This window comes from Hypanus sabinus, chromosome 20, assembly GCF_030144855.1.
Source record: "Hypanus sabinus isolate sHypSab1 chromosome 20, sHypSab1.hap1, whole genome shotgun sequence".
In the NCBI taxonomy this organism is placed as follows: domain Eukaryota; kingdom Metazoa; phylum Chordata; class Chondrichthyes; order Myliobatiformes; family Dasyatidae; genus Hypanus; species Hypanus sabinus.
The window spans coordinates 53968337-54112515 of NC_082725.1; the positions used below are offsets into that span (position 1 = coordinate 53968337).

At 42.5% G+C, this 144179-nt stretch overlaps 1 long non-coding RNA gene across 2 annotated transcripts; it reads right to left on the minus strand.

The window, feature by feature from the left end:
• Positions 1-26820: 26820 nt before the first annotated feature.
• On the minus strand, positions 26821-99769 carry LOC132378695 (uncharacterized). Of its 2 annotated transcripts, none has more exons than XR_009507158.1 (3): positions 99646-99769; positions 96677-96744; positions 26821-26925 (listed from the first exon to the last, which is right to left on the minus strand). It is a non-coding gene; the product is annotated as an uncharacterized LOC132378695 (long non-coding RNA). The 2 variants fall into 2 exon arrangements; XR_009507159.1 differs by lacking the exon at positions 26821-26925 and adding an exon at positions 95505-95602.
• Between the last annotated feature and the right edge of the window lie 44410 nt (positions 99770-144179).

Consider the following 144179-nt stretch of genomic DNA (forward strand, 5'->3'; position numbering starts at 1 on the left):
TCCTCCATCCCTTTTTCTTACAGCCCACTCTCTGCTCCTGTCAGATTCCTTCTTCTCCAGCCCTTGACCTTTCCCACCCACCTGGCTTCACCCATCACCTTACAGCTAACCTCCTCCCCTCTCCCGCCTTTTTCTCCCTTCCCTCTCAGTCCTGATGAAGGGTCTCGACCCCAAGCGTCGACTATTTACTCTTTTCTATGGATGCTGCTTGACCTGCTGAGCTCCTCCAGGATTCTGCATGGTTTGTTTGCTAAACTAGTTTCCAAAGGATTTGCTTTGTTTTCATATTTATCTTGATTTAAATCTAATAGGGTCAGATTACAAACAACTAACCGATGTTGCACTCTGGAGAGTTAAACATAAAATCAAATTGAATGTTTTCATACATTGCTGAGGAACGCCTATGTTATTGGAAGAGATTTTAAAACAATGTATACTCTAATACAAAATAAATCCTTGAAGCACTGAGCAGATCTGACCACAAGGAAGTGTTTTTACTTTCTTAGAAGGTTAAGGAGGTTCAGCATGTCACTAAACTTTCTAACAAACTCCCATAGTCAAGTCAAGTCAACTTTTATTGTCATTTTGACCATAACTGCTGGTACAGTGCTTAGTAAAAATGAGACAACATTTTTCGGGACCATGGTTTACATGACACAGTACAAAAAACTAGACTGAACTACGCAATAAAAAAAAACAACACAGAGAAAGCTACACTAGACTACAGACCTGCACAGGACTGCATAAAGTGCACAAGAACAGTGCAGGCATTACAATAAATAATAAACAGGACAATAGGGCAAGGTGTCAGTCCAGGCTTCGGATATTGAGGAGTCTGATAGCTTGGCAGAAGAAACTGTTGCACAGTCTGGTCGTGAGAGCCCAAATGCTTCAGAGCCTTTTCCCAGACGGCAGGAGGGAGAAGAGATTGTATGGGGGTGCGCGGGGTCCTTCATAATGCTGTTTCCTTTGTGGATGCAGCGTGTAGTGTAAATGTCCGTGATGGCAGGAAGAGAGACCCCGATGATCTTCTCAGATGACCTCACTATCCGCTGCAGGGTCTTGAAATCCAAGATGGTGCAGTTTCCAAACCAGGCAGTGATGCAGCTGCTCAGGATGCTCTCAATACAACCCCTGTAGAATGTGATGAGGATGGGGGTGAGAGATGGACTTTCCTCAGCCTTCACAGAAAGTAGAGACGCTACTGGGCTTTCTTTGCTATGGAGCTGGTGTTGAGGGACCAGGTGAGATTCTCTGCCAGGCGAACACCAAGAAATCTGGTGCTCTTAACGATTTCTACCGAAGAGCCGTCGATGTTCAGCGGGGAGTGGCCGCTCCGTGCCCTCCTGAAGTCAACAACCATCTCTTTTGTTTTGTTCACATTCAGAGACAGGTACTGTCTGTCAGTACATAGATGTACTGTTGTAAGTATTCTTACTAGTTGCATTATGGACTGGTGTGACATTAAAATCCACAGGAACCTAAGGAGCCTCAGAGTGTAATGGACACAGCCCAATACATCACAGGCCCTTAACTCCCCACCATCTTGCTTCAAGAAGGCATCACCTGTCATCAAAGGTCTTTACTATCCAGGCCATGTCATCTTCCATCAGCTACCATCAGGCAGGAGGTACAAAAGCCTGAAGTTTCACACCACCAATGTCAAGAACAGTTACCTCCCTTCAACCATCTGATCCTATTCTCTGCCTCAGTGTAGCAACACTTAGACCATAGTGCACTACAATAGACCTTTTTTTTGTTCCTATTGTGGGTTTTTTTGTAAAAATTATGTTTTTCTTGTGAATGTTGTGTATCTGTGTTACTTGCCTGTGATGTTGCTGCAAGTAAGATTTTCATTGCAAATGTGCATTGTGTTTATGACAGTAAGCTGAACTTGACTTCAATATTGAGCTTCATCAGAACTGGAAGACGGAATTTTCAATTAACCAAAGTTGGTTTTCAATTGCAGAGAAGGTAGGGGACATGTGGGTAGAGCAAAGGAAATACCTCACAGAGATGGTGAGACCAAATGGGTTAATTTTAGAAGCAGATTGTGCATCATTATCTTTGTTATCTGTTACTGATACCAGGTCTGAGAGACCTGCCCAACAGACCAGGCTATACCTACAGAAAGAGATAAAGAAGAGCAAAGTAGTTCTCCCGAGCATCCTAACCAATAAGGTCTCACCCTGCTTAACTAACTGAACTAATTTAAATGGACTATCTGGTCTTTGTTTTATCAGTGTCTGCAAGAATTTGATATGTATAAATTAGCTGCCACATTTCTACGTCGCAGCAGTGGCTACACCACATCCTGCATTGTGGGGAAGCCTGTAACCTAAACTAACTGTCTCTGGCAAGATGAAATAATGTGAAGATTTACCTCATTGTGCAGAAAAAGGCAGGGGCCTCACCTATGGTATTATATTCCATACTGAATGGTGCTGTATGAATCTCTAGAGAAGCCTAAAGGTTAAAAAAAATAATATTCCATGTTCAGTTTGACAGCTGCAAGCAATGATGTCCATTCCCTGTTAAAAGTCTGTAGTGTATCGCCATGTTTGACAGCTGCCTTTCACAGCTTTGTTTATGATGTAATGTTATTCTACACTCTAACTTTTCCTGGAGCTCGTCATGGTTGAAAGAGGGTCCAGAGCTGTAGAAATAACAGGTCTTTAATCGTGAGGAACAGACATTCAGGACGGTCATAATGGAAGAATCTTCCAACACTCCAAGTACATCAAAGTTTTATACTTTTAGATACAAAGTCAGCAACAAGATACAATGTCTTCAATATTTTGGATGTGGACAAATTATTCCATTGAATTGTGTGTTTATCAATGGAAGCATACCTAAGTGACAAGGCCAGCTTGGAATGTTTGTTGAGACATTCACATCAATATTCTGAAAGTTTCAGAGGACAAAAGAAATCCAGATATCCTTCTTTTTATGACTTTGCTGTGAAGGGTGATTCTCAGGAGCTACAAAACAGTCAGATATGGATAATTAGATTATGACTGTTTGATGTTTTAGGTGGCAAAATAGCCAGCCTGAAACTTCCCATAATCTTATTCCTGGATTGCAGATACAAGCCTCCCCTTCATCTCAAGCCTCAGCTTGCAGTTTATAAGCCCAGTTCTGCCTAATCTGGCCTCCAGTAACTTCTAAAGTCAAATGATGTACAAGAGCTGCTACTCAGGAAAACCCAAGCAATCCATTTAACCATAATAAAGGAAGTTCATAATGAATTCACAAGGGTGACGCTAGAATTCAGCCTTAAAGAATGTAGGAAATAGCATCAGAAAGTCAATATGATATCCTGCAATATAAGAACCAATGTGCTTGTCACGTCAAAACCTGGTGTCTTATTACCTGCATTAAGAAGAGCAAGCTTTCCATTTCAGTTAACAAACCATAACCATAAAGAAAAGTCAAAATACAAGAAATCTAAGATGCTGGAATATACAACAATAAACAAACAATTTGGAGGAATTCAATGGATCAGGCAGCATCTGTGGTGGGAAGTCTATTGTTCTCAAAATAAACTTTATTCATAAAAATATTAACAAATATAAACCATGCAATGTCTTTTTATTCTTCCATTCATAGTCAATGCTGTCAGTACTGTTCTATTGTATTCCTAAAAGCAATAAGACCATTGCCACTCATGGGGGAAATGGACAGTTGACAATTTGGGCCAATATCCTTCATCTAATAGACAGAGGGGCAATAGCCAGTATAAAGAGTTAAGAGAAAGAGATGGAGCAAGAGCTGTTGAGTGATAGGTGGATTCACATGACGAGAGATGACAAGCAAATGGAGGATGGTAGAGTGGAAAATGTGACTGCGGTTGGAAGGTGACAAAAGGTGGAATCTCGTATCAAAGGAAGGTAGACCATGGAATCCAGTAACGGAGGTGAGGTGGGCAGATGGGAACAGTGGGGAGGTGAGTGGGGGGACAACCCAATGGAAGCAGAGTGAGAATGATGGCAGATCAAGTTGGTTGAGCGGGGAGGATGGTGAAAGACACGGGGTGATGGAGGCTAGGATGGACATTGAAGGAGCTGGGCAAATCAGAAGAGTGAAAAAGGACAGAGGGAGATAATTTACTTGAAGTTAGTGAACAGTTGACCCAGGACAGTACTTAAACCCATTGTAACAACGAGATAAACTTAGAGGCCATTTTATTAGATACCAGTGTACACCAGTTCATTAATGCAAATATCTAATCAGCCATTCATGTAGCAGCAACTCAATGCATAAAAGCATGCAGATGTGGTCAAGAGGTTCAGCTGGTGTTCAGACTAAACATCAGAATGCAGAAGAAATATGATCTAAGTGACATTGACCGTGGAATGATTGTTGGTGCCAGATGGGGAGGTTTGTGTATCTCAGAAACTGCTAATCTCTTGGGATTTTCATGCACAATGTTTTCCGTTTACAGAGAATGATACGAAAAGCAACAAGATAACATCCAGTGGCCTGCAGTTCTGTTTGCCAAAATGTCTTGTTAATGAGAGAGGACAGAGGTGAATGACTAGATTAGTTCAAGCTGACAGGAAGCTGCTAGTAACCCAAATAACCACAGGTTACAAATGTGGCGTGCAGCAGAGTATTTCTGAATGCACAACACATTGAACCTTGAAGTAGATGGGCTACATTAGTACTGTGTTCCACTCCTGTACCTGATAAAGTGTCACACTATTGGTCACCACCACTTTAAGAATTATTCAATAAAAACTGAACAAAGCTCATTAGCACTTGCAGTTTTCTGATTGATGTCATTGTCAGTATACTCTCCTCAAACTTCAAACCGGGTACAGGTTTCAATGACAAACCCTTACCCTCTTCTTCAGGGATGATGCCTGGGCAAGTCTAGTTCACTGGTATTTATACCCTTGTATTCCGTCCTTTCCTGATTGGTTACCTCCTCATCCAATCAGGTTTCTGCTCTCCCGCCTTGTTTACAATTGAATTCTAGTTCCTACTTGGAGAAAGACCTTTGTCTTTGTTAAAATTTTATTTCAATGGCTTTTTTCACCAAAAGCCACAGTTCTTTTGTGCTGTCGAGTTCAATGCTTTGGTCATTGCCAATGCAGTATTCTGCTACTGCTGGTTTATGACTAAGCTTGCCCAGGCATCATCCTGAAGAAGATGGCAGAGTTTTTCATCAAAATCAATACCTGTATGAGGCTCGAAGCCCAAGGACAATTTATTCGTCATATACGCTGGGAAGGGACTAGATCCTTTGTCATTGTCAGTATTTTTAAGTGACATTTACTCACCAATAACCTGGTTAGCTGTGCTGAGTTTGGCCTTTACCAGAATCACTCAGCTTTGATGCAACTAGTAACAAAACAGCTGAATTCAATGGGTGTGGTGAGGTGGCTGCCCTTTAATGTATGTGATAACTCACTTTTCTCTTTTCATAACTGCTGTGTGCTTCTAGTGTTTTCTGTTTTTATTTTAGATTTCCAGAATCATTTTCTTTTTGGTTTTCACCCTCCTTTCATCATAAGCTCAGAAATGGGGAGCAATGTTTTTTGGGAGATAGACTTCTTAGGAAGCACCTGCTCATGAAGTATCATTTGTAAGCTCAATGGTTTATCAGATCCCTGAAATGCTGAACATCATGGACCCCATATCACCACAGAACTTTGTGAAGTTCTTCAGGGACTGGCAGCCTGCTCATCAGCCAATGTCATCTCAAAAGAAAATGCTGTGAAAGTGTCCCAGAATTCTTGAAGAAGTATGGGTCCCAGTGGTCAGGTCTCTGTTTAAACATAATAATCTTTTACAATTGTTCAGGTCTTATGGTATGTAAAAACAAAAGTTATTCTTCCCCCTCTCTCATTCTCCTCTTCCTTCTCCCCTTTCCCTCTCCCCTTCCCTCTCCCCCTCTTCATTTTCAGTAATTCATTTTATTGTTCAAATCTGCTTTTAATGCCATTCATTACAAACTGTGGAAGTATAGTTACCAAGTCAAATGAGTTTTGTCTATTTTTTGATTTATGGACAAGACCATCTTATAGACATCTGTAAAAACAGAACTGTTTGCTACCCAGGTCAGAGGAACGGCCTGTGTTTTCCAGAATGTTAGAAAGGAAAGCAAACAATATAGAAACAACTGCAAAAGAAAATCCCCAATTAACAGCACAAATAACCAGACTGTTCTCTGAACAACTATGAAAGCCTACTGTGAAAGAATCATACTAATATGTATTACATTAATACACAAGTGAATGAAGTAACTGGAGAAAAGTACTGGCAGCTAAGAAGCAGATTCTTTATTCGATGAAGCAAGACACAGCAAGCATAATAAGGACACACTTTCAGTCAAAAGGTTTGCCTGACCCAAAGTATTTTATGTGCCAAACATCAAAGGACAATTCCATATTTACAATATATCAATACTGACTTCTTTGAACTACACACGTACTTCACACCTCTCGATTTGCACCCACACCACAGACATCTAAATTAATTTTAATCAACATTGTCCAGTCCATGATTCACAGCTTTTAGGAACCTACTATTCATTTAAATTAAATCTACAATTTACATTAAAATTTGAAGATTGGTGGCTGAGAGTTTTTTTTCTAAATGTAAATGTGTTAAACCCAAAAATCGCTCTAACAACACATATTGCAATAATGCATTAGTGATTTTGTTTGGAACAGCACCTTTGGAACCAATGAATTCAGGAAGGATATACTATCTGGAGGCAGTGCAGAGGAGGTTCACCAGGTTGATTCCAGGGATGAAGGGGTTAACCTATGAGGAGAGATTGAGTCACCTGCGACTACACTCTCTGGAATTCAGGAGAATGAGGGGGGATCTTATAGAAACATACAAAATTTTGAAAGGGATAGAAAAGATAGAAGTAGGAAAGTTGTTTCCATTGGAGGGTGAGACTAGAACTAGGGGACATTGCCTCAAGATTCAGGGGAAAAGATTTGGGACTGAGATGAGGAGAAACTGTTTTTCCCAGAGAGTGGTGAATCTGTGGAATTCTCTACCCAGGGAAGCAGTTGACGCTTCTTCACTAAGTATATTTAAGATGCAGTTAGATAGATATTTACATAGTAAGGGAATTAAGGGTTATGGGGAAAAGGCAGGTAAATGGAGCTGAGTTTACGTACAAATCAGCCATGATCTTATTGAATGGCAGGGCAGGTTTGGCCTATTCCTCCTATTTTTTATGTTCTTATTAATTGGTATAAATATAATATTTCAAAGGTTTAACTTCTTCAATATTGGCATAAAAGAAGTTCCCTCAGATCTGCAACTATTAACATGATTGTAAACTGAAAATCTATAATGCATACAAACCACTCTGTGGATTTCAGTTAGCTACTTGATGAGATCATTTCCATAGCAGGAAAGGAAAACCTGAAGAGGGAATGAAGAGATATGATAAAGTTTTTAACAACCATTTAACAAGCCTTGTAGTTGTAACATGTACAACTTTCATATGACCTTGTCAAAAGTTTTTTTTTAAATCTGGCAAGATATTTCTAACGCCAATCTCCCCAGTGCAAGCTGTAATTTAGCAGAACAGACTGACCCATATACAGACCTCATGCACAGCTTTGATCAGTTAATGCTGCAAAGACCTGCATTAAAACAATGACACTGTGAAAGGCTGTGGACCGCAATTGACAGGCCAGTACACCACAGCTGTCTGTGAATGGCCAGCATTGAGACACGGCAGCTGCGATCAAGACCTGTGGTTTTTCGTGCTGGAGCACCATAACCCAGATCCAGCACCAGCTCTCATCCTACACGAGGCATCCATCCAGTTCCTCCCCCCCCCCCCCCCCCCCCCACATGGCTATAAATACAAGCACTGTCTTATCTCTGTTAAACCAGCTCATTTCCTTCAACACATGTGCTGCTGTCATTAGCAGCTCTAATTTACTGGGCAGGACTACTTGTGTTTATTAAAGCTTACCAAGGGTGTGCCCTAGTTCTTCAACGGACAGCCGGCAATTATCTGCAGGACTTGTGGTTTATTCATTTATTGCTTCGGTCGTTAGGTCCTACATTTTGTTTGTTGGCTTATAAAATGGCAGTGTATTTTACAGAAAGAAATTCTCAAGGAATCAATTCAACACTTAAAGATTTTTAAAATTTATTCATTTATTTACGGGATGTGGGCATTGCCATCTAAGCCAGCATTTATTGCCCATCCCTAGTTGCCCTTGAGAAGGTGGTGATGAGCTGCCTTCTTGAACCACTGCATTCCCTGAGGTGTAGGTACACCCACAGTGCTGTTAGGGAGGGAATTCCATGATTTGACACAGCGACAATGAACGAATGGTGATATATTTCCAAGTCAGGATGGTGAGTGATTTGGAAGGGGATTTCCAAGTGGTACCTGCTGTTCTCATCCTTCTAGATGGTAGTGGACGTGGGTCTGGAAGGTGCTGCCTTAGCGATTTGCGTTAACTTTTGTCTCTACCACACCTTCAAAATCCTAGAAAATGTAATGTCTAAGAGGTCAATTTCCAAATTTATCCATTTACTACCCAGCCTCCCCCTCAGGACATAAGTGTGGAAACACACACTGGACAGCCTTCTATCCCAAACATGTTAAGTGAACATAAAGTAATGGGTGTAGGAGTGAAGTCACTTCCAGTTTAAAAGGGCACTGCTGAAGGGGAGCAACTACTTACTGTTGGTTATCAAAACAAGGAACACAACAAAATACTTTATTAGTAACACTTTTCGGTAAAAAATAACACTACAGTAAGTGATCAAGGCAACAATGAAGACGCAAGCGAAGGTGAGGCTGAGTCAAGGGTTGAAACAAGGTGGGATTGAGGAGCAAGGTCAGAATGGAGGAAAGGAAGATTCAAGTCCCGTCCGCCTATACCAAGAGTGATCGGTCTAAGTGCCAGACCCACTTTCAAAGGTCAGGTAAGGGCCAAAATGTGGCAATGGGGTCCAGCCCCAAAGCATATCGAAGTGACTGGCCCAGGTTTGGACGATTTTAACACTGGGTCAGATTGAAAAGGCAGCGTGTCAGGACCAGAGGCAAGGGTTGGGCCAGTTCAGCTTGTTGCTCTGTGACGTTTATTCCACCATGTGCTGAACTACGGCTGAGGCCTTGGACCCACTTCAGGCTTCATGTCTGAGGACTCACTTTCAATCTAAATACTAACTGCCTACGTTCATTACGTGCACAATTTGTTTATTTTCTCTCTACACGTTGGGTGTTCGTCGATCCTCTTATTTAATGGGTTATTTTGGGTTTCTTTTTTTGTGTGACTACCTGAAAGGAGACAAATCTCAAGGTTGTATAATGTATATATACTTGGATAATCAATATACTTTAAACTTTGAAGGCTTAGTGGTGTTCACGATACAAGTACAAAACCAAATTCTAACTATGTCTGCACAGTGTGTGTATTTTGCTGCTGGTTACCTCGTATGTGTGAACCTACAGAGCATGTAGCAAACCAAATGTAAGTAATTATCAAAACACTTTACAACCCTCAGAGATTACTTAGGTACACCTGTATACCTGATCATTAATGCAAATATCTCATCTCCCAACCATGTGGCAGCAACTCCGTGCATAAAAACATGCAAGCATGTTAAAGAGGTTCAGTTGTTGTTCAGACCAAATTTCAGACGGGAGAAGAAATGTGATCTAAGCGACTTCGATCCTGGAATATTGCAGACAGAGTAGTTTGAGTATCTCAGAAACTGCTGCTCTCCTGAGATTTTCGCACACAACAGTCTCCAGGTTTACAGAGCAAAAAAAAATCCAGTGAGTGGCAGTTCTGTGGGTGAAAGCACCTTGTTAATGAGAGAGGTTGGAGGAAAATGGCCAGACTGGTTCAAGCTGACAGGAAGGCAACAGTAATTCAAATACTCACATGTTACAACATTAGTGTGCAGAAGAGCATGTCTGAATGCACAACACATCACACCAGAAGATCGTGAACATACACTCTAGACACTTCCCTAGGTACAGGAACTACTTAATAAAGTATCTACTGAGTGTTTATCCACAGAAGTTTCTCATTATTGTTATACTTTCTTGTGACATTGATGGGGGTCATTTAGTCTACTGTGTCTCTACCGACCCTCAGTATAATCTTATCAATCCCATTCCCCCATCTCTCTACCACTGAGCCACTGAAATATACTCCCTGGCACCATGACTTTTAAATGAATAAAATTCCCTTGTTGCCAGCTTGCATCAGTGACTCTTTTCCAGTATTTGAGACTGAAACATACGGCAATTAACTCTGTTTTTTACCACTCAACTGCAGTGGGGTAATTTACAGTATCTAATTAAGCTGGGATTCATTGTTTGAAGCTCATCACTCCATTATCCTAAACTCACACCATGTCATCTTCACCCACTGATCTGCATCTCCTGGTTAACCATGAAGGAACATAGAACGAGAAGTGAGACTAGACCATTCATTCATTTGCACCTGGTCATAATATATATAGAAAAGTTTGTTGTGAAATGGAGGTCTTAGGTTCATCGCAGAGTGATCATTTGTGCAGACTCTCGTGCTCTCAAGCATTTAAGTTAAGTTGGACATGCAAACTAAAATATATTAGTAATGAAGTAGCTAAGATGGGATTGTTGAGCCATTTAAAGCCAAGGGCAGGGGTGGGGTGGGGGTGGTTGCTCTATGATCAATCCCTCGTGGTGTACAAACCCAGTCCTGTTCACCACACGTGGAATACCTCATGTAGCTGTCCCAGTCCTGTTCACCAGACCTGCAACATTACACCATCAAGTGTCAGCCATCTTACCTGCTGCGGGAGATTTCAGCAATCGTTTTGGTCGTGGTGTACATTCCTTCTGAGGCCAAAGTGAAGCAGGCTCATCATTCCGAGGTACTTTTGCCAGGGCAGCTTGAAAGAGTCTCTAAACAATTATAAAACCATAAGATATAGGAGCAGAAATAGACCATTCTGCCCATCGAGTCTGCTCTGCCATTCAATCATGGGCTGATCCAATTCTTCCAGTCATCCCCATTCCCCTGCTTTCACCCCATGACCTTTGATGCCCTGGCTAATCAAGAACCTATATACCTCTACCTTAAATACACCAAATGACTTGGCCTCCGCAGCTGCTCGTGGCAACAAATTCCATAGACTAACCACCCTCTGACTAAAGTAATTTCTCCACATCTCTGTTCTAAATTGACATCCTTAAATCCTGAAGTTGTGCCCTCTTGTCCTAGACTCCCCTACCATGGGAAATAACTTTGCCAAATCTAATCCGTTTCAGACCTTTTAACATTTGGACTGTTTCTATGAGATCCCACTCCCCCTCATTCTCCTGAACAGGGAATACAGCCCAAGAGCTGCCAGACATTCCTCATATGGTAACCCTTTCATTCCTGGAATCAATCTCGTGAATCTTCTCAGAGCCATCTCCAATATCAGTACATCCTTTCTAAAATAAGGAGCCAAAACTGCACACAATACTCCGTGTGGTCTCACTAGTGCCTTATTTAGCCTCAACATCACATCCCTGCTCTTATATTCTATACCTCTAGAAATGAATGCCAACATTGCATTTGCCTTCTTCACCACTGACTCAACCTGGAGGTTAACCTTTAGGGTATCCTGCACAAGGACTCCCAAGTCCCTTTGCATCTCTGCATTTTGAATTCTCTCCCCATCTAAATAATAGTCTGCCCGTTTATTTCTTCCACCAAAGTGCATGACCATACACTTTCCAACATTGTATTTCATTTGCCACTTCTTTGCCCATTCCCCTAAAGTATCTAAGCCTCTCTGCAGGCTCTCTATTTCCTTAATACTACCCACTCCTCCACCTATCTTTATATCAGTGGCAAATTTAGCCACAGACCCATTAATCCCATAGTCCAAATCATTGACATATATCGTAAACAGCAGTGGTCCCAACACGGACCCCTGTGCAACCCCTCTGGTAACCAGCAACAGCCAGAATAGGATCCCTTTATTCCCACTCTCTGTTTTCTACCGATTAACCAATGCTATCACCCATGCTAGTAACTCCTCTATAATTCCACGGGCTCTTCTCTTGCTAAACAGCCTCATGTGTGGCACATTGTCAAAGGCTTTCTGTAAATCCAAGTACAGCATGTCTTTTGCATCTCCTTTGTCTATGCTGCTTGTAATTTCCTCAAAAAATTACAGCAGCTTAGTCAGGCAGGACCTTCCTTTCAGGAAACCATGCTGGCTTTGCCCTATCTTGTCATGTGCCTCCAAGTATTCCATAACCTCATCCCTAACAATCGATTCCAACAACTTCCCAACCACTGATGTCAGGCTAACAGGTCTATAGTTTCCTTTCTGCTGCCTCCCATTCTTCTCAAGTAGCGGAGTAATATATGCAATTTTCCAGTCATCTGGTACAATGCCAGAATCTATCGATTCTTGAAAGATCATTGTTAATGCCTCCGCAATCTCTCCAGCTACCTCCTTCAGAATCCGAGGGTGCATTCCATCAGGTCCAGGAGATTTATCCACCCTCAGACCATTAAGCTTCCTGAGCACCTTCTCAGTTGTAATTTTCACTGCACGTACCTCACTTCCCTGACACTCTTCAATGACCAGTATACCCCAGATGTCTTCCAGTGAAAAGACTGATGCAAAATACATATTCAGTTCCTCTGCCATCTCTGTGTCTCTCATTACAATATCTCCAGTGTCATTTTCTATTGGTCCTATATCTACCCTCAACTCTCTTTTACCCTTTATATACTTAAAAAGCTTATTAATTTAAATGTTTTATATATATATAACCTGATTCTGACTCTGATAGACAATATCCTTCTTCAGCTAAGGCAATCACTCAGTTTTGAAGATTATTTGATTTCACTCTGGTCCTACTGTGTGAAAAATGCTTCTTTTAACTTGGGCTGGCATTTAGGGAGAAGCAGCCAGACATGGGCAGAATTCCTTTTGGACCCAACCTGCCTGTCCCAATCAAGATGCCTATCTACACTAATTGATTTGCCTTAATTTCACCCATATCCCTCAAAAGCTTTCCTATCCATGTACCTGTCCAGATATTTTCTAAATGCTGTAATTCAAATACAACGTGGGCTGCCATTGTAGCATCGCAGTTAGCGCAACACTGTTACAAGTCAGGGTGTCGGAGTTCAAAGTTCAATTCTGACACTATCTGTAAGGAGTTTGTATGTCTTTCCTGTGAATGCATGGGTGTCCTCCAGTTTTCTCCTACAGACCAAAGACGTACTGGTTAGTAGGTTAATTGGTTATTGTAAACTGTCCCATGATTAGGCTGGGGTTCAATAGGTGGGTTGTTGGTGTTGTGGCTCGAATAGATGGATAGATAGATTGATATACAGATAAATAAATAAATTCCCTCTTCTACCACCTCCTCTGGCTTACTCTATATACCCTCCACCTACATGCTAGAAGAGTGAGACAAGATTTGACTGATATATATATAAAATCCTGAATGTCCTTTATATATAAATTTGAAGAGGATATTTCCTCTTGTGGGGAAATCAAGGGGCCACCTTAAACTTCCTCCTCCTCATCTTAAACCTACACCCTCTAGTTTTAGACTTCCCTGCCCAGGGAAAAAGTCTGGGATTATCTACCAATTTATGCAGCTCTGAATTTTATAAACTTCTATAAAGTCACCCCTCAACATCCTTAGCTCCAGGGAAATCACTCTTTTACCTTGCTGAGACCAAGCAACAATGCTTATAAACCTCCTCTTACTTACCCTTCGAACAAGACCCCATTGAGGAGCACTAGGCCAAGTCCTATTGCACCATCACCAACTTTACCAACTGAGGGGACCTCCCATCCACTGCCACCAACCTCATAGTTCCATTACACTGCACCTCCTACCCAAGACCCATAAATCTGCTTGTCCAGGGAGACCCATGTTTCTGCTTGTTCCTGCCCCACCAAACTTATATCTGTATAAATTGATTTCCAAGATGGCGGCGGCCACTCTGGAGCTGATTATCTGTTATTTGTGAAGTGGGGTGCCATGCGCAATCATAGTCGATTGAAAATGGGATGTGGGAGCACGGAGGAACATCGGGAAATCTCCAGGAAGACCTTCTTCATTGCTGCTGCTGCTGTGAGGTCCTGGACTCTGCTGGGAAGAACAGGCCTCCAGTCCTCGGGGTCACGTTGCCAATGGCCATTGGCGGGGCCGTCTTAATATGCTCGGCAGAGGATGGTGCTCGGAGAAGCTATGCCGGAGGAGATCGTCGTTGGCTCGGAGGTTCAACGGACTCGGAGTCCGCTGCGGTCAGGTTGCTTTCAGTGTGTGCTGTATCTGCGAGGCTGGTTTCAACGGAGCTTTCATTGTCTGCTGCGTCTGCGAGGCTGAGTCGGGCGGTGCCGTGGGGTATTCCCTACTGCTGCTGGCATGGGATGGTGAGTCTGTCGGGACCCTGGGGACTTGTGGAAACTGTGTGGTGATTTCTTTTGAACTTATAGTCCTTTAACATCTTTGGACTATTTTTACTCTGCCCATGGTCCGTTTTTTTATCAATTATGCTATTGTTTGCACTGTTGTTGTAACTATGTGGTTTTGTGCAGGTCTTGTAGCTTTAGTTTTTGGTCTTGTTTTGTCTGGTGGATTTGGAGCTCCTTTCCGGGAAACGCGCTAAGATGGTAGCGCGATATTAATACACAGCAGCCTCTCCGGACTCTGGATTGGGGATTGCCAAACGTTATGTGGATTTTCTGGTGTAGTCTGTTTTGTCATGCGCTTTTGTGATATCATTCTGAAGGAACATTGTCTCATTTTTTAACTGCATTGCATTTGTGGTTTCTAAATGACAATAAACTGAAACTGAATCTGAATCTGAATACCTCAAATCTGTTTTATCCCTCCTGGTTCAGTCTCTTCCTACCTACATCATAACACTTCACACGCTATCGATCTTTTCAATTACTTTAATTTCCCTGTCCCCACTTGTCTCATTTTCACTATGGATGTCCAGTCTCTATAGGCCTCCGTTCCCCCCATTAGGTGGGCCTTAAAGCTCTTCACTTCTTTCTGGACACCAGACCCAACCAGTTTCCCTCCACTACCACGCTCCTCTGTCTTTTGGAACTGGTCTCAAACTCAATAATTTATCCCTCAGCTTTTCCCACTTCTTTCAAACCAAAGGTGTAACCATGGGCACTCGCATAGGTCCCAGCTAAGCTTGCCTTTTCATCTGCTATGTGGAACAGTCCATGTACCAAGCCTACACCAGCATCACTCCACAACTCTTCCTTCACTACATTGATGACTACATTGGTGTTGTTTCCTGCACCCATGCTGAGGTTGTCGATTTCATCAACTTTGCCTCCAACTTCCACCCTGCCCTCAAATTTAGTTGGTCCATTTATGACATATCTCTACCCTTTCTCGACCTCTCTGTCTCCATCTCTGGAGACTGTCTATCTACTGATATCTTTTATAAACCCACTGTCTCTCACAGCTAACTGGACTATACCACTTCCCACTCTGTCACTGTAAAAAAACGCCATCCCCTTCTCTCAGTTTCTCCATCATTGCTGCATCTGCTGTCAGGATGAGGCTTTTCATTCCAGAACTAAGGAGATGTCCTTCTTGTTCAAAGAAAGGGGCTTCCCTTCCTCCACCATCAATACTGCCCTCTTCCATTTCATGCACACCTGCCCTCCCCCCATCTTCCTGCCACCCCACCAGTGATAGGGTTCTTCTTGTCCTCACCTACCACCCACCAGCCTCCGGCTCCAGCACATAATTCTCCATAACTTCCACCATCTCCAACAGGATCCCACCACCAAGTGCATCTTTCCCTCCCTATCACCCACCCCCCATCCACTTTCTACTGGGATCGCTCCCTACATGACTTCCTTGTCAATTCATCCTTCCCCACTGATCTCCCTTCTGACACAAATCCTTGCAAGTGGAACAAGTGCCCCATCTGCCCCTACACCTCCTCCCTCTCTCCCATCCAGGGCCCTTTCTGGTGAGGCAACACTTCACCTGTGAGTCTGTTGTGGTCATCTACAGTATCCAGTGCTCCTGGTGTGGCCTCCTATTTATCAGTGAGACCCAACGTAGACTGAGAGACCACTTCATCGAGCACCTTCACTCCATCTGCTAGAGAAAGTGGGATCTCCATTTCAATTCTACTTCCCATTCCCATTCCGACATATCAGTCCTTGAACTCCACTACTGCCACTATAAGATCACACTAAGGTTGGAGGAGCAACACCTTACATTCTGTCTGGGTAGCTACCAATCTGATGGCACGAATGTCGATTTCTTGGACTTCTGGTAATTGCCCCACCCCTATCTTTACCATTCCACATTCCTGTTTCCCTCTCTCATCTTATCTCCTTACCTGTCCATCACCTCCCTCTGGTGCTCCTCTCCTTTCCCTTGCTTGCATGATCTTCTGTTCTCTTCTATCAGAGACTCCCTTCTTCAGCCCTTTATCTCCTTCACCAATCAACCTCCCAGATTTTTATCTCACCCCGCCCCCCAGTTTCACCAATCACCTACCATCTTGTACTTGTTCCTCCCCTTCCCCCCCTCCACCTCTTGTTCTAACTTCTCCTCTTTCTTTCCAGTCCTGCTGAAGGGTCTCGGCCTGTAACGTCAACTGTTTACTCTTTTCATAAATGCTGCCTGACCTGCTGTGTTCCTCCAGCATTTTGTGTGTATCATAAAGGATTTTGATAATCTTGTCATTTAAGGTGTATTCCCATAATAAGTATGCAAATCTATGGAACTCTAGTAGTTAATCACTTGGTACTACCTTTGTGTGGAATTTGATGGTCATAAACTTCAGCAAGATTCTTCCAAGAGATTTTCCCTGGAGATTCCTCCATCCATCTACTCTGAATGTCTGCTCATGTTGAATAAAGACCTGTGGCTCTGCGTGACTCATTCACAGTCACAACTCCAGCTTTGACACACAAACTACATTGTGGAATTGACATGTTATGTTCTTAGTCCATTTGAAACTTCCACCACCACTGTCTCTCCCACTGACCCTGAACCCTCAGGGTCATTGTCTTCCACTGACCCTAAACCCATGGAGGTCTTGTCTCCCGTGATCCTTTGGAATTCATTTATAAAATCCATGACAAAGTCATTAGAGGAAGGCTTACATGATCTGCTTAGGTGTCAACTGCAGATTTTTTCAATGCTTGAACTAAAATGTATAACTGAAAAGTTGGTTCTGGTGAGTTACTGTGCCTGTCCAAGGAATAGTCAAAAACACAGACTTGCAGCCTTTGAAAGAATTTATTTTTACAGAGAACCTTTAATGTCTTAGGACATTTCAAACTGTGTCTTAGTGAAGTTCAGTGACTATTGTAACTGTTAGCAGTCAACTTGCACAAAAGCAGGTTCAACAAACAGAAATGAGATAAACAGCCTGTTTTAATGAATTGAGTCAATGATTGGTGCTTAAGGGTCAATTCAGAGAATTTTGGTGTACTTTATTAAGAAGTACCTCAAGATCTTTTATATTCACCTGGCAGAGCAGATGGCCATTGGTTTGTGTCATCCGCAACTCTGAGAGTGCAGCTCACTCATCAGGGTCAGGACTAATTTACATGCACTTCTCTGCAAGTGGGTGTGAAACTAGAGCCTCTGACTCAGAGGCAAGCGTGGTGCCACTGAGCTACATCTGACTGAGTCAGGCAGCAGTGGGAGGTTTGTGGCACGAGTTTGGGTGAGATTGTGAGTCAGGGAGGTGTCAATGGAAAGGCAAGGAGCCAAGAACAGAGGTTCACGACGTTGAACATTTGATAATTCATTGTTAGTGAAAGCAGAACATAGGAAAGCTGTGGCAATGCAGATCCATGGAAAGAGTCATCCAGCTCAGAAACCTATGCGCTTGCTAAGGATCAAGAACTCCTCTGGCTGATCTCATTTACCAGCCTCAGTGATTAGTGATCATGCAGAGTGTTCAGGGAGATGTGGAAAGAATGTGAACACTATTCACAAAAGTACTTCAATCTTGATCCAATATCTACTTTCTAGAAGAGTGAAACTTGACTCAACTGAAATCTATAAATTCCTGAAGGGCCTTTATAGATAGATGTGGTGAGGATATTTCCTCTTGTGGAAGAATTCTAAGGTTAAAAATAAGGAGTTTCCCTTTTAGAAGGGAGAAATGAGGCAAAAACTTTTTATCTGAGTGTCATCTTTGGAAGTTCGATCGAAGGGCAGTACAAGCAAGGACTTTGAAAATAGTTAAAAAAGAGGTAGATAGATTCATCGAACATGAGAAAGTCTGCAGATGCTGGAAATCCAAAGCAACACACACAAAACGCTGGAGGAAGTCAGCAGGTCAGGCAGCATCTCTGGAAATGAATAATCAATCGACGTTTGGGGCCTTTCTTCAAGACTGAGAAGGAAGGGGGAAGACGCCAGGATTAAAAGTTGTGGGGGAGGAGGGGAAGGAAGCTAGTTGGAAGATAATAGGTGAAGCCAGGTGGGTGGAAAAGGTCAAAGGCAGGAGAAGATGAAATCTGGTATGAGAGGAGAGTGGACCAAAGGAGAAAGGGAAGGAAGAGGTACCCTGGGGGAAGTGACAATCAAGCAGCTAACAGGTTACAGAAGGTTGGGGTGAGTTCCAGTCAGATTGGCGGTGACATTACTGACGCAGCAGGCTTGAGTATATTGACCTAATCCTGCTACTGACTCACACACTTGTATACACCAATACGAAGGTAGGATGAGCCACATCTTCAACTAAGAGGAAGACTAGAAGGGTCGCTGCTGCTGCACTAGTCTCCTTCTAAAAGAATTGTATAAAATATACAGTGCTGATAAAAAGTATTCACCTCCTTAGAAGTTTTCAAATTTTACAACATTCAATCACAGTGGACTTAATTTGGCTTTTTTTTACTCTGATCAACAGAAAAGGACTCTTTCTTGTCAAAGTGAAAATTGATCTCTACAAAGTGATCTAAATTCATTACAAATATAAAACAAAATAATTGTTTGCATAAGTATTCACCCTCTTCAAGTCACCATTTAGTAGATGCACCTTTGGCAGCAATTACAGCCTTGAGTCTGTGTGCATGGTCTCTATCAGCTTTGCACATCTGGACTCTGCAATTTTTCCTCATTCTTTACAAAACTGCTCAAGCTCTGTCAGATTGAAAATGAACAGCCCTTTTCAAGTCCAGACACAAATTCTCAATTGAATTGAAGTCTGGATTCTGACTTTGCCACTCCAGGTCATTGACTTTGTTGTTTTTAAGCCATCCCTGTGTGACTTTGGCTTTCTGCTTGGGGTCATTGTCTTGCTGGAAAACAGATCTTTCTCCCAAGTGGCAGCTCTATTGCAGACTGTATCAGGTTTTTCTCCAGGATTTCCCTGTATTTTACTGCATTTATTTTACCCTGCACCTTCACAAGCCTTCCAGGGCCTGCTGCACTGAAGCATCCCCACAGCATGATGCAGACACCATCAAACTTCACAGGAGGGATGGTGTGATTGATGATGTGTGGGGTTCAGCTTATGTCAAATATAGTGTTTAGTCCGATGGCCAAAAAGCTCAAGTTTGGTTTCATTAGACCTTAGAACCTTCTTCCAGCTGACTTCAGAGTCTCCAACATGCCTTCTGGCAAACTCTAGCCAAGATTTTACGTGAGATTTTTTATCAGTGGCTTTCTCCTTGCCGCTCTCTCATAAAGCTGCAACTGGTGAAGCACCTGGGCAACAGTTGTTATATGTGCAGTCTTTCCCATCTCAGCCATTGAAGCTTGTAACTCCTCCAGAGTATTCCTGGGTCTCTTGGTGGCCTCCCTCACTAGTCCCCTTTCTTGCACGATCATTCGGCTTTTGAGGACAGCCTGGTCTAGGCAGGTTTACAGCTGTGACATATCCTTTCCATTTCTTGATGACTGACTTAACTGTACTCCAAGAGATATTCAGTGACTTGGAAAATTTCTTGTATCCATCTCCTGACATGTTTTTCATAACCTTTTCGCAGAGTAGCTTGGAGTGTTCTTTCGTATTTCACGCACATCTGCTCTCACTCCATCCTCCTGCCACCCCACTCGGGATAGGGTTACCCTTGTCCTCACCTACCACCCCACCAGCCTCCAGGTCCAATGTATAATTCTCCGTAACTTCCGCCACCTCCAATGGGACCCCACTACCAAGCACGTCTTGTCGGTGCGGGCAGCAGAGTGGGAGTAAGGAGTGCTCAAGGTTGACAGATGACTGGAGATCGGAGGATCGGAGGATCAGCCGTTGTAGGTAGGCCGAGACCGTCGGACCTACCTGGACAGTACCTGAGGAGGAAGGTAAAGCTGCGCAGGCGCAGGTGACGTCAGCAGCGAGTGCAGGGTTTAAAAAGAGGCCCACTTTCAGGAGCGGGCAGCATTGGTGAGGGCAGCGGAGTGTGTGGGAGCAGAGTGCTGGGCTTTGGCTCGGTGGGCTTCGGTGCAAGGATACTTCGGTGAGAGGAAATCGGTGAGCCTGAGCACGTGCTTGCTGAGGTAAAAAAAGGGAAGGTCATTAGGTTCTTTTTTCATTTATTCTGACTAATCTGGGATCAGGTGATGGGGGAGACAGTTAGAGCAGTGGTGTGCTCCGTATGCAGTATGTGGGAGGTCAGGGTCAACACAGTTGTCCCTGATGACCACACCTGCAATAGGTGCATCCAGCTGCAGCTCCTATCAGACTGAGTTAGGGAATTGGAGCAGGAGCTGGATGAACTACGGATCATTCGGGAGGCAGAGGCAGAGATAGATAAGAGTTATCGGGAGGTAGTCACACCGAAAGGACAGGAGGTAGGCAAATGGGTGACAGTCAAGAGAGGCAGGGGGAGCAGACAGAGAGAGCAGAGAACCCCTGTGGCCATTCCCTTCAACAATAAGTATACCGTTTTGGATACTGTTGGTGGGGATGACCTACCAGGAACAAGCTGCAGTGGTCCTGTCTCTGGCACTGAGGTTGGACCCTCGACTAGGAAGGGGAGGAGGGAAGAGAAGAGAGAGGTAGTGATAGGGGATTCTATAGTCAGGGGGGTGGATAGAAGATTTTGTGGGGAAGATCGGGAGTCTTGGATGGTATGTTGCCTCCCTGGTGCCGGGGTCCAGGACATCTCAGATCGGGTGCAGGTTATTCTCAAGAGGGAGGGCAAGAACCCAGATGTTGTGGTCCATGTAGGGACCAACGACATGGGTAGGATGAGTGAGGGGGTCCTGCATAGGGAGTTCAGAGAGTTAGGTGCGAAGCTGAAGGGCAGGACCTCCAGGGTAACAATCTCAGGATTGCTACCTGTGCCACATGCGAGGAACAGAAGGATTATACAGATTAATACGTGGCTGAGAGGATGGTGCAGGAGGGAGGGCTTCAGGTTTTTAGATAATTGGGCTTTGTTTCAGGGAAGGTGGGATCTGTTCTGACGGGACAGTTTACACCTGAACTGGAGCAGTACTAACATTCTTGCAGGAAAGTTCGCTAGTTCTTCTCGGGGGGCGGGGTTTAAACTAAATTTGCAGGGGGCAGGGATCCAGAATGCGAGAGAGGATAGCGAGATGAAGAATAAAGGATAGGTGGAGACTATACGGTTCCGGAATATTAAGTGTGCAGTAGAGAAAGGTAGGGCGGAACAAGTGATAAGGAGGACACATGTACAGAGGGATGGTCTGACGGAACATGGAGTTAAATGTGCAGAAAGAACAAGTAAATTTTGGAAGGACAACAAAATTCAAGGGGTGTATAGCCTGATGGGAGTTGGGGGAGCTGGGTTAAGCACAATAAGCAGCAATTTAAACAGAGAGAGGAGAAATGGGCTAAAAATTCTATATCTGAATGCACGAATTGTCAGAAATAAGGCCAATGAGCTTGAAGCTCAGGTGCGAATGGGTAACTATGATGTTGTTGGGATAACGGAGACATGGCTGCAGGGAGATCAGACCTGGGAAATGAATGTATAAGGGTATATGTGCTATCGTAGGGACAGAAATGTGGGCAGAGGGGGTGGGGTGGCCCTCTGCCCACACTGGTGAGGAATGAGATTCAGTCCTTTGCAAGGGGGGACATAGGATCAGGAGAAGTAGAGTCTGTGTGGATAGAACTGAGGAACAGTAAGGGCAAAAAGACCCTAATGGGTGTTGTCTATAGGCAGTAGCATGGATATTGCGTGCAAGTTGAATAGGGAATTAACATTGTCATGTGGCAAAGGTAATGTCGCAGTAGTTATGGGGGATTTCAACATGCAGGTGAATTGGGAGAATCAGGTTGATGCTGGACCCCAGGATAGGGATTTTGTAGAGTGTCTGCGGGATGCATTCTTGGAACAGCTTGTACCAGAGCTGACCAGGGACAAAGCTATTCTGGATTTAGTGTTGTGTAATGAACAGGATTTGATAAGCCATCTTGAAGTAAAGGAGCCATTAGGAGGTAGTGACCATAATATGATAAGTTTTTATCTGCAATTTGAGAAGGATAAGGGCAGATCGGAGGTGTCAGTGTTGCAGTTGAACAGGGAGCTATGAGGAAAGAGCTGACCAAAGTTTACTGGACAGATATCCTAGCAGAAAAGACAGTGGAACAGCAATAGCAGGTATTCTTGGGAATAATGCACAAGGTGCAAAATCAGTTCATCCCCCGGAGAAGGAAGGATTCAAAGGGGGGAAAGGGGCCTCAGTGGTTGACAAAGGAAGTCAGAGATTGCATAGCATTAAAAAAAAGGAAGTATGACAGAGTTAAGGTGAGTGGGAGGACAGATGATTGGGAAATTTTTAAGGAACAACAGAACTTAACTAAAAAGGCAATAAGGGGAGAAAAAATGAGGTACGAACGCAAGCTAGCCAGGAATTTAAAGGAGGATAGCAAATGCTTTCTTTAGGTATGTGAAGAGAAAGAAGATAGTTAAGAACAACGTTGGGTCCTTGAAGAATGGATTGGGTGAAATTGTTATGGGAAACAGAGAAATGGCAGAAGAATTTATTAAGTACTTTAGATCTGTCTTCACTAAGGAAGATGTATGGATGGGCCAAGGACATAGGGTAACAGAGGAAATGAAACAGATTGACATCAGGAAGGAAATGGTGATGAGTAGACTGATGGGACTGAAGGCTGACAAATCCCCAGGTCCAGATGGTCTGCATCCTAGGATACTAAAAGAGGTGGCCCCGGAAACTGCGGATGCATTGGTAATCACTTTCCAATGTTCCTTAGATTCAGGATCAGTTCCTGAGGATTGGAGAATGGCTAATGTTATCCCACTTTTTAAGAAAGGAGGGAGGGAGAAAACAGAGAACTATCGTCCTGTCAGCCTAACATCAGTAGTTGGGAAGATGCTAGAGTCCATTATTAAAGATGAGATAGTGGCATATATAGATAGCAGTGATAGGATTGGGCCAAGCCAGCATAGATTTACCAAGGGCAAATCATGCTTGACTAATCTATTGGAGTTTTTCGAGGATGTAACCAGGAAGTTAGACAAGGGAGATCCAGTGGATGTAGTGTACCTCGATTTTCAGAAGGCATTTGATAAGGTTCCACATAGGAGATTGGTGGGTAAATTCAGAGCTCATGGCATTGGGGGGAAGATATTGACATGGATAGAAAACTGGTTGGCAGATAGAAAGCAAAGGGTAACGGTGAATGGGTGTTTCTCGGAATGGCAGGTGGTGACTAGTGGGGTGCCACAGGGCTCGGTTTTGGGACCACAGCTGTTTACAATTTACATCAACGATTTAGATGAAGGCATTGAGAATAACATCAGCAAGTCTGCTGATGATACTAAGCTGGGTGGCAGTGTGACATGTGATGAGGATGTTAGGAGAATTCAGGGTGAATTGGATAGGCTGAGTGAGTGGGCAGATACTTGGCAGATGACGTTTAATGTGAATAAGTGTGAGGTTATCCACTTTGGGAGTAAGAACAGGAAGGCAGATTATTATCTGAACGGTGTAAAGTTAGGTAAGGGAGAAATACAAAGAGATCTAGGAGTACTTGTTCATCAGTCACTGAAGGTGAATGAGCAAGTGCAGCAGGCAGTGAAGAAGGCTAATGGAATGTTGGCCTTCATTACAAAGGGAATTGAGTACAAGAGCAAGGAAATTCTTTTGCATTTGTACAGGGCCCTGGTGAGACCACACCTGGAGTATTGTGTACAGTTTTGGTATCCAGGGTTAAGGAAGGACATCCTGGCTGTAGAGGAAGTGCAGCGTAGATTCACAAGGTTAATTCCTGGGATGTCCGGACTGTCTTACGCAGAGAGGTTAGAGAGACTGGGCTTGTACACGCTGGAATTAAGGAGATTGAGAGGGGATCTGATTGCAACATATAAGATTATTAAGGGATTGGAGAAGATAGAGGCAGAAAATATGTTCCAGATGCTGGGAGAATCCAGTACTAGAGGGCATGGTTTGAGAATAAGGGGTAGGTCATTTAGGACAGAGTTAAGGAAAAACTTCTTCTCCCAGAGAGTTGTGGGGGTCTGGAATGCGCTGCCTCGGAAGGCAGTGGAGGCCAATTCTCTGGATGCTTTCAAGAAGGAGCTAGATAGGTATCTTATGGATAGGGGAATCAAGGGATATGGGGACAAGGCAGAAACCGGGTATTGAGAGTAGATGATCAGCCATGATCTCAGAATGGCTGTGCAGGCTTGAAGGGCCGAATGGTCTACTTCTGCACCTATTGTTGGTCTATTGTCTATCTTTCCCTCCTCCCTTTCCGCTTTCCACAGGGATTGCTCCCTACGCAACTCCCTTTTGTCCATTCATCCCCCCGCCCCCATCCCTTCCCATTGATCTCCCTCCTGGCACTTATCCTTGTAAGCGAAATAAGTGCTACCCTTACACTTCCTCCCTCACCACCATTCAGGGCCCTAGACAGTCCTTCCAACTGAGGCGACACTTTACCTGTGAGTCGGCTGGTGTGGTATACTGTGTCCGGTGCTCCCAGTGTGGCCTTTTATATATTGGTGAGACCAGACGCAGACTGGGAGACCGTTTCACTGAACACCTACACTCGGTCCGCCAGAGAAAGCAGGATTTCCCAGTGGCCGCACATTTTAATTCCACGTTGCCCATTCCCATTCTGATATGTCTATCCATGGCCTCCTCTACTATCAAGATGAAGCCACACTCAGGTTGGAGGAACAACACCCTATATACCGGCTGGGTAGCCTCCAACCTGATGGCATGAACATTGACTTCTCTAACTTCCGTTAATGTCCTTCCTCCCCTTCTTACCACATCCCTTATCTATTTATTTATTTATTTGTTTATTTCTCTGTCTGTCTGTCTATTTATGTATTTATTATTCCTCCCCCCTCTTTTTCTCTCCTTTTTTTTCTCTCTCTGCCCTTCTCACAGTCACTCCTTGCTTGTTCTCCATCTCCCTCTGGTGCTCCCCTCCCCCTTTCTTTCTCCCTAGGCCTCCTGTCCCATGATACTCCCCCTTCTCCAGCTCTGTATCCCTTTTGCCAATCATCTTCCCAGCTCTTAGCTTCACCCCACCCCCTCCTGTATTCTCCTATCATTTCAGATTTTCCCCTCCCCCTCCCACTTTCAAATCTCTTACTATCTTTTCTTTCAGTTAGTCCTGACAAAGGGTCTCGGCCTGAAACGTCGACTGTACTTCTCCCTATAGATGCTGCCTGGCCTGCTGCGTTCCATCAGCATTTGGTGTGTGTTGCTTGAATTTCCAGCATCTGCAGATTTCCTCGTGTTTGCTTTTGTCTTCATGGTGTAGTTTTTGCCAGGATACTGACTCGCCAGCAGTTGGACCTTCCAGATACAGGTGTATTTTTACTACAATCAATTAAAACACCTTAACTGCACACGGTGATCTCGATTTAACTAATTATGTGACTTCTAAAATCAATTGGCTGCACCAGTGATGATTTGGTGTGTCACATTACAGAGGGGAGGCAAGTTGAATACTTATGCAATCAATTATTTTGTGTTTTATATTTGTAATTAATATAGATCATTTTGTAGAGATATGTTTTTGCTTTGAAACAAAAGAGTCTTTTTCTGTTGAATAGTGTCAAAATGGCCAAATTCAATCCATTGTGATTGAATGTCATAAAACATAAAAACTTCCAAGTGCAGAGTGGGGGGTGTGAATACTTTGAATAGGCACTGTATTTTCAGGTCTTAAACAAAATGATCAAATTCCAGGGTAAGCACACAAGAGAAACTAGTGGAGGCTAAATGATAATATTAATAGCAATTGCAAAAAAAAGTTCATCCACCTGATGGATTACAGTTCAATGGTTGTTTTGTGGAAAATTGGTGAGCAAAGACAAGATCTTTAGTAATCATAAAACTAAATTATCATTATCTATTATGACCAAAGTTTAACCTTACTAAATTGGTGTTAAAGTTAAATGAATGGAGTACTTTCAAAAGAAGTAAGTTATAAATATATTCTATAGTTTTTTCGGCAGGAAACTCTGTGTGACCACAGATCATATTTTAAACTTAGTTTCTAATGTTCAGCATATCAGAATTGTAGCTGAAGCAGTTCCATATCGATTAAAAATGAAGGGACAAAGAGTTATGAGCCTATTCTGATCTGGTGGCGTAGTGGCATCAGCGCCAGACTTTGGAGCGAACGTTCGAATCCAGCCAGCTACACAGGTTTCAGATGCCCAAGACATGCTGTATGATGAGCAATCACCAAGAAGATAGATGCAAAAAGCTTGTCATGGCAGTGTCCCAACGACTCCACCAGGAGTTAAGGATGTGTGCACGCGCGCGCACACACACACACACACACACACACACACACACACACACACACACACACACACACACACACACACACACACACACACATTCTGTGCTGCATCTCAGTAAATAAGTAAAGAATGAGGCAACACTTCCCAACTCCAGGCAGCTGAGTTCAATCCTAACTGTCCATGTTCTTCCAGTGACTCTGTGGGTTTCTCTGGGTGCTCTGCTTTCCTCCGACAACCCTGAAACACACAGATGGTAGGTTAATTAGCCACTATAAACTACACTTAATTTATAGGGAAGTAAAAGAAATGGGATGGGGGAGGTGGGCGGTGGTTGATAGGTATGTGTCAGGGAATATGGGAGAGTAGGCCTGATGAGACTGCTCTGTTGGTAGGGATCTGAATGAGAAGAATGTGCTGGGTATAAATTAGGGCAAATTATGTCTTAAGTTGAGTCAAGTGGTGTTTATTGTCATATACACCAGCAAATGTTGTTGTATATGTGTTTAAGGAATTCGAGCTGGAACCGGATGAAGTCTGGATCTTTCAGGAGGCTGAAGGTATGATAGATAGGACATATAGAGAGGTAGTTTTACCCTAGGTGCAGGACACAGTAAACTGGGTGACAATTAGGAAGGGAAAAGGGGTTAAGGAGCCAGTGCAGAATACCCCTATGGCCACTCCCCCTCAAAAACATACTGTTATACTGGATACTGTTGGGGGTGGGGGCAGGGTTAACCTAACAGAAGCATGCTATGGTGATAAGGGATTCATTAATTAGGGGAACAGCAGGAGGTTCTGTGAATGAGAACAGGATTCCCGGGTGATGTGTTGCCTCCTGGGTGGGAGGGTGAACCGCCAGAGGTTGTGGTCCATGTAGGTAGCAATGACATGGGTAGGATGAGTGATGAGATTCTGCATAGGGAGTTAAGTGCTAAGTTAAAGGGCAGGACCTCCAGGGTTGTGATCTTAGGATTGTCACCCGTGCCACGTGCTACTGAAGCCAGAACTAGGAAGATTATACAGTTTAATAAGAGGCTAAGGAATTGGTATAGGAGGGAGGGCAAAAGATTTTTGCATCATTGAGCTCTAGTCCAGGGAAGGTTGGACCCATACAGAAGGGATGGTTTGTACCTGAACTGGAGGGGAACTAATTTCCTAGTGGGAAGGTTAGTTAATACTCCATGGTGGTGTTTCAGCTAAATTGCAGGGGTATGGAAACCAGAATGCCAGAACAGTTAGTGGAGAGGTTGTGGAGGCTGATGTTGGTCAGACCTCAGACAAAGTCAGGAATCAAAAGATCGAGCATGGTGCAACTAGTGTCCTGAGCTGTATATATTTCAATGTAAGAAGCATTGTAGGAAAGACAGATGAGCTAAGAGCATGAATCAACATCTGGAATTATGACCATTAGTGAGACGTTGCAGGAGGGGCAGGACTGCCAGCTCAATGTTCCAGGGTCCCATTGTTTTAGATGCAACAGAGTGCAGGGATTAAAGGAGGAGGGGTGTTGATACTAGTCAAGGAAAATGTCATGGCAGAGCTCAGTCAGAACTGACCGGAGAACTTGTCTATTGAGGCATTATGGGTGGGACTGAAATACAAGAAAAGTATGACCACGTTAATAGTGATGTTTTACAGACCACCCAACAGTCCAAGAGATTTAGGGGAACAAATAGGTAAAGAGATCAGAGTGTTGCGAGAAACATAAGGCTGTTATAGTAGGTGATTTTGACTTTCCACATACTGACTGGGAATCCCCTACTGTAAAAGGACTGGATGGGACAGAGTTGGTCAAATGTGTCCAAGAAAATTTCCTTCATCAGTACATAGCAGTCCCAATGAGAGCACATGCAATATTTCAGCAAATGAGACAGGACAGGTGACAGAGTTTGTGCAGGGGAATACTTTGCATCCAGTGACCACAATGCCATTAGTTTCAAAGTAAATATGCTAAGAGATAAGTGTGGTCCACAGGTTGAATTCTACCTTTGAGGAAGGCCAATTTTGATGATCTGTCTAGTGTGAATTGGAACAGGTTGTTTATTGGAAAAGGTGTACTTGTAAAGAGAAAGGCCTCAAAAACAATATTTTGAGAGTATAAAGTTTGTAGGTGCCTGTCAGTATAAAAGGTAAAGAAAATGAGTGTGGAAAACCTTGGTTTTCAAGGAATATTGAGAAAAATATTGAGAAAAAAGGAGGTGCCTTGCATGTATAGGCAGGTAGGAACAAATGAGGTGCTTACGGAGTATGAGAAATGCAAGACAAATCAGGAAGGCTAAAATGAGGCATGAAGTTGCTCTAGCAGACAAGGTGAAGGAGAATCCCAAGCAATCCTACAGGTACATTAAGAGCAAAAGAATTGCTAGAGATAAAATTGACCCTCTGGAAGACCAGAATGGTAATCCATGTGTGGAGCCAAAGAAGATGAGGAGATCTTAAATGAATTTACTCGGGAGATGTATACAGTGTCTATAGAAGTGAAGCAAAATGGCATCAACTTCATGACACTGCACAGATTATAGAGGAGGAAGTGTTTGCTACCCTGAGGGCCTGACAAGGTATTCCCTTGGACCCTACGGGAGGCAAGTGCAGAAAAGCGACAGCAGGGGTACCAGAGGATTGGCGGATAGCCAACATTATTCCGCTGTTTAAAAAAAAATTTTTAAATAGAAACCAGGAAATTATAGGCCAGTGAGTCTGACATCAGTTGTGGGAATGTTATTGGAAGGTATTCTAAGGGACCCGATATATTAGTATTTGGACCCACACGGACTGATTAAAGATAGTCACCATGGCTTCATGCATGGTAGATCATGTCTAACCAAACTTATAGAGTTTTTCGAGAAAGTTACCAGGAAAGTGGATGAAGGCAAGGCGGTGAATGTTGGCTAGATAGACTTTAATAGGGCATTTGACAAGGTGGCGTGGGAGGCTGGTCAAGAATGTTTAGTCACTTGGCATTCAGGATAAGGTAGTAAATTTGATTAGACATTGGCTAGGTGGGAGAAGCCAGAGAGAGGTAGTAGAGGGTTGTCTCTCTGACTGAAGGTCTGTGAATAGCGGTGTGCCAAAGGGTTGGTGCTGGTTCCTTTGTGTTTGTCATCTATATCAATGATCTGGATGATAATGTGGTTAACTGGATCAGAAAATTTGTGGATAATAACAGATTGGGGATGTAGTAGACAGTGAGGAAGGCTATCATGACTTGCAGAGGGATTTGCATCAGCTGGAAAATACAGACAGAATTTAATGCAGACAAGTGCGAGGTTTTGTACTTCAGTGGGATCAACCAGGGTAGGTCTTACACTGTGAAGGACAGGGTAGAACAAGGTACAGGTACACTGTAGAACAAAGGGGTCATGGAGTACTGGTACATAATTTATTGAAAGTGGTGTCACAGGTAGATTGGGTCATAAAGAAAGCTTTTGGCACATTGGCCTTCATAAATCAATGTATTGAGTACAGAAGATTAGATATTATGTTAAAGTTTTATAAGACATAGGTGAGGCCGAATTTGGAGAATTGTGTGCAGCTTTGGTCAGCCACCTACAGGAAAGAGCACAGGGAAAATCTGCAAGGATTTTGCCAGGTCTAGAGGACCTGAGTTATAAGGAAAGATTGAATAGGTTAGGATTGTATTCTTTAGAATGTAGAAGATTGAGAGAGATCTGATAAAGGTATACAAAATTATGAGGGGTACAGATAGGGTAAAAGCAAGCAGGCTTCTTCCACTGAGGTTGGATGGGACTACAACCAGAGGTCATGGGTTAGGGGTGAAAGGTGAGAAGTTTAAGAGGAACACGAGGGAAAACATCTTCACACAGAAGGTCATGAGAGTGCGGAATGAACTCTCACAGCTTTCCAGACTATACCTAGTCCCACTCTGCTACTTGTAAACACACCAGCCCTTATCTCAATTTCTTCATCTCCGCTGCACCTGCTCTCAGGATGAGGCTTTTCATTCTACAACGAAAGAGATGGCCTCCTTTTCAAAGAAAGGGCTTCCCATCCTCCACTATCAACTCTGCCCTCAACCACAGTTCACGTGTGTCCCCATCCTCCTGCCACCCTACCAAGGATAGTGTTCCTCTTGTCCTCACCTACCACCCCACCAGCCTCTGTGTCCAGCACATAATTCTCCAAAACTTCCGTCACCTCCAACAGAATCCCAACATCAAACACATCTTTCCCCTCCCCCACGTTCTGCTTTCTGCAGGGATCGTTCCCTATGCGACTCTCTTGTCCTTTCCCTTGTCCCTCTCTCATGTTATCTCCCTGCCCGTCCATTGCCTTCTTCTGGTGCTCCTCACCACCCTCACCCCACCACCCTCACTTTTCTTTCTTCCATAGCCCTCTGTCTTTTTCACCATTCAACTTCCTAGCTTCATCCCTTCCCCTCCAAGTTTCACCTATCACTTGGTGTTCCTCCCTCCCCTCTCCCCACCTTTCAAATCTACTCCACAGCTTTTTTTCTCCAGTCCTGCCAAAGGGTTTCAACCCAAAATGTCAGCAATACGTTTTTCCATAGTTGCTGCCCGGCCTGCTGAGTCCCTCCAGCATTTTGTGTGTGTTGCTCGGATTTCCAGCTTCTGCAGATTTTCTCTTGCTTCCCTTCTTTAGTTCTTTTCAGACTTCTTTATACTCCTCATGTGCTTCATTTAATCAGAGTCAGGTTTAACATCACCGATATATGTGGCAGCAGGACAATAGCATACATGATAAATAAATATAGAGCAAAGAAAAGTGAATTACAGTAAGTATATGTACTGTACACCTATTAAATAGTTAAATTAAAATAGTGCAAAAAAAAGAGATAAAAAAAGTAGTGAGGCAGTGTTCATGGATTCAATGTCCATTTAGAAATCATATGGCAGAGTTGCTCCTGAATCTCTGAGTGTGTGCCTTCAGGCTTCTGTACCTCCTTCCCGATAGTAACAGTGAGAAGGGGGCACGTCCTGGGTGATAGGGATCCTTAATAATGGATGCAATCTTTCTGAGACACTGCTCCTTGAAGATGTCTTGGATGTATGGAGGCTAGTACCCGCGACAGAGCTGAGTAATTTTACAAGTTTCTGCAACTTACTTCGATTTTGTGCAGTAGCCCCTCCACACTCCCCCCTCCCCATACCAGGCGATGATGCAGCCAGTCAGAATGCTCTCCATGGTACATTTGTAGAAGTTTTTGAGTGTTTTAGTTGATCTCTTCAAACTCCTAATGAAATGTCTTGAAACTGTCTTGCCTTCTTGACAGCTGCATCAATATGTTGCATCCAGGTTACACCCAAAAACTTGAAATTGCTCACTCTCTCCACTTCTGATCCCTTACTTTAGAACTACCCAAGCTTACCCATAACCCTCTATTTTTTCTAAGCTCCATGTATCCATCCAGGAGTCTCTTAAAAGACCCTATCGTGTCCGCCTCCACCACCGCCGCTGGCAGCCCATTCCACACACTCACCACTCTCTGCGTAAAAAACTTACCCCTGACATCTCCTCTGTACCTAATTCCAAGCACCTTAAAACTATGCCTTCTCATGCTAGCCATTTCAGCCTTAGGAAAAAGCTTCTGACTATCCACACGAGCAATGCCTCTCGTTATCTTGTACACCTCTATCAGGTCACCTCCCCTAAATCCCCACTGTCTTTTGTATAATTTTGTCATAGATGCCAGGATGAGCAATAGGTTTATGGGAGTCACTATTTGTGCAGCACTATCTCTGCTCAGAGGACATGCCAGCCACTCCACCCATCCCTCTTTGAGGATTTGTTTGTGTTTCCATGTCTAACCTTCCTGAAGCCCGCAATCAGCTCATTGATCTTGCTGATATTGAATGCAAGGTTGTGGCTGCAATACCACTCAACTAACTGGTATATCTCACTCCTGTGCACCCTTTTGTCACTATCCAAAATTCTGCCATCAATGGTTGTATCATCAGCAGATTTACAGATGGCATTTGAGCTATGCCCAGCCACACAGTCATGGGTGTAGAGAGAGTAGAGCAATGCGCTAAGCATGCATCCCTGCAGTGTGCCAGTGTTAATTGTCAGCAAAGTGGAGATGTCACGTCCACTCCTCACAGACTGTATTCTTTCAGTTAGGAAGGTGAGGATCTAGTTGCAGAAGGAGGTACAGAAGTCTGGGTTCTATTGCTTTTCAATCAGGACTAGGAATAAATGCTGAACTATAGTCAATAAACAGCATCCTGATATAGGTATTTGCAAAGTCTAGGTGATCCAAGGCCAAGTGGAGAGCCATTGAGATCACATCTGTTGTAGACCTATGCAACATTTGGTAAACTACAGTGGGTCCAGGTCCTTCCTGAGACAGGTGTTGATTCTAACCATGACCGACCTCTCAAAGAATTTCATCAGCTTCTGAAGCTTTACATATTTTTCCTTTTTTTGCTTGACTAAATTCATCACCTCTCTGGACATCCAAGGTTCTCTTATCTTTCCATTCCTGTCCTTCCTTCTAAGAGGAACATACTTTTCCTGTACTCTGTGCAACTGATCATTAAACACCGTCCACATGTCTGATGTGGACTTGCCAGAAAATAGATGTTCCCAATTAACTCTTCTTAGCTCCTGCCTAGTATCCTCGTAATTCTATCTACTCCAATTTAAAACTTGCCTGCAAGGACCCTACCTATACATATCTATAGCTATCTGGAAAGATAAGGAGTTGTGGTCATTATTCCCTCACAGCTCACCACCTGGCCAGGCTCATTACCATTGAACAATTCCACCTTTTGTGAGAATCTAATACCTACTTCTGTCTGAGTGTTGATGAAAGTTGCTTAATGAGAAAATAAGTAGATTACCTGACCCATGTACAAAGGTTTATTCAAAACCATGGAGGAGAAAATACTTGCCAAAGAGAAACCCTACAAAAGCCAACTAATAGCTGTTTAAAAGTTCCCATAGTTACCAAAAAAGTAGCTACCTCAAATCATCTTAAATGTGGCTGATTACAAGTTAGACCAAAATAGTTTCAGTGCATGTAAAATTAGGCATGAAAACACCAAAGTATGCAAAGTCTTGCTGTAATATTGGGTTTTGAAATTACCAATGAGTGTCAGAGAGTAGTGCCCTATGCTATACAAGAATAACTTCTTAGAATACCACAAGAATGTTTCCCTTGTGAAAGTCTGCCAATAGGTGGCTCAGTGGAATATGTCGCACAGCAGCACAGCTGGTCCAGGTTCTGCCTCACAGCTCCAGTCACCTAGGCTCAATCCTGACCTCCAATCTCATCTCTTTCGAGTCTGCCCACTCTCCCTGTGACCGTGCGAGTTTCTTCTGGTTTCCTCCGACTGCCGATTGGCACTATGTTGCACTGGACTAATAACACATAATTAGCTTATCTCTTCTGCCTGCACATGGTCCATATCCCTCCATTCTCTGCATATTCATGTGCCTCTGAAAGGCTTCTATCATATCTGCTCCAGCACTACCACCCTGGCAGCGCATTCCAGGCACCCACCACGCTCCGTAAAAAAGCTGTCCAACCTGCTCAATATGCTGAATACCTGCTGTCCAACCTGCTGCACGTCTCTCTTGAAATTTCCCTTCTTGCTTTAAATGCACACCCTTGAGTTTGAGACATTTTGACCCTGGCAAAAAAGATACTGGCTATCTAGTCTTTCTTTGTCTTTCATAATCGTACCAGCTCCTCTCAGGACTCTCAAGTGTTCACTGCTGCAGAGAAAATTGCCCTAATTTGTCCAGTCTTTTGGCATATACACTCTAATGCAGGCAGCATCCTTGTAATCCTCTTTCCCATCCTCTCTAAACCATCCACATCTGCCCAGGCAACCACAATTGAATGCGGTACTTCAGATGTGGCCTAGCCAGAGATTCATGAAGCTGTAATGTAACTTCCTGGCTCTCGGACTCAATGTGTCAACTAATCAAGGCAAGCCTGCATTATGCCTTTGTTACCACCTTATCAACTTGTACGGCCACCTTTAGGGAACTATGGGCCTTGAGGGCCTAAAGATCTTGGTGAGTTCAGGGGAATGTGAGGAGTATAAAATCGGGTTTTATCACACAACTTTAGACTACCTGAACAACACAGACACCTATGTCAGGATGCTGTTCATCAACTATAGCTCAGCATTTAATACCATCATTCCCACAATCCTGATTGAGAAGTTACAGAACCTGAGCTTCTGTACTTCCCTCTACAATTGGATCCTCGACTTCCTAATTGAAAGACCACAATCTGTGCAGATTGGTGTTAACATCCCCTTTTCACTGCTGATCAACACTGGTGCACCCCAGGTGTGTGTGCTTAGCCCACTGCTCTACTCTCTATATCCCAAGACTGTGTGGCTAGGCACAGCTCAAATACCATCTATAAATTTGCTGATGATACAACCATTGTTGGTAGAATCTCAGGTGGTGATGAGAGGGCGTACAGGACTGAGATATGCCAACTGGTGGAGTGGTGCCGCAGCAACAACTTGGCACTCAACATCAGTAAGATGAAAGAGCTGATTGTGGACTTCAGGAAGGGTAAGACGAAGGAACACATACCAATCCTCACAGAGGGATCAGAAGTGGAGAGAGTGGGCAGTTTCAAGTTCCTGGCTGTCAAGATTTCTGAGGATCTAACCTGGTCCCAACGTATCGATGCAGTTATAAAGAAGACAAGACAGCAGCTATACTTTATTCGGCGTATGAAGAGATTTGGTATGTCAACAGATACAGTCAAAAACTTCTATAGGTGTGCCATGGAGAGCATTCTGACAGGCTGCATCACTGTCTTGTATGGGGGTGGGGCGCTGCTGCACAGGACTGAAAGAAGCTGCAGAGGGTTGTAAATATCATCAGTTCCATCTTGGGTACAGTACTAGCTTACAAAATACCAGGACATCTTCAAGGAGCAGTGTCTCAGAAAGACAGAGTCCGTTATTAAGGACCTCCAGCACCCAGGGCATGCCCTTTTCTCACTGTTACCATCAAGTAAGAGATACAGAAGCCTGAAGGCACACACTCAGCGATTCAGGAACAGCTTCTTTCCCTCTGCCATTTGTTTCCTAAACTGACATTGAACCCTTGGACACTGCCTCAGTTTTTTAATATGTATTATTTCTGGTTTTTTGTATGATTTTTAATCTATTCAATATACGTTTACTGTAATCAATTTATTTATTTATTTATTTGTTTATTTATTTTTTATTATTATTATTTTTTTTTCTTCTTCTATATTATGTATTGCATTGAACTGCTGCTGCTAGGTTAACAAATTTCACGACAGATGCCGATGATAATAAACCTGATTTTGATTCTGGGTACCTGATGGTCAACAACACAAATAAGATGGATGACAAGAAAAACATCACAGAAAAATGTCTGGCTTCTGATTTAAAACAACCTGATTGACCCTGTTCCTACCACTTCAAGGTTGTTAGGAGCAGAGTCAATCAACCTGCTTTTAATCACAAGGCACAGAAAAAATGTTCAGGACAGATGGCCAACCATTTAACAAAAGTGATTGTTTTTGAGGAGTATCAAATACATAGGTAATAACATTATGGAGCTTAAGATCAAGGCTGAGTGTAAGGCAAAAGTGGAGAAATTAAAATCAGGTATGCAAAGCTGCCAGAATTGAAGGAGTGCAAAAAAACTCAGGAGTTTTGTAAGAACAAAGAAGGTTACAGATCTGGAGCCAAAACAAAACTGCTGGAAAATTCAGCAGGTTGGATAAAGAAGTAGGTTTAAAGTTTCAGGTTAGAGATCTGTCAAAATATCTTTGTCCTGAAACATTAACTGTCTCTCGTTCCACTGATGCTGCCTAACCTGCGGAGTGTTCCAGCATTTTCAGTTTTTATTTACAGACTTCCAGCTTCTGTTGTTTATTTTTGATTTTAAGAGATAAGGAGGTGTGAGGCCAAGGAACGAAAACAAAAGTAAGGATATTTAAACTGAGAGATTTTCAAATTATTAGCCACTGCGGATTAGCAAGCTGGATGGAACTTAGTGAAATATTAGATCCAGGTAGCTGAGTGTAGGAGAGTGATGAGGTGGTCATCTGCAATTAAAAGAGATGAGGTCTCAGCTGAGGTATTGCTGAACCTCGACAATGTTAGATATGGGAGAGGACAATCCTGTAGATAGAATAGGCAACTAGTTGGAAACTCACTTTGGGATCAAATACAACATCAGGACATGAAACAGTGATCAAGGAATGGCGTTTGAACACTTCTTCCTGCATTCATCTGCACAATCCCCAATGAGACAATTAATCAGTGTGATTCTGGGAAATGAAATCCAGCAGAAGCATTCAGTATTAATTCTATTCAAATCCATTTCACAATGCTGTCAGTTAACAGCACATAAACTACAATATTCATACAATAAAGAAAGTACTTGCATTTATTCATAGCTTTTCATAACTTCATGGTGTTTGAGAGACAATTAATTGTTTCAGCATTCACTGCTATGATGTAAGAAATGAGACAACAAATATTTCTCGCACAATCAATGTTACAATGACCAAGCAATATACCTCAGTGGCATTGGCTGAAGAATATGTTGAAGAAAATGCTCAAGTCCAGCATGCTCATCCGTGGTTTCACTTAAAAGCAGTTCCATGTTACATTTCATCTGACATGGCCTTGTCCATTCATCTAACCCATCATATCCCCTAAAGTCTCTTTGCACCTTTCTCATTGCTCAGTCCAGCTTACTATTATTAGCAAACAAATATACTACACTTGATCTGGATTTCCAAGTCATTGATAGAGACTGCAAATAGGTGAAACCACAGTACTGATTTATGTTCATCCCAATCCAAAAATGGCCACTTTCTGTTTACAGTTTATAGACTAATTCTTCATCAATGTCAGTTTATTTCCCATAAGGCTAACAAATCCTCAAAGATTTTGATACCCAGGAACTTGAAACTCCCCACCCTTTCCACGACTGACCTCTCAATGAGGACTGGTGTGAGCTCTCCTGACTTTCAAGTGGCTCCACTCAGCCATAGCACTCTCTGAACATTGACTCACTATTCAAATCTTCCTTCTGGCCATTGGATTTTCTATCAGAACATGATAAGTAGAAACAAGATAAGTGATGCAGCTTCCAAAGCCTGCTGGACCAATCAATGAGGATGTATTGTTACATGGTGCTAGGCAGAGTTACATCAAACCAGCATTGCAGAAGAATCTTCATCCCCAAATGCATGCACAACTCACATGTCACTATGTTATTCCATTTGCTCAATAGCACAAGGAACAATAAGGATTTGCGCTCATGGTTTGCAGTTGAATTTGGAAGAGAAGCCAGCACTCACAGTGATAACACTAATTCATGGGACCTAACGTAGCCGCCAAAGTCGTTACAACTTTCACACCATGATATCAAATATATGGAGCCATACTCCCAATCAATATACAGTCAGGCCTCCTGATCCGCGGGTTCCACTTGTGCGGATTCAACCAACCGCAGATCAGGAAAACCCAAAAGTTCTCTCTCCAGCACTCGTTGTTTGAACATTTTTTTCTTGTTATTGTTCCCGAAACAATACAGTATACCAACTATTTAAATAGCATTTACATTGTATTAGGTATTATAAGTAATCTAGAGATGATTTAAAAGTACAGGCAGTCCCCTGGTTATGAAGGAGTTCCGTTCCTGAGTCCGTCTTTAAAACGGTTTTAAAGTCGGAACAGGTACATCCGGTATTATTTAGCGTCAATTAGTCAAACGTTTGTCTTAGTATATAGTATATATTTTACCTTTCTACGCATATAAAACACTTAAGAAACATACGTATTTCAATAATTACACCACTGCATTGCTTAGTAATAATTGTAGCTTTCATCAGGACATGCTCCATTAAAATTGTTCCGATCATTGACCGACTGTAGCCTAACACTTTTCCAATGACCGATGGCGTTTCACCTCTTTCCAATTGCTTTATTACATCCACTTTATTTTCAATCGCAATCGTGATTATTTTCGTGAACAGGAACACTGCAGATTCATAGCTGTGCCGGGTCCTAATGACCACCGCACTGAGACAGGTTAAATAAGGTCTGGGGTTCCACTGGCTCCTAAGATCCACCGCATTGAGACAGGTTAAATAAAGGACTTAAGCATCCGCGTTTTTTGGTATCTGCAGGGGGTCCCCAAACCAATCCCCTGCGCATAAGGAGGGCCGACTGTATATAGTGTATGTTTCAATTTAAGTTCATGGTTGGATATGCTATTAACATTACGCAATGATTCCGGACTGTACCGTAACAAAATGAAGACATTTGAATTCATACTGCCTTGATCGGATTTATCACTAAATAACACTAAGATGAAGTATTGATGGACCTTGATCTGTCTCATTATGGCAATAGACTGAAACACAAAGGGATCTTGATCTTTCACTATGAAAAGTGCTAATGGGGAGAGATGTGCCACAGCACAAGATTAGTGGGTAGGAGTCTGCCTCCAGGTAATATTATGGTAACATTTAGTTTCTACAGTGATACAGCATTGGGGACAGGCTCCTGAGCAATACATTGAAGGGTGACACAAGAGATTGCAGATGCTGGAAACTAGATAAACAAGCAATCTGTTGGAGGAAGTCATTGAGTAAAGCTGCATCTGTTGGGGGGAAATGAGTTGTCAACCTTTTGGGTCAAAACCCTGCATTAAGACTGCATTATAAAGGACGATGTGTTAATAAGATCAGCCTGTTCCAATGTATCAGCCGGCCTCCCTATACATGTGCTATGCAATGAAGCATTAGTGGCTGTGAAGCAACTCATTCTAATGTTTATCTCATCACTTGGTTAAGTATCTGGCTGTCTCACTGTGACATGAAACATCCTCTCTGTAACTCTCCCACTCCAGCCCATTTAAGTTGGAACACTGTAAGTAAAATGTCAGACTCAGCATATGTCAGATGCATTTCTCAGCCCTTGAAACAGATCCATATGCTATTCTTTTCCAGCTGCTTTTAATCTTGTAGATCATTCCTTTTATTAGTCTAAGTTATTTTTGGAGTCTATGATTGTTTGTGGCATTCTCAGATGCAAAGTTGGCATGGCTTTGAGCTCTGTAATATTGCTTGGATTTCTGACCAGGTCCTGGAGATAGAATTCACTACAATACGTCAACACCAGTCTGGCAACAGTACTGAATAGCCATTCCATCCAATCTCTTTTCTGAAACCTATTCCTCTTTGACTTCTCTAGGATTTTAAACATGATAAAGCAAGGATTTCTGGAATGGTTTGGCCAGACAGCTAGCTATTTGTTCCAGGACGCTAGGCAGTGTCAGATATGATCAGTGTGTCAGGGTTATCTAACAGAAAGGTCACAAGGTCTTCCTACCAGAGAATTTACCGTTCAAGATTCAGCAGGAACTCTCAGAAAAGACAGTAGGGATATACTTGTATTGTTAAAGCTCCCCACTAAATGGTCTACTGTTTGGCATATTCTCAGAGGGTTTAGTCTCTGGGTGTGGTGAACTGCTTACTGTCGTTCAAGAGTATTAGCTATAAGGAAGGGCTGTATAGATCTAAATTGTTTTAAGGATTAACAATCAAGTATCAGCCTTATTCACCATATATATTCACAAGTATGAGGAAATTGCTGTGGTGAATTGGCACTACATGCAACAAAGAATGGCAACATTCAACAATTATACAGAATAAACAATTAGATAAAAATAAAGTTAGAATTACAGATATGGAATAAAATGTCCATAGAAATTAATACATATTTACAATGTAAACAGCATTATAAAAAATGGTTTGAAGTGTTTACAGTGTTCTGCTCCTTTTTCTCTGCATCATAGAAGGCTAAGTGATGACCAGATAGAAGTTCATGAAATAGATGGGGTAGATAGTCTTTTAATCAAGGTAGAAAGAAAAGTTTAAAGGAGATTTATGAGGCAAGTTTTTTCTAGTACAGAGAATGGTAGGTGACTGAAAACATGGCCAAGGGAAGTAGTGGAAATATATACAATAGCAATGTTTAAAAGGCGTTTCCACGGGCACATGAAGGGGCAGGAAATGGAGGGATGTAACCATATGCCGGCGGATGGTACTAGCTTCAATTGGCATCATGGTTAGCACAGATATTGTGAGCCGAGGGCCATATATATTCCTGTGCTGTAATACATAGCAATAAATAATGAGCATGAAATAACAAGATAAATATCCCTTAAAGTGAAAGCATAATTTTTGGGAACACCAGAAATAGAATGAGTGTCCTTCACACCACAAGATCAAAGCAATGCTAAGGTCTCAAATTTCCCCATGGCATATGATGCAAAATTTAGTCAAATAGCAGAGTGTATGACGAAGAGAACAAGCAAATAAGTGGAATTTGCATTCACCTCACTAAAGGGACCTAGAATAGGAGGGAAGCAAAGCTCAGTTATGATGAATTTTTATACCAGGAAGATACTGACTTTAGGATGAATTGGGGACCAGAGGGCTGCTCATATCTGTCTGTCCTTAAAATCCATCGAATGATGTGAGCTCACTACCACCATACCACCACCGCCCCCCATCACCATCACCATATAGCAACCAAGGCTGCAGTTAGAAAGTAAGATTTATGGACAGGTATGTCACAACCACAGATTCGGCAGCACATCAGATTCGGCAATTCCGCTCGTGAATGCGCACGTGTCAGCCAATTGTTATTTCATTGTGGTAGTATTTATCTACATTCATTCTGTTGTAGTGTTTGTCTAGACTTGAACTCAGGACATCATTACGTTTCGCTTTCTGCATTGCCTAAGAAATTGGACTGTCGAGTCAGCTGACTCTGGAGACTAGCAGTCGTCATTTTACTCTTAGTTGTTCTTTTTAGCCGCAGTGTAGGCTTCATTTTCCATTTGAATGTTTTAGTCAACGGCCCTGTTTGGCCTAGAGTTTATTGTTTTCCTTTCCCTTTAACATTGTTCGCACTAAAGTCTGTGAACTATCGATCTGCTTCACTGTCTCTCACTCCGCACAGGGTGACAAGGAAGTAGATGATTAATGGGAACAATTCATTTAAAAGTGAATATTTTGGGATTATATTGTGAATAGTTTTATTTAATGGTTTACCACAGAGTGGGGCTTCTAATACTCCCCGATAATTTGGAAATAATTGATTTGGAAATATTTTGATGTCATTGGAAATTTATCTTACACTTGTAACATTATGGAGGCAATTCAGCCTATTTAGTCTACACCAGCTCCTAGGGAAAAATCATGCCTGGGCTCATCTTCTCTATCCTTATTTCCCTCTACACCTGCAGTTTATTCTGTCTGACATACATTGATTTAGTTTCTTTTGATTACCTTTGCCACTAACCTACACTGAGAGGCAATTTAAAACAAACAATTAGCCTACCAGCAGACAGGTATTTGGGATGTAAAAGTTCAAAGTACAAAGTAAATATATTATCAAAGTACATATACGCTTTCCTGAGATTCATTTTCTTGCAGGCATTTATAGTAAATACAAAGTAATGAAATAGAATCAGTGAAAAACTGCACACAACAAAGACAGACAGCCGATGTACAAAAGACAACAAATTGTGCAAATATTAAAAAAAACTGGTTAGCAATAAATAAATAATATTGTGAGCATGAGTTGCAGCGTCCTTGAAAACGAATCCATAAGTTGTGGGAATGGTTCAGTGATGGGGCAAGCGAAGCTGAGTGAAGTTATCCACTCTGGTTCATGAACCTAATGGTTGAAGGATAATAACAGCTCTTGAACCTGGTTGTTTGGGACCTCAGGTTCTTGTACCACCTTCCTGATAGCAGCGGTAAGAAGAGAGCATGGCTTGGATGGTGGGGGGCTTTGATGATGAATGCTGCTTTCCTGCAATAGCGCTCCTTGCAAATATACTCAATGGTGGTGAGGGTTTCATCTATGAAGGACTGGGCTGCATTTGTGGGATTTTCCATTCAATGGCATTAGTGTTTCAGGACCAGGCCGTGATGTAACCAGTCAGTACTGCTCCATTGTGCATCTATACAAGTTGATCAAAGTTTTAGATGGCATGCTGAATCATTGTAAACTTCTAAGAAAGTAGAGGCACTGCCATGCCTTCTTCGTAATGCACTTGAGTGTTGGACCCAGGACAGGTCCTCTGAACTGATCACACTGAGGAAGTTAAAGTTGCTGATCTTCTCCACCACTGATTCTCTGATAAGGACTGGCTAATGGACTTCCAGTTTCCTTCTCCTGTGGTTAATGACCAGCTCTTTGGTTTTGCTGACATTGACTCAAAGGTTGTTGTTGTGACTCTGTTCAACCAGATTTTCGATCTCCCTCCTACATGCTGATTCATCACCACCTCTGATTTGGCCAGCAACAGTGGTGTCATCAGCAAACTCAAATATGGCATTGGAGCTGTACTTAGCCTTATACTCATAAGTATAAAGTGAGTAGAGCAGGAATATTAAGCACTTAGCCTCATGGTCCACCTGTGCTGAAGGAGATTGTGGAGTCGTTGCCAATCCAAACTGACTGGGGTCTGCAAGTGAGAATATTGAGAATCCATTTTCACCAGGAGGTATTGAGGCCATGGAGCTCATTGATAGGGTTTAAGGGGATGATAATATTGAATGCAGAGTCAATGAAGAGCATCCCGATATATGCATTTTCACTGTCCAGATGTTGCTGGGTTGAGTGAAGATCCATTGAAGTGGCTTCAGTTGTTGACCTGTTGTGACAGTAGGAAAACTGGAGCAGATCCCAGTAGCTCCTCAGGCAGGAGCTGATATGTTTCATCACCAACCTCTCAAAGTACTTTAGCACAGTAAAGGTAAATGCTACTGGATGAGAGTCATTGAGGCAGGTTACCACATTCTTCTTTGGTGCTAGTGTAATTGAAGCCTGCTAGATGCAGCTGGATACCTCAGATTTCTGGAGAGACAAGTTAAAGTCATCAGTGAACCTTGCAGCCAGTTGATTAGCACAGGTCTTCAGTACTCAGCCAGGTACCCCTTCTGAGCCAGATGCTTTCCCTAGGTTCACCCTCTCATGTCGGCCTCAGAGACTGAAATCAGAGGATCATTAAAGGTTGTGGCAGCTTGTAAGATGCCTCCATGTTTTGTCAGGCTTAGTGAGCATAAAATTAATTCAGCTCAAATGGGAGTGAAGCTCTGTTGTCACATACGTCGCTTGGAGGTGATGGCATTCAAGACCTGGTGCAGCTATTGAGCATCCTTCTGTGATTTAAGTTTGGTCCAGAATTGCCACTTCACATGTGAAATGCATTTCCAGAGGTCTTAGCCAGATCTCCTGTCTTTTAGTTGGTCACCAGACCTGAACACCACTGATCTAGCCGTCAGAAGATTGCAGATCCAGGGCTTCTGGTTAGGGAAGACTGAATGATTTTGTGGGGACACTAGTTCACGAGACTTTATAAAGTCTGTGGAAATCACTATATAGTGACAATCACCATATTTAAGATATATTTAGACAGGCATTGAAGGATATGGGCCTAATGGGGGCAAATGGGATTTGTGTGGATGGGAAAGCATAGACGTGCTGCACAAATCTAATGGATCTGTGAAGCCAAAAGGAAATCCACCAGCAACAGAGAGCTCGTGTGATCACTGCAGAAACAGTAACAAAAGTCCGGATTGAACCCAAGACCCATGAGTTCTGATGCAATGGCACTAACTGCTGCCTCCACACAACAATTCACATTATTTTCAACATCATCTGCAAATTCCAAAGGTTGGGGATTGCTGACCTGCAGACCATTGCAGTTTTTAATTTTTTTAAAATTTTAACCTTATTTTGGTTTTCACTCTCCATCACAAGCAGTAGGCTCTCACTAAGTGGTAATAAGCTCAGTGATGAGGCTTGCTGCATCAGTGATTAGGATGCAGCAATTACGGAGTCAATTCTGAGACCTATATTCCTGTGTAAACTGGCCCCATGCAGAGTGCAGAGAGCCAAAGAAATAGCAGAAGAAACCAAAGCTAATTTTGATTGCATGTAAGAGTGCAAACCAACTGCTCACTCCTGATCTTTATTTCACTTGATGTCAAAACCTTTCTCATTCAATGATCATTTGTTCCCAGAATAAATAGTTTTCATCCGTTACTAGTTTTCTCACAGTTTCTCTGCCAGCATCTAAACCATTCAAGAAACAGTTAAGTGTTTAATAAGCTTCTAATCAGCACACACTTTAGTGCTCTTTTCTGCGTATCATTAGCTCGATCCCAGAAAGGATCAATTATCCTTGAAGCTTCTCTGACCTCCAGTCACTGTACAATGCACTTTCTGCTTCACAAAATGGAGCCTTGGAGCCTGACACACACAAAGCAGATCCAGTGCTCATTACTGATTCAAATTTTACTTCTAGAAGTGGAATTTTATAAGATTTTGCCCGAGAGAAATATCAGTGCTGCTGACAGAATCTCTTAAGGCAATACTTTATCTAACAGTGAACAGGAATATTACACGGCACAGGGATATTATCTTACGGCTCTGCAAGTATAGCAGTTGCTTGGCTTTAATTTTTATTCTGCTATTTTCCCATTCTACAGACTGGAAGCAGTTGGAGGAGAACATGTAAGACTGTTTTAAGAGGTCATAATGCACTGAATAAAGTTATATGATTTTGTACACCGGTTTCTGCTCCTGATCTTCAATTGCTGTCCCGACCCCTAACTCTCCCTCATCTCTGACCCTAAACCCTGAACAGACGCTTAACTCTCCCTCATCCCTGTCTCTAAACCCTGAACGTTCCCCTAACTCTTCATCCCTGTACCTAAACCCTGAAATGACCCTTAACTCTCCCTCATCCCTGTCCCTAAACCCTGAACTGTCCCCTAACTCTCCCTCATCTCTGTGCCTAAACCCTGAACTTTCCCCTAACTCTCCCTCATCTCTGTCGCTAAACCCTGAACTGACCCTTAACTGTCCCCCATCCCTGTCACTAAACTCTGAACTTTCCCCTAGCTCCCCCTCATCCCTGTCCCTAAACCCTGAACTTTCCCCTAACTCTCCCTCATCTCTGTCGCTAAACCCTGAATTGACCCTTAACTGTCCCCCATCCCTGTCACTAAACTCTGAACTTTCCCCTAGCTCCCCCTCATCCCTGTCCCTAAACCCTGAACTGACCCTTAACTCTCCCTCATCCCTGTCCCTAAGCCCTGAACTGACCCTTAACTCTCCCTCATCCCTGAACTGACCCTTAACTCTCCCTCATCCCTGTCCCTAAACCCTGAACTGACCCTTAACTCTCCCTCATCCCTGAACTGACCCTTAACTCTCCCTCATCCCTGTCCCTAAACCCTGAACTGACCCTTAACTCTCCCTCATCCCTGAACTGACCCTTAGCTCTCCCTCATCCCTGTCCCTAAACCCTGAACTGACCCTTAACTCTCCCTCATCCCTGAACTGACCCTTATCTCTCCCTCATCCCTGTCCCTAAACCCTGAATTGACCCTTAACTCTCCCTCATCCCTGTCCCTAAACCCTGAACTGACCCTTAACTCTTCCTCATCCCTGAACTGACCCTTAACTCTCCCTCATCCCTGTCCCTAAACCCTGAATTGACCCTTAACTCTCCCTCATCCCTGTCCCTAAACCCTGAACTGACCCTTAACTCTTCCTTATCCCTGAACTGACCCTTAACTCTCCCTCATCCCTGTCCCTAAACCCTGAATTGACCCTTAACTCTTCCTCATCCCTTAACTCTCCCTCGTCCCTGTCCCTAAACCCTGAACTGACCCTTAACTCTCCCTCATCCCTGAACTGACCCTTAGCTCTCCCTCATCCCTGTCCCTAAACCCTGAACTGACCCTTAACTCTCCCTCATCCCTGAACTGACCCTTATCTCTCCCTCATCCCTGTCCCTAAACCCTGAATTGACCCTTAACTCTCCCTCATCCCTGTCCCTAAACCCTGAACTGACCCTTAACTCTCCCTCATCCCTGAACTGACCCTTAACTCTCCCTCATCCCTGTCCCTAAACCCTGAACTGACCCTTAACTCTTCCTCATCCCTGAACTGAACCTTAACTCTCCCTCATCCCTGTCCCTAAACCCTGAACTGACCCTTAACTCTTCCTCATCCCTGAACTGACCCTTAACTCTCCCTCATCCCTGTCCCTAAACCCTGAATTGACCCTTAACTCTCCCTCATCCCTGTCCCTAAACCCTGAATTGACCCTTAACTCTTCCTCATCCCTTAACTCTCCCTCATCCCTGTCCCTAAATCTTGAACTGACCCTTAACTCTCCCTCATCCCTGTCCCTAAACCCTGAACTGACCCTTAACTCTTCCTCATCCCTGAACTGACCCCTAACTCTCCCTCATCCCTGTCCCTAAACCCTGAACTGACCCTTAACTCTCCCTCATCCCTGAACTGACCCTTAACTCTCCCTCATCCCTGAACTGACCCTTAACTCTCCCTCATCCCTGTCCCTAAACCTTGAACTGACCCTTAACTCTCCCTCATCCCTGAACTGACCCTTAACTCTCCCTCATCCCTGAACTGACCCTTAACTCTCCCTCATCCCTGTCCCTAAACCCTGAACTGACCCTTAACTCTCCCTCATCCCTGAACTGACCCTTAACTCTCCCTCATCCCTGTCCCTAAACCCTGAACTGACCCTTAACTCTCCCTCATCCATGTCCCTAAACCCTGAATTGACCCTTAACTCTCCCTCATCCCTGTCCCTAAACCCTGAATTGACCCTTAACTCTCCCTCATCCCTGTCCCTAAACCCTGAACTGACCCTTAACTCTTCCTCATCCCTGAACTGACCCTTAACTCTCCCTCATCCCCATCCCTAAACCCTGAACTGACCCTTAACTCTCCCTCATCCCTGTCCCTAAACCCTGAACTGACCCTTAACTCTTCCTCATCCCTGAACTGACCCTTAACTCTCCCTCATCCCTGTCCCTAAACCCTGAATTGACCCTTAACTCTTCCTCATCCCTTAACTCTCCCTCATCCCTGTCCCTAAACCCTGAACTGACCCTTAACTCTCCTTCATCCCTGTCCCTAAACCCTGAATTGACCCTTAACTCTCCCTCATCCCTGTACCTAAACCCTGAACTGACCCTTAACTCTCCCTCAACCCTGTTCCTAAACCCTGAACTGACCCTTAACTCTCTCTCTCATTGCTGTCACTAAACCCTGAACTTTCCCCTAACTCTCCCTTATCCCTGTCCCTAAACCCTAAACTGACCCCTAACATCCTGCGCAGTACCCAAAACTATCACCACAAACCTAAAATTGAAATAAGTTTGAGCTATGATATTGACACACATCATAGCTCAGGGCCAGCTTGACCGGACTACCATGACTTTTGTGATGAGTCATTGTATGAAAGTTAAGAGGATCATATGCTGGATGTAATTGTCCTTGTTCTTAATTATCAGATCTACCCTGTCCCTTCAAGTGTGGTCCTATACAGGAACTGCTTGCTTATTACTTCTGCCTGATATTAATGTATAGGTGAATGGTACAATTGCCATATATAGACATAGACATAATTAAAAAGCCTGGAGAGAAAATCAAGTGCATTACATTATTCAGGTTTGTTAATCTCTGCATCCAAATTTCTGTGGTGTGCTTCCTTTACCTCAAAGTAGAGACACCATAATGGAAGGCTTATCTTCACTTTGAGCGGCATGTTTTTTTACAATTTTCAGTTTAGTAAAATCACTTGGAGTCCAGAGTTTTCTTCGTGGAAACATTTGGAAGTAACATCCAAGGTGCAATTCCCTGACCAAGTAAAAATTGATCCCAGGTTTGCTTGCAACCTACTTAACTTCAACCTGAATATGGAATTGCACATCCAGCTGCTTTCGGATGGGCAAAGTCCTTCAGTTGGCTGAGTTTTAGTAGAAGGCACTGTGGTGCAGCTGGTAGAGCTACTGCCATACAAATCCAGAGATCCAGCTTCATTTCTGATCTCCAATTCCACCTGTGTGGGATTTGCAGATTCTCTCTACAAATGCATGAAATTCTTCCAGGTGAAAATCCCATGAGCAGGTTGGTCAGTTAATCGGCCATTGTGAGTTATTCCCATTGTGTACATTGAGTGCAGAATCCAGGGAAAGTTGTTAGGAATGTGGTGAACACTAAACAGGATTTGTGCTAATGGTTAAAGGACTCTGTTGGTCGAAGGGCCTTTATCCCTGCTGTAGTGACTCCATGACTATATGTCACATGGGGCCTTGTCCTCTGTGTATCTTCACAGCAATCTGTTAACTCCTCACTATCTGACTGAACTTAAGGCCTTGCAGGTTTCTACTGAAACGAGAGGGATATTTTTGAGATGGCCGACCAACGTGTCTGACATCCAGTCTGCCATCTCATGAAACAGCAGCCAATGTTTAGAGCAGTAATTGGTCAAAGCTCCCATATATTGCGAGAGCCAAGCGTTGAACAAGACCAAAAACCTTCTACCACCCAGCAAGCTGCACAGCTAAATTGTGATAATAGCCACAGAGTATCACAGTTAGCATGATATCTGATGATTCCAGTTAGAATATGCATTCATTTTCCAGATGACACTTCCATTACACTATGAATGTACGTACACAAAATTGGCCTTTAAATTAATAGTGGTACTTTGTAACGATGTGTTTAGTGTCATAACTGCTTATAGGGCTAGCTTTGGACAAGTGCATTCCCAATAGGGAGTCACATTTGGAGGGAGCACTGGTCAGAGAGTCTCAGATCACAGTGTTGCAGCTGTGATGCAGGTAAATCTAATGCCTCCATTACACACAGGCCAAATCTTGCTGGAGAGGGGAACATGTGACATTAGTTAGACTATTTCCTGCACAGTTAAGCCCAAGTATAATTTGTACAGCAACCTGCAGGAATTGCTAGCTGATAATGAGTTAGCATGGGCAGCAGGTCATCTGGGAGCCTTGAAAACAACAGAAATGAGAGCTTGTCTGCACAAAATATGAGATTTAAGGGTTGAGAAAGAAACAAAGGCATGATCGAATATGGGAGAAAATTAGAATCAGTGTAGATAGAAGCAAGGAAAGGGAAAATTGGATTAAGGGAGAGAAAAAAGACCAAGTGAAACTTAAATTGAAACCTCTTTGACTTTCTTTGAAACTATGTGTTGATTTTTATGTGTTGCATGATAAATTTACCACAAGCAGGAATAAAATGCACGGTTTAAGCAGCCTCCTTTTCACATTGAAGCCTATTAAAAGGTGGGAAGGGTACTAGTACAATTAATAATGGATCTTAACTTTCTGCCGTCAATTTAATAATATGCAAATTCCAAAACAAAGCAAAGTGTAGTAATGAACAATCTGATGTTGTTGCATATTGCAAACCAACATAAATCACCTAACTCACTCTGGGGATTACCTTCTCACATCCTGAAGTTTGGTACTCTACTTGTGCAGACAAACCCCAGCTTGGGATCACCACCTGCAGCCTCCCATGTGCACACTTACCAGGTATACAGTAGATAGAAGTCCTGGCCAGAACTTCCAATTTCCTGAAGCCTGGTGTGAGTGACAGCCTTGGACAGCACATTATGGTAGATGATCTGCAGCCAGTGTAAACTGTACATGAATATTTGATGTTTATTTAGCCATATCTGACATTCAAAGACTGGTTGTATCATGGTCTGCTACACCAACTGAAATGCTCCAGAATGTAGAAAGTCACAGAGAGTAGTGGGCTCAGCCCAGTATGTCACAAGTATACCCCTCCCCACCATCAGAGGTATCTACGTGAGGTAATGCATCAGGAAGACCACGCCTATCATCAAAGACCCCACCACCCAGTTTCACCATTTTCTCAGAGCTACCATCCCAGATACATATCTCTAGGTGCACCATACACAAAGGTACAAAGCCTGAAGTCCCAGGTTCAAGAACATTTACTTCTCTTCAACCTTCCAGTTTTTGAACCAACCTGTACAATCCTAATAGTAGCAATTTGAAAACTTTGAACTACAAAGGACTTTGTTTTTATTTTGTTCTAATTATTTTCTATTTTTGTAAAAATTATGTATAATTTATGTTTAACTAATTTTTTCCTGTGAATGTTGTGTCTCTAATGCTATGTGCCTGTGCTACTGCTGCAAGGAAGGTTTTCATTACACCTATGTATCAATGTGCATGTGCATATGACAACAAACTTGACTTTGGCTTTTGTTTTACAGACCATTAGAATTGAAATATATATTAATAAAAAAGTTCTTCTGAACAGCAAGCTAGGAATAGTCAATTACCAAGTAGACCAAGAGTATTGTGTTCACCAGTGAAATTCTATGGTTGGTGATTGGATAGAAGAAAAAGACTTATGATTTGAAAGCACAGCCATTCACAAAGTCAGCATTATGGTCAGCCTTCAAGGCATCCTTTCACTGTGATTGAACACATGGATTAAACAGGTTAATATTGCTGCCTCCCAGCTTAGCAAGCTGAGTTTGATCCTGACCTTGGGGAAAATCTGTGTGGGCTCCACAGTCATTTTCCCCCTGATTGCTCAGCTTCACTCAAAACTTCTCTGGTTTCCATCCATATCTCAAAGTGCTGGTAGGTTAACCAGCCACAGAAAAATACTCTGTCGTGTAGGTTGTAGCAAACTCACCAGAGAGACGCTGAAGCTAGTGGATATAGAAATATTTCATTCAGCAGAAATGAGCATGATAATGAGACATTCTTGGAAGAAGAGGCCTGCCTGACCCAATGTTACATGACATTTTGATATGCTAAAGATTAAAGGTAACAGCAGGACAATTCTATAGTAACACTGAATCTACAATGCTTCCTTTGAATTACATATAGTTTCCAAACACCTCCTTCTTCACACCCATGCTCAGACACCCAAAATGAATGGTGATTCCCACTGACTCTAGGACGCACACATGCATATGCGTTTGTTAGCCATTGACCCCAACCAGCAACTCCAGGAAACCCACTGTTCTGAGCTGTGTTTTAAATTCCATCTGCAACCCACATTCAAATCTGAAGAATGGCTGCTGTTGAACTTAATATTTGCTATACACCCTAACTCCAGAATATGCTCTAACATAGGTAAGGGACAGAAAGGATCAAAAAGGAGTAGATGGCATATCTGAGGAAGAATATATGAGGAAATAAGGAGGGGACTAATGGGACACACTGGAAGTCAGGAGTATACTGTCTGGAGAGCTAGGAGGGTAAACAATGCCATAGGCCCCAAAACAATCACCTGCAAAAATGTGGTTAGGATGCTTGTACCGTGTTTACCCTTAAGACCAACTCCTCCAATCGGTAATTCATTTGAATTCCTGCAGACAGACAGCACAAGCATCCAGCAAACATTGAAATAGAGCCTGCACAAAACTCATTTTTGGAAAGTCACTGCTCAAAAGGAATAGAAAGAACCCACGCAAAGAATAAAAATTAGCAAAAACAGAAGATGCTGGAAATGCTCAGATGGAAAGAGAAATAATTAACATTTCAGGTACTAAAGTTTGAACTCTGTTTCCTTTCTACAGATGCTGCCTGACCTGTGGAATGTTTCCTGCAATTTCTGTCTATATTTCAGATTTCCAGCATCCCAGCACCTAGGACCATTAAGAGTTTTACATAAAAGGTGGGTACAGATTCATGGTTCATTGAAAGTGGTATCTGTCACAGGTTGACAGGAAGGTGAAAAAGATTTCTGGCCTGCTGGCCTTTATTATGCTAGGGCATTAAATATAGAAATTATGTTGAGCTGCACAAGGCATTTGGAATATTGTGTTCAGTTTTGGTTACCCTGCCAGAGGAAGATGCCATTTAGCTGGAAAGAGTTTGGAAAAGATTTACAAGGATGTTGCCAGGATCTAAGGGCTGAGTTATGGAGAGGTGTTGAGCTGGCAGGGAGTTCATTTAAGGCATAGGAGAAATAGGTGTGATATTATAGAAATATATAAAATGACAAGGAACATAGAATAATTTGAACGTAGATATTTTCCCCATGGTTGCAGAATCAAGAACTAGAAGGCATATGTTTAAGGTGAGAAAGGTGAGATTTAATGGGAGGCAGAGGGGCAACTTTTCCCCCAAGCATTCGTCTGTATATGAACTGAGCTGCCAGGGAAAGAGGTTGAGACAGGCACACTAACAACCTTTAAAAGTCACTTGGACAAGTACAAGGATAGGAAAGGGTTAAAGGGATATGGGTCAAATGTAGGCAAAAAGGACAATTTAGTCAGCATGGCCCAGTTGGGCTGAATTTCTGTTTCCATGCTCCATGACTCTATCTGCAATCTTCAGATTGTCTCTAGAAGTGAACATATGGTTCCAATCTCTCAGCCATCTTAACCACAAGACCTAAGTTAACACTTTTGTTGTAAAAAGAGAACTCTACGGTTTTGCTGATGCCATTTTTCAGGCGAACTGTTAAATAGAGACTTTGGGTGTCATTTCCAGTGGCATCATTTTGAAGAGCTCCTCGAGCTACAATTATCTCTCAAGCTTTATCACTCAGGAAGGATTTATGATCATTGTTTGAGTGACCTTGCAAACTGCCTGCTCTCTTTCCAACACAAACAGGTTGATGACACTTCAGAAGCACTTCATTAACCGTAAGCTGCCTCACTGTGTCATGCGGTTGTGAAATGTGATGAACTTGCTTTTTTCAGAAAGTCAAATGGGTGGGTCTCATACTGTTACAACTTGGCACTCTTAGGTTAGAGCTTTGCACAACTGCACCACGTATCAGGAAACTAAGCTCAAAGAATTTTTTGCTGCCATTTGCACAATTTGTTTTCTTTTGCAAGGGGGGAGAATTGATTTTTTTTGAACGGGTTCCATGGATTGCTTTGCTTCGTGGCTGTCTGTGGGGAGACGAATCTCAGGGTTGTACACTGCATACGTTCTTTGATAATAAATGTACTTCAATCTTTGAAGATTGGTGTTCCTAATCTAGAACCTTTATCTTTTCTGATCAGTTGTGGAGAGAATATCCAGAATTAAACATCTGTTTCTGTGGTTTTTCAAGATGCTCAAATTTCATGGGTACCCAAAAGATACAAAATTCTTTCACAATGAATTCTAGCTCTAATCAACTGAACAGCAAAAATCCTCACACTGCAGTGGTAGCGAGGTTTACTGTATAACATTTGTCTCACTCCCATCTCCTGACCTTTCCAAGCAGGAAGTCATTCATCACCACATGAACTGGAGGCAGATCTTCAGTATCCAACAATTCATTTCAGGAAACTTCATCTGTGCTCCACAGGATTTTCCATATATTAAATTTAATACAAGGAAAAGAGTACAGAGCACAATGCAGTTCCCCATGCGTGGCAGGCAAGGTTCCACACTGGGAGCGAGCATTTGGAAAATTAGCCATTTGGTGTTAATAGAGATCTGCTCCAGCAACAAAATGTTCTGACTCTGTTGAACCTTCTTGGCTTCCAACAATCAATGAAGATCAAGTCTGTGAAAAATTTACCAAAATGGCAAATGACTTCAAATCACTGGCTGTAATGATCTGTGTAAAGCACCTTTTCAGTTAGATATTTAAGTTTCTTTGAATGTTACAAACTCTAGGAGTTAGACCCAGCTGAATCATGAATGCTTGGTTTCTTTTGTTAAACAATCAATCAATCTGATAAATGTAGCTTGCAAGAAAATGACATACACTTGTATTCCTGCCTCAGACAGGCAAACAACAATCCTTCTGTCTCTATTTTAAAGAACTGTGAAATACTCATTTTCAAAATAAATTATCACACTTGCCATTCCTAAATTGTATTTATTAAACTTGTGAATGGTCTGCAAGACAACGTAATAAATGTTTTTACACTTTACTGAAAAAAATCTCCCTTTTCACATTCATTTTATAACAGTTTGCAAATGGGGTAGGGGACAATTGTTAAAGACAAAAGATGTGCTGCCTTTTAAAAAATATTAATTTGTTTGCCCTCTTTTTCTACGTAGGATACTGTCTTCTGAAAAGAAAAGCACATAATGTCAATACAGAAGATGCATTGATTCAATCTAAACAGCTGGATGAATGAATAGAAGCAACTATTTCAAACATCCTCTGCTTTTATTGCATATCTTTCTCTATTAATTTATAGTTGGACAAGGCATTCCTATTTTGTTTGTGTTGAAGGAGATATCTATTGCCACCAGGAATGCCATTATTTGTGGTGATTAACTGAAGCTATGATCTCCTGCAGGACTCTAAGCCCATGCAGCGATGTAATAGATTCCAGATTTACTCTGACCTTTCATACATGCTCATCCTCCTGTTTTTCTTTTCATGCTTGCCACATCTGGTAATAAGTTAATCATCAGCTTTTTAGGAGGGATCTGCATGCTGTGGCAATTTAAACCCCTTTGAATGTCAGTAAAGAGCTGGTGTAGTTGCAGTCGGTTGATTCTGGAGGAACTGGGTTTCATCTGTTAGGGTGCATGTTACGTAATTTAGAACATGCATCCAAGCAACCCTTTTCAGAGCCTCTGCTGACACAAGTATTTTACAGGCATTTCATTACCTTTGAAGCACAATTGTCACTTCCAATTTGTTCACAGTAAGCTCCAACAAACAGCAAATAAGATTAATGGTGTTCAGTCCTTTACCTCTTCCACTTATCACCTCCCAGCTTCTTACTTCATCCACTTTCTCTCACCCAGCCACCTTCGCCCTCACCTGGTTTCACCTACTACCTGCCAGCTTATAAAACCATAAGATATAGGAGCATAATTAGGCCATTTGGCCCATCGAGTCTGCTCTGCCATTTCATCGTGAATGATCCAATTTTCCTCTCAGCTCCAATCTCCTGCTGTCTCTCCGTATCCCTTCATGTCCTGACCAATGAAGAATTTATCAACCTCTGCTTTAAATATACATAAACTCTTGGCCTCCTCAGCTGTCTGTGGCAAAGAATTCCACAGACTCACCATTCTCTGGATAAAGAAATCCCTCCTCATCTCCGTTCTAAAAGGACGACCCTCCATTCTGAGGCTGTGTCTTCTGGTCTTGGACTCTCCCACCACAGGAGACATCCTCTCAACGTCCACTCTGTCAAGGCCTTTCACCATTTGCTAGGATTCATTGAGGTCACCCCTCATTCTGAATTCTATACTCTTCTTCCTCCCCCACCTTCTTGTTCTGCTTTTCACCCCCTTCCTTTCCTGTCCTGATGAAGAGTCTCAGCCTAAGCAGCCCACAGTTTAGTCCCATCCATAGATGATGTTTGACCTGCTGAACTCGTCTCTCATTATGTGTGTGTTGATTAAGATTTCCAGCATCTGTAGAACTTCTTGTCTTAAAGGTGTTGATGTTTTTTTGGTAATTTTTGTTGAAGGAAGTATCCTCACAATAACTCTACATCAGCAATGTTAACAATTCCTTCCAGATACCCCACCAACAAAGATGCCGCTTGTCCCACTGAACTCCTCAAGTCAGATTGCTTTTTGCTCCAGATTCCAGTATCCACAGTCGCTTGTGTCTCTGAAGCTTTAGTTTGGTCATTAAATGGGTGTGAAGATCAGATTCCTGAATCTCACTCATCAAAGTGTGTAAATGTTATTTAGGAAGATAACTTTGCCCCTTTTGAAAATATATTGGAACCTCAAGCACACAGCTCCAGATGTGTGAATTACTAACACAGCCACCTATCACTGAAGAATTGGGCTCACTCATTAAACCTTAAACTTGACATTAAATCACAATGTTTTCCAACTCCCCCATTGCTACCTCATAATCCCAAGTATTGAGGACCAGACATCCCAGCACAAATTAATTTTAACCAGAACCTTGCCTTAACTTACAGTTGAAGTCTATCGTAGTTAAGGTCAGAGGAAGGGGAGGGTGTGGTGGGTGTGAACTTCACTGCCTCACAACTCCAGTGACCTGTGTCCAATCCTGCCCTTAGGTGCTATTTTTGTAGAGTCTGTGCATTTGACATATGACCCCATAAGTTTCCTCCCACATCCCAAAGATGTAATAGGTTATTTGGCCACTGTAAGTTGATCCTAGTGTGCAGGTGAGTGGTAGAATCTGACAGGAACGTGGAGAGAATAACACAGGATTAGTATCCATGGGTGGATGATGGTCAGCACAGACCTGGTGGGCTGAAGAGCCTATTTCCGTGCTGCTTGACTCTGACTATAACCAGGCTGCTGAAATCCTTGGAATAAATCCGCTTTCAGTAAACCCTATTCAAACATTCTCCTTGGTATTAGCTCACACCACCTGCCCTATGGCCAACCTCTTTTGAGGTCTGATTATGTGTTCAACCAGTCCTGACTCTCTCAACCACCCAGCCCTCACCCACCACCACCAGCCAAAGACTTGTTACCCACCAACACCAGCCCATGATGCAACTTGCCCTGAAACCACTTGGTTCTTTAAAATCTCTTCACCTGTTCTGTTCCATTCACTGGCGCCCTAAATCCAAGTTCAGATTCATTGTCAAGAGCATACGTACACACCCAGGGAATATGTGACATGATAATTGGATTTTTGCAGCACAATACAAAATGAAAATCATGAAATATGTGAGGCTTAAATCAAACAAAACAGACAAAATGCAATTAGTTCAAGAGAAAGGAAATACACTTTGACGTAGAATTGGGATTTTCAGGTTGGTTCAAGAACCTGTTAGCCTTTGAGAAGATGCTGTTGTTAAACCTCAAAGTGTACAGCTTCAGTCTCTAATACCTCCTGATATGGCAGAGGACAGACCTCTCATGGTGAGGGTCCTTAATGATGGATGCTGTCTTCCTGAGTCATCACCTTGTGTTGATGTCCTCAAAAGAAGGGAGATCTTTAGCATGTCCTCCCCACAGTACACCACCCCCCACCACGACACAGCAATACACATGCTGTTCCCTCTGACCCCTCAATGACCTGTGGCCCAGCTGGGTTCACTCACTCAGCAATAGGTAGTCCACTGATTTGGCAGGGAGAGTCGGACTTCTACACTCAAGCTTGTATTACAAGTTGCTGGACAGGTTGCTTTCCTGGCACCGAAAGCAGTTATGGCATGTTAAGCCAACCCAATTTCCTCAACCAGTCTTCATATAATGAGAAGGCTAAGCAGATAGAATGGACAGAAGATTTCCAAGCATGTTTATGCCTGAAACTTCTATGCCTCACAGTAAAAGTTGCACTAGTGTGTGTGGCTTCTGGCCAGAAAATATCTATCACACACACCCCGTGCCTCAGGAATTCCAAGACAAATATATTTTACCTACTTGGCTTAATCAATGTCCTTAAGCGAGGAAGAGGGAAAGAGCCAAGTTGAGGCAGGTTTTCGATTCTAGTACTCCTTATGCAGGCAAGTGTGTGAAAATCCTGGTGACTGTATCAGCCCAATACTATATCCATGCTCTGTCTGTGAGGAAAAAACACTTAGAAAACATGACAGACAATCCAGTGGGAATGAGACCTTTTAGAAAAGACATGAATTTCAACAAATCAAGAGACAACTCTGTGCACAGGCAACTTTTATGCTATCTAATCAGAATGAATTTTCACTACAATACATTTCTTCATATGATTACTTTCTCTGAGAAGGGAGAATGTGTAAGACTGCCACAGGAAAGAAAATACACTCAGTGGACATTAGGGTTGCCAACTTTAGGTAGATGAATATCTGGGCATTTTCCCCCTCCAATGGACCATTACCAGTATCTATTTTAACTAACTGTCAAAAGAAATTGAAGCATAAACACATAGTTTATAAAATAAAACCCATGATGCTTTTCCTGGGACTGCTCACTGCAAAACGAAGGTTCTGATAATAATTGAGGAAACACCAAAGTTTTTCTAAAGGGCTGATAATTCTAGAATTCTATTTTTATTTTGAAAGCCCACAATATTATCCTTGGTCAAAATGTGTCATTATTTTTTATTTCAACATTGACACTGGACTAACTCTGGAAGTTTTGAATATGTTCACATTGTGCAATTTAATTGAAGAATTAGACAGATATTTGGCTTAGGTTTCATATGATTACCAATAAAAAGAGTTTGTAGAATCCTCTGAAGTACTGAATCAGTTTTCTATTTTGCCTCTAGCTACAGTGAGAGGTACAATTAGGTCAGCTCTATACAGTTGCTTAAAGCCATTCTCATTGTAAAGTGAGGTAAGTGAACGAGCAACACACACAAAATGCCAGTGGAATGCAGCAGGCCAGGCAGCATCTATAGGAAGAAGTACAGTCGACGTTTCGGGTCAAAACCCTTTGTCAGGACTAACTGAAAAAAGAGATAGTAAGAGATTTGAAAGTGGGAGGGGAAGGGGGAGACCCAAAGTGATAGGGGAAGACCAGAGGGGGAGACCCAAAGTGATAGGGGAAGACAGGAGGGGGAGGGATGAAGCTAAGAGCTGGGAAGTTGATTTGCAAAAGGGAGACAAGGCTGGAGAAAGGGGATTATCATAGAACAGAAGGCCTTGGAAGAAAGAAATGGGGAGCGGAGCACCAGAGGAAGATAGAGAACAAGTAAGGAGTTATTGTGAAGGGAACGAGAGAGAGAGAGAGAGAAAAATATATATACATATAAAAACAAAAATAGATAGATAGATAAATAGATGCATAAATAAATAAGGATGGGGTAAGAAGGGGAGGGGCATTAACGGAAGTTAGAGCAATCAATGTTCATGCCATCAGGTTGGATGCTACCCAGACGGTATATAAGGTGTTGTTCCTCCAACCTGAGTGTGGCTTCATCTTGACAGTAGAGGAGGCCATGGATAGACATATCAGAATGGGAATGGGACGTGGAATTAAAATGTGTGGCCACTGGGAGATCCTGCTTTCTCTGGCAGACCGAGTGTAGGTGTTCAGCAAAATGGTCTCCCAGTCTGCGTCGGGTCTCACCAATATATAAAAGGCCACACCGGGAGCATCGGACGCAGTATACCACACCAGCCAACTCACAGGTGAAGTGTCGCCTCACCTGGAAGGACTGTCTGGGGCCCTGAATGGTAGTAAGGGAGGAAGTGTAAGGGCAGGTGTAGCACTTGTTCCACTTACAAGGGTAAGTGCCAGAAGGGAGATCAGTGGGAAGGGATGGGGGGGACAAAAGGACAAAGCAATCATGTAGGGAGTGATCCCTGCAGAAAGCAGAAAGTTGGGGGGAGGGAAAGATGTGCTTTGTGGTAGGATCCCATTGGAGATGGCATCTTTTCCTTCCCCCAACTTTCTGCTTCCTTGAGGAAGCAGGATCTCCCAGTGGCCAAACATTTTAATTCCAAGTCCCATTCCCATTCTGATATGTCAATCCATGGCCTCCCCTTCTTACCCCATCCCTATTTATTTATTTGTTTGCTTGTTTATTTATTTATTTATTTATTTATTATTTTATATATTTTTTCCTCTCTCTCTTTCCCTCTCACAATAACTCCTTGCCTGTTCTCCATCTTTCTCTGGTGCTTCCCTCCCCCTTTCTTTCTTCCAAGGCCTTCCGTCCTATGATACTCCCTCTCTCCAGCCGTGTATCCCTTTGTCAATCAACTTCCCAGCTCTTAGCTTCATCCCTCCCTCTCCTGTCTTCTCCTATCATTTCAGATCTTCCCCTCCCCCTCCCACTTTCAAATCTCTTGCTATCTCTTTTTTCTGTTAGTCCTGGCACAGGGTCTTGACCCAAAATGTCAGCTGTACTTCTCCCTGGCCTGGCCTGGCCTGCTGCATTCCACCATCATTTTGTATGTGTTGCTTGAATTTCCAGCATCTGCAGATTTCCTCGTGTTTGCGTAAGTGATCAAGCCTGCAATTTGTCAATTATTTGATGTGGATTGTTGCAGTCAGTAAACTAGACTGGAGCTTCGTTTTCACCAGGACCATTGACCATGTTATTGTCGTTATCTGTTGGCTGTTAGGTAAAGTACCCCTAACATTAAAAGTCTGGTGGCTTTCTTCCAATTACACCACATGAATGAAATGGGATTTCGTCACAGAGCCAGCAACCTAAATTGTGCTCTGCACCGCACTGGAGCAAGGGGGAGCTCAAGCTTTAAAATGGTCTCAGTATGTCTTGGGATACCAAAGACACAGGGGAATCGCAGTTTTCTTTCAGGTGGATGGAGTAAAGCTGTTTAAGTACATCTGTTGTCATGGATGTGTCATCCTTACAGATATTTTCTCTTCTGTAATGGAAAACATGTAATGGAAAAATGCTACTGGAAAGCCCATTTCACTGAAGGCATAATTATAATGCTAGAAATATAAAATTACACTTGTGAATGCAGTTTATCTTACACAATGTGAAAGGCTTCAGCATTATCACATTTTCATAAAAATAAGACATAACCTAATACATATTATTTACATGAGAAATCCTGCAGATGCTGGAAGTCCAGAGCAACACACACAAAATGCTGGAGGAGCTCAGCAGGTCAGGCAGCATCTATAGAAATGAACAAGCAGTCGACCTTTCTTCATATGTGACCCTTTCAGACCCTTCTTCAGGACTGGAAAGGGAGGGGGAAGACACCAGAATAAAGACTTTGTACACCAACCACAGAATATGATCATCTGGCAGAACTGCTTTACAAACCTTATTGTGTGTACACCAGCTGTGTGGCAAAAAAACACTTTCGCATCTCTTCCACCTCATGTGACTGAAGAAGTTCAGCATGAGCCCCCAAATCCTTAAGACCTTCTACAGGGCACCATTGAGAACATACTGACTGGCTGTATCACCACCTGGTACAGGAACTGCACTAACCTTGATCACTGGGCACCGCAGAGAGTGGTACGGACAGCCTTGTGCATCTGTGGATGTGAACTTCCCTCACTGAGGACATTTAGAGCAGCAGGTGCATAAAAAAAGGCCTGGAAGATCATCAGGGACTCCGGTCACCCCACTGTAAACTGTTTCAGCTGCTTCCATCTGGCAAACAGTACCTCAGGATTGAAGCCAGGACCAACAGACTACGGGACAGCTTCTTTCTACAAGCCATTAGATTTACAAATTCACATGTCTGTGCATTACGACGGCGTCATAACACAAAGATTTTTACTCCGTCAAGTTGTGGGACGGATGTAAGAGTTAAATAAACTCAAATGAATTCAATTCAATTTAGAGACTGAGAAATTGACATTTTGTAGGAAATCATGCTGCCAGTATTTATGGGTGTATTAAAAATAGTAATGTAATGCTATTATTGTAGGAGCCTGCTTCTCAATGGTCACCTGTAATACTTTCTGATATTCTGAGATTGGGAAGTAAGAGAAGTGGAAGGCAGCAGTCTCCCTTGTCTCAATTTTCTTCCATCTCCGTCTGGTTACAGTCTAAGTCCACCAACACGAGGCTTCCATGTGTAGAGCAGTCATTTTATCTGCCTAAGTTATGTCCATCCACATCCTCACACTGAATAATGATCTGTGGTTGAGAATCTGCTTGGACACCTTCTCAAGTTGTGTCATCTGTCGGAAACACTTTCAAGTCAGCATCAGGAAGTTGAATATTCAAATCCCACTTAAGAAACTTGAGGACAAATGCAGGGCTGACATGCCAATGGAATGTTGTAAGATTAGATCCCCCAAGTGTGATTCAACACCACATGATGTTACCTTGAAAAAGAGCTGAGAACATTACCTGAATAGATCACCTAATGTTAAATCTTCAGCCAGCATTAGAAAATATAGGCAAATTTAATAATTTTCACATTGTTGCTTACAAGTCCTTGCTATGAAGAAAGTAGATGTTGTACAAGGACACTATTTCTTCCAACCATAGAACATTACAGCACAGAAACAGGCCTTCTGGCCCTTCTTGGCTGTGCCAAACCATTTTTCTGCCTAGTCCCACTGAGCTGCACCTGGCCCATATCCCTCCAAACCCCTCTCATCCATATCCCTGTCCAAGTTTTTCTTAAATGTCAAAAGTGAGCCCACATTCTCCACTTCATCTGGCAGCTCATTCCACACTCCCACCACTCTCTGCGTGAAGAAGCACCCCCATGTTCCCTTTAAACTTTTCCCCCTTCACCCTTAACCCATGACCTCTGTTTTTTTTCTCCCCTGGCCTCAGTGGAAAAAGCCTGCTTGCATTCACTCTCTCTATACCCATCATAATTTTATACACCTCTATCAAATCACTCCTCATTCTCCTATGCTCCAGGGAATAAAGTCATAACCTATTCAACCTTTCTCTGTAGCTCAGTTTCTCAAGTCCCGGCAACATCCTTGTAAACCTTCTCTGCACTCATTCAACCTTATTAATATCCTTCCTGTAATTAAGTGACCAAAACTGCATCCAATAATTCTTATCCCAGTTCCTACATCTCCTTCTCATTTGCTCCAATAATGAGGTATTCCACCCCAAAATGTCTTCCTTCTTCCTGAGCCACATCTTCTCCACCACACAATAGACAGAGCCCTGCACTACAACTTACCTGTTCCCCACACTCCTGCCCTCACTCCTGTGTCTCCTAGGTAGAGCGAGAACAGAACCACCTCACCAGTTCTTACGTTCCACCCCAACAGAATTTGCATTCAATGTATCATTCTTTGTAATTTCCAACTGGATTCTGCCATGGCAACATGCTCCACTGCTCTTCTCATTCAGTATTTGAAGGGGTCACTGTCTGTAACTTGCCTGATTTTCTCTTCCTATCACCCCAGAAAACCACAGGAGATGCAACACCCATCTTTTGACCACTTCCATCCCCACCATTTAGACAGCCAAACAGTCTTTCCAGATGAAGCGGGCATTCATTTCAACTTCTTCCACTCTGGCGCTTACAGTGTGCTTCTCCATCTATGGATTCTCTGCCTCTTTAGTTCTCCATCCTGCTCCTCCACCTATCTCTAGTTTTCTGCACTATTACAATAAGACTCAACTGAAATTGGAAGAGCAATACTTCATCTTCCATCAGGCCGTTCTGCAGCATTCTGGACCCATTATCAAACTCTTGCTTCACGTTTGCCTCAGAACCAGCAATTTCTGCAAGCCATTAGAATCATGTTTACTATTGCTCATATGTGTTGTGAAGATTGTTGTTTTATGGCAAAAATAGTGAGGTAGTGTCCGTGGGTTCATGGACTATTCAGAATTTTGGCAGGGAGGAAATAGGTATACCTAAAATATTGAGGATCAATATTCAAGATCCTGTACCTAAACCCTGATGGTAATAATGAGAAGACAGTATGTCCTGGGTGGTTTGGGTCCTTAACAATGGATGCTGATACTTAAACCATCGCCTTGTGAAGATGTCCTCATTTTAGCCAAGTTTTTATTTTAATACTGGTATAATCTGCTCTGCTGGACAGGGCCAACAGCCCCATTACTTAAATAATACTGAAATATTAAACACACAACATTCCTCCCTACACTGCTTAGCTAGAAGCTCTAACATTTTGTGTGACCACTTAGACCTGAGACAGTATGGGGTCTTTTCTAGTTTCCTTATGCACTTTATGCAGTCCAGTGTAGGTCTGTAGTCTAGTGTAGCTTTCTCTGTGTTTTTTTTATTACGTCATTCAGTCTAGTTTTTGTACTGTGTCATGTAACACAATGGTCCTGAAAAACGTTGTCTCATTTTTACTATGTACTGTACCAGCAGTTATGGTCAAAATGTCAATAAAGTTGACTTGACTTGACTTGACTTGAACTCTGCATTAAATGGGAGACTTCCAATTGGCATTAGTGAGATACGTCAAGAGGAGCGTCCTCTTTTGTAGATTTTTCAGCTATTTCCTTTTTGAAGAGTAAAAGGGACAGTCCAAAGCATTTCCATGATTATTTGTCTTCTTGAATTCAGTCTTGTAATTGTGAATTCGAAGAAATAGAGCTCATCTCTGCATTCGTGTTGCTGCTGTGAGTGGAACAACCTTCTGCGGATTGAAAATGGACCCCAGTAGTTGATGATCAGCAACAAGGGTAAACGCTCTCTCGTACAAGCACTGGTTAAAGAATTTTACACCCCTAACCAGGCTCAAGGCCTCTCTGTTAATCTGTGCATAAGCTTTCTCTGGAGCAGTAAGGGAACATGATGAAAGGCTTTGGTGCATTCACTTCCATCACTCAGAACGTGTGACATTACTGCACCTACAGTACATCATAAGGTGTCACAGACAAGCCTTACTGGACAATGTGCATCATAATGTGTGAGTACAGTATCTGACGTCACCTTTTCTTTCTGTCAGATGCAGGTGCAGATGTTACTCCAAAAATAAGCTTATTATAGCAATAAAGCTCCTTGTGAATGTTTATGGTGAGAAACACTTTGGACTTTTCTTCTGTCTCCATTTGTAGGTAGGCTTCAGTAAGTCCACTTTGCTGAAGTGTGTTCCTCCAGAAATATTTTCAAAGATATCCTCTAACCTGGGCAGAGGGTATTGATCTACTTTCAATATTGAGTTGAGAGTGACCTTTAAATCCTGACAGATCCATTTTCCTTGACTACTGGGACCATTGGTCTTGCCCATGGGATGCACTCAAACTTGGAAAGAATTCCTTTAGCCTCCATGTGATCTATCTTACTGGCCACTTCATCGCAGATGGTAGAAGGAATGGGGTGGGCTTTGTAAAACTTGGGTGTGGCATTTTCACTTAATGCTATTTTACCCTTGATGTGTTTGGGTTTTCCAATACCACCCTTGTACTCTTCTGTGGCATTATCCAGTGCCTTTCTTAATTTGCTTTCAGTTGACTCTTTTGCAGGGGATGTTGCATACAAATGGTAGTTGAATTTCCAATCAAGCTATATTTACCACCTGCAAGCCCAATGTGGCTTGTTGGGTGTTGAATTTCACTGTTACAAATGTCATTCCCACAGAAGTTACCTTTTCTCCAGTATAGGTTTTTAGTTGGATATCTGCAGGCTTCAGTCAATATCCTTGAAATGTTGTTCAAATTAATTTTGTGGAATGACTGAAACTGCTGAGCCAGTGTCCAATTCCATTTGTGTAAGCTCTATTGCTTGTCTATTGTTAGTTTTCATGTTGTAAATCTTAAGGCTATGCCATCTTGTGTCACTCTCATTATTATCTGATTTTTCATCAACTGCATGCAGATTAGTGTTCTTTCTAAAACTGCAACTTGACATTTTATCTTTTTCTCTTCTCCGTGAAGTCCATTTATTTTGTCTGTCCAACATGCTCTTTGTATGTGTCCTACTTTGTTGCATTTGCTATAAGTTTCTCTTTTAAATCTGCATTGGTCTGGTGTATGTGAGTCCCTGCCACTACAGTAACACAATTTGTTCATCAGGCTGGTTCCTGCTTAGACATTGCAACTTGTTCATTCCCACTTTCATTCCTGATGGCAACTTGTGTCACTGTCCGTTGTTTCCATTGACACAGCAAATGCAACTGCTCTTTTAAATGTAAGTCATACTTTAGTTAGGAGCCATTTTTGAATGTTTTCTTGTAAAATTGCACATGCTAAACAATCTCTCAGTGTATCATTAACCCCATCACTGAATTGGCAAAGCTCAGATAATGTCTTCAATGAAGTTGGATATGACTTGACTTCCTTTAGATACCTCTTATGAAACCTAAAGCATTCTATAATCTACAATAAATTTGGTTCTAAATATTTCTGCATTACTTTCACTATATCAGCAAAGCTCATTTCAGCTGGTTGGTTGGAGCAGTCAAACATTTAAGCAAACTTTGCGCTCTTCCACCTGGTATACTCAGCAAACCTGGAACTCCTTTCTCATACACTATTCCATTTGCTTTAAAATGCTGCTCAATTTGCTCAGTATACAATATCCAGTTATCCCTTGTGCGATCAAATACATCTATTTGTCCGATGTAGCCAGCTAATTCTGTTTTTTTTTTTTTGGTTTATGATTATTATCGCCCAATACTCACTGATTATGAACCCTTGAAATTCATTCATTTTCTGACCTTTTTTCTGTGCCTTCCCACAGAAGCATCTGCTGCACTTACTAAAAGCACAAACGTCTCACTGCACTTCAACAGGTAAGTATTCATCTCAGATTTGTTTGAAACTTCTTCATTGCCACTGTTATGTTTTGGAACTCCAAAATATAAAACTACTTGAAGGAAAAAGACAGTGCCAGGAGTAACTGTATACATTTTTTTCTTTTTACCTTTTTTTTTTAGCAAGATATGCATGCATACGCACATATGATGTGGTGGCGTAATGCCATAAGCCTTTCACTTACTTTTATGTACTAAGTGAATTATTTAAACAAAAAAAGAATGCTTAATCAACAATATATTTACAGTATTACTGAAATATTAAATACACAACACACTCCATCAGTGATATCCTTTTGTTCTACCCATTATCCCCTCTTACCCCTCCTTCTGAAAACTTGTTTTCTCTATTTCCTAGTTCTTGCAAACAGTCATGGACCTGAAACATTAACTATTTCTCCACCCACAGATGTAACTTTTCCAGCATTTTCCAGTATATTCTGTTCTTATTCCAGATTTCTAGCACCTACATTGTTTTGTTATTGGTGGTTATTTGTAGAACCTATTGGGGGTAAATTGCCTAATGCATCCAATGGTACAATATCAACTGCATCTTCAATGACAGGAACACGAGAGGCTAAAGCAAATGGTAACAAGAGCCTAAAGGCAGTTCTATAATGGGTACAGCTCCACTTGCTATTGAGGACATCTACAGTAAGGTGTGGCTCAGGAAGATGGCATTCATCATAAAGGAAATTTATTATCCAAGCTATACCTACTTATCAATGCTGCTACCAAACAGGAGGTACAAGAACATGAGGTTCAACAAAAGGTTCTTCCTCATTGCCATCAGGTCAACCTGAAAAACCTTAATACCACTTCAGACTATATTTAATTCTCCCTTTCTCTCAATCTAGCATTAGTGCTGCTATGTTTATTTTGTAAACACCAGTTATGTATAATTCATGTTAATTTAAGTTTATGTGAACTGTTGCTACTGATGCTAAGATGCAAAGTGCCTCAGAAAGGCGGTGTCCATCATTAAGGACACACACCACCCTGGACATGTCCTCTTCTCATTGCTACCATCAGGAAGGAAATACAGAAGCCTGAGGCACACAATCAACAATTCAGCAACAGCTCTTCCCCTCTACCATCTGATTTCTGAATGGACATTGAACCCATGAACACTACCTCACTATTATTTCTATTTTTGGACTATTTACTTAGTTTAACTATTTCATATAGATAGATAGATATCCTAACTACAATTCAGTTTTCTTTTCTCTCTCTCTATTACCATGTATTGCACTGTACAGCTGCTGCAAAGTTAACAAGTTTCATGACACATGCCAGTGATATTAAACCTGATTCTGATTCCGATTTTGATCTAATTTTTGTGGCCTTCTTTCCCAGTGTGTGTATGCCTATGATAACAATGATCTTGAAACTGATGTTGCCGTGCACTGAGATGTCTGAAGGGTGTACTTAATGGGTACATACAGTCACTTGTATAGAGACAAAGGTGTGATGTTGAGAAGTCCAGTCAAGAAGCAGTGAACGGGCAAGTACTGTGAGCTTTTATAAATCAGTAGGAAAATCAAGTAGATGAAAACATTTCCAATACTTGCTTGATTATATTCCATGAAGTAAGTCTATCATTCACTAACTCCACTGAATTTTCTTATGAACAACTTTCACAATGGATGATTGGGGTTCAGCTCATTATAACACACTGTGCCCTGCCCCCACTTTTCATAAGCCAAGGAGCTCAAAACCATCACAGTAAGCAGCTGCTTTCAATGCACCAGAGAAAAAGACAAACTACAAACTTAATTTGACTACTGCTTGGTAAGATTAGCTCTTATTTCCGCAGTTCTCTCAGTTGCTTGGCAGCAACAGCAGGCTACATTCATCAGCCTGTATTCCTTCATGGCCAGGATGTGTCTGTTAGATGAAGCAACATGTGTTTCGTTATATTGCGCTGGTATTAAGACCAGCTGAAAGATGATTTATAGCCACGACTTAACCCTAAGTGAACAAGAGAAAGCATTTTTGAAGCGCTGATAGTCACAGCCCTGAACTAACCTCTAATTAAGTAATTCTTCCCCTTGTTAATGTGGACTGGTTTGGAGTTTAGGAGGGTGAGCTTGTGGTGTTATGCAAATTTAACACATGCCAGAAATAAGGATTGTAATAGAACATGCTGGTGGGAGGAGGGAGCTCAAACCTTTGATATTTCAACATCTGCAACACATTATTTACCAAATCTACATTATGAAAAAGAGCTGCACAGAAGCATGAAATATTCTTTTTCTTCCTTATTTATAAATTGAGGAAATAGGATGTTTCAGTCCTCTTTAAAAAGTAGAATTCATGGGGTTTGCTGATATGAACTGACAATGATAGCCAGTGAAATTAGTTGTCTGCAAGACAAGCATCCAGTTTTGACTGCACATACTCTTTCCCATATACCACCGAGCAGATCATCTGTAAGTTACTCAGAAAGTGCTTAGAAAATTAAAAAGAATGCTGTATTGAAACCAAATGAAAATCAAGGGTCATAAGACATCAAAAGTCACATAATTCCTTGTAATTTTATTTGTATCTATGCAAGCTTGCTGTACTTCATATAAGCTTGCATTTCCTGTTTATCAGTAGTAAATATATTACAAAAACTGCTGCATTAGTTGCAAAGCATTCCAAGGTATTCTGAAATTATGAAAGATATTTTATAAGTTCAAATTTATTTTAGGTTATGTGGTAAAATTGTGACAAGGCATGAACCCTCCTCTACCACACAAACAATACGCTGTTTTAATATCCTAATATCATAAATATAATAGCATTCAACAAATTTTCCCACCAATTAGAGAATATGATGTCTTTCCATTGCTAATGATGGACTCCTGTTTTTGTTTCATAACTAAGACAAAGAAAAGACACAGAAAATTCTGGTAATACTGGAAACAGACAGCAACTGTGGGGAGAGAATATTCCAACACAATGCTGCCTGACATGCCAAGTGTATCCAGCATTTTCTCTTTTTGTGTCAGATTTCCAACACCTACATTGTCTTGATTTTAGTTCCTCTTGAGTCAGTGTGAAGCATCAAAGGGACTGGGGCCTGGGATGAGACTCAGTGGAAGTGAATCACCATCTAACACTTATCAGAGATTGTCCTTTGAGGCTCAGCTTCCCACTGAGGAATTGCTTAGGAGATACTGTATCTCTTGGTTGAGTGTGGGTGTCTAAGGAAAACATTAAAGTCTGCTGCTTCTATTCTATCTGTTTTAATCTCAGTAAAATCCGATTAGCGGCTTATGGGTATGGGCCAAGCCACTCGCCAATGGTCTTAACTCTCCCACCTGCAGAAGTAATCAGCTGGTCATTTTGTGTGTCTAGTAAGCTGAAATATAATGACTAGAATTATGTCAGGGGATACAGAGAGTCTGTTATTGACAGAGTTTGTACCTCTGAAACAGACAAGTTATCATCCAATGGAATAGCGAAGTACACTAAAGGACTAAATATCCAGTTCCTGTTCCAAAGTTTTGCAGTATCTAAAGAAAACTTATAGAATGAAAATACAACAAACAGCCTATAATCGACAATTATGTGCACTATTCTTTCCAATCCTAATGCCAGTTGTGGCTGATCAATTGCCTGCCAAATAGCTGAGATCAGACTGCACATCAAACCAGGACCTCCTGGTATTGCTTAGTGTGACACCAGCTCATTGCTTGGCCTTAGTGGGTGGAGAAACCTTAAGAGAGATTCGGTCTGTTACTGTTATAAAAGTAATTAAATGGCTATCCCCAGAGAATGTCAACAAATTTTAAAGGTCAGTGAAATCTTCTTCCTGGGCAAATCCTCCGAGGCAATTTTCACTCCAGTTCTGTTGGTTCTAAGATGCCTGATGAGGCCACTGTGGCACCTGCAGACTTGCCACCATGCAAATAAAGTGTGGCTGAAATAATTCACCCAGACCAGATAAAACACGTCCCAGAATTCCAAAAGAGGTAGCTGAAGAGATTGTGGAGGAATTAGTAGTGATCTTTCGAGGATCACTAGATTCTGGAATGGTTCAAAGATCGAAGTATATTTATTATCAAAGTACATATATATTATCATATAAAACCCTGAAGCTCATTTTCTTGTGGGCATACTCAATAAATCTATAGAATAATAACCATAATGGAATTGATGAAAGACTGCCCAACGTGGGTGTTCAACAGAAGTATAGAAGATGATAAACTTTGCAAATACAAACAGAAAGATAGAAATAAATATTGAGAACATGAGCTGAAGAGTACTTGAAAGTGAATCCTTTAGTTGAGGGAACATTTCAATGATGAGGCAAATGAAGTTGATTTAAGTTATTTCCTTTGGTTCAAGAGCCTGATGGTTGAGGGGTAGTAACTGTTTCTATGAGTGCTGAGGCTCCTGTACTTTCTTTCTGTGTGGCGAGGGGTCCCTGATAATGGATGCTGCTTTCCAGCTACACCATTTCATATAGATGTGCTCTTTGGTTGGGAGGGCTTTACCCGTGATGCACTGGACTGTATCCACTACTTTTTGTAGGACTTTCCATTCAAAGGCTTTGGTGTTTCCATAACAGTCTGTGATGCAGCCACTCTCCACTAGATATCTACAGAAGTTTGTCAAAGTTTTAGATGTCATGCTGAATGTCAGAATTTCAGCAGATTTTGCCTGACAAATCTGCTGAAATTATTTGAGGAAATAACTGGCAGGATAGGCAGAGGAGAGTCAGTTAATATTGTTCACCTGGATTTGCAGAAGGCCATTAACAAGATACTAGTATGGATAAAAGATTGGGTGACTGGCAGACTGGCAGGAGGCAATGAGTGGGAATAAAGGGGACCTTATCTGGTTGGCTGCTGGTAACTAGTGGTGTTCCACAGGGATCCGTGTTAGGACCGCTTTTTTCACATTATATGTCAATGATCTGCATGATGGAATTGATGGCTTTGTAGCCAAGTTTGCAAATAATACAAAGATAGATGGAGGGGCAGGTTGTGTTTAGAAAGCAGGAAGGCTGCAGAAGGACATGGAGAGACTAGGAGAATGTGCAAAGCGGCAGATGGAAAACAGAGTATGGAAGTGCATGGCCATGCACTTTGGTAGAATGAATAAAAACACAGAATATTTTCTGAATGAGGAGCAAATTCAGAAACCAGAAATGCAAAGGGACTTGGGAGCCCTGATGAGGAAACCTGCAGGTGCTGGAAATTCAAACAACAACACACACAAAATGCTGGTGGAACACAGCAGGCCAGGCAGCATCTATAAGGAGAAGCACTGTCGACGTTTTGGGCCGAGACCCTTCACCCTGCTGTGTTCCACCAGCATTTTGTGTGTGTTGTTGGGAGCCCTCATGCAGGATTCCCTAAAGGTGAACTTGCAGGTTGATTCTCTGGTGAGGAAGGCAAATGTAATGTTAGCATTCATTTCAAGAGAACCAGAATTTAAAAACACCCTGTCTGATATTCCTTCTGACTGTGGTCGTCAATTCACGTCAGACTTCTAGGCCACAATGGGCCAGAACCTCGGCATAAAATTGCATCACACCACGGCATATTACTCACAGTCCAATTACCTGTGTGAGCAGTTTTACTGTTCCTTAAAGGCCGCTCTGAGGGCCTCTCTGATGGACAAATGTTGACACCATCATATCCCACAGGTGCTGCTGGGGCTCAGAATAGAAGATTCATAGCCCTCTGCAGTTGAGCAGGTGTATGGGGCAGTCACTATGGGTGATTTCATTCCTGATGCTACGGCCGTCTCGTCAGCATCTTAGCAGCATTCCGCCCTCCTCAGTAAATTCAATTCATTCACCCCTATTCCTACCTCCCATCATGCTTTAGCACACTTGGGTTCCAGTTTGACCCATACTTTATCTTGTTCATTTTTGTCTGCATCCACGTGCCCCCCCACCCCACCCCCCCAGCTCCCTAATGATGGTCCTTTCCTCATTTTGGACGGAAGAATTTTATTGTAGATAGGAAGGGTAAACCTGAATGTACTTCTGTAGATCACCTTAAACTGGCCCACCAAGACCTGGGTGGTTCCACTGTCATACCTCCTGCATCACGACATGGCCATGTGTGTGTCGGCAGAGCCATGGATGAGCCAGGAACACCTACAGTTACTCCAACCGAGGCTCACAGGATCCACGCTGGGCAGCTTGTATGTCCCCAGACAGACTCACAATGCTGGTTTTGGTGAATTCGGGGCTGGGGTGGATTGTGTAGGGTCATGTAATAGGTGACAGGTGACACAAACTGGTCATAGTAAGAACAGTTTTACATAATTCGCAAACACTGCCATTGAGTTACACACACAGAGTAGTGGAGAAATTCAGCAGGTCAGGCAGCTTCTATGAAAACGGATTAACAGTCGATGTTTCAGGCAGACTCTTCATCAGGAATGGAAATGAAGGAGGAAGATGTCAGAATAAAATGGTGGGAGAAGTGGAAGGAAGGTAGCTAAAGGGTAGGTGAGTAAGAAAGGTTAAGTAGTAGAGAGGACGGGATCTGATATGAGAGGAGAGTGGACCAGAGAAGAAAGGGAAGGAGGAAGAAACTCAAGTTCATTTTAAGAGACTGTGCCTGACGTAACAACATCAGTGTAAGGTGGCTGTTTTCACTTTGTTTGTATTGGAAGTAAATGAAAGTTAACCACATAAAAAGACCCTCATATGTTTTATTCACAAAATCCTATAGTAAGACATTACACACCCCACCATTTCATACTCTCCATACCCCCTCCACCATCAGTGCCAGAGGAGCCTGCCAGTCCTCTACAGCAGAGAACCTCTCAGGCCTCACCGCAGACAATGCCTGACTCTAGTGTGAAATTCGTGCTTTTCTCAGCTAAGCAGCCTTGGTCTGTTCAAACATAATTAATACAAGTTGGGGTACCTTTAATTTTTAAAAACTGCACATTGTCACAATTTTGTTTAGTTTCCCAACAATTATTTTCCCCTGCGCTAGATCACAACAGTGTCTTGCAGATTTCAATGCTTGCAGGTTCCCAGATAACCGTAAAGTGCTGGCAGCTTTAACAAGAGTGTGCACACCTTAGCAACAAAACACAGTTGAAATGTCCATTTCCCTCCACAGATGCTGCCTGGCCTGCTGAGTTCCCCCAGCATCGCATTTTTGCTCCAAATTCCAGCATCTGCAATCTTTTATATCTCAATTTGGTCAATGAAGTGCTGGTAATTTCCAGTTGTTGTACAATTCTTTAACTGACTTCTTGAGACTCCCCCTACCACACCCCCACCCGACCCCATTAAAGGGCTGAGTTTTGTGCGTGTTTATCTGAGTGTGTGTGTGAAGGAAGCTGTCCTGTGGCTTTTAGAAAGTAGACAAGCTTACAGAGGATGATAATAATTCAAGGTTTCAATGAAGGTGGCATTTGGTTTGGGATATTCCCACATTTCTTCAGCACTTCATCCACCAATTTGGGCCGAACCTCTGCATTATAGTTCTTCAAAACCAGAAGCCTGATTGAAGTCCACAGGCCTTCCCTTCAGACACACAATACGCAGTAAAATGTTGCAGATGTTAATCTGTTGCAGGTTGCTTATTATTTACTGTTGGATTCAAAGTGCTCTAATCCTCTTAAGGACTGAATAAGCACATTTCTTGTACCCCAATCAAAAAGGACTCAGACTTTTGTTTGTTGTCATTTGCCCTACACTGAAAGTTCTATGCATTTGTCTAAAAAAAGTTGCTTTGCAAAACATCCTCAAAAATTACTTTTGCAGATGTTAAATGGCAAGAGATGTTGACTATTTTAAAAAGCTTTAACGTCCAATACTTAAAAGGAACAAATTCTTTAGGGATAATCTGTACTATTACTGAGAATAAAACATTTTAAAACCCCACAGCGTCTTAAGTGCTTTTCTCAGATAAATGTATGCAAATTATTTGAAGCTGGTTGTACTTCTCAAAAGGAATGTATTAAAATTCGGAGTCAGCTGCAATACTTGGATGTGTCTGGTAAAAAGCCTTCAGCACAGTCGTCTTGGCGAGCAGTCTGTTTCTGGTGATGTAATGCCATGAATCCTGTCTGCCTTGTTTGTGTGGAGCCAAGGACGGATAACCTCATAGCCGAGACTCCTTGTTCCTTTGGGGATTAGAGGCTGCAGTGTAATTATAGTCCCGCCCATTGTTCCTCATTATTCTGAGACATAATCAAACTTCCGTGTAAGGGCACTAAACTTCCAGCCCTGGCCACGTCTTTCCTGGCTTTTCAAATTCCTTTTCTTCATTTCCTAATTAATCGCAAGCAGATGGACATAATACGCGCTGGTTAAACTCCAAGCAAAAGAAAGAAAGCAACAACTTTTCCTCTTAGAGCTTAACAGAGTAATAGTGCAGTAATGGTCTTTGTTATGTTTTGTAACTCCACCACATAAAACTTAATTTAAAGGAAAAGACAGAGAGTCTGCAATGCAAGTCTAACTTAGCTTTTATTAAGCAAAGCACACAAGAATGACATTGTACCATCATGATGTATGCAATTCTCGTGCTTTTACACATAACCCATAATGAATTATTTAAACAAACAAGAATGCTTAATCAAACAATATAATTACAATATTACTCAATACCACTGAAACATTAAACACACTACATTCCTCCCTGCCTGGCTATAAACTCCAACTCAATATCGAATGCATCTCAACTATACACACATTGTACTACATCATACAACTACAATACAGATATCCATAGCATAGTAAATTTTTTAATTATCCCATTCAAGCATAAAAATTTAATCACTGCAGAGGCTTTCTTACTCTTGTGTGATAACGTGTTTCCTGACAAGAGGGATCACTCTGCTTGGACTCTGGGACTGCAGGAAATGGTTCTGACAGCTCTAGCTATCTTTCTTCTCTAACAATTGACTCTGCTCTCCTCAACTGATCGATGTGTTGTCTCCAGATGAGAGCAGGCCCGATCTTCACTGTGTAGGAGAGTGGTGCAGTTCTGTCCTCAAATCTTTCTGAGTACCCACTTTTGATCACCTCTGTAGATCATCACCTAGCTTGCTTGTCCAGGAGTGAAACATCAAGCCTCCATGTTTGTGGAGCTCTCAATTTGCCCCAGCTGTTTGCCCTGCACACTTCTTCTGAGATTGGGTTTGAGGAAACCCAAGCGTGAACACAGGGATGACCCAGGAACAACATTGCTGGTTGGTTGATGGTTGTGGTGGGTGCTGCGTTGCGATATACAAGGAGGAAATTGGTGAGCTTCTGCTTCAGAGTTACTGCTGTGCATTCTTTAGATGCAGAACAAAACATTCCGCCAAGCCATTCGCAGCTGGCTGGTACTGTGCAGATGTAATATGTCATATTCCATTCATTTTCAGGAGTTCATTTCCAGTCCTTGCAAAGAGGCTTCTCAACACATCAGCAGTGTGTGAGGCTATTGGGAACACTTCGGGACACTTTGTGCCTATGAATGGTCCTACAAAATTCACATGAACCCTCTGCCATTGCAACACAAGCCATACCCAGGGATGGAGAGATGCACTCTTGGCATCTCCTGTATACGTCAGCATCCCGCAACGTGCATGGCAAGCTGCTCGATCTGCTGATCAATTAGGCCACCAGATAAAGCTTCGAGCCAACGCTTCTCATTCTGACCATGATGACTGCCATTTAGCTCCTCCAACACTTCAGCTCTCAGTTTGGATGGTACAGCAACCCTCAATTCCCACCTAAGGCAATGTCCATTTAGGGCAAATTCAACCCGGTGCTGATAAAAATGGGGAACCTGAAGTTTCTGCTGCACATTCCAACTATATTGGGTGGCCATATAGACCTGAGACAGTCTGGTTTGCCTTTAGATCATTTCTGCCATAATAGCGAGACTTCTTGTTTTCACTTGGGCGAATTCATCAAGAAGATTGTTCTCTTTTGTAAATCTTTCAGGTATTTCCTTTTCCCAAGGTAAACAGGTCAATGCTTTTCCATTCTGTGAACACTCCCTCACTTTTAAATATATATTATTTCTGTTATTGCACAAATTTTAGTCTGTGCATGATGCACCACCAATAACTCTCGGAGACGTGAGGCGAGATACAGGCTTTTATTGGCTGGAAGAAAGAACAAGCAGCAATTGACCACCACACTACATCCTGGAGACTGAGACCGGGGCTGTGTCTCCAATCGCCTTTATACCGGGGTCAGTGGGAGAAGCCATGGTCAGTGGGAGGAGCCACAGGAGCAGTCGGGGGGGACGTGTCCAGACAGGTAAATGTAGTTCACCACAATGCATTATACATACACTGTACTTGATTTACTTGTTTATTAATTATTCTTCCCCTTCTATATTATGTATTGTATTGAACTGTTGCTGCTAAGTTAACAAATTTCACCACACATGCTGGTGTTAATAAACCTGATTCTGATTCTGATTGTGATTTCCAAGCTTAGTCAATTCCGCCTTGTAATTGTATCCTTAAAGAAACAGAGCTTCTGCTGTTAGTTGGATCAGCATAATGTGTGAGTTCAGTGTCTGATATCACTACTTCCATTGCCTTTTGGAAACCCATCTCACACTGCTTTATCCATTGCTTCACAGTTAATTTTAGTGTCAAAGTATGCATGTACAATACAACCCTGATGTTTGTCTTCTCCAGACAGCCATGCATGAAATACCTACAGTAAAGTAAAAGAAACAAAACTCATAGATCCCAAAATCCCCCACCCCTCCCTGCAGAAAAAGAACAGCAACCAACCCCTCACTCACAAAAAAGAACAGCACACACACAGTACTTACTGATTACACACCCACCAATCGGCCGCAAGAAAGAAAATGTTGAAAAACTGGAGTCTAATATTATGTACTGCACAGCCCAATCACATAAATTTCAGAACATTGAATATTCCTTCCTCATCTGAATGCCGACCCCTTTGGGAGCGATCGCTGACCCTCTGGCCCCTATCAGGAGCGATCGTCAACCAGATCCAAACACCCTGGCAGCTTCTGTCAAGGGTTCTCGCTGACCAGGTCCGAACACCTTCACCTCGAATCTTCAGTCTTCCTTGATGCTTTGTGATGGAGTTGCTCATGATCCCAAGTCCCATCTTTGTTTTCTCCCCCACGGGTCAGCTTGTGTTCTCAGTCCTTTTCAGATTCTCAAATCTGATCTCCACAGGGCAGATCTCTGGACATAGCATAGCCCGAGGTCCTTCGGTCAAGATCTGATCTGTACATCACAGGCACCAACAGTTTTATAACACAAGCAATAGAAAAAGAACAAGCAGCAGGTGTAGAAAAAGTGAAATAATTTAAAAGATTTGCTATCTGAAAGATATCACCCGAGGAACCATTGTTCACTGGTGCCATTTTAACCATTTCTTCCCCATCTGTAGTAATGAGTTCAAGATGTGGAGCACAGTAGCCACGTTTTGCAGGAACCTGTTACAGTAACTGACAAATTCAAAAACAGACTGCAACTATGACATGTCCTTTGGCCTGGGGGCATCCATCATTGCCTGAATTTTCTCAGCACACTCGTGAAATCCTGCATGATTGGTTTATCTAAATGATGATTGGTTTAAAGAATTCATACCTGCTGTGCCATGGTCAGAGCCCATAATCTTTTAATCTTTTTAACACTGTCTTGAGATCTTGAGTGGTTCCCTGTCATCCTTGCCGGTAATGATTATGTCATCCAGGTAACACTGAGTACCTGGACAGCCTTGCAGACCTGGTCCATACACTTTCCTCTATTATAGCGATAAAGCCCTTTGTGAGTGTTCATGGTGAGGAACATTTTGGACTCTTTTTCCATCTCCATCTGTAGGTAAGTCCACCTTGCTGAAGCATTTCGCTCTAGAACAGTTTGCAAAGGTATCTTCTATCCTGGGCAGAGAGTTTTGATCTATTTTCAGTATTACGTTGATGGTTACCTTAAAACTACCACAGACCCTGACAGACGCATTCTCCTTGGCTACTGGGACTGTTGGTGTTGTCCAAGGGCTCCCCTCAAGCTTGAAAAGGATTCCTTCCATCCTCCATGTGATCTAGCTCACAAATTACTTTATCAAGATGGTATGAAGAACCAGACAGGCTTTGCAAAACTTTGGTGAGGTGTTTTCATTTAACATTATTTTACCCTTAAAATGTTTTGAGTTTTCCAATGCCATCCTTTAACACTGCTGTGGCATCATCCAGTACCTTTCTTAATTTACTTTCAGTTGGCTTTATTGCTGGGGTTGGGGCATGCAAATGGTGGATGGATCACCAATCAATTTGTAGTTGTCTCAGCCAATCATATCCCCATAATGGTGGGCCTCTCAGTTTTTTCCACATAGAAGCCCAATGTGGCTTGTTGGTTGTTGTATTTCACTGTTGTGAATGTCATTTCCCAAGGATAAGTTTTGAGTTAAATAGTTACAAGCTTCAGTTCAGCATCTTTGAAATGCCATTCAAGCTCATTTTGTAGAATGACTGAAACAGTTGAGACAGTGACCAATTCCATTTTAATTAATTTGCCATTCACTTCTGGTGCAAGCAATGTATCCTGTCTATTGGTTGTTTTCACATTGTAAATCTCAAGGTGTCATTCTCATCATTATCAGTTTTTTCTTCAACAGCATGCAGATAATGCTCTATTTGAAATTGCAACTTGAATATTTAGGTTTTTCTCTTCCCTGTGTAGTCCATTTATTTTTATCTGCCCATCATGGTCTTTGTATGTGTCCTACTTTGTTGGATTTTCTCCAAGTTTCACCTTTAAATCTGCATTGGTCTGGTGCCCCTGAAGCAATGGTTACACAATTTGTTTGGCCAGGCCAGCTTCTGTTTAGTCTTTGCAACTTTGTTCATGCTCACTTTCATTCCTGACTACAACTCAATCTCTAGCTGCAGTTTCTATTGATACAGCTATTTCAACTGCTCTTTTAAATGTAAAGTGTGCTTCAGTTAGGGGCCATTTTAAATGCTTTCTTGTAAGATATCACAAAACTAAATGATCTCTCAGTACATCATTAAGCCCATTATTGAACTGACACTGCTCAATCTCTTTAGTTCTACCACAGATCATAAAATGGATGCCCCTTCCTTTTGATTTTCCGTATGAAACCTAAAGCATTCATCGATCAACAATGGTTTTGATTATAAATGTTCCTGCATTATTTTCATGATCTCAGCAAAGCTCATTTCAGCTGGTTTGGTTGGAGCATTCAAATTTCTAAGCAAACTGAATGCCTTTAAATCCAATGCACTCAGGAAAATTGGCATTTGTTTCTCATCAGCAATTTCATTTGATTTTAAATACCTCGCAATCTAATAATTGTTTCCATGTAGTCAGCCATTTCTGCTGACTACATGATTATTATCACCCAGTACTCATTGTTTATGAACTTGTGAGTTCTTCTGTTTTCTGCTTTACTTTTAACTTGATCATTTTTCCTTTTGTGATGAAAATGTGTTGCTCCAAAGAAAAAAATCTGCGGCATGTTTTTTTTAAACTCAAACATCTTTCTGCACTTCTTTAACTTGAGGCTCTCACAGCACTTCAACATATACTGTAGGTAATCATCCTGGGTCCATTTAAAACTTCCTTGTCACCAGGGTTATGTTTTTTAATTCCCAAACATAAAACCTAATCTAAAGGAACAGTCAGAAAGTCTGAAATGCGAGTCTAACAGCTTTTTCTGTAAGCGAGGCACACACATATGACATGGTAGTGTCATGGAAATCATCAGCACATTACAGGCCCTTCAGCCCACATTATTGGGCCAACCATGTATCCTACTCTAGAAACTGCCTAGGATTTCCCTAGTGCATAGCCCTGTATTTTTATAAACTTCATTTACCTATCTAGGAATCCCTTAAAAGACCCTTTTGTATCCACCTCTACCACCATCACTGGCAGTGCATTTCACACACGCATCACTCTGTGAGAAACTTACCTCTGACATCAGATGGAAAATAAGATGTTGTTCCTCCAACCCAAGTATGGCCTTACCGCGACAGTAGAAGAGGCTATGGATAGACATTTTGGAATGGAAATGGGAAGTGGAATTAAAATGGGTGGCCACTGTGAGATCCTGCTTTTTCTGGTGGGCAGAGCATAGGTGCTCAGCGAAGTGGTCTCCAATCAAGCACATCTTTCCCCTGCCCTCCACTTTCTGCTTTCTCCAGGAATTGATCCCTACGTGACTCCGTTGTCTATTTGTCCCTCCTCACTGATCTCCCTCCCGGCACTTATCCTTGCAAGCAGGACAAGTGCTACACCTGCTCCTCCACCTCCTCCCTCACCACCAGTCAAGGCCCCACACAGTCCTTCCAGGTGAGGTGACACTTCACCTGTGACGCACACAAAATGCTGGTGGAATGCAGCAGACCAGGCAGCATCTATAGGAAGAAGTACAGTCAACGTTTTGGGCCGAGATCTTTCGTCAGGACTAACTGAAAGAAGAGATAGCAAGAGTCAGTTAGGGTCATATGCTGTGTCTGGTGTTCCCTGTATGGCCTCCTGTATATCGATGGGACCCAATGTAGATTGTGCTAAGATAAGGCCATCCTCAGGGTTGAGGGAAAAAACCTTATATTCTGCCTAGGTAGCCTCCAACCTGTTAGCATGAATATCAATTTCCCCTTCTGGTACAAAATGTCCCTGCTCCAACTCTATTCCCACTGACTTTTACCTCTTCTCACCTGCCTATCACTTCCCCTGGGTCCCCTCCCCCTTCCCTTTCTCCTTTTGTCCACTCTCCTCTCCTGTCAGGTTCTTCTCCATCCCTTGACCTTTCCCACCCACCTGGCTTCACCTATCATCTTCCAGCTAGCCTCCTTCCCCTCCCCCCACCTTCTTATTCTGGTGACTTCCCTCTTCCTCCTCAGTTCTGAAGAAGGGTCTCGGTCAGAAATGTCAACTGTTTATTCATTTCCACAGATGCTGCCTGACCTGCTGAGTTCCTCCAGCACTTTGGATTACCAGCATCTGCGCACTCTCTCATGTTTATGACATAGTTTTTAGTTAAGGAGTAAGATGTTTAGAGACTCATGAAGTTGTACAGTACAAAAAAACAGGCACCTCAGCCCAATTTGTTCATGCTAACCATGTTGCTTGTCCATGTTAATTCAAACTGCATAATTTCAATAGAAAAGAGGCATTACATTTTGGTACGGTGCTCAGGTTTTAGTTCAGGCTAAGGTTCTAAATGGAGTGCTTGGCAGCACAATGTTCACCTTTAGAAATGTGTTCCTCACACTGCTCAAGAGTAGTATGCTCTGAGTGAAGTGACTCTGGGATCAGTAGGAACAGTAGAATTACAAGCAGAAGTATGCCTTTGTGCTAACTCCCAGAGTCACTTCACTCAGAGCATACCACTCTTGAGCTTGTAATTCTGCTTGTAATTTTTCTGGGGAACGTATGACCTGTACAAAAGGGATGGGTTACACCAGAACCCGAGGGGGTCCAATATCCCTGTAGGCAGGTCGGCTAGAGTTGTTGGGATGGGTTTATACTAATTTGACAGGGAGGGTGGGAACCAGAGTGATAGTGCTGAAGCTGAGGTAGTTGGTTTGCAAACACAGGCAATGTGTCGTGTGGCCTTGACAAGGTGCCACACATGAGGCTGCTTACCAGGCTATGAGCCCATGGTATAACAGGAAAGATTCTAGCATGAACAAAGCAGTGGCTGACTGGCAGGAGGCAAAGAGTGGGAATAAAGGGAACCTTTTCTGGTTGGCTGCTGGTGACTATTGGTGTTCCGCAGGCGTTTGTGTTGGGATTGAATCTTTTTACATTACATGTCAATGATTTGGCTGATGGAATTGATGAATTTGTTTCAAATCTTGTGGATGATCTGAAGGTAAGTGGAGGGTCAGGTAGTTCTGAGGAAGTAGAGAGGCTATAGAGAAACTTAAACAGATTAGGAGAATAGCCAAAGAAGTGGCAGATGGAACATAGTGTCCAGATGTTATGGTTATGCACTTTGGTAGAAGAATTATACCAGTGTCTAATGTGAGCTGCCTTAATGACTATTGTGCGGTAGCACTCACATCAACAGTGATGAAATGCTTGGAGAGGTTGGTCATGACTAGACTGAACTCCTGCCTCAGCAAGGACCTGGACCCATTGCAATTTGCCTATTGCCACAATAGGTCAATGGCAGACACAATCTCAATGGTTCTCCACACAGTTTTAGCCAGAAAGTGGTGAATCTGAGGGCATGAAGGGATACGGGGAGAAGGCAGGAGACTTGAGACTGAGAGGAAAATTGGATCAGCCATGATGAAACATTGGAGCAGACTCGATGGGTGAAATATATAGTAATTGATTTACTTATTTTTAATTTTTTTATATTATCATGTACTGTATTGCATTGTACTGCTGCTGCTAAGTTGACAAATTTCAGGACATATGCCAGTGATGTGCCCGATTCCGCTTCTGATCTTTTACTCAGCATCCAGCACTTTGTCAATTTTATTTAAAGGCTTTATTTATCAGCACAATGCCCAGCTAAAAACTTTTGTGTATTTAATAATTCAGTAGTATTTGAGTAATATTGTAAATATATTGTTTGATTAAGCATTCTTGTCCACTTAAATAATGTAAAAATAATAATAATAATGTAAATAATGTAAAGTAAGTGAATTGCATATATCATGACATTTGATCATAAGGCATTTGATAAGGTTCCCCTTGCAAGGCTCATTCAGAAAATAATGAGGCAAGGGATCCAAGGAGACTTTGCTTTGTGGATCCAGAATTGGCTTACCCACAGATGGCAAAGGGTTGTAGAGGGTTTGTATTCTGCATGGAGGACTGTGACCAGTGGTGTTCTGCAGGGATCTGTTCTGGGACCCGTCCTCTTTGTAATTTTTATAAATTAGCTGGATGAGGAAGTAGAAGGGTGGGTTAGTAAGTTTGCTGATGACATAAGTTGGGAGTGTTGTGGATAGTCTGGAGGATTTTCAGAGGTTATAGCGGGATATTGATTGGATGCAGAACTGGGCTCAGAAGTGGCAGATGGAGTTCAAACCAGATAAGTGTGAAGTGATTCATTTTGGTAGGTCAAATATGATGGCAGAATGTTGTATTAATGGTAAGACTCCTGGCCTTGTGGAGGATCAGCGACATCTTGGTGTCCGTGTCCAATGGGCACTCAAAGCTGCTGTGTAGGTTGATAGTGTTGTTATGAAGGCATGTGGTGTGTTGGCCTTCATCAACCATGCATTGAGTTCAAGAACCGTGAGGTAATGTTACAGCTATATAAGACCTTAGTTAGATTCCACTTGGAGTACTGTGTTCAGTTCTAGTCACCTCACTATAGGAAGGATGTGGATACTATAGAGAGAGTGCAGAGGAGATTTACAAGAATGTTGCCTGGATTGGGGAGCATGCCTTATGAGAATAGGTTGAGTGAACTTGGCCTTTTCTCCTTGAAGTGATGGAGGATGAGAGGGGACCTGATAGAGGTGTATAAGATGATGAGAGGCATTGATCATGTGAATAGCCAGAGGCTTTTTCCCAGGGCTGAAATGGCTAACACGAGTGGGCATAGTTTTATGGTGCTTGGAATAAGTACAAGGGGGATGTCAGAGGTATAGGGAGAAAGAAAGGGGGAGGGGAGCAGCAGAGGGAGATGGAGAGCAGGCAAGGAGTGATTCTGAGAGAGGCAGAGAGAGAAAAAGAGTAAGAGAAAAAGAAGAAAAGGGGAGAAATGATAAATAGATAAATAAGGGATGGGGTAAGAAGGGGAAGGGTTACATTAATGGAGTTTAGTCCCATTCCCATTCTGTTATGTCTATCCATGGCCTCTTCTACTGTCAAGATGAAGCCACACTCGGGTTGAAGGAGCAACACCTTATATTCTGTCTGGGTAGCCTCCAACCGAATGGCATGAACATTGATTTCTCTAGCTTCCATTAATGCCCCCCTCCCCTTTTTACCCCATCCCCTATTTATTTGTTTGTTTATTATTTCCCCCCTTTTTTTCTTCTCTTCTCTCTCTGTCCCTCTCACAATCACTCTTTGCCAGTTCTCCATCTCCCTCTGGTGCTCCCCTCCCCTTTTCTTTCTCCCGAGGCCTCCCGTCCCATGATCCTTTCCCTTCTCCAGCTCTGTATCACTTTCGCCAATCACCTTTCTAGCTCTTAGCTTCATCCCACCCCCCTCCGGTCTTCTCCTGTCATTTTGGATTTCCCCCTCCCCCTCCTACTTTCAAATCTCTTACTATCTCTTCTTTCAGTTAGTCCTGATGAAGGGTCTCGGCCCGAAACGTCGACCGTACTTCTTCCTATAAATGCTGCCTGGCCTGCCACTGGCATTTCATATGTGTTACCAGGTTCAGAACCGTTGTTATAGAGTCAAATAACAGCAGACATTTTGGCTCACTGAATTCATACTGGCCTTCAAGCACCCATTTACATCAATTCCATCATTTTTAATTCTTTCTACATTCCCTTTGGTGTCTCCCCAGATCTTATCATTCACCTGCATAATTACTGGGGCTAATTATCATCTAACAGACCTCCAATACCAGAACCTTGATCAGAGAAAGTAGAGAGGATTTAAGAGACATTTTTTTAGTTGTGAAGAACAACTGTGAAGAGTCTGTGGAAATAATTTATTTAAGAGGAAAATAAGATAAGATCTAAGAGTAACTTGTTAAGCAATATTATGTTGAAAAACAGAATAAATTTCCACAGGGAGTGTGTAAGGAAAGATCTCAGTACATTGCAAAGGAAAAAAGATGACCATTTAGGCCAGTTAGAAGAGTGGGCTGAGCGATGGCAGATGGAGTTTAATGCTGATAAATGCGAGGTGCCACATTTTGGTAGGAATAATCCAAATAGGACATACATGGTAAATGGTAGGGCATTGAAGAATGCAGTAGAACAGAGTGATCTAGGAATAATGGTGCATAGTTCCCTGAAGGTGGAATCTCATGTGAATAGGGTGGTGAAGAAAGCTTTTGGTATGTTGGCCTTTATAAATCAGAGCATTGAGTACAGGAGTTGGGATGTAATGTTAAAATTGTACAAGGCATTGGTAAGGCTGAATTTGGAATATTGTGTACAGTTCTGGTCATCAAATTACAGGAAAGATGTCAATAAAATAGAGAGAGTATAGAGAAGATTTACTAGTATGTTACCTGGGTTTCAGCATCTAAGTTACAGGGAAAGATTGAACAAGTTAGGTCTTTATTCTTTGGAGCGTAGAAGGTTGAGGGGGGACTTGATAGAGGTATTTAAAATTATAAGGGGGATAGATAGAGTTGACGTGGATAGGCTTTTTCCATTGAGAGTAGGGGAGATTCAAACAAGAGGACATGAGTTGAGACTTAGGGGGCAAAAGTTTAAGGGTAACATGAGGGGAAATTTCTTTACTCAGAGATTGGTAGCTGTGTGGAATGAGCTTCCAGTAAAAGTGGTAGTGGCAGGTTCAGTATTGTCATTTAAAGCAAAATTAGATAGGTATATGGACAGGAAAGGAATGGAGGGTTATGGGCTGAGTGCGGGTCAGTGGGATTAGGTGAGAGTAAGCATTCAACACGGACTAGAAGGGCCGAGATGGCCTGTTTCAGTGCTATAATTGTTATATGGTTATATGGTTATAAATCAGAGAAAAATATTGAGCTATGCTGAGAAAACAAGTTATTAATTTTAAATTGTTCTAAGAAAGAACGAGAGGACATAATCGTGCAAAGGTTCTCTGCCCTCCTTGACAGAAACAGGTGATGGGAGGTGGAGGCTTCATTGTGAAGAGAATTTTCTTGGATCCTAGACAAAAAAGAGGTTTTTGTCACTGTTATTGGCAGCAGTTACATTCCAATCAGTGCTTAGCTTAGAATGGGCTCACATACGGCTTGGCTTATTCCAGCTCAGATTTTGACCTAACTCAGTCTTGTTTTTATTGATCATGTCCCAATTCATTTGAGAACAGTTCAAAATTGCCCGTAGTACTAAAGCCCCTTGTTGCTAATCTCAGGTAATGCACTGAAAGCTATTACTAGACAGAAGCATTTAGCTCATCAAAGTGAATGACACACTCTTAGTAACTATACAGAGACAATTCAATTGCACATTAATATTCCACATTGCATTTAGTGGAAGTGTGGTGTGTAAACTGACTGCAGTGTTCTCTACAGTGAATACAAACTTCACTTACACTGTAAGGGAATCTGGAATGCCCTGAGGTCACCTGCAGATGTGCAAACCATGCTTTGTACATACCATGTTAAACTCATGGCATATATTAGGCCTGTTCACTGCACTTCATTCTCAGCAGTTAACAGGAAATTATGCACAGTCCATTTCTTAAAGGTTGCTATTTTTAAATTCAGATTAATTATCTTTAAGTATTGGAAAAGTGGCTTCAGGGGAAAAGCAATTAGCTCCACTTTTGGGGTGAACATCTAAAGATCCTGTTGGAGGAAGTGCAACAAAGGAAGGCAGCTTTCATTTGGCATCCCAAGGCACACTCTTGTCAAAAGGGATGTGATGACTGCTTGTTGGACATGTCAGGTTAAATGCAGTCTCCAACACCCAGACTGGCTGAAAGAAGATGTGGATAAAGGTCAACAGCCTCAGGAGCTCTGTGAGTTAAAGCTAATCACATGCACCATATCAATTAATAGGGCAAGTTACGAAGGTCACATAATGTTTCCTGCCACCCTGTTGCACTTTGAGGCTTCAGGAAGCAGCCCTTTGTGTGTGGATGTCATTTTTACAATCTATTACCACCACATGAAAGAGCACATTCTTGTTACTTCAGCATTTGGAACAATATTCACATCAATGAAAACATACTATTGACCTATACATGTGTTCATTTCCTCTTACAAACTTGGTGATTCTTTGCCCCTCATTCGTTTCTTTGGCTTTTGTATTTTCAACATTGTTGTTTGCAGTTCATATCAGGAGAGAGCAGATCAAACCAACGATTGCAATCAGTGTGAAATCCTTGACAAGAACAGCTCCCAACATGCCAAAATGTTCCACAATGCTTCACAGAAACATTATCAGGCAGAAAAATAACATGTCTCACAAACAGACATTGTGAGAAGTGAATAATAAGTCAGAAATAGAGGTAAGGGGGATGTCAGAGGTAGTTTTTTTACACAGAGTACTAAGTGCACAAAACACACTGCCAAGGCTGTGGTAGACGCAGACACATTATGGACATATAACAGACTTTTAGATAGACTCGTGGATGAAAGAAGAATGGAGGGCTATGTGGAAGGGAAGGGTTAAATTGATTTTGGAGTAGGTTAAAAGGTTGACACAGTGTTGTGTCTATGTTTTATGCTCTATGTTCTATGTAAACTTTAAGGAGTGCACTTTAGAAAGGGAGGGTGCATAAAGGGAGTCTTTTAGAAAGTGAATTTCATAGCTAAAGGACATAGACATGATTGCTAATAGTGGGGAAGAGGAAATTAAAATTCTACTAAAAACTAGAACAGGAAGAATCTTGATTGGTTGCAAACCTGAAGGGATTTATTTATGCTTGTCAACTATGGCACAGAAGGAGGCCATTTGGCCCCATCCTGGCTCTCAGGGAAATAATCCCATCAGCTGCATAAGAACATAAGAGATAGGAGCAGGAGTAGGCCAATCGGCCCCTCAAGCCTGCTCCGCCATTCGACAAGATCATGGCTGATCCAATCTTAACTCTAGTTTTCACTGAATCCCACAAGGCAACAGTGCCAGCCAACAGGGCACCATGCCGCCCATTTTATTTTATTATTCATCCCGCCTAAACCCATGCGATCACCCGGGGGAAAAATACAGATTTGCCAATTGAGGAGAAAAAATCTGGAAAATTCCTCTCTGACCCATCCAGGCTATCGAAAACTGGTCCAGGAGATCACATGGCTGATCTAAACCTAGCCTCATGTCCACTTACCTGCTCGCTCACCGTATCCCCTAATGCCATTTTTATCCAGGAAAATGTCTATCTTTGTTTTGAATTTATTGAGTGTAGTAGCTTCCACAGCTCTCTGAGGCAGTAAATTCCACAGCCCCACTACCCTCTGAGTGAAGAAATTTCTCCTTATCTCAGTCCTGGAACGGCATCCCCTAATTTTAAGATTATGCCCCCTAGTCCTAGTTTCACCCATCATTGGGAACATTCTCCTCGCATCCACCCGATCAAGCCCCTTCACAATCTTATATGTTTCAATAAGATCGCCTCTCATTTTTAGGAACTCCAATGAGTAGAGTCCCAATCTACTCAACCTCTCATCATACATCAACCCACCCATCCCCGGAATTAACCTAGTGAACCTTCTCTGCACTGCCTCGAGAGCCAGTATGTCCTTTCTTAAATATGGACACCAGAACTGCATGCAGTACTCCAAGTGTGGTCTCACCAATACCCGGTACAACTGCAGTAAGACCTCCCTGTTCTTATACTCCATCCCCCTAGCAATAAAAGCCAGTATTCCATTGGCCTTCTTGACCACCTGCAGTACTTGCATACTAACTGTTTGTGTTTCCTGCACCAGGACCCCCAGATCCCTTTGCACAGAGGCACTTTCCAGTTTCTCTCCATTTAGTTAATAACTTGCTCTATTATTTTTCCTGCCAAAGTGCAAGACCTCACACTTGTCAGTATTATATTCCATCTGCCAAATGTCAACCCAATCACTTAGCCCTGCAGGGTTTCAATGTCCTCCGCACTCATTACGCTCCCTTCCATCTTTGTGTCATCAGCAAACTTCGATACGTTGCACTTAGTCCCTTTCTCCAAATCGTTAATATAGATTGTAAAGAGTTGGGGTCCCAACACCGACCCCTGTGGAACACCACTAGTCACCAACTGCCAGTCTGAGAATAAACCATTTATCCCAACTCTCTGTTTTCTGCTAGAAAGCCAATCCTCCACCCATGCCAGAATATTATCACCAATCCCATGATTTTTTACTTTAAGTAATAATCTCTGGTGTGGCACCTTGTCAAATGCCTTTTGGAAGTCCAAATACACCACATCCACTGGTTCCCCTTTATCTACCCTATATGTTATGTCCTCAAAGAACTCCAACAAATTTGTCAAACATGACTTTCCTTTTATAAAGCCATGCTGACTTTGTCCTATTAAGCTATGTTTATCCAAATGCCCTGTTACTGTTTCCTTAATTATCGATTCCAACATTTTGCCAACCACAGATGTTAGGCTAACTGGCCTATAATTCCCAGCCTTCTGTCTATTGCCCTTTTTAAATAAAGAAGTTACATTAGCATTTTTCCAAACTGCCGGGACCATTGCCGAGTCCAGCGAGTTTTGAAAAATTATCACTAATGCATCCACAATCCCGACTGCCACTTCCCTTAAGACCCTAGGATGCAAGCCATCCGGTCCAGGGGATTTATCCACCTTCAGTCCCAGTAATTTATCAAGTACCATTTCCTTGGTGATTTGAATCATAGTTAGCTTCTCTCCCCCTAGAGCCCCCTGTTTATCCAGTGTTGGGATATTTTGAGTGTCCTCTACTGTAAAAACTGATACAAAATACTTGTTCAGCGTTTCCGCCATCTCCATGTCCCCTACCACTAATTTCCCGGTCTCATCTTCTCGGGGACCAACATTTACTTTAGCCACCCTTTTTCTTTTTATGTAACTATAAAAACTCTTACTATCTGCTTTTATGTTTTTCGCCAATTTACTTTCATAATCTATCTTCCCCTTCTTAATCAATCTTTTTGTTATTTGCTGCTGATCTTTAAAAGCTTCTCGATCTTCAATCTTCCCACTAGATTTAGCTTCCTTATATAACTTTCTTTTTAGTCGTATACTTTGCTTTATTTCTTTACTTAGCCATGGTTAACTATTTTTTCTTTTACACCCTTTTTTTCAGTGGAATATATTTTTCTTGATAGTTGTAAAATAACTCCTTAAATATACACCACTGATCAAGTACCGATCTACCCTTTAATCTATTTTCCCAATCCGCTCTCATACCATCATAGTCTCCTTTATTTAAGCTCAGTATGTTTGTTTGAAATCCAACCCTCTCATCCTCTAATTTAGAAATTTAAAAGTGGATAAATCTCCAGGTCCTGACAGGATATTCCCCAGGACTTTGAGGAAGTTTGTGTAGAGATAGCAGGAGCTCTGACGGAGATCTTTCAGATGTCATTAGAAACAGGGATTGTGCCGGAGGATTGGCGTATTGCTCATGTGGTTCCATTGTTTAAAAAGGGTTCTAGAAGTAAGCCTAGCAATTATAGACCTGTCAGTTTGACATCAGTGGTGGGTAAATTAATGGAAGGTATTCTTAGAGATAGTATTTATAATTATCTGGATAGACAGGATCTGATTAAGAGTAGCCAGCATGGATTTGTGCGTGGAAGGTCATGCTTGACAAACCTTATTGAATTTTTTGAAGAAGTTACGAGGAATGGTGATGAGGGTAAGGCAGTGGATGTAGTCTATATGGACTTCAGCAAAGCCTTGGACAAAGTTCCACATGGAAGGTTAGGTATTAATGCTGGAGTAATAAAATGGATTCAACAGTGGCTAGATGGGAGATGCCAGAGAGTAGTGGTGGATAATTGTTTATTGGTATGGAGGCCGGTGACTAGCGGGGTGCCTCAGGGATCTGTTTTGGGCCCAATGTTGTTTGTAATATACATAAATGATCTGGATGATGGGGTGGTACATTGGATTAGTAAGTATGCCGATGATACTAAGGTAGGAGGTGTTGTGGATAATGAGGTAGGTTTTCAAAACTTGCAGGGAGATTTATGCCGGTTAGAAGAATGGGCTGAACGTTGGCAGATGGAGTTTAATGCTGAGAAGTGTGAGGTTTTACATTTTGGCAGGAATAATCCAAATAGAACATACAAGGTAAATGGTAGGGCATTGAGGAATGCAGTGGGCCAGAGAGATCTAGGAATAACAATGCATAGTTCCCTGAAGGTGGAATCTCATGTAGATAGGGTGGTAAAGAAGGCTTTTGGAACACTGTCCTTTATAAATCAGAGCATTGAGTACAGAAGTTGGGATGTAATGTTGAAATTGTACAAGGCATTGGTAAGACCAAATTTAGAATATCGTGTACAGTTCTAGTCACTGAATTATAGGAAAGATATCAATAAATTAGAGAGAGTGCAGAGACGATTTACTAGGATGTTACCTGGGTTTCAGCACTTAAGTTACAGAGAAAGGTTGAACAAGTTAGGTCTCTATTCATTAGAGTGTAGAAGGTTGAGGGGGGATTTGATCGAGGTATTTAAAATTTTGAGAGGGATAGATAGAGTTGACGTGAATAGGCTGTTTCCATTGAGAGTAGGGGAGATTCAAACGAGAGGACATGATTTGAGAGTTAGGGGGCAAAAGTTTAAGGGAAACACGAGGGGGTATTTGTTTACTCAGAGAGTGATAGCTGTGTGGAATGAGCTTCCTGTAGAAGTAGTAGAGGCCAGTTCAGTTGTGTCATTTAAGGTAAAATTCGATAGGTATATGGACAGGAAAGGAGTGGAGGGTTATGGGCTGAGTACGGGTAGGTGGGACTAGGTGAGATTAAGAGTTTGGCACTGACTAGGAGGGCCGAGATGGCCTGTTTCCGTGCTGTGATTGTTATATGGTTATATGAATATGGAATTCGACCATGTTAAGGTCACTCATTCCAAGGGGATCCTTTACTAGGACATTTTTTATTAGTCCTGTCTCATTACACAGGACCAGATCTAAGACTGCTTGCCCCCTTGTCGGCTCAGTAACGTATTGTTCAAGGAACTCATCCCAGATACACTCAATAAACTCTTCTTCAAAGCTGCTGTGTCCGACTTGATTAGTCCAGTCAATATGAAAGTTAAAATCCTCCATAATTATAGCTGTTCCCTTATTACAAGCCCCAATTACTTCCTGATTTATGCTCCGAACAACTGAGTTACAGCTGTTTGGAGGCCTATAGACTACTCGCACCACTGCTTTTTTCCCTTTACTATTTCTTATTTCTACCCAAATTGTTTCGTTATCCTGATCCTTTGAGCCAATATCATTTCGCTTTATTGCAGTGATTTCTTGCTTTATTAACATAGCCACCCCACCTCCTTTTCCTTCTTGCCTGTCTCTCCTAATTGTCGAATACCCTTGTATGTTTAATTCCCAGTCCTGGTCACCCTGCAGCCATGTTTCCGTAATTGCCACAATATCATAACCATACGTGATTATTTGTACCGTCAACTCATCAATTTTATTCCTAAAACTACGTGCATTTAAATATCCTTGGCATCCTTGGCATATCCCCATACCTCTACAACTTATTCTCTTGCACTCCTTTAATTCCTTTGCCAATTATCGACACGCAGGGGCAATTACCAGAGGTCATTGACATATGGGAAGAAACCAGGGTGAATACAGAGAGACGGTGAATATGGAGAATGTGTCAACTACACACAGCTATCGCCTGGCATCAGGATCTAGCCCAGGTCCCAGTTGTTTTGAGGCAGTGACACTAACCACTGCACCATTATGCTGCGCATTTTAGACAAAAAGACTGACTTGAGCACAGTGGCTTAGAACGTAGTGAAAATTTGCAGACAAAGTACCGAATATTATGCTTGGACACTAACTTGCTTACTTTTTACAGTTTAAAGCACATTTACAATATGCATTATTAGTTTAATTAAGGTCCACAGCAGACAGATTATAAAAGCAAAGAAGATGCAAAGACAGAATGAATGGAGGAGAAATTGGTTTGCATGAGTTCAGTTCATCACGAAAAGTCACCTCCCCTTCATGGACTCATTCTACACTTTTTGCTGCCTTGGTAAAGCAGCCAACATAATCAAAGACTCCACCCACCTCCGATATTCTCTCTTCTCCCCTCTTCCACTGGGCAGAAGATATAAAAGCCTGAAATCATGCACCACTATGCTTACAAATAGCTGCTATTCTACTGTTATTAGAGCACTGAATGGACCTCTTGTATGAAAAGATGGATCCCTGACCTTACAGTCTACCTCATCATGGCATTGCACATTATTGTCTACCTGTCTCTGTAACTGTAACATTATTTTCTACATCTATTATTGCTTTTTCCTTACTATTACAAATTACTGCCCATTACGCCACTGGTGTTTAGGCAGCAATGAAGGTCCTCCATCTCTGTCGGTTTTCAAGGCTTCCTTCATTGTGTCAGTAGCTCCCTCGGTTTTCACCACTGTCAGTCATGCAAGTCCCAGGAGGAGACTCAGGAAAACCATTGCACTCAGGTGTAGAAGGATTCTTCTTTGCTGTTTCTGTAATAGTTTTGTTTTACCAGTGAGGGTTGTTGGCCCTGAGCTGAACTCCTGAACCTGGAGGACCAGTGGACCACTCTTAGTCTGGCCTCTACCCTTTGACCTGTTTGGCAAGGGTGACCCTACCAAGAGCCAAAGCACAAAGCCCTGACTCCAACCAACTTCGGTCTCCAGACCACTGAGGCACACAAGCCTCCAAACCACAATAAGGTTGTTGTCCCCTTGGAGGTTTCCCTTTATATTAATTACCTCAATGTTCTGAAGTGATGAAATAATCAGTATTGCTGGCAGGCAACATTAAATTTTTTCACTGTACTTTGGCAATAATAAATCAACTTACTAAAGAATATATCATAGTTCAGGCAGCACATGCAGGAGGAGAAACTGAGTTAATGTTCCAGATTGGTTTTGTTGTATCAGAATAGAAATATAACAAGCTTTAAGCTGCAGGGAGGAAAATAGGGAATAAGGAGGGCTGAATCTATTGGTAAGAGGTTTACAACACCATTAGTGGAACACAATGTTTTCAAGCCCCTTAGCCTTACCAGTAAATGATAACCCACAACCCTTATTGGGCACTCTGACCATAGTATTTGAAGCCTTCTGCACTTGAAAAGGGACCTCCTGACCCATGGCCAATCCAAACATTATCAGAACTCTAGCACAAACAGGAAAGAATGGGCTTCTCCAACAGCTGGGAGAGATACACTTGATCCAAACTTTCCTCCATATATAGCTGTATTAGATTGCTGAAACTTCACCATGGTTTTAGAATAATATCTATGGAATCAACTCAAGGTCAAGGTGAGTTTATTGTCAGGTGCACAGATAAAAAGAAAAACTTGCTTGCAGCAGCGTCACAGGGGTAACTACCATTACTCATTTGTTTAAATTGCCTGGCAAACCCAAAAAAAATCATCTCAACACACACCCCCTCTTGTTATTACTCAGCACACCAACACTACAGGCCCACTTTTCCAGCTCAGCATCATTAGAGGAGGCAGAAATTGTAAAGAACTCTTCCCACCTCCTTCTGTTTGCACCAGTAATCTAGACAGATACATTGTTGCTTACAAAAGGGTGCCCACTGCACCGTCTGATTCAGCCTTTAGTCAGGATTACTTTTCAACTGGCTGATTATTCATGGTGTTATTGCAGCAAGTCTTAAGTTCAACCTTCTGTAGGAAAATAGATAATGCAATTTTAAATATCGTAACAGAAGTTAGAACTAAATCATTTGAAGAATGGTCGGCGATAAGGCTGTGCATTTGCAAATCAGGAGATAGGGCCTCTTTCACAATGCTTTTAGAAGGAACCTATAATTCAGTCCATGTACCTGACCAAAGTTTATCACTCTTATGGCTATTCCATTGTTGACTGGGGAGTAATAACAACCTGCATTTTTAAAAAATATTATAGGATCTTTGATAAATAGCTCCACCTTGGTCTAATCAAGACCAGATATCGATTTCCAAATGCATCATTTAGATGTAAAAAGTAAGCAGTGAATACCAGGAGAAATTAAATCAGCTCAGGAAAAGTTTATCTGTGGTGAGGTCAGAAGTTCATTGTATTCCATATTTTTAATCCTCTTTCTTTCCAGTGAAATCCCAAGAGTTCCAATTGGTGCTGAAATACAACATGTATATCCAGAGTAATTGATTGTAACTAGATGATCTTGAGTGCTTTCTCCTGAGGATAACCCAGAAGCCGACAGGATATTTCAAAAGGCTGAAGTAAAGGTTCAGCCTGCAGTGAATGCTGCTTCCTCTTGTTATTTCATAGAATATATTCCAAAATAACATCTGTTCTCCATTCACTTCCAGGGAAGCTCTTTTCTTTAAAGTCCCTTAGAACATATTTAGTGGCATGAAAAAATCTTCAAATTACATAATATAACTATTGAGAATTTTTTAAAAAATTTATCAGTTAAACACAGTCACAACTTAACAGAAGTAATCAGGATTTCACAATTAAGATTGATTTACCAACCAGCTACAGCTAACTGAGTTTTAACAGCTTGTTATAACTATGGCATGGCAGCAACCCAAAATATCCCTAATGGAGGAAGCTCCATCAGGTCATTGTTATGTTGTGAAAGTGTAGACACCTTTTTTGACCTATGTTGGTAGAAATACATCTCTGCTTAACTTACTCCCTGTAAATTTGATGGATTCTCATCATACTCTTAAGTTTATTAACATCATGCATTGATGTGATGAAATTATCTGTATGGATGGTATGAGAAACAAAAGCTTTCCACCGTCCAGCGGTACAAGCGACAATAATATTAAACTAACAGCAATAAATCTATCTGGTGTTTTTCAGAATTCAATATTCAATTCAAGTTTAATTTTTACTCAACCATACGTGAATACCCATGAATACAGCCAAAAGAGACAGCGTTACTCCAGAGCCAAAGTACAAAACACAGTACCAACAGTCACACACAGCACAAAGCACACACAAGTCAGCAAGCACATAAAGATATCAGTAAAATACAGCCACGCAGGGTAGGGGTGGGGGGGAAGGTCCAGACCCAAGCATGATTGCTGCAGAATTCTGATTACCACAACACAGCTTGTCTTCTGTTGAGCGAATACTGGAGAGCTGCACTGACAACAGCCTGGACGTCATGCCACGTCGCCCCCAGTGAAGCACACCAGCTCCAACTTTTCAACTAGTTTTAGTATTTGGTAGGTCAACTGGATACTGTAAATTGCCCCATGTGTGTGAGTGAGTAGTATTCTCTGAATGGAGACCATGGGTACAACCTTGAGTGGGATTAATGCAAAAATCAGAGCTTGTCACACAGTAGGCCAAAGGGCCAATTTCTTTGCTGTATCTCCCTGACTCTAGTTCCTGCTTGTTTTTGTCTACCCCACTGATTGCATGTTCAGCATCTACGATTTCTTGAACTTACCATCTCCCAAAGCTGACAAAGGGATTGCTGAGGTAATCTTCTTGCAGTTACACTCTTTCATCTTTCATCTGGAGAATGAAGAGGGACAGATTGATGTTAACCATGATTGCAACTACCTGCTATACCTAGCAAGGATGTTGCTCATTGTTTGTTGTACTAGGAATGAAAGTAATTGACCTTGTAGCAAGTAATTGCAACCACTAGAGTTGTTTCACAGAGCTTCCTGGTAGCTTAGAGTAGAGAACAGATCCCATTTCTCCATCAGCAAATTCAGATAATTAAGCATGTGTCAAGATTATCAAGTCATGAGTTGTGAATCTAATTTACAGTCTCTGAGCCTTGCTCTTGGAAGCACTATGTAGTATTATAGAACCATGGAGTTATAAAGCACAGAACCAGACCATTCAGCCAAATTTGTCCTTGCTAACCAAGGTGCATCTGAACACTTTGGAAGTCCTTCTGAAAATGGTAGGCATTATCATCCCCAAAGGCTGGTCATTATTCAGGCCACTCAGCATACATACTGGAAATTAATAATGGCTATCCATCCCACATCCATTTCTCAGTTCCTGTTCTGTGGCCCCCATTAGGAGTTCATCCAAGCACTTTTTAAGTGAGCTTAGGTTCTTGCTCTGTTAGCCTCTTGAGCAAAGTGTTCCAGTTTTACTCAATCCCCCTGTAATCATGACTTTAAGTCCATGCTAAGAAAAACAGGTCCCTCCTCTCCACACTTGCCCTCACAATTTATACCACTCAATTAAAACTCCCCCAGACACCACTGCTTTTAACTCCCCAACTTTAACCAATCCGCCCTCAACTAAAAAAATCTCCTGTGATAGCAATAAATCTCCCTTTCTCTTGTAATTGCATCCTTCCTGCAATATAACCAGGAGAAATGCAGATATTATTCTAGCTCTGGGGGCTATCAAGTATTTCCTACAATTCTAGTGTAATGGCCTTGCTGTAATATTCTGACATTGTCAGCCTTGAGCAATAAAATTATCCCGTGTGACTTCTTTTCCACCTCAGCTATCACCCTGCTGTAATTTCTGAACATGCACTCCATATAATCCTTTCACAGTGAATGCATCACAGGAGACAGCTGCAGCAGCTACAATGGCATTTCTGTGTTTGTGTATTGAGATACAGCGCCCAATAGGACCTTCCGGCCCATAAGCCACACTGCCCAGCAATCCCCCAATTTAACCGTAGCTTAATCATGGGATAATTTACAATGATCAATTAACCTACCAACCAGTACATCTTTGGACTGTAGGGGGGAATCGGAACACCCAGAAGAAACCCACATGGTCACATGGAGAGCATATAAACTCCTTCCAGGCAGTGACGGTAATTGAACCCGGGCCACTTGTACTGTAAAGCATTGTGCTAACCACTACACGTATCCTATCTTTTAATATACATTTCCTGGTCTTGTTCCCTCCCCCTGAATACATTTCACTTTTCTGGAATCATCTGGCTTCCACTTCTTTTACTCTCCTCTCACAGATATATTTTCTTCCCCACACATTCTGTTGCATAGATGACACAGAAGAAGAAATCTGTACTTGGCCCATTATTTCCTTGCTAGTGTTTGTGGCCCACTCAAATCTTCTCTTTCAAGCAGGCCTCTTTTTCTTTCTCCCTCATGTATCTCTTTAGGCATTTCATTCATACATTTACGTTGTTTGGCTAAGCCACTTTCATTGGGCATGAGTTTCCTACTGCTTTCCAATGTGATTTTCCATGCCCCTCCCACTCTGCCCTGTCAGTCAGTGGCTCCTGCACTGATCTACTGAAGCCCAACACAAGCTGGAGAAACAACTCCTTATCTTCTCTGAGTACATTGTAGGACTCAAAGCCCATTTATTATCAAAGTATGTATGCAATATACAACCCTGAGATTCGTCTTCCCCACAGACAGCCACGAAAAACCATGGAACCTGTTTAAAGAAAATCTATGGTTGTATTCCATTAGAAAAAATTACTTATAATTTAAGAGATAAATATGAAACATTTTTGAAAATTTGGAGCCCTTATTTACAAAAGACAGGATTAAATATATAGATGCTTTTAAGATGAAACAATTGGTTATTAGGGGAAAGAAATAAATATACATATTAAAATTATTACGAACTCCATGGAGCATGTGGAGATCTTCCAACCACCAGGCATTCTTTCTTTCTTTCTTTCTTTCTTTCTTTCTTTCTTTCTTTCTTTCTTTTTTTTTCTCTATGGGGCAGTTAGGGGGGAGGGGTTAAGGGGAGGGGGTATGGGTTATATACATTGTTTTTTCATACTTTGTAATCATTTAAAAATGCAATAAAAATTATTAAAAAAAAAGAAAAGCATCAACATGCAAAAATCAAATTGTACAAACAGCAACAAAAAACAAACGAGCAAAAGCATAGAATATAAAACACAAAAACAAGAGTCCATATTCAGTTCAGCTCAGTGTTTATTATCTGCAGACTGTCCCGATTCAAAGTCACCCAAAATCGTAACAGAAAAAGGAGTAACAAGAACCAGACCCAATCTGCAACTTCAGGTAAAATGATTTCTGGGTTGGTATCATTTGTCCATTGGTGATTTTAGCTCAGCTTGTTTGTTTCATTTCTCTGGGAGTGAAGGGCGTGCGCACCCTGACATGCTCACTTGTCCCCCTGCATCTTTTGTCTACAATTCCACCCTTTAATTGTTCCTATCCGCTGACTGACTAGATAACATTGTTTACAGCTTATCTCCATGATCACCTTCATTTTAACATGTCCTGACTATAGGAATAAGCTATCCCCCTCCCTGCCTTTCCTTGCAGCTGAACTGTAAGAGGGTTTTCTAACTGGAATATTGACTGTGTTTCTCTTCCCATGGACTAAGCCTGACCTATTGAATATTTTCAACATTTCCATTTTTTAAAATCCCTTTCAGGGCTTTTTCCCTGTAAGTGGAATCATTTTAAGATCACCAACCTTCTTTTCTTCCAGTCGGCTCATTCTTTCCTGAACAATATATCCTCACAGTTCTGGTAGCAAATCCAGGGCCTCCATGTACTTTAACAAATGGAGACCAGAACTTTACAATGTTCAGTGTCAATCCAGCAAAACTTCAAACATAAATAGGAATTGCTGATCGGGTAGCATCTGCAGAGAGAGAAGCAGAAGTAGTGTTTCATGTCTGCTCCTATTAGCATTGAACCTCACCTGTTGATTGTTTTCCCATTCTTCCAGCTGATTTATTGTCCTCTTGTAGCTTGTTCCTGTCTCCTCTGCCCCTTCCCCATTTTCTCCACTACTTCAGCACCGTTGGCAAGTTTGATACCAACGGCAGTGTTTCCGGCACTGATCTCTGTGGAGTACCATTTCCCCCCTTCTCCCACTCACTCACTGTAATCAGGTAACAATTATCTGCTCCTGCCCCCACTTTCTGTGAACTTAATTGCTTGTCTATTACAGAACACCTTAAATGAAAGCTTTTTGAAGATATAGATGTGTCATATCCATTGCATTAGTATTGTCTGCTTACACAGTTATCTCTTTAAATTATTTAATAAAGCTGGTCCTGCAAACTGGCCGTCTCTGAATCCTGCCTGAACATTCAACTTTGTACTTTTCAAGTCTAAATGTTCTTCTATTCTCTCTTCCATAATTCCACAGTCACATTCTGTCCCCTTCTTATTTTTAGAAGTCAGGGAATAGAAGCTTCACCATCTCTGAAACACACAGCTTTCTAGTCATCTGAAGCCCAAGGTTGAGCAGAAAGCCTGTGCCCTAAAGAACAGATAGTAGACGGAGAAAATGTAGGAAACTCAATCTCCACAGGTTCTTAGCACCATCAGGACAAAAACAATTCAGGACCTACTTTACTGTGGACCAAGAATGCTGATCAGTCATCAGTCACTGAAGGGAATGCTTCAAAGATCTTCTCAAGCACACAAACTCTGTCCTCCACAGCAACCTAGCCAAACCACTCCTCCTTGGGTGACAATGAAATGGTAAGAGAGTCTTAACTAAATTTCAAGGCTTTGGGAGCAGAGAGTATCCCTACGGAATTTCTGAAACTTGGCAGAAAAGGACTTCAGTCACAAATCTACAACCTGATTACCCACATTTCGGAAGAGGGGGATGTTCCTTTTCAGAAACACGATGATCTGACTATGTTCAATGAATGAGACAAATTTGACTGTGATAACTAGGAAGGGAATTCCTTGCTGTCTGTCACAAGGGAGTCCTTACCTGCCTCTTCTCACTAGCCTGTGCTTCCAGAATCACAGAATGGATTCTGTCCATCAAGATGTAAGGTGGAGATGAGATTCAGTGTGACAAATCCAAAAGAGATGCAGGAAGCAGCATCAACTCTGCACAGTGACATCTTCAGTCTTGTAAAGTTTTGATCATTTGGAGGGCTGTGGAACATTCTTCTCACATTCAGCTGCCTACAGAAGTGCCTTTCCATCTCACTGTTACTTCAAAATAGCAGGTAAGCCATGATCTTAACTAACACATGCTCAACGGTGAAGATCAATGTCAAGCTTTAATCTGTTAATGTTGCAATAAGGCTCCTTAAGGATGTCATAACCAGTGGGGTGGGGTGGGGGGAGAGTGGAGTGTAGTGGGGTTAAGCTCCCACTGCCTATTAAATGGTTCCAATGGCTTATTACAGCTCAAATAACTTTCGACAAACAAGTCCAACTTCTGGTCTTCATGTGTGGCTTAGCTACTAAGCCAAGACCCCACCAGGCCGTTGGATCTGGGAGGGAATGTCGAGAGGGTGGGTCTGGACCTGTGCAAACCCCTACTCACCTAAAATCCATTCACGCACACGCTGTTCCTTTCTGAGGAACCATCATCATCCCAGGAGATGGAGAGCCAGAAGAAGAAGAAGAGCTACTAATCCTGGCAGAACCGTGTCTACTGACAGGAGAAGTAAAGGTGAGTTACTCCTGCCTTAAAACCTGTCGCTTCGGGCAGGTAGGGTTCATGGTCGGGAGCACATCTATGATAAGGAAGACTCAAATCTCTACCACCTTGCAGCTATACCCACACGAGGAAGGCTTCAGGAGTAAACCCTGAGGAAAAATCCAGAGCTGGAGCCCCTAATGCAGTCCTACATTGAGTTCATTGCTGACTAACCACCCCTGCGATGTCGCTGGTGCCAAGCTGTACTGGTCTCTGCCGTTCCTTCGGGTTCATCAGCTGCGTGGAGAAAAGGAGCCAACTGCTTGCTCTCCATATTGTACTGCCCCGGCTTGCGTACTGGTTTTCACATCCACTGATCATAGGGTGCAACATCCATGGTCAACCCCTAACCTACGATTGCATTTCACTTCCTGGAAATTACTCACCAGAGCAAAACTAATCTACAGAATTAATGATACCCATTCAACCTACAGTGACTAACCTTCAGAACCAAGGGCATGCCAATCGCAGTAGTGCAGCTGCAGAACCGAGATGATGCTTCTGCATGCTCACATTTAGACATTGCTGGTGTATTCACTCTAGTATGAGAGTGGGCCTTACCATCAACATCTGCAAGATCAAGGCTGCATGCCCTGCTCCAGATTCCAAGATAGCTGTGTAATTCTGAACTCTGTCATGGGAAGAGACCACCAGATGAACAAAGGGAAAGGTTCCAAAAATCTTCTTGAAAATAAAATGCAATATACAGAATGTCCTATTAACAACTGGAGTTCCTGGCCCACAGCTATTCAAAGTGGTGGAGCACTGAAAAGCATTATGCATAGAACCATCTCACAAATAACCCATTTGCCTGCCCAGTCGAAGTACCTCCTGCATCTTCTGTAGAAGGCTCTGGAGGTCTCCCTTTGCCCTCAGGGTGACCACAGAATTGTCCACAGTCTGTGTCACTGGTCCACACTGTGGACCAAAGTCTAGAGAACTGAAGCAAGTCATCCGTGATCCAGAAGGACAGTGTAAGAAAGTCTCTCCATTAAGTTCATTGAATGTGCATGGATATAATCCATCTGGATCCAGGTTTTTATTCTGAGTATGGTTACTCTAACACCTCCTTTCTTGCTGTAAATGTATTTATCTCTTAGCTCATCTTATCATCCAATGTCACATTCAGCTATCCAATCCTCTTAATAAAACCAAAGCAAAATATCTATCAACCATAAAAATCACAAACACAAGAAAGTTTCCTGATGCTGGAAATCCAAAGAAACACACGCAGAATGCTGAGGGAATTCAGCTGGTCTGGAAAAGAGTAAACAGTCGATATTTCGGGTCAAGACCTTACTCCAGGACTAGAAAAGAAGGGGACAGATGCTTGAATTAAAAGGGTGGGGGGGAGGGAAATAGGCTAGCTGGAAGGTGATAGGTGAAGCCTGGTGGGTAGGAAAGGTCAAGGGCTGGAGAAGAAAGAATCTGATAGGAGAGGAGAGTGGACCATAGGAGAAAAGGAAGGAGGAGGAGACCCAGGGGAAGTAATAGGTATGTGTGAAGAATTGAAAGGTCAGAGTGTGGAATAGAAGGGGACGATGGAATTTGATCACCTGAAGGAGAAATCCATCTTGTGCCAAGATAAGGCCATGTCAGAACAGGAATGGGAATTGGAATTGAAATATTTGGCCACCGGGAAATCATATTTAGGGTGGAAGGAGCAGAGGTGCTTGATGAAGCAGTCCCCCAATTTACATTGGGTCTCACCAATGCAGAGGAAGCCACCAGAGACATGAATGTCCCCAGCAGATTCACAAGTAACATGTACAACAAGCTGGAGGAACGAGTCACAAGTGAAGTATTGCCTCACCTGGAAGGACTGTTTGGAGCCCTGAATGGAGGGAGGAGTGAGGGCAAGTGTAGCTGCTTGCAGTGATAAGTACTGGGAGTGGGATAGGCGGGGAGGGATGAATAGACAAGGAATCATGGAGGGATCAAATCCTGTGGAAAGTGGAGTGGAGAGGGCAGCTATATTTCGTGATAGGATCAACCATGAAGCATGAACCATCACCATAAAGCTGTTTATTTCCAAATTACTGCAGGCAGTAAAAGGAAAAATGAACTTGCATTAATATAGCTCTTGCACAACCCTCAGGATGTCTCACAACAGTTCTCTGCCAGTGAGGTGCTTTTGAAGTGCAGTCATCATCGAAAGCTGTAAGCTCTGTGTTCTGCTCTTTTGGCAGATAGTCACAAATAGAAGGGGTGCGAATATAACACTGGCCTCAATAGCCTTAAGGATGTGGTTAGAATCTGGCTGAAATGAAATGTAAAATTGCCTAATCCAGTAATGATAAGTGTCTATAAAACTAAGCATTCTCATTCCACCTGGAACAGATCAAAGCATCTGTTATTACCATGTTTTAACATTTTCAGATCATTCTCCCTTTTGATATTTGTTAGACACACCAAATGGTCTTTCCCAGTAGGTGTTACCATCTCCAGTTGCTATATTCTCAAAGGTTCAAAGGTACAATTTAATGTCAGAGAAATGTATACAATATACTTCCTGAAATGCTTTTCTTTGCAAACATCCACGGAAACAGAAAAGTGCCCCAAAGAATGAACGACAGATGTTTTGTAAGAACCCCAAAGACCCCCCCCCCCAGCTTTCCCCCTCCCGCATGTAAGCGGCAGTGAGCAACAGTTCCCCCCTCCCCCCACCGGCAAAAAAAGCAAGCACCGCTACTGTCGCCAAGTATGAGCAAGGCGATAGCAAAGACACAGACTTGCAGTTACCCCAAAGGCCTGGCATTCAACATACCACAGATTCTCTCTCTCCCTAATAAAGGAGAAAATGGTGCCTCCATTTTCCCTGTGAGCAGGGAGACATAACAAAACAACTCGCTGGTTTATGATGTTGAAAGTCCGATATGTTGCTTTTTTCAGGCTCTGTGCCTGAAGATCGCAAAGATCCCAGGTCTCCAGGCACACAGCAGATACCCTGACTCCCCCAGCAAAACACAGGTCTCCTGCCATGACACCGACCCTCAATCCGCCCGTCTCCAGAGCCCCAAGATCTTAGGCTTCTGGATTTGAACCGGACTCTCAGGCTGAGACTTTGGCGTGTGGAACAACAGCCAGTCTCGAAACCCCGAGAACAAGTCCCACTCCCACAAAGAACCGAAGTCAATGTGTAACTCCAGGTCAGGGTCTTCAAAGAACCCTGAAAGGGAAAAATAAATATATTAAAGATGGAAATAGAGCTCTTTCTAGAGATGCCCAAGTTGGTGTGGTCCTTTACTGATTCTATTATGGTTATTATTCTATTGTGGATTTATTGAGTATGCCCCAAGAAAATGAATCTCAGGATTGTATATGGTGACATATTTGTACTGTGCTAATAAAATTTATTTTGAACTTTGATACTGATGATGTGGAATAGAAAGGAATGCTTTGACCAGGTCTATTACAGAGTACCATTTTATTTTATTTATTGAGATTCAGTGAAGAATAGGCCTTTCTGGCCCTTCGAGCCACACCCCCAAGCAATCGCTCAATTTCATCCGAGACTATTCATGGGTCAATTAATAAATACCAATTAACCTACCAACCGGACTGTGTGAGGAAACCGGACCATCCAGCGGAAACCTACATGGTCACAGGGAGAACGTACAAATTCCTTACAGGCACCAGCTGGAATTGAAGCCGGGTCACCTGTACTGTAATGCATTGTGCTACTAGAACAAATCCTAAGCATCAACACTCTTACTTTGACAGGACCCAGATCTGGACACCTCAGCTTTGCTAAATCTTCCTAATGTGCTTTAACCAATTTATCTGCTAAAATGGTTTGTTAGGTTTCAGTTTTATCAGCCAGTTTGTGGGCTAACTTCACTGATACAGTTAAGGTGATATTCTGCTGAGCTAGAGTTACCATTTTGTTATCAAGCCTGTTGAAAGTCATGTTCTTTTTCTTCGGGCACACAGCAAGATCCAGCAAGCCTCACCCTTACTCTCCTACTGTTTTGGAAACCATACCTTATTTAACAGAGTAGCTACTTTTACCCAAGAGATTGGTTAATATTTCAGCCCTCCAACACATGGGAAAGCAATATGCGGACAATATGTTGGCCATGGGTTTTGTTCTTCTGTCCGTGTACCCTAAACTCTCTCCCACCTGTGGACACGTCCTGTGGTGCTTGCAGAACATTGTGCTGAATCCTGGCAACTATGCTAAATGCATAACAAAAAATATTTTTAAAATCCGTCCTGTTCTTTTCTGATTCTGCAGCCAGAAGTGTTTATTCAATAACCAAAGGAGGCACTGTACACATATTCAAGGTTATAAGAGATTGAATTATTGGGGTAATAGAGAAATTTGAACAATAAGAAATAAAATTTGATTAATAAGTCTCTCTCTCTCTTTCTCTGTCTTTCCAGCCTAACACCATTTTGCCTTTCAAACTGTTATTCTGTGCTCCACATTTTAGCTGCTACCAAGGGGAGATCAAAGTTAACTCTCTACTTGCACATTTGGTGATCATACTTATCATTTATGAATAATCTTTCCAGCTGTACGAATTTGATGCTTAAACTCCAAGTTCATGGTTGTATTATTTCCGTATCAATCCAATGCAGAGTTTCAGTGTAAATTTGTGCTCACTTCTGATTTATCACTGCACCTCACTTCTCAAGCTAATCCTCTTTCCCCAAGTTAACACAACAAGTGGACAAGCGTTCCCATCTCAGTAGATGGAAAGATATATTCATACCAATGCATCACTTGACAATTGTAGTAGAGAAAATGAATTAGGAGAAAGGGAGTTGGATATTTATTCAGCATGTTGAACATAGAACAGTAACAGCACACGAACAGGCCCGTGATGTTTGTGCTGACCATAATGCTGAATTAAAATAATCCCATCTGCCTGCCCATTGTCTAAATTCCTCCATTATCTATTTGTTCAAGTGCCTGTCTAAATGACTAAAAATCGCTATCTCTCATTTTTTAATGCAGAATATATATTTGTGAAGTCAATACAGGTAGATTCTCATCAGCAGACATATCACACACATGCATGCACACACACAGAAATATACACCCACACATGAGCAAATGTAAATGGACACCACACACACACACACACACACACACACACACTCCAACATAGGTGCACCTGCCCACTTCCTCCAACTTCAATGGGCACTATTGTCTGCAGTTTTCTGCATTTCTTGCTTTAGAGTTACCATACCAGGCCATGATGTAACTTTCAACAATATATCTATGGAAGTACATAAGCTTTTAAGAAAGTAGGGGCACCGGTGCACCTTGCTTGTGATTGCACCTTCGTGCTGGGACAAGACATCTGATTTGTTAATGCCTAGGGACCTGAAGCTGCTAACTTTCTCCACCTCTGACTTACCAATAAGAACTGACATGTGGTGTCCTGACTTTCCATTTCTCGAGTCAGTGATTAGTCTGTATATTGGCCTGACCAGCTACGTTAAACTCCACAAAACTGGAGTCTTTCCCAACCTTGAGGGACTGCATAGAACAGGGGAAAAGTTGATCTCACACTTTAGTTCTATCCCTACATGCTTTGTTTCCATTAAAATCTAGAAATCAATCTCTGTTTTGAATGAACTTTGTGTCACTCCAGAATAGATGGTTTTGAAAAATGAATATCAATATGGGTGCATACTCCTGAAATAGCCACTTCATTTACTGAGGTTGATTCACGAGTGAAAAAGTGTGAAAAATACCCTTGTCCATGAGAAGTAAACCTACCATGTATATTACCTTTTTCCATAGCACTTTAATAAATGATCTCTCCTGAGGTGAAGTATTTCATTGATATTAAGAAATGTTGGGATGTCCAAGGAAATTACTGCAGTTTACCGATCTTTATAGAAATAGAACAGGGAATGGGTTTCAAGTTGAGCTCTGATTTCTATGACTAAAAAGGACCATGAGGTCCAAGGTCACATTGTGATCATCTTTACTAAACCAGGCAATGACACCTACCAAAGTAACAGCTCAGCCCCTGCACAGCAGCATGCAGTAGTCTGTGGTTCAGGCAGGTTGATACTCTGATATCCATTGTGGTTCATTTGGTGTGGAGTGTGTATTGGGGTTCAGTTACTCCAAGCTGGACCTGATATTGTGGTAAAACATCTGGGTTTATTCAGGGTGGGATGTGTGTTCTGATAAACATTAGGGTCCAGGTGTGCACAGTGCGTATTCTGATGGATATTGAGGTTCAGTCAGGGCAGGATGCAGACCAGCTGGCTGTCTTTTAGAACATAAGAACATAAGAAATAGGAGCAGGAGTCAGCCTTCTGGCCCGTCAAGACTGCTCTGCCGTTCAATAAGATCATGGTTGGCCATGGGTTCATCTCCACTTACCTGCCTTTTCCCCATAACCCTCAAGTTCCCTACTATCCAACCTTGTCTTAAATATATTTACTGAGGTAGCCTCCAGTGCTTCATTGGGCAGAGAATTCCACAGATTCACCACTCTTTGAGAAAATCAATTCTTCCTCATCTCCATCCTATATTTACTCCCCCGAACCTTGAGGCTATGTCCCCTAGTTCTAGTCTCACCTACCAGTGGAAACAACTTTCCTGCCTATCTATCCCTTTCATAATTTTATATGTTTCTATAGGATCTCCTCTCATCCTTCTGAATTGCAGAATTTTCTGAGAGAACTGGTCAACCCTCGCAGGCCCAGCAGACGAGCAAGGATGAATTGCTTCCTATTACTACTGATTGTGTTCTCTGGAAACACACACAGCCATGCCTTTCTGCAAATGCCTCTGGGTCACATCAGGTCAGTGATGGAAATAATGACACAATTATTTGGTCTGGAGTTGGGTTCAGACACACCTGAGCTGGTCGGGTTAAAACCATCTGTGGTGTGGCATTTTCTGTCAAAATGGAAAGAAAAGCCCAAAACATTTAAGAAACAGACAATGGTATTGAAGGGCCGGCTGGTGACCCAGAGCGAGCGGTGATGAAGAGGCTCACCTGCAGCAGATATAATCACCACAGGAAAAAGGCAGTTGTAAGGCAGCAGAGCGAGATGGTGTAAAGATCAAAGGAAGCTCTTCTGTTTAACTGAAACAGTAAACAGCAGTGGGGACTGGTAGTCGGGGCTAGAGTCATGAGTTAATTTCCACTGTAAAGTGGGACTCAAGAAGTGAAACTATGTTATGCTACTGACACTTCCCTTGAATCTCCAGCTCTGTCTTCCCTTGCAATTCCTGCTCCATCTTGTGAAAAATTAAACTGAGATCCAGCTGTTTGAGTTAGCCACCCTTCATCGACTTCCTCACCAGTGGACAACATCTTCTTCAACCAACCAGGCACTTGCTCTGCTCAGAGTCAAACTCAATGCCATAGCCTGAAGAGCCGCTATTTCTTTCCCCATTTGTTTGACATCCCCACAAATTATTACTCCCTACCCTGGACGTGGTTTCTGATTGTGCAAAACAAGACAGTAGAACAAAAAGTCTTTTTTATTCCTCACTGTCTTGTAGAATTTATGTTCTGTGTGCTGACTGAATCTACATACCTGCAGGGTAACTGCAAGCAAGTTCTTCATTGTACTTTCATCCCATCACACCTGTGAATATGATAATAAACTTGTTTTCTTTCTTCACATTAACTAATTCATACTGTACCTTTCTTTTTTGCAATACCTCACTTTTAAATCATTCCTTTTCCCCAGTTTCCTTCGCTGGCCCAACATTGTTGTGAGTTTCCTTCCTTGGACACCAGCCATCATTCCAGATTTCCACCGTCATTTCAATGGGACAAGCTTAGGTGTTTATTAGTCCCTTGTGTGAAATATAATAATAGTATTCTGCCCAGGGCTGGTGTCAGCTCCCTGTCTAATAATAAAAAAGGGAGATTAAATGAATTTAAGAGCATATACATGGGACCAGGTCTACCGTTTCTTTTAAGGATAATCAGCACACTGCCTATCGAGTGAGGCTATATTCTCATTCTACATAGAAAAAAATCTTCGGACATCTTCAAATCAGATTCACGAGAGCAAAAGGAGCCTTGTCAAATTACCGCCTTTCATTACTACCTCCGATAAAAATGACTAGTGACACATCCAGATCAAAGATCACCCACAAAAAATCAACAGGATGTCGCTTTTACTTGTGTCCATTCATTTCTGCGAAGTTTAGCTGCATTTTCTCTTTATTTATTTATTATGTTAATTGGCACATCATATGCTAATAAACATTTTTGTTTCCCTCCACCAGTTCCTGCTTCCCTCTGGGAACAGCACTGACTGTGACGGTTGCCTGGCTACAGAGCGAACTACTAAGGACTCGCCCTAACTGCTGAGGATTATCACTAGATTGATAAATGTCACAACAGATTAGTGAAATGATACATTTCAGAGAAGCAGTATGCCTGTTTATGAAAACAGATTCAATTAATGGTAGTTCTTATTTTGAAAGTGTTAATATTTTACAGAGATTAACCATCTTTTGCAACATAAAGAGTGTAGAGAGAAACAGCTTTAGTTGTCAGCATGAAATAAAGTGGGAGAAATAATGTTTTAATTTTAAATCAATAAAATTGCAGGAACTTACAGTTCACTCATAGTTTATTCCTATGAGTGCATTTTCAGTACCAATTGAAAATAAAATAATGGTCAAAAATGGCATGGTGCTATTCTTGTCGAACAAACCACTTGCTGTTTATTTGAAATGTGGTTAAAAAAGTTCACTTAAGAAGTCCAGAGAATTTATTAAGAATGCCACAAAGCATGCCTTACATATGCTGTCATAACACATTTAAAAACAAAGAGTTGCATTTGTAGAGTACGTTCCACACTCTACAAAATATTGAAAAGCACTTTACAGCCAATCAAATACCTCTGAAATGTACCTGCTAATGGAAGCACAGCTGCTAATCTGTGGACAGCCAGCTGCCATAAACAGCAATCTGGCAAGATAATGTTCTTGGAACGTAGCAGGCCAGGCAGCATCTATAGGAAGAAGTACAGTCGATGTTTCGGGCCGAGACCCTTCGACAGGACTAACTGAAAGAAAACATAGTAAGAGATTTGAAAGTAGGAGGGGGAGGGGGAAATCCAAAATGATAGGAGAAGACAGGAGGGGGAGGGATGAGGCTAAGAGCTGGAAAGTTAATTGGCAAAAGGGATACAGAGCTGGAAAAGGGAAAGTATCGTGGGATGGGAGGCCTAGGGAGAAAGAAAGGGGGAGGGGAGCACCAAAGGGAGATGGAGAACAGGTGAAGAGTGATTGTGAGAGGGGCAGAGAGAGAGAAAAAAGGAGGGGGGAATTAAATAAATACATAAATGAATAAGGGATGGGGTAAGAAGGGGAGGAGGGGCATTAACAGAAGTTAGAGAAATCAATGTTCATGCCATTAGGATGGAGGCTACCCAGACTGAATATAAGGTGTTGTTCCTCCAACTTGAGTTTGGATTCATTTTGACAATAGAGGAGGCCATGGATAGACATATCAGAATGGGAATGGGACGTGGAATTAAAATGTGTGGCCACTGGGAGATCCTGCTTTTTCTAACAGACCGAGTGTAGGTGTTCAGCGAAACAGTCTCCCGGTCTGCGTCGGGTCTCACCAATATATAAAAGGCCACACCGGGAGCACCGGATGCAGTACACCACACCAGCCAACTCACAGGTGAAGTGTCGCCTCGCCTGGAAGGACTGTCTGGGGCCCTGAATGGTGGTGAAGGAGGAAGTGTAAGGGCAGGTGTAGCACTTGTTCCGTTTACAAGGATAAGTGCCAGGAGGGAGATTGGTGGGAAGGGATGGGGGGGGGGGAACGAATGGACAAGAGAGTCGCGTAGGGAGCGATCCCTGCGGAAGGTAGAAAAAGGGGGTGAGGGAAAGATGTGCTTTGTAGTGGGATCCCGTTGGAGGTTGTGGAAGTTACGGAGAAGTATACGTTGGACCTGGAGGCTGGTGGGGTGGTAGGTGAGGACAAAGGGAACCCTATCCCAAGTGGGGTGGCGGGCGGATGAGGTGAGAGCAAATGTGCGTGAAATGGGAGAGATGCGTTTGAGAGCAGAGTTGATGGTGGAGGAAGGGAAGCCCCTTTAAAAAAGGAAGACATCTCTGTGGTAACTTCTACTTTACAAAAAGACCACTCGACAATTTGATGGCCAAAAGAGCATCTTTATCTGGGACGGCAAATGATATTTACAATACAGAGGCTTCCAGGTACCTCGTGCGGCATGGGTGGAGGAACTATACACAATGCATACCAGGAGTAAAAAGAGCGGAAATAAAACCCCACCAACCCCGGATCCCACCTCTTGCTACCACCAGCTTCCTGATTAGTATTAACTTACTTTTAATAATACTCACATTACAAAACTTCTTCCTCTTTAAAATCCAACATTCCCCAAATATAGAAGAACTGGGAAATAAAAACAGTGGTATCATTAGCAACAGGTTACCAATACAAAAACACCTAAAAAACGTGGCAAATTCAACATTCAATCTAACAACAAAAGAAACTATCCAATCAAAGATTCAGTCTGTCAGGAGGTTTGTGAGGGTGCTGCGATCTACGCACTACCCCCGGTGACCACTGGTGAGGATGTTTTGGGTGGATCTAGTGTTGGGGACACGAGAGGGGTCTGTGTGTCCTTGTGAGAATGTCCATCCTCTTCAGGGAACTCTGCCCCCTCTGCCAGTGTCTCTCCCTCTAGCAAAGTCACTGGTGTATATGTTTCCCCAGTAGTCTGTCTCACCATTGGAAACTCCATGGAACTGTCTACCTCTGAGCTGGAATCATGACGCAGGCACACATGGTCCTGAAGTCTGCGGAAAACATGTCCGTCAGTCAACTTAATAACATAGGAGACTGGACCACTCTGCTCAAGAATAACCCCAGGTAGCCATTGCTGATTGTTTTTCACATAGACTTTGTCATCTGGTTTTAACTGTCTCTCTCGCGCATGTTGATCATGTCCCTCCTTCTGCTTTTCCTGCTTTCTCTCCACTTTTGCCTTCATGTCCGGGCACAGCAGGTCCAATCTTGACTTAGGCCTACGCCCCATCAGCATCTCTGCTGGAGTGCGTGCAGTCGTAGTCTATGGCGTGAGGTGGTATTTAAACAGGAAACGTGAAAGGCGGGTACTAAGAGAGTCCACTGTCATCCGCATCAGGCCTTCCTTCACTGTCTGAACAACCCGCTCAGCCAAACCATCTGAAGCTGGGTGGAAAGGAGCCGTCCGAATGTGCCAAATGCCATTCTGCCCCATGAACTCACCGAACAGCTCACTGGTGAACGTCAGGCCATTATCAGTGACCAGAGTGTCGTGCAACCCGTGGACTGCACACTTGCCTGAGTTTGTCAATGGCTGAGGGGGCTGTGTTGTTGCTCATGATGTGAGCTTCGATCCATTTGGAATGCGTATCTACCATTACAAGAAACATCTGTCCCATAATGGGGCCAGCAAAGTCCAAATGTGCCTAGACCAGGGGCAGACCGGCCACTCCCATGGGTGCAAAGGAGCTGGTGGTGGCGTGTTCTGATTGTTCTGACATTGTGTGCAGGATTTTACCTTGTTCTCCAGATCCTGATCCATTCTTGGCCACCAGACATAGGATCTTGCAAGGCTTTTCATTCGAAACACCCCTGGATGAGTCTCATGAATTTCCTCCACAATCTGTGAACGGCCAGGGGGAGGCACGATGACCCTCGCCCCCCCCCCCCCAGAAAGTGCAGCCATCCTGCAGACTCAGTTTGGTCTTGTGTTTGGCATGTCTTAATTCCTCTCCTTCCACGACTCTGGGCCAACCTTGTAAAAGAAAAGTCTTGACTTGAGACAGGACTGGGTCCCTCTCTGTCCATTGCTTGATCTGTGTCTCTAACAGCCTCTCCAATGAAACCACAGTCTCTGGAGGCACATATGTAGTAATAGGCATCTCAGGTAAAGGGAGTCGACTCAGCACATTGGTGTTTGCATTATCCCTACCTGCTCTGTACATGACAGTATACTGGTAGGCTGATAATGTGAGAACCCAGCGCTGTATCCTGGCTGAGGCTAGCGGTGGGATGCATCTGGTCTTCCTAAAAAGGCTCATCAGTGGTTTATGGTCTGTATAAATTGTGAATACACGTCCATAGAGGTACTGATGAAAATGTTTGACCGCAAAAACAATGGCCAGACCTTCTTTGTCTAGCTGTGAATATCCCTTCTCAGCAGTTGTCAGGGTATGTGAAGCAAACCAATAGGCTTCTCTGAACGGTCCTCCATCACATGTGAGAGAACTGCCCCGACTCTATAGGGTGGGGTGTCTCATGAAAGGGTGATCTCCTTGTCTGGGTCATAGTGAACGAGTAACTTCGCTGAGTACAGGAGTTCTTTCACTTTCTTGCAAGCTTCCTCCTGCTCTTCACCCCACCACCACTTAGTGTTATTGTGAAGCAGCTTATACAGTGGGGCCAAAACCTTTGAGAGGTCCGGAAGAAACTTGCCATAATAATTCACCATGCCCAAAATGATCTGAGTTCAGTGACACTCCTGGGGCTTGGGGCCTCCTTGATAGCTCTCACTTTGTCCTCCACCGGGCAGAGCCCCTCAGCTGTAATCTTGAGTCCCAGGTAGGTCACACTCGGAGCCAGGAACCCAAAACCCGCAGCCCTGCATCTGAGAGTCTCTTCAGCACCTGTTCTAAGTTAGCCAGATGCTCCTCCTCTGTGGCTCCTGTGATCAAAATATCATCAAGATACACTGCTACACGCGGAATCCCCTGCAGCAAAGAGTCCATTGTCCTTCGGAAAATGGCAGGGCTAGACGCCACTCCAAACACCAGGCGATTGTATTTGAATAATCCCTTGTGCGTATTGATGGTAACTACTCCTTTGAATCCTCGTCAAGCAGCAGCTGTTGGCAGGCGGGCTCATGTCCAGCTTTGTGAACAGCTTACCCCCTGACAGGGTCGCTAACAGGTCATCCACCCATGGCAATGGGTACTCCTCCAGCTTAGAGACCTGATTCACCGTAAGCTTGTAGTCCCCACATATCCTCACCGTTTTATCTGCTTTCAAAACTGGAACAATAGGAGCCGCCCACCTTGAAAACTGGACGGGCTCAATGATGCCCAGCCCCTGTAAACGTACCAGCTCCGCCTCAACTTTGCCTTTCATGGCACAGGGCACCAAACTGGGCCTAAAAAAACGTGGTGTGGCCTCAGGGTCGACATGGAGTTTCACGGTCACACCCTTCAGTGTGCCCAGCTCATCCCTGAAAACGTCACTATACCACCACAGAATGTCCTCTGTTATGTGTGCATACTTAATTTCATGCCATTTGAACCGGATTTTGCAAAACCAATTGCAGCCCAAAAGACAGGGCCCACTGCCCTTAGCTATCACCAGCCTGTCTTCAGCCTTCTGGCCCCTGGCTGAAATATCCACATATAACACCCCTAAATGAGGTATGGGCTGCCCCATATAGGTCCTGAGTTGGAGCTTAGATGGTCTGATGGGAGGCAGGTTGGATCCCCAGGTCCTCCTGTAGGTCTCTTCACTAATGACTGATGCAGTAGCATCACAAAATGGAAAAGCTGGGTGACCCCCGGGTGGCAAAGATCTGCATGGAGGGCGTATAGCCGGTTGAGCTGCACGCTAGCACATGTTCCCCAGGATAGGGCATCAGGGGGCTCATTGAGCCTTCCAGGCCGGTACAGGATGTCATAGTTGTAGGTGGAGAATTCGATTCTCCACCTCAAAATTTTATCATTTTTGATTTTGTCCCACTGTTGGTTGCTAAACACGAACGCAACTGAGCGCTGGTCGGTCAGCAAGGTGAACCTTTTGCCGGCGAGATAGTGCCTCCAGTACCTAATAGCTTCCACTATGGCCTGGGCTTCTTTCTCCACCGCGGAGTGCTGAATTTCAGGGCCTTGAAGGGTACGAGAGAAGAATGCTACTGGCCTGCCTGCCTGATTGAGGGTAGCAGCCAGCGCAAAGTCGGAGGCATCACTCTCTACTTGGAAGGGAATGGTCTCGTCCACCGCATGTATCATTGCTTTGGCAATGTCCCCTTTAATGCGGCTGAAGGCCACGCGGGCCTCGGCTGAGAGGGGAAATGCAGTGGACTTGATCAGGGGGCGGGCCTTGTCTGCGTAGTGAGGGACCCATTGGACGTAATAGGAAAAGAAGCCCAGGCACCATTTGAGGGCTCTGAGGGTGGTGGGAAGAGGGAGTTCTAACAGGGCCAATGACCCCATTCTCCATGACATACCCAAGGATAGCAAGTTGGGTGGTTCTGAACACACACTTGTCCCTGTTATAGGTAAGGTTAAGAGCTTTGGCCGCTTGGAAAAATTGTTGGAGGTTGGCATCGTGATCCTGCCAGTTGTGACCACAGATGGTGATGTTATCCAGATATGGGAACATGGCCTTCAGTTGGCACTGGTCTACCATCCGGTCCATTTCCCTCTGGAAGACAGAGACACCATTCGTGACACCGAAGGGGACGCGCAGGAAGTGATAGAGCCTGCCGCCTGCCTCGAAGGCAGTGTAGAGGCGGTCCTCTGGGAAGATGGGGAGCTGATGGTAAGCGGATTTTAGGTCTATGGTCGAGTACACATTGTACTGAGCCATCTGATTGACCATATCCGCAATGCGGGGTAGGGGGTACGCGTCAAGCTGCGTGAACCTATTGATGGTCTGGCTATAGTCCACGACCATCCTATTTTTCTGTCCATTCTGAACAACAACCACCTGGGCCCTCCAAGGACTTGTGCTTGGCTCAATGATCCCCTCCCTGAGCAGCCGCTGCACCTCCGACTTAATGAAGGCCCTGTCCCCCGCATTGTACCTCCTGTTTTTAGTTGCCACAGATTTACAATCGGGGGTCAGGTTGGCGAACAGCGGTGGGGGAGGGACTTTGAGGGTGGAGAGGCTGTAAATGGTTTCAGTAGCGCAGCTGTCGGCATGGTGCTGGGTGGGATGTGAGGGTCGGTGTGTGTGTGGTCAGTAGCGGGGTATGTGATGAATTCCCACAGAACTGAGGATTTCTGACAGTGATTGGTGGGAGGGGCCCGTCATACTCCATTGTCACACTTTTCAGGTGGCTCTGGAAGTCGAGCCCCAATAGCACAGGGGCATACAACTGGGGCATGACCAGTAAGACAAAGCTCCGATACTCTGTACCCTGCACCACTAGTGTCACTACACAACCCCCCCCCCCCCCCGGATGCCTATTGTATGCGACCCAGAAGCCATGGTGACCCTCTGGCTTACCGGCCGTGTCACGAGTCCGCAGTGTTGCACCGTGTCTGGGTCAATAAAACTCTCAGTGCTGCCCGTGTCAAACAGGCAGCTAGGAGGATGTCCATCATTGACCTTGCGAGCTGGTGTTGGGCGCTTTGGTCGGGGGTCACGGAGGCCAGGGTTGAATCGCTGTCTTGGTGCCCGGTAAGCACCCGTGGGTTGGAGGTGGGACAAGGTGGTGCCGACAAAGATGGCCGCCCCCATGCCTCGCATGCGGCAGGCAGGCAAGATGGCGACCCCCAGGCTTCACACGCAGCGCTGCTCGATCCCGCTTGCAGTTTGGTCTAACGGACCTTGGCGAAATGGCCCTTCTTTCCGTAGCTGGAGCAGGTAGCTTCTCAGGCCGGGCAGCATTTTCGGGGGTGCTTCTCGAGTCCGCAGAAGTAACACTTCATGGACTTGCGACTGGCAGAAGTTGAGGTCGATTCACCAGCGGGTTGCGGGGTCTGCGGCGTCCACGAGGCCAGCAGGAGATCATGTGCCTGGAGAGCGTCAGCGTTGTGCAGAGTGGCCTCCAGCGTGTCGGCCAGCTCAATCGCCAAATGTAAGGTAAGATCGGCGTGGTCCAGCAGCCACTGGTGCATGTACATTGACCTGATCCCCGTAACGAAGACGTTTCATACCAGGAGCTCTGCATGCTGTTCCGCCGTCAGTCCCCTGCAGTCGCAGGCCTGCACGAGTGTCTGTAGGGCCTGGACAAACTCAGCGCTCGACTCTCCGGCCCGCTGCCGCCGTGTGGCTAAGTGATGTCTTGCATAGACGGTGTTCACCGGCCACAGGTATTGTCTTTTGAGGGCGTCCATCGTGCCCTAGTAGTCCGTTTGGTCCCTGATCATGGATTAGACTCTTGGACTGACCCTGGAGAGGAGAACTCTGTGCATCATGGCAGGCTCGGTCACATGAATCTCCTCCAGGTACGATTCGAAGCATGCTAGCCAGAGTTCGAAAGCATTGCCGGCCTCCTGGGATTGAGGGTTGAGATCCAATCGGTCAGGTTGTAAAATGCTCTCCATGTTTTAAAATTTCTGTTAATAAAATTGATGTACCATCAATTACTCTTGGAGACTGGAAGAGAACAATTGGCTTTTATTAACAGCAAAAAGGGAGCACTACATCTCAAAGACTGAGGGAGGTGCAGTGCCCCAATCACCTTTATACAGGGGTCTGTGGGAGGAGCCACAGGAGCAGTCGGCAGAGGGGCGTGCCCAGACAGGTATACATAGTTTACCACACCACAGTGTAGCTAAGTTCCGTATCAGCTTGTACGTCTTTGCCCCACAAACACTCAGGAGAATAGAGCGTTTCTTAGCCTCCTCAGTAATTCCATTAGCACAGAAGAAGTGGCCCAACCTTTCCTCATACTCCAGCCACTCCTCAATTCGCTCATAGAACACATCGATATTTCCGAACGTAGCCGTCCGAACGCAAGGCTCCTCGCCCGCTCACAGCTCCTGATCAAAAACGGGGCCGACCCATCCACAAAACCAGTTTACCTCGTCGCCAAAAATATGTGGTAACTTCTACTTTACAAAAAGACCACTCAACAACTTGATGGCCAAAAGAACATCTTTATCTGGGATGGCAAATGATATTTACAATACAGAGGCTTCCAGGTACCTCGTGTGGCATGGGTGGAGGAACTAGATACAATGCATACCAGGAGTAAAAAGAGCAGAAATAAAACCCCACCAACCACGGATCACGTCACTTGCTACCAACAGCTTCCCGATTAGTATTAACTTACTTTTAATAATACTCACATTACAACAATCTCCTTCGTCCTGGAATGAAAAGCCTCATCCTGAGAGCAGATGCAGCGGAGATGAAGGAATTGCAAGAAGGGGATAGCATTTTTGCAAGAGACAGGGTGGGAAGAGGAATAGTCCAGGTAGCTGTGAGAGTCCATAGGCTTATAGTAGATATCAGTAGATAAGCTGTCTCCCAAGATGGAGACAGAAAAATCAAGAAAGGGGAGGGAGGTGTCAGACCTTATATTCCGTCTGGGTAGCCTCCAACCTGATGGCATGAACATTGATTTCTCTAACTTCTGTTAATACCCCTCCTCTTCTTCTTACCCAATCCCTTATTTACTTATTTATTTCCCCCTCCTTTTTTTTCTCTCTCTGCCCCTTTCACAATCACTCTTTGCCTACACAAAGTACACTGCAGATGCAGTGGTCAAATCAACACGTAGAAATAAGCTGGATGAACTCAGCAGGTCAGACAGCATCTGTTTCAACCTGCTGGGTTCATCCAGCTTGTTTGTATGTGTTCACTCTTTGCCTGTTCTCCATCTTCCTCTGGTGCTCCCTTTCTTTCTCCCTAGGCCTCCCGTCCCATGATCCTTTCCCTTCTCCAGCTTTGTATCCCTTTTGCCAATCACCTTTCCTGCTCTTAGTTTCACCCCTCCCACTCCTGTCTTCTCCTTTCATTTCGGATTTCCCCCTCCCCCTCCTACTTTCAAATCTCTTACTATCTTTTCTTTCAGTTAGTCCTGACAAAGGGTCTCGGCCTGAAACATCGGCAGCGCTTCTCCCTATAGATGCTGCCTGGTCTGCTGTGTTCCACCAGCATTTTGTGTGTGTTGTTTGAATTTCCGGCGTCTGCAGATTTCCTCGTGTTTGCATTTTCAAGATAATGTTCTATTGGTTGGGTCTGAATGTTGACCAGAACATCAGGGATAATTCTGCTTGCCGTTCACATACAATCTGATGTCTCATCACCTTTGCTCCCAGTTCCCATCCTGCTCTCACATGCACATGGTCTATTTCTGTCTCTTCTATCCCCTTTCTTGGCATCACCAGCTCCATCTCATAAGATGGAATGACCAACACCTATTACAATCCCACTGACTGCCATGGCTTTCTCATCTTCACCTATTCCAGGAACTTCTCAAAAAAGTTGCCTGGATTCCTCCCAACCTACTGCCTGCAAGGATTCCATCCAATTTTCTCTATCTCTACTTAATCTGCTTTGTGGAGATGTTCCATACTTGAGCCTTTAAGAAGTTTCTTTTTTTTCTTGAGGCTTTCCCTCTTCTGCAGTTGACAGGGCTTTCAAGCATGTCTCCTTGATTTCCTGCACTTCTGCTTTCAACTCATCTCCACCCAAGCAGAAAGACCAGGTTCCTCCCATCACTGCAACTATCAGACTCATATTTTTGCTCCCCTCCTATTTAAATACACAAAATGGAATGTTCCCTTGCAGCTCTTTGGTCCACTCTTCTATCTTCACAAATCATGCTGATGATACAACCATTGTTGGTAGAATCTCAGATGAAGATGAGAGGATGTACAGGAGTGAGATATGCCAACCAGTGAGTAGTGTCACAGCCACAAGCTTTCACCCAACATCAGTGAGACAAAAGATTGTGGACTTCAGGAAGGGAAAGACGAATGAACATATACCAATCCTCATAGAGGGATCAGAAGCAGAGAGAGTGAGCAATTTCAAGTTCCTGGGTGTCAAGATCTCTGAGGATCTAACCTGGTCCCAACACATTGAAGGAGCTATGCAGAGAGTGAGACAGCGAATATATTTCATTAGGAGTTGGAAGAGATTCAATTTGTTGCTCTTGGGTCAAGGTGCAAAACGCAGTACCAGCAGTTACACACAGCGCAAGGCAGAAATAGTACATATAAGATAGAAAGAGGATATAAGATATCAGTAAAGTATAGTCACATGGAAATATACAGTCCAAGTCCCTGAATGTTGTATTAATCTGCAATCGAACACGATGAGGTTTGTCTTCTGCTGAGCAAATGCTGGAGGCAGCATTGACTGCAGCTTGGTTGGCATGCCACTCGGCCTTCATTGACTCCAGTGTTCTCTCCTGGGCAGCTGTGCCCAGGCAACACTGCAGATTGAGGCCTTGTCCTCACTACGACTGCGGCTGGGCAGCTTCCCTGTGATCCGCCCTCCGTCCGCGAATAAATAACTCAGTCCACACGGATGACTGAGTTTAAGTTGCTTGTCACGTTAGTTCTCTGTCCCACATCCACTACACCCATTATCTTTGGTCTCCTACTTTGGACCCCCTCAAGTGCAGGTGTACAGAACACAGAATATAGAACAGTACAGCATAGGAACAGGCCCTATGGCCCAAAATGTTGTGCCAAACCAAATAAATTAATGATCAAATAGCCATCTAATCCCTTCTGCCTACCCAATGTCCATATTCTTCCATTCTCCTCACAGTCATGTACCTACCGAAATGTCCCTAATGTTTCTGCCTCCACCTCCACCTCAGCCAGGCACACACCACTCTCTGTGTAAAAAACTTATCCCTCACATCTCCTTTGAAATTACCCCCTCTCATCTTAAATGTATACTTTCTGATATTACACATTTCAACACTTGGAAAAAGATATTGTCTGTCTTTCTCCCTTGCCCAGCACTTACGAAGTGCACCTCCGCCCATCATTTGGGAAGTCGGATCACTCCTCCATCTTGCTGATGTACGGGCAGGAACTGAAACAAGAAGCAGCCACAGTTAAACCAGTCTATTATTGGTCCGATCAATTGGTCCTCCATGCCACAGGACTGCTTTGGTGATGTTAACTAGAATGTCTTTCCTGATGAGAATGTCTCCGAGTTCACAGATGGGATCATAAGCTTCATCTGGAAATGCACTGAGGATGTTTCCCCCCCCCCAAAAAAAATAGGTTAGGGTCTATGCAAACCAGAAACCTTTGATCAACAGTTCCATGCGAGTGGCACAGACAGACAGACAGACAGACAGACATACTTTATTGATCCCAAGGGAAATTGGGTTGTGTCACTAATTGCGCGGCCCAGAGCTTATGTTGCTGGTAACCAACAGGAACTCACAAAATGCAGCTATGATCTACACAAAGTCATCAAGGCAGCAAAACAACAATACAGGGACAAGATTCAGACACAACTCTCCACCAACAACACACACAGCTTATGGCAGGGTCTTGCACACCATCGCAGACTTCAAAGCTGAGCGCAGTGGTGCTGCCAACATCGCTGCCTCTCTCCCAGATGTGCTAAATTGCACTCGGTTTAATGTCCCCAAGGAGAGCCACCAAAGCAACCTGCACCTTGGTCATCTCTGAAGCTGAAGTACGTAGGTTTGTCCAAGTGGACAGTCGCAAGTCTGCGGGACCGGACGGCATCCCAGGGTGGGTACTCAGGATGTGCACAGCACAACTGGCAGGAGTGTTTACAGATATTTTTTATCTCTCCCTCTCCTGGTGCAGAATGCCTTCCTGCTTCAAAACACCCACCATTGTTCCTGTACCCAAAAAGCCCAAGGTAACGTATCTGAACGACTGGCGTCCTGTCACACTCAGCTCAATAACAAGCAAATGCTTTGAGAGGCTGGTCAAGGACTACACCTGCAGCACATTGGACCCCCTACAATTTGCCTACCGACACAACCGGTCGACAGATGATGCAACAGCCACAGATCTACACACCATCGTCACACATCTGGAGAAGAGGGACGCTTATGTGAGAATGCTGTTCTTGGACTATAGTTCAGCATTCAACACCATAATTCCCTCCAGACTTGGCAAGAAGCTCAGAGACCTGGGCCTTCACCCTGCCTTGTACAGCTGGATCCTGGACTTCCTGTCAGATTGCCAGCAGGTGATTAGTGTGGGTTCCCTCATCTCTGCCCCTATGACCCTCAACACAAATGCTCCTCAGGGCTGTGTCCTAAGCCCCCTGCTTTACTGTTTGTATACCCATGACTGTATCGCCACCCACAGCTCCAATCTGCTGATGATACAACATTGATTGGCCTTATCTCAAATAATAATGAGGCAGCCTACAGAGAAGAAGTCATCACCTTGACACGGTGGCGTCAAGACACCAATCTCTCCCTCAGTGTTGCAAAAACAAAGGAGCTGGTTGTGGACAACAGGAGGAATGGAGTCTAGTTAACCCTTATTGAGATCACTGGATCTGGGGTTGAGAGGGTGAACAGCTTTAAGTTCCTCAGCATCCACATCTCACGTGGTCTGTACATACCAGCTGTGTGGTGAAAAAAGCACAACAGCACCTCGTTCACCTCAGACAGTTGAAGAACTTTGACATGAGTCCCCAAATCCTAAGGACTTTTTACAGGGGCACAATTGAGAGCATCCTGACTGGCTGCATCACTGCCTGGTATAGGAACTGTAATTCCCTCAATTGTAGGACTCTGCAGAGAGTGGTTCGGACAGCCCAACACATCTGGAGATATGAACCCACTATTCAGGACATTTACAGAGACAGGTACATAAAAGGGCCTGAAGGATCACTGGGGACCCGAGTCACCCCAACCACAATCTATTCCAGCTTCTACCATCTGGGAAGTGGTACCGCAGCATAAAAGCCAGGATCAACAAGCTCCAGGACAGCTTTTTCCACCAGGCCATCAGACTGATTAATTCACACTGATACAACTGTATTTCTATGCTATATTGACTGTTCTGTTGTACATACTATTTATTACAAATTACTAAAAATCACACATTGCACATTTAGATGGAGATTTTTACTCCTCGTGTATGTGAAGGATGTAGGAAATAAAGTCAATTCAATGCATTTCAGTTCAATTCAATTCTATCTATGCCTCTCATAATCTTATAACCTTCGATCTGATCTTCCCTCAGACTCGTGCACTCCAGAGAAAACAACCCAAGTTTGTACAGCTTCTCATTGTAGCATATACCCTCTAATCCAGGCAATATCCTGGTAAATCTCTTCTGTACCTTTTCCAAAGCCTCAACATCATTCCTATAGTGGAGCCACTGAACTGTACACAATACTCCAATTGCAGCCTAACCAGAGTTTTATAAAGCGGCAATCTAACTTCCTGACCTTTGAACTCAATACCTCAACTAATAAATGCAAACATGCCATATGCCTTCTTAACTACCCTATCAACCTGTTAACCTACTTCAAGAGAGATGTGAACTTGGACACCAAGATCCCTCTGCTCATCAACACCGTTAAGGGTCTTGCCCTAAACAGCATACAGTCTCTTTAGATTTGATCAACCAAGGCTCAACACTTCGCAGTAGGCCGGATTAAATTTCATCTGCCATTTCTCCACACATATCTACAACTGATGTATATCCAATTGTATCCTTTGCCAGTCTTCTACGCTATCCAAAGCACCACCAATCTCCATATCATCTACAAACTTACCAGCCCACCTTCTACAATTTCATCCACATCATCTATATACACCACAAACAACAAGAGCTCCCAGTACAGATCATTGTGGAAAACCACTAATTACAGACTTCCAGCTCGACCACTCCCCTCTGTCTTCTATGGCCAAGCCAGTTCTGTATCCAAATAGCCAATTCACCATGGATCCCATGAATTTTAATCTTCTAGATGAGCCTCCCATGAAGAACCTTGTCAAATATCTTACTAAAGTCCATGTAGACAACATCCACAGCTTTATTTTCACTTTTGTCACCTCGTCAAAAAACTCAGTCAGGTTAGAAAGACATGACCTGCCCTGCACAAAGCTGTGCTGGCTCTCCCTATTTAGGCCATGGTTTCGCAAATGTTCATTTAAATCCTATCCCTAAGAAGTCACTCCAGCGACTTTGTTACCACTGATGTGAAACTCACTCATCTATAAATGATAGAATAACATTAGTGACTTGCCTGTCCTCTAGGACCTCACTTGTGGCAATAGAGGATGCAAAGATATTGGGCAATGCCCCAGCTGTTGTGTATTTAATATTCCAGTAATATTTGAGTAATATTGTAAATATATGGTTTGATTAAGCATTCTTTGCTGTTTACATAATTCACTATGGGTTATATGAGGTGTTTTAAAAACAAACCCAAAATGGCCATCGACCTGTTGAAGCACAGTGAAATAAAAAAATGCAACAATGAATGGTCAAATATTCTTTAAAAGCCCAGCACATGCAGAGACTTTGAGTTAAAAACAAAGCAGTAAAATACATGTTCTTCAAAAGGGAAGACACAATCAAGTATTGAAAAAATAGTCAGAAAATGGAAGAATTCATAAGTTCATAAAGTGACCACCAGGTGATAATAATCATAAAAAAGCAGAAATGACTGGCAACATGAGAAAATTTACACATTTGATTACACAAAAGTTAACTGGAATATGTATACTGAGCCAATTCAACAATATTTTGAAGAAAATGAAATAGCCAATGAGAACAAATATTAATTTTGCTGAGTGAATTGGGTTTAAAGGCATACAGTTTTCTTCAAAGTTTAACTGCTCCAATCAAATCAGCAGAAATGAGCTTTGCTGATGATCATAACACTACCCTGATTCATTACAGCACAGTTATTCAATTCTTTACTGAATTTTTTTAAATAACAAAAATTCATTCTAAACTATACATAAAACTTCTCAAGAGTGGCCACCATTACAGTAAACATTCAATCAGCCAATGAGAGCGCTTTATGTACACTTTGAGCCACTCACAGCCAATCACATATTAGCCCATGCTCTGCTTCCCTTGGCAATTTATTCCATTTTTTTCTCCATGATGTCTGGAATACAGCCTGCAATTTCCAGTGAAAGTTCTACATCTAAAATGTCTAGGAAAAGCATTAGCATGGATGTGAAACTGCAAATGATACAGCTGGTGAGCGTCAGGATGATATGGGTGCCTCTTTGAAACTGGTTATGATCTGACGATCAAAACAATTATAAAGGATGCAGACAAGATAAAAGGTTCTGCAACGATGACTTCAAAGTTAGCATTAATGAAGGTGACTCATTCAAAGAGCCATTTGTTTGAAAACATGGAAAGTAGACTAAGTATATGGGTGGATGACCAAACACAATGAAATGTACCCCTAAGCCAGCTGATATTAATGGAAAAGGCAAGAAGCATCTTCAATCATATTCAAGAAGAAGATACGTCAGTAACATTCACAGCCAGCAGAGGTTGGTGTGATAGATTTAAACCTCCATAGCATATGTACCTCTGGAGAAGTGGCTAGTGCAGACAGCAAGGCAGCCCAGGATTTTTCTGCAACATCAAAGGCCATAATCAAAAAGGACAATTGTCCTCCCGGGCTCATCTTCAAAGTAGATGAAACAGGCCTATTTCAGAAAAGAATGGCTTCTTGTACTTTCATCTCCCAAGAAGAGAAACATGCATCTGGGTTCAAGGCAGCGACTGACCAGTTGACTCTCTTGCTAGGAGGCAATGCTAAAGGTGACTTTAAGTTAAAGCCTTTGATTGTGCATCACTCTGAAACACCACAAGCAATGAAAGGTATTTTAAAGTCAAGTCTACTAGTGATTTGGAAATCAAACAAGAAAGCCTGGGTGATGATTGATATTTTCCAAAATTGGTTTGTTTCACATTTTTGTCCAGCAGTGTTGTGAGGAGCATGACCTTGAACCTAAAGCATTGTTGGTGCTTGATAATGCCCAGGCCACCCTGAGAATCTTGACATGGTTTGGACCTGCATTCCTGTAGAAGTGGTTTGCCTTCCACCCAACACCAACCACTTCAATACTCCAACCAATGGATCAAGGAGGAATATCGAATTTTAAAACCTGCTATCTTCATTGCACATTCAAGCAACTTGTAGAGGAATGAAAAGGTCAAGGCAAACAATCTATCAGGCAATTTTGGAAAAACTACAACACCATGAAAGCTGTAAACAATATCAGAGCAGTTTTTATAGACAACATATCTGAGAAAGCTTCTGATATGTTAATCACAAAGTCACTTATGAAATGTGGCTTGGTTTTAAGCTGGAAGAAAATTCAGGTATGTTCAAGAAAGTTGCAAGCATTCGGCTTTTGTGAGAATAAAGAATAAATCTACTCTGTGTGCATTAAAGTTATTCCACGACTTTTAAATGGGAGACAAAATGCTGCCAGTAAAAGTGCATTAAATGTCTAAAGCCCAGCTGAATGAACAGAAAGCTAAAAAGAAAGGAGTCAGTGGAAATATGAAAACAAAGGATTCATCAGGTGATATTATGGATGAAGAAACCAAGAGGAGAGATCAGATCGTAAAGTAAGCAATTGAAAGTTTAATAAGAGAATACTCCAGTGAACTAAATGGACCTTCCCAAGGTCAAGATGCACAAACTAGAAGAAAAAGGAGGGAAAGGATCGAGAAAAAGAATGTGAACAAGAAAGAGAAAGATGTGAAAGAGAGAAAGAATATAAGAAAGAAAAAGGAAGGATTTGCAGTAGATCCAGAGAGAAGTAAGGAGAAGAATGGTATCCAGAGCTGTCAGCACCACATCCTGCAGATAGAGTCAACTCCTACAACCACCATGGAGGAGGCTCCAGAAACTGAGATTGTATCACAGCCACAAGTCTCACCTGCCTGGCAGAGTGATCCTCCTCATCAGGAAAAACATTATCCCACAAGAGAAAGAAAGCCTCCACAGTAATTAAATCTTTAGGTCTGAAAGCTTTGATCTTTAGGCCAATTTAAAAATTGACTACTGTGTATATCTGCATTGTAGTTGCATTATATAGCATACTGTGAATATAGTTGAGATGCATTCACAGTTGTGTTGGGGTTTATAGCTAAGCAGGAATGAGTATTGTGTATTTAGCATTTAAAGAATGTTTGAGTAACCTTTTAAATATATGGTTTGATTAAGCGTTCTTATTTATTTAAATAATTCATTACAGTTATACATATAATTATGTGAATTGCATACCTCATCAAGTTACCACGTGATACACGCTCATCTCATTTAAAGTAAACACAAAGTTAGACCCACATTTCAAACTCCCATGTCTTTCTTTGAATTAGTTTAATGTTTTGAAGTTACAAAGTACAACACTACTGGCTTTCATAATCCCTTCTTGAGTTCTTTTTCAGCATCTTTATAATCCTCAAGGGTCCTGTTTCATTCTAGCTTCCTAGGATTTCAGCCCAAAATGTCAACTGTACTTTTTTCCATAGATGCTGCTGGCCTGCTGAGTTCCTTCAGCATTTTGTGTTTGTTGCTCAGATTTCCAGCATCTGCAGATTATCTCTTGTTTATGGCTCCTTATCTTTTTATAGTTTTCCTTTTTCTTCTTGACTAAATTCATCATCTCCCTTGACATCCAAGGTTCTCTTACCTTGCCATCCAAATTCAAGTTCAAGTTTATTGTCATCAGACTGTACATATATACAATCAAACCATATCCTTCCTTCTGACTGGATCATATAGAACCTGTCCTGTACTCTGTGCATGTGTGGATTTTTTCAAATACAGCTGTTCCTAATTAATTCTCCTTTATTCCAGTTTAATAACATAATTTACCCTGCTCCAGTTTAATACTACTCCACAAGGTCCATAGCTCTCTTAAAACTTAAGGAATTCTGGTCACTATTCCCTAACTTTTCACCAGTCACCTGGTCAGGCTCATTACCCAACAGCAAGCTCAGTACAGCCCCTCCTCTTGTTGGGCAATCTACATATTGATTGAAGAAACTCTGAATGATGCACCCAACAAATTCTACTCCATCTAAACTTGCACTCTGAAGGTCCCAGTTTATATTAGGGAAGTTGAAGTTCCACCGTGATAACAACCTTAATCTGTTTTATTGGCAATCGGTGGGGGCTTCTATAGCACAATCCCATCAGAGTGATTAACTCTCCCTATTATTGATTTTTTTCTTTTTTTTATATTTTTTCCTATTGTTCCAAAAATGTTCGCCTTAAGTTTGAAAAACAGCATCTCATTTTTCACCAGGCACATTACAACCCTCAGGGCTTAATATAATATAAAGTGAAACAATGCTATCTGCTTGGTTGGAAATTCCAATTGTTCAGCAACTGGATCACTTCCTGTGTTCTCTCAAACACTTCAGGTCCTTGGTTCTGGCATTCTTAGATGCATTCTTAGAGCAGCTTGTACTGGAGCCTATCAGGGAGAAGGCAATTCTGGATCTAGTGTTGTGTAATGAACCGGATTTGATAAGGGAACTCAAGGTAAAGGAGCCATTAGGAGGTAATGAACATAATATGATAAGTTTTAATCTACAGTTTGAGAGGGAGAAGGAAAATTCAGAAGTGTCAGTATTACAATTGAACAAAGGGGACTATGGAGCTATGAGGGAAGAACTAGCCAAAGTTGAGTGGAAGGATACCCTAACAGAGATGACAGTGGAACAACAATGGCAGGTATTTCTGAGAATAATACAGAAGGTGCAGGATCAGTTCATTCCAAAGAGAAAGAAAGGTTCTAAGGGGAGTAGGTGGCAACCGTGGCTAACAAGGGAAATCAAGGACAGTTTAAAAATGAAAGAGAAGAAGTATAGCATAGCAGAGATGATCAGGAAGCTGGAGAATTGGGAAACTTTTAAAGAGCAACAGAAGATAACTAAAAAGGCAATACGGGGAGAAAAGATGAGGTACGAAGGTAAGCTAGCCAAGAATATAAAGGAGGATAGTAAAAGCTTCTTTAGGTATGTGAAGAGGAAAAAATTAGTTAAGACCAAAGTTGGGCCCTTGAAGGCAGAAATGGGTGAATTTATTATGGGGAACAAGGAAATGGCAGATGAGTTGAATAGGTACTTTGAATCTGTCATCACTAGGGAAGACACAGACGATCTCCCAGATGTAATAGTGGCCAGAGGACCTAGGGTAACGGAGGAACTGAAGGAAATTCACATTAGGCAGAAAATGGTGTTGGATAGACTGATGGGACTGAAGGCTGATAAATCCCCAGGGCCTGATGGTCTGCCTCCCAAGGTACTTAAGGAGGTGGCTCTGGAAACCGTGGACACATTGGTAATCATTTTCCAATGTTCTATAGATTCAGGATCAGTTCCTGAGGATTGGAGAGTAGCTAACGTTATCCCACTTTTTAAGAAAAGAGGGAGAGAGAAAACAGGGAATTATAGACTAGTTAGCCTGACATAAGTGGTGGGGAAGATGCTGGAGTCAATTATAAAAGATGAAATAGCGGCACATTTGGATAGCAGTAACAGGATCAGTCCGAGTCAGCATGGATTTACGAAGGGGACATCATGCTTGACTAATCTTCTGGAATTTTTTGAGGACATAACTATGAAAATGGACAAGGGAGAGCCAGTGGATGTAGTGCATCTGGACTTTCAGAAAGCCTTTGATAAGGTCCGACATAGGAGATTAGTGGGAAAAATTAAAGCACATGGTATTGGGTGTAGGGTACTGACATGGATAGAAAATTGGTTGGCAGACAGGAGACAAAGAGTGGGAATAAACAGGACCTTTTCAGAATGGCAGGCAGTGACTAGCGGGGTACCGCAAGGCTCGGTGCTGGGACTGCAGCTATTTATAATATACATTAATGATTTAGATGAAGGGATTAAAAATAACATTAGCAAATTTGCAGATGGCACAAAGCTGGGTGGTAGTGTGAAATATGAGGAGGATGTTAGGAGAATGCAGGGTGACTTGGACAGGTTGGGTGAGTGGGCAGATGCATGGCAGATGCAGTTTAATGTGGATAAATATGAGATTATCCACTTTGGTGGCAAGAACAGGAAGACAGATTACTATCTGAATGGTGTCAAGTTAGGAAAAGGAGAAGTACAATGAGATCTAGGTGTTCTTGTACATCAGTCACTGAAAGTAAGCATGCAGGTACAGTAGGCAGTGAAGAAAGCTAATGGCCTGTTGGCCTTTATAACAAGGAGAGTTGAGTATAGGAGCAAAGAGGTCCTTCTGCTGTTGTACAGAACCCTGGTGAGACCACACCTGGAGTATTGTGTTCAGTTTTGGTCTCCAAATTTGAGGAAGGACATTCTTGCTACCGAGGGAGTGCAGCGTAGGTTCACAAAGGTAATTCTCGGGATGGCGGGACAGTCATATGTTGAAAGATTGGAGTGACTGGGCTTGTATATACTGGAATTTAGAAGGATAAGAGGGGATCTGATTGAAACATATAAGATTATTAAGGGGTTGGACACGCTAGAGGCAGCAAACATGTTCCTGATGTTGGGGGAGTCCAGAACCAGAGGCCACAGTTTAAGAATAAGGGGTAGGCCATTTAGATTGGAGTTGAGGAAAAACTGTTTCACCCAGAGAGTTGTGGATCTGTGGAATGCTCTGCCTCAGAAGGCAGTGGAGGCCAATTCTCTGGATGCTTTCAAGAAAGGGTTAGATAGAGCTCTTAAAAATAGCGGAGTCAAGGGATATGGGGAGAAGGCAGGAACGGGGTACTGATTGTTGATGATCAGCCATGATCACATTGAATGGCGGTGCTGGCTCGAAGGGCCAAATGGCCTACTCCTGCACCTATTGTCTATTGTTTATTCCTTTTAAACTCACCAAGTCCACAGTTCCCATACTTCAAAGTACAAAGTTCAAAGTTCAAAGAACATTTTATTATCAAAGTACATTTATGTCACCATATTCAACCACAATATTCATTTTCTTGTGGGTTTTCTGAATAAATCTAGTCATAATAACCATAATTATATGTCTTTTTTGTATGAGTGTGGTTCTGGTACTGTTGGAGCAGTTTAAAGTGTCGAGGAAGATTAAAATCATTGAGGAGGGTGAGGAGGCAAGCAAGTGGTCAACGCCATCCACCAGCCTCTCACTCGTATCTGGCAGTCTCTCTCTCTCTCCCTCTTGCTCAGTGCTCCAAGAAAATGTCCTTCCACTCAAATGATCTCTCTCTCTCTCTCTTCCTCGATGCTGTTGGAGGATGGTGACAGAGCATGGTTTAGTTGGCGTGGTTTGTAGGTTGGAGTCTAATTCAGGTTCTATTTTCTGGTTGCTCCATTTTTCCTCTATTTCTGGGTGATTTTTTGAATCAGGATGGCCTGTAGATAATGAACGCTGAGCTGAACTGAAATACGTCTTTGATTTTGTGTTTTCTGTTCTGTTTTTGCTCATTTTTTGTTGCCATCTGCATGATCTGCTAATATTTTATGCATGGGGGAGGGGGAGTTTGATGTTTTTCTTTGAACGGGTTTGTTTCATGGTTCTTTTTTGTTTCATGGCTGTCTGTGGGGACAACAACTCTCCACGTTGCATACTTTGAGTTTTTGAATCAATGAAAGACTGCCCAACTACAGCATTCAACCAGAGTACAGAAGACAACAAATTATGTAAAATACAAAAAGAAGAATTAATAATAATAAATAAATAAATAAATAATCAATAAATATCGAGAACATGAGCTGAAGATTCCTTGAAAATTAGTCCATTGGTTGTCAGAACGTTTCAATGATGGGGCAAGTGAAGCTGAGTGAAGTACAAAGATTCAATGGTTCAAATGCCCCTTGGTTCAAAGCCTGATGGTTGAGGGGTAGTAACTGTTCCTGAGCTTAGTGATGTGAACCCTGAGGCTCTTGTACCTTCTTCCTGATGGCAGCAGTGAGAAGAGAGCATGATCTGGGTTGTGGGGTTTCCGGATGAAGGATGCTGTTTTCCTGAGACAATGCCCCATGTAGATGTGCTCAATGGTTGGGAGGGCTTTATTTGTGACGGACTGGGCCATATTCACTACTTTATGTAGGATTTTCTGTTCAAGGGCATTGGTGTTTTCATACCAGGCCATGTTACAGCCAGTCAGTATAATCTCCACCACACATCTAAAGGAGTGTGTCAAAGTTTTACCAATCAGCTGGAAAATTACATTACTGTGCTACACCTTCTAGGGAAAAACATGAATTCATAATACTGGAGTATTAATTGATTGAGAATGGCATCCAATACTCTGGAAAATCTAACAGCCCAGTACCACTGAAGTCCTGAGCACATTGGATTAACTGAGTTTCACAGTAGTAATGTAACAATTTCAGATAAAACACCTAGACATATTGATTACATTTTTTCCCAAATAATTTCATCTATCACTTTGTTCCAAAGGCTGGTAACTTTTAATTTAAGGTTACTCTGCACCTGATTACAGACAGTCCCTCCATTATTTCCACATATCCCTCTCTGCAACTTGAAGTACATTTGCCTTCCTAAAATTGTCAAAATTCTCAAAACTCTAATCACTGAACATACAAGATTGAAGTTCTGTTAAAAGTAATGAATTTAGTTTAGCTGCTTGATCCCATGTACATTTTGGAAGACCTGTTTGCTATAATAAATCAGTATTAAAACATGGGCCAAATGTTCTACCTCAGTTCTGCAAATGTCAATGAGTCTGTGCAACATTTGTTATGATTGGGAAATTATGAAGAAATGGCAAGGATTGAAATAAAACCTTGAGAACCTTATTGTTACATTCAAAATGCTCTCAGCTGCTAAGTGCAAACTTTTTACAAAGCCACCTGCTTTCCAATTAAAAGGATTTAAACAAAATCACCTTGTTCTTTCATCTCGACCTAATCTTATCTGCGTAGCCAACAGGTGTTTAGTGCACACAACAGCTGCTCGTACTCTCCCTCATTTGGCCTGATACCACTGGCAGTATCAGAGGGATGAAGTTTTCAGATAATGTTTTATATAGGTAGAAGCCCGAATCACCAGGGTCGTTTCCAAGCAACCTCAGTTGCTGATGTTTTGGACCTTCAATTAACACTCCCACAATATCAATATACGCACAATGATTCTGTTGCCCATGGTGACCCCGTGTTTCAATGGCAGTACCTCAGTATTTTTAGCATGTAAATGGACCAGCATTTCACAGACAGCCTCTATTCATGGAATAATAATTCCCAGACGACAAGCAGTTCACTAGAAAAGAATTACACTACCCGTTGGTAACTGTGAAATAGTGCAATTAGATCAATAGTCAGAGAGTTGGACTGCCAAGTTGTAGAAGTGCTTAATTCAGTACTGGCTGATTATTCTCCAGGGTCGAGTCCATAAGATTCCCCATGGTCTCTAATTCAATGCAAATCATTATGCCAATCTGAAGTCAAGAGTTTCAAGGCATGAATTAGTTGTCTCTTATTCCTTCTTGGGCATCACAGCCCAATGTTTGAACTTTATTACTTAGTGCCCTTAAAAAGAAAGTGAAGAGCCAGCTTCTTCTGACTGCAGTCTTTGTTGGGAAGGTTTTGCAGTACACAGAGAGGCTCACTTGTCAACAAGCCGTGGAATTTGGAAGCAGTTTCTTCATCCCACTGAAGGAAGATGGTGCTGGGTGAGACACAGCGACGTGTTGCGGATAGTTTACAGAACTTCTAAATATACTTCTGAACTAGTCTCACTTCAATCTACTGCCTCTAAGCAACATACTTTTGAACTGTCCTAACACACTCACAATTTCATGATCTTCGAAGAACTTGGTGGACTTAACTCTCAGGCATGCAGGTACGGCATCTTTAAGCAGACGAAGATACAACTCCATGGCTGAAAGAGAGGGGAGGTCTCCAACTCGGACTAAAATGCCATGGTATGAAACTTCCACTACCCAGCATCTTATAAGCAAATGTACAGTTGCTGGAGATCAAGATGGCTGACCTGAGGGCAAGATTGGCCTATCAGAAGAAAATGAGGGATTGCTACATCCTCTGTTTCCTGGAGTCATGGATCACTCTGGACACACCGGATACATTGGTAATACATTGGGCTTCTTGATACATTGAATGGACCCTACTGTTGATTAGAAGGCAAAAGGTGGGGATCGGTGTTTCATCATAAATTCATTGTGGGGCTTGGATGTAGAGGTCTTGTCGCAGTCTTTTCCCCCAGTCTTGAATATCTAATGATTAAGTGCTGACCATTCCACTTACCAAGAGAATTCTCCTCCGTGATCCTAACCAAAGTTAACATCCTGTCAAAGACTGACGTTAAGCAGGCAGTCAAGGTACTGAGTACTGCCATCAGCAAACAAGAAACAGCCTAACCCAACACATTTTGACTTATTGTCAGGGACTTCAGTCAGACTTCTACCCAATTATCATCAACATATCACCTGCAGCACCAGGGGCCCCTACACACTCAACCATTGCACACTCGATCATGATTAGGCATGCCTAGACTGCATTTCAGGAAATCTGATCACCTGGCTGTCATCCTCCTACCTGCATACAGCAGAAGCTGAAGAGCAAGGATCTTGACATAACGAAAGATCACAGGAAGCAGGGGAGCAACTGTGGGATTGCTTCAAACTGGTAGACTGGGCCGTGTTCAAGGACTCAGAGGATATGAACAAATACACCACGGATGTCAAGAACATTATAAAACAGTTGTAGATTAGCATACCCTCTCAAAATCATTATTGAACTATGAGATCTACAATCTGCTGAGGGCCAGATAAGTGGCATTCAGGTCTGGTGACTAAATTAAATACAAGAGATCCTGGTACAACCTCTAGAAAGTCACCTCACGTGTAACATAGCAATTCTGGACCAAACTTGAATCACTGAAGGATACTCAAAAGCTGTGACAGGGCTTAAATGTTATCACCTCCTACAAAGTGAAACTAAGTGACATGTAGTAGGTGACAACAACACTTCCCTCACAGATAAGCTCATTGCCATTTATGCTCACTTTGACCTTTAGAATATGGAGGCACCCTCTCGAACTCCCACAGCCTCCCATGACCCTCTGATTTCAAGCCCTGAGGCCAACATGAAAGCATCTATCAGAAGAGTGAACCCACAGAAAGCATCCAGCCCAGATGGGGTGCCTAGCTGAGTACTAAAGCTGTGGGCTGATCAACTGGCTGGAGTGTTCACTGATATCTTTAATCAGACACTTCTGCAGTCTGAGATACCCACCTGCTTCAGGCAGGCTCTAATTATACTGGTGCCTAAGAAGAACTGGTAACCTGCCTCAATTACTATCATCCAGTAGCACTTACATCTACTGTGAAACATATCAACTCCAGCCCAAGGAGCAACTTAGATTTGTTCCAATTTGCCTACTGTTGGAATAGGTCTACAGCAGATGCTATTTCATTGGCTCTTCACTCAAACCTGGAACATTTAGACAGCAGAGATGCATACACCAGGATGCTCTTCATTGACTACACTTGGCATTCAATACTATCATCCCCACAAAAAACTAATCGATAAGTTTCAAAACATAGGCTTCAGTATCTCCTTGTGCAACTGAATCCTTGATTTCCTCACTTGCAGATCCCAGTCATAGCACCTTGGCAACATTATCTGCTGCACAATCTCCACCATCACAGATGCACCACAAGGCTGTGTGCTTAGCCTTCTGCTCTACTTGCTTTATGCTTATGACTGTGAGGCGAAGCACAGCTCCCATGAAATAGTTAAGTTTGCTGATGACACCTCTGTCGTTAGCTGAGTCAAAGGTGGTGATAAATCTGCAGTCATATAGCAGGGAGATTGAAATCTGGCTGAGTGGTGCCACAATGACCTCTCATTCAATATCAGCAAGACCAAGGAACTGATTATTGACTTCAGGAGGAGAAAACCAGTGACCTATGAGCCAGTCAGAGGCTGGGGAGAGGGGGAATCAGAGACAGAGAGGGTCAGCAACTTTAAATTTCTCAATGTTGCCATTTCAGAGGATCTGATGTGGGCCCAGCACATAAGTGCATTACAAATAAAACATGGCAGCACCTCAACTTTCTTGGAAGTTTGCAAAGATTCAGTGTGTCATCTAAAACTTCCATTTATATGTGGTGTAGAGTATATTGACTGGTTGTATCACAGCCTGATATGGAAACCACAGTGGATAGCTTCACTTCACTCAGCTTCACTCACTTCCCCACTTTCAAGGATACTTCATCTCATGTTCTCAATATTTTTTAGCTTTTTATTTATTATTATTATTATTATTATCATTATTATTATTATTATTATTATTATTATTATTATTATTATATTTTTATTTTTTTCTCAGCTCAAGCTGATAAAACCTGAGGTATAGGCATAGCCAAGCACACTCATTTCTCAATTGCTGGGAGCTTTCGGACTATTCTGATGTTGGTTAGTATTGTGGCTTTCTGGAGTTTTATATAAATATTGCTGTGTAGGCCTGCTATTGTGAAGTGACTTGGGGATGATAACAGTTATAGATATTACTATTGGGACAATATATACCCTGTTCATGTTCCATAGTCTTTCAATTTCTCCTTTAATTCAGCATATTTTTGGTGTTTTCCACATTGATTTCTGTATGTAAAGTGTGTTTGGAATGTCTATATTTATTAAGTAAGTTGTTCTTGCTTGTTTGTTATTGTTATATCTGGATGGTTACTATTGTTACACAGCTCTGAGGGGCCCCACAGCCCCACAGCTCTGAGGGGCCGAAGGGTGTGGGGTAGCCCCCTCCTTTTTGAGAATCGCAAGATCACTATTGAGTCAGTTCAGGAGACCCAGGAAGTGAGAGAAAGACATGCAGAATCCACAAAGAGTTGGAATGTGTCCTGGCCTCCGAAAGGCGGAACCATTGATACCGGCTATTGTCTCTTGGAGACAGAATTGTGTATTGAATCCTGTACGATGCATCGAAGCCCCAGGCAATGAACCGAGGGGGAGGTTGGTGGAGGGATTGCATCATCCCAACCTGATTGACATCTGAGACCCTGTCAGTCAGGATAAAAGAGGGTCTGTGGGAACAACCCCTCAGACGCACCAGAAGACACGCTAGCGATCTCGTAGTAGCAAAAGCGGGTGGGAAGGCCACGTGCATCCATTTCCATTTGCCCCGGAATCGGTGTGCCTTTACCACGGAAGAACGGTCTTTAGCTAACAATGGGGAAATCAACTCCCAATGACTCTTGAAGGATTGACATCATAAAAGGAATGGGCAAGTTTTAACCCGTCTTTCTCTCCAACCAAAAAGCTGCAGCTTGAATGAACTAAAGTGACTTTTATATTTCCTTCGGACAATACATTATCCCCTAGACAACAATAGAGCTATTCCTTATCGATTATTATTATACCCGCGCTTTTAGATTTAGTATTGATGACGCATATTATCTGTATGTTTGCATTGATATTATTTTTGTGTATTCTTATCAATAAATACTGTTAAAAATAGTACCATCAGAATTCAACGGACCTCTCTATCTTTGCTGGTAAGTGACCCAGTTACGGGGTACGTAACACTATGTACCGTCCTGTCTGTAATAACGGATCAGGCAATTTGTGGGACTCTTGACTCTAAAACTAGAGCAGGCTTGTATTTATAGTAAGCTATAGATTCTTTTATGAGTTTGTATTTTAAAGCAAAATGTTGGTGAATATTGTTTGTCACATGATTTGGTCTGTATAAGTAATCAGATTGAATTAAACTGCTGCAGGATCCTGTATTGTGTTGAATTGTTTCTGGTTTCTCTTCGCATTTTCTGCATTCATCATCTTGAATTTTTTGGTCTTCTATTTTGCATTTTTAATCCTTTTTTGTGTTAAAAGAATATGTTAATACAGATATAGCAAAAGTGTTTATTACCTTTGTTATATTTTTACTACTGAGCTCTGTTTGGCAGATTTTCTTAACCTTGAAGTAATTTCTAATGAAAGTTTTCCCTTTATTAATCCATGATCTTTTTTTTAATTGTTGATATCCCAGATACGAACTATATATATTTCATATTCAACCATCAGTTGTAGTGTATCCTGCTGCTCTGTTTAAAATTCTGTTAGGTCTATTGCACCTTTCTTGATGTTTAATGTTCTGCATTTAGCTAGTCCAAAGTTCATGTTTATATCTTTCAAAAATAGTTCAAAAAAACTATCTGAAATAGTTGCTTTAGCTTACTGTTGAAGAAGCATATAACTTCAAATCATCCATGTATAGAAGGTGTGTCAACGTATAATTTGATTGGTTGTTTCTGATTTGATACCCAATTTTCATCCAATTCAGTAAATTAGAGAGCAGGTTTAAAGCTAGACAAAACCATAGTGGGCTTAATGAGTCACCCTGAAAAATGCCTCCGTTTATTTTGATAACGATGGTTGTTCTTTTTTGGTTATTAATAGATATAGTGATTATAGTACCCCAATGCTTCATCAGATGTGGAAGAAATCCTTTCTGCTCCTCCGTAAGTCTATTCTAGTTATCTAAGTGGGTGGTGATTAGTTGTGAGATGTACGTTACAATTTTATATATAGTTTGTAAACGAGTAATAAGGTGAAAATTCGGGCACTTCTTCAGGATTTTTAAGAAAATTATTGATATGTATGGATGAAAAAAATAAATTTTATACCAAAATTATTAGTATTATCACTGCCGGTACTTTTCCAGTTGTGGATATTTTTTATGACTGCTTTTAGCATATCCATTATAACTTCAGGTGTTTGCATTTCTTCAATTATGTGAGTGCATTCATTTTTTTCATCATTCCAGCTTGCTTCTCCGCAACATAGAAACATAGAAAAACTACAGCACAATACAGGCCCTTCAGCCCACAATGCTGTGCCAAACATGTACTTACTTCAGAAATTACCTAGGGTTACCTATAGCCCTCTATTTTTCTAAGCCCCAAGTACCCATCCAGGAGTCTCTTAAAAGACCTATCGTATTTGCCTCCATCACCGTCACTGGCAGCCCATTCCACACACTCACCACTCTCTGCATAAAAAACTTACTCCTGACATCTCCTCTGTACCTACTTCCAAATACCTTAAAACTGTGCCCTCTTATGATAGCCATTTCAGCCCTGGGAAAAAAGCCTCTGACTATCCACACCATCAATGCCTCTCATCATCTTATACACCTCTATTAGATCACCTCTCATCCTCCATCACTCCAAAGAAAAAAGGCCAAGTTCATTCAACCTATTCTTGTAAGGCATGCTCCCCAATCCAGGCAACATCCTTGTAAATCTCCTCTGCACTCTTTCTATAGCTTCCATGTCCATGAAGTGACCAGAACTGATCACAGTACTCCAAGTGGGGCCTGACCAGGGTCCTATATAGCTGTAATCACTCTTGATTGTACATCACTCTGTTTGACCATCTATTCGGCCAAAAGTTCATTATCACTGTGTTTGTTGGTAATTTTGTGCTAGGGTTAGTGACATCAAATTTAGTTTCAATGTCCTGTAAATCTTCCTCATTGTTTCTGAACTGATAATTCAGTTTTCTTCATCTGGCACATTTCATGTTTCTATTTAGTCTGGCTTTGTATGCACCAAGCTTTTGTTTTGGTGTATTTATAAATTGTACAATGTTTTTGTTAGGTTGATCATATCTTGTATGAACCTGCTGGCCAGAAAGAGATACAGTCTGGATATCAGTGAATCAAATGAATCAAGGACAGTGGAAGCCGACCAATTGCCTTTGTTCTGGCCATGAGGGAGGAGATGGAGGCTACTGTTTTATGAAGACACTTCATTTTGCGAGATGAAGTTGCGTGGCTTTCTGTGTTTTAAAGAAGATGCAATGATGCTCCAGGTAATCCTCTGGACTAGAGATAATTTCAAAATAAGAAGTTATTTATGAAATGTTCTTTAGTTGGATATAACATGCATGTTTTTGACTGTATCTGTTCTGCGTGAATCAAGCTTGTTGCTGATTGAGAACATTACTTATTGTCACTTGCCAGGGAGAGGGTAATAAATGGATGCTGACATGGAGCAGAGCCAATAAAACAGTGTTAAAGGTCAGATAGATGACCTACAGCCACTGACACTGGAATGCAATATTTGAATTGGTAAGAAGTTAGTATAAAAGCAGATGCTTCAAGTGTGATGGCAGCAGTAACTCTGTAGAAGAATAAATGTCACAGATGTGAGGTCCCCCTCAGACACGTGGAGCTTTGAAACAGGGCTACAAAAAATACGTGGTCAGCAGCAGAAACTCTTTTTTAACTTGTAGTATCTTTACTGTTCTTTGACTGTTCATGGAAGGTCAGGAAAACATAACTGGTGGGCATATAGGTATTGGTTGTGTAAGTTCATGTGTTCCACTGTCGATACAATAAAGGTACTTATCAGTAAGTACAGATCTCTCTGTGTCTCCCTGATCATTATTGCAGGGGCAGATTCTTGTAACAGACTTTATATTTCCTTAGTATTTCCTTAGCTTTTCACTTAACTTTCTTGCTCAGGTTATCCATTTTATACTCGATTAAGTGGGCTATTTCTGCATTTAAAGTTTCTATTTTGTTTCTTAATCTTGTCTGCCATTTGGTGTCTTCATTTCATTATTCAGTTTTGGGTTTCTATTAATGAGGGTCTCTATTTTTGAGCCATTGCACTACACTACTGTTATTGCTGCACATTATGTTATTGTGTGTAGTTCTTCAAATGTTACAAGTTTTCCTAAGTATTGTGATAATATGATATTGTTGAGTGCATTAACAATTTTTGCAAATATTGATGACATATTTTGTCTTGGTATGTAGTGGTTTTATTTTGTTGGGCTAATGCCCATATATTCTGTTAGTGTGGTGTTAAATATTAGGATAATTTTGTCTGTATATGCTCAGCTTCATCTTCAGCATTCTGCTGACGCCCTGCGTCCGTGTTATTGCTGTTACCATCAGGTGTTACACGAGAGTGACGGAGGAGAACCCAAGTGCAGGACACTGGCACATCAACTCAGTTGGAGAGGCTGGTGTAGACCTGAACGTAGAGCAGGAAACCAGAGGATCTTGACAAGGAGATGGGATTCACAAGGACTCTTTAGAAACTAGAGTGGAACTTAGAACTACCAGTTCTAATTGGAACAGGGAACAAAGTATAACTCAAGAGTGAACCAACAAACTGGCAACCTGGGATAGAGTTGCCATCGTATTTATTTCCCAGTCTCTGATGAAAGCCAGGTGTATGGTAATTGGGTAACTAGCAGCAATTGACTGAAATTGGGGCATGATCAGGGAGAAAGAAGTGTTAAAGGGGAATGGCCAACTGGAACCGTGACATCAGGTTGTGGAGCATTTGAAGTAATTGCATCTTCACCAGTGCTTTCGTCGGTTGCATCTTCTTTATTTTCTTGCATTGCATTGTTGAAGTCTTTAGGTTGGTTTCTTTCTAGCTCTTGTGCAACTTCATGTTTTATTTGGTTTAACATGTCTATGGGAATTAAGTTATTTTTATTATCAATCAACGTTAATCTGCTATTCATAGTGCATTTACTTGCATGGAGGGATAAGCTGTGGATGAAGTTTGTCCCTGTATGCCATCATATGTTTGTGTTTGCTTCTAATGGCCATTTCTTGTGTGTCTTTCTTCTCTTACTTGCTTGAGTGGTCTCATTTGTCAGTGGACCGCTCCCCTGAGAAACACCTGCAGCAGACGGAGCCTGTGGTGTAGGTGGGTTACCTTGAATGTTGGCTGTATCTTTTTCAGGTTTCCCTGTGCCTGCCCGCCTAATCAGCAGAGCACCACTCACAGACTGCTAACTGTCATGCCCAGTGCTAGCTCCAGGCATGCCCTGGAGACCCCAGGCAGTGGCCATATCAATCTATTCTGTAGGCATCTCTCCAGTTCTAAGGTGAAATGGTACTGATTTTTATCTCTACAGCCAGATTTTGGTTTCAGCCACTTCTAACATGGAGAACAGACGCTGACCAGTCATGCCTGGATTTGTTTCTGTTTTAGTCCATGGGTACTGTTTTATTTCACTCCTGCCCTGCATATCTACAGTGCTTTCCCCAATTTGCCACCTGGGGATGTGCACAATGGAGGACAGAAATCCCCTCAAGGTTGTTTATTATTATTTCTTTCTTTCTTTCTTTTTGTATTTGCAGTTGTTGTCTTTTGCACTTTGGTTGTTTGTCTGTCCAGGTGTGTACAATCTAGCATTGATTGATTTGTGTTTCTTATATTTGCCGTGAACAGCCACAAGAAAATGAATCTCAGGATTATATATGGTGATAAATATGTATTTTGATAATAAATTTACTTTGAGTCCATGCCTATAACTAAGAAGCAATTTACAATAACCTCATTTTATCCTGGTCATGTTCTCATTAAATGCCAATGTTCACATACATGGGGTCAATAGATTTGCAAGGAAACGGGTGCAGCAGGGGAAGCCCATGCAGTCATTGGGAGATTTGACACAGAGAGGGCAACGAAGGCCAGGATTGAATCACCGAAGCCTGAGGAAGCAGCTCTACTAGCTGCACCAGTCAGCCGCCAACCACAAAGCACAGGCTGGGAGTCAGTAAAAATAAAGTCAGACACCATCTAGGTGACCTTCATGTTTCAAGGAGTCATCTTCCTTGAAAACAGCCTGCATCAGGAAACCTCATCACCTGCACATGCATCAAGAAATCCAATATGACAAAAGATTGTGCTGTAGGTTTTCTGTGTTTCTATAGAGGACTATAGGTAAGCCTAGTAATTTCTAGGGTAGAGACATGTTCAGCACAACCTTGTGGGCCAAAGGGCCATTTTGTGCTGTAGGTTTTCTATGTTTTGATAACTAATCTCCAAGTTTTATGGTACATAGTCTTTTTTTTATTGACAATGGTTGAAATTTCATCAGTGGCTACATCCTCCTGGTTTTCCATCTCAGCTCCAACAGAAGACTGGCACAAACACCAAGGAAATGGCTTGGCAGGAGACTTCTGAGCACTACATTTGAAAGGTTCGTGTCTCTTTTTAGAAGCATTAAGCCATTCATCTAAACTGGGACATCAGAATGGTATTACACTGGAGTGTTAGGCTGTTGGAAGTTCTATTTCTCAGGCAAGGCAGTAAACAGAGGCAATCTTCCCCTCTCAGTATTGTTAAAGAACTGCTGCTGAATTGTCCAACATCCTTGCCTGAAGTAAATTTCAGCCAATGTGGAAGCAATATCTTGTCTATATTATGTTGCTCGCTGAGGGTCCCCAATGAGGTTACTTAGTCATTTAAGTCATAATGGTTTATGGGATTTTACTGTATCAAATAGGGATGTCAACATAGACATATCAGGCTTTCTGGAGTATAGCCTGCTAGGTTCCCTACATTACACTTCAGACCAACCTAACTCTACAGCATCTAGGTTGATCTTGAGAGTATGGAACAGGCTATGTAAATTCATTTTTTCTTTATCTTTTTTAACCATTTATGAAATCTTCCTAAGAACCTCAGACTCAAGGTAATGTGGGGGAAAAAACCAGAAGCGTGTGATTCTGTGTGGAGGAAGAAATCAGAACTGTGATAATTCTGACTGTTCATATTCTGCAGCAAAATAAATGAGAAACTGGAGAACTTGATATGTTAAGCAACATCTGCAGAATGAAATGGACATTCAACATTTCCAGATGAGACCATACACTGCAATGAACCTTATGAAGAGGCAAAGGGGAGGGTTGGGCCAAGAGCTGACAAGCAATTGGTGGATGCAGGAGAGGAGGGGTTGATTGGCACATGGAGTCAGGTGGGGGAGGGGATGATAGCAACTGAATGTGAGAGGTGATAGGCGGAACAATAGAGGTTGTGCTCTGTCTTGTGAAGCTCTCACTTTATGAAGGCAGTACACATACTGTAACATTGTCCTATTCTATCCAACTTCCAGACTTGTACTTTGAGCTTCT